The sequence below is a fragment of the Salvelinus alpinus genome, chromosome 12, assembly GCF_045679555.1.
Source record: "Salvelinus alpinus chromosome 12, SLU_Salpinus.1, whole genome shotgun sequence".
NCBI classification, from domain to species: Eukaryota; Metazoa; Chordata; class Actinopteri; order Salmoniformes; family Salmonidae; genus Salvelinus; species Salvelinus alpinus.
Genome location: NC_092097.1, coordinates 61654111 through 61792139, shown reverse-complemented (window position 1 = coordinate 61792139; position 138029 = coordinate 61654111). Strand labels below are relative to the sequence as shown.

The following is a 138029-nucleotide window of genomic DNA, read 5'->3' as shown; positions in this document are numbered from 1 at the left end:
ATGTTACCGCTACAGGGTTATTATGTTACCGCTACAGGGTTATCATGTTACCGCTACAGGGTTATTATGTTACTGCTACAGGGTTATCATGTTACTGCTGCAGGGTTATTATGTTACTGCTGCAGGGTTATTATGTTACTGCTGCAGGGTTATTATGTTACTGCTACAGGGTTATTATGTTACTGCTACAGGGTTATGATGTTACTGCTGCAGGGTTATTATGTTACTGCTACAGGGTTAATATGTTACTGCTACAGGGTTATTATGTTACTGCTACAGGGTTATTATGTTACTGCTACAGGGTTATTATGTTACTGCTGCAGGGTTAATATGTTACTGCTACAGGGTTAATATGTTACTGCTGCAGGGTTATTATGTTACTGCTACAGGGTTATTATGTTACTGCTACAGGGTTATTATGTTACTGCTACAGGGTTATTATGTTACTGCTACAGGGTTATTATGTTACTGCTACAGGGTTATTATGTTACTGCTACAGGGTTATTATGTTACTGCTACAGGGTTATCATGTTACTGCTACAGGGTTATTATGTTACTGCTACAGGGTTAATATGTTACTGCTACAGGGTTATTATGTTACTGCTACAGGGTTATTATGTTACTGCTACAGGGTTATTATGTTACTGCTACAGGGTTATTATTTTACTGCTACAGGGTTATTATGTTACTGCTACAGGGTTATTATGTTACTGCTACAGGGTTATTATGTTACTGCTACAGGGTTATTATGTTACTGCTACAGGGTTATTATGTTACCGCTACAGGGCTATTATGTTACTGCTACAGGGTTATTATGTTACTGCTACAGGGTTATTATGTTACCGCTACAGGGTTATTATGTTACCGCTACAGGGTTAATATGTTACTGCTATAGGGTTATTATGTTACTGCTATAGGGTTATTATGTTACTGCTACAGGGTTATTATGTCACTGCCACAGGGCTATTATGTTACTGCTACAGGGTTATTATGTTACTGCTACAGGGTTAATATGTTACTGCTACAGGGTTATTATGTTACTGCTACAGGGTTATTATGTTACCGCTACAGGGTTAATATGTTACTGCTATAGGGTTATTATGTTACTGCTATAGGGTTATTATGCTACTGCTACAGGGTTATTATGTCACTGCCACAGGGCTATTATGTTACTGCTACAGGGTTATTATGTTACTGCTACAGGGTTATTCTGTTACTGCTACAGGGTTATTATGTTACTGCTACAGGGTTATTATGTTACTGCCACAGGGTTATTATGTTACTGCTACAGGGTTATTATGTCACTGCCACAGGGCTATTATGTTACTGCTACAGTGTTATTATGTTACTGCTACAGGGTTATTATGTTACTGCTACAGGGTTATTATGTCACTGCCACAGGGCTATTATGTTACTGCTACAGGGTTATTATGTTACTGCTACAGGGTTAATATGTTACTGCTACAGGGTTATTATGTTACTGCTACAGGGTTATTATGTTACTGCTACAGGGTTATTATGTTACTGCTACAGGGTTATTATGTTACTGCTACAGGGTTAATATGTTACTGCTGCAGGGTTAATATGTTACTGCTGCAGGGTTATTATGTTACTGCTACAGGGTTATTATGTTACTGCTACAGGGTTATCATGTTACTGCTACAGGGTTATTATGTTACTGCTACAGGGTTAATATGTTACTGCTGCAGGGTTATTATGCTACTGCTACAGGGTTATTATGTTACTGCTACAGGGTTATTATGTTACTGCTACAGGGTTATTATGTTACTGCTACAGGGTTATCATGTTACTGCTACAGGGTTATTATGTTACTGCTACAGGGTTATTATGTTACTGCTACAGGGTTAATATGTTACTGCTGCAGGGTTATTATGTTACTGCTACAGGGTTATTATGTTACTGCTGCAGGGTTATTATGTTACTGCTACAGGGTTAATATGTTACTGCTGCAGGGTTATTATGTTACTGCTACAGGGTTATCATGTTACTGCTACAGGGTTATCATGTTACTGCTACAGGGTTATTATGTTACTGCTACAGGGTTAATATGTTACTGCTATAGGGTTATTATGTTACTGCTATAGGGTTATTATGTTACTGCTACAGGGTTATTATGTCACTGCCACAGGGCTATTATGTTACTGCTACAGGGTTATTATGTTACTGCTACAGGGTTAATATGTTACTGCTACAGGGTTATTATGTTACTGCTACAGGGTTATTATGTTACCGCTACAGGGTTAATATGTTACTGCTATAGGGTTATTATGTTACTGCTATAGGGTTATTATGCTACTGCTACAGGGTTATTATGTCACTGCCACAGGGCTATTATGTTACTGCTACAGGGTTATTATGTTACTGCTACAGGGTTATTCTGTTACTGCTACAGGGTTATTATGTTACTGCTACAGGGTTATTATGTTACTGCCACAGGGTTATTATGTTACTGCTACAGGGTTATTATGTCACTGCCACAGGGCTATTATGTTACTGCTACAGGGTTATTATGTTACTGCTACAGGGTTATTATGTTACTGCTACAGGGTTATTATGTCACTGCCACAGGGCTATTATGTTACTGCTACAGGGTTATTATGTTACTGCTACAGGGTTAATATGTTACTGCTACAGGGTTATTATGTTACTGCTACAGGGTTATTATGTTACTGCTGCAGGGTTATTATGTTACTGCTGCAGGGTTATTATGTTACTGCTGCAGGGTTATTATGTTACTGCTACAGGGTTATTATGTTACTGCTACAGGGTTATTATGTTACTGCTACAGGGTTAATATGTTACTGCTGCAGGGTTATTATGTTACTGCTACAGGGTTAATATGTTACTGCTACAGGGTTATTATGTTACTGCTACAGGGTTATTATGTTACTGCTACAGGGTTATTATGTTACTGCTACAGGGTTAATATGTTACTGCTACAGGGTTAATATGTTACTGCTACAGGGTTATTATGTTACTGCTACAGGGTTATTATGTTACTGCTACAGGGTTATTATGTTACTGCTGCAGGGTTAATATGTTACTGCTACAGGGTTAATATGTTACTGCTACAGGGTTAATATGTTACTGCTACAGGGTTAATATGTTACTGCTACAGGGTTAATATGTTACTGCTACAGGGTTATTATGTTACTGCTACAGGGTTAATATGTTACTGCTACAGGGTTATTATGTTACTGCTGCAGGGTTATTATGTTACCGCTATAGGGTTATTATGTTACCGCTACAGGGTTAATATGTTACTGCTACAGGGTTAATATGCTACTGCTACAGGGTTAATATGTTACTGCTACAGGGTTATTATGTTACTGCTACAGGGTTAATATGTTACTGCTACAGGGTTATTATGTTACTGCTACAGGGTTAATATGTTACTGCTACAGGGTTAATATGTTACTGCTGCAGGGTTATTATGTTACTGCTACAGGGTTAATATGTTACTGCTGCAGGGTTATTATGTTACTGCTACAGGGTTATTATGTTACTGCTGCAGGGTTATTATGTTACTGCTACAGGGTTAATATGTTACTGCTGCAGGGTTATTATGTTACTGCTACAGGGTTAATATGTTACTGCTGCAGGGTTATTATGTTACTGCTACAGGGTTATTATGTTACTGCTACAGGGTTATTATGTTACTGCTGCAGGGTTATTATGTTACTGCTACAGGGTTAATATGTTACCGCTGCAGGGTTATTATGTTACTGCTACAGGGTTATTATGTTACTGCTACAGGGTTATTATGTTACCGCTACAGGGTTATTATGTTACTGCCACAGGGTTATTATGTTAGCGCTACAGGGTTATTATGTTACTGCTACAGGGTTATTATGCTACTGCTACAGGGTTAATATGTTACTGCTGCAGGGTTATTATGTTACTGCTGCAGGGTTATTATGTTACTGCTACAGGGTTATTATGTTACTGCTACAGGGTTATTATGTTACTGCTGCAGGGTTATTATGTTACTGCTGCAGGGTTATTATGTTACTGCTGCAGGGTTATTATGTTACTGCTACAGGGTTATTATGTTACTGCTACAGGGTTATTATGTTACTGCTACAGGGTTAATATGTTACTGTTACAGGGTTATTATGTTACTGCTACAGGGTTAGGGTTATTATGTTTACTGCTACAGGGTTATTATGTTACTGCTACAGGGTTAATATGTTACTGCTGCAGGGTTATTATGTTACTGCTACAGGGTTATTATGTTACTGCTGCAGGGTTATCATGTTACTGCTGCAGGGTTATTATGTTACCGCTACAGGGTTATCATGTTACTGCTGCAGGGTTATTATGTTACCGCTACAGGGTTATTATGTTACTGCTGCAGGGTTATTATGTTACCGCTACAGGGTTATCATGTTACTGCTACAGGGTTATTATGTTACTGCTACAGGGTTATCATGTTACCGCTACAGGGTTATTATGTTACCGCTACAGGGTTATTATGTTACCGCTACAGGGTTATTATGCTACTGCTACAGGGTTATTATGCTACTGCTACAGGGTTATTATGTTACTGCTACAGGGTTATTATGTTACTGCCACAGGGTTATTATGTTACTGCTACAGGGTTATTATGTTACTGCTACAGGGTTATTATGTTACTGCTGCAGGGTTATTATGCTACTGCTACAGGGTTATTATGTTACTGCTACAGGGTTATTATGTTACCGCTACAGGGTTATTATGTTACCGCTACAGGGTTATTATGTTACCGCTACAGGGTTATTATGTTACCGCTACAGGGTTATTATGTTACCGCTACAGGGTTATTATGTTACCGCTACAGGGTTATTATGTTACCGCTACAGGGTTATTATGTTACCGCTACAGGGTTATCATGTTACCGCTACAGGGTTATTATGTTACCGCTACAGGGTTATGATGTTACTGCTGCAGGGTTATTATGTTACTGCTACAGGGTTAATATGTTACTGCTACAGGGTTATTATGTTACTGCTACAGGGTTATTATGTTACTGCTACAGGGTTATTATGTTACTGCTGCAGGGTTAATATGTTACTGCTACAGGGTTAATATGTTACTGCTGCAGGGTTATTATGTTACTGCTACAGGGTTATTATGTTACTGCTACAGGGTTATTATGTTACTGCTACAGGGTTATTATGTTACCGCTACAGGGCTATTATGTTACTGCTACAGGGTTATTATGTTACTGCTACAGGGTTATTATGTTACCGCTACAGGGTTATTATGTTACCGCTACAGGGTTAATATGTTACTGCTATAGGGTTATTATGTTACTGCTATAGGGTTATTATGTTACTGCTACAGGGTTATTATGTCACTGCCACAGGGCTATTATGTTACTGCTACAGGGTTATTATGTTACTGCTACAGGGTTAATATGTTACTGCTACAGGGTTATTATGTTACTGCTACAGGGTTATTATGTTACCGCTACAGGGTTAATATGTTACTGCTATAGGGTTATTATGTTACTGCTATAGGGTTATTATGCTACTGCTACAGGGTTATTATGTCACTGCCACAGGGCTATTATGTTACTGCTACAGGGTTATTATGTTACTGCTACAGGGTTATTCTGTTACTGCTACAGGGTTATTATGTTACTGCTACAGGGTTATTATGTTACTGCCACAGGGTTATTATGTTACTGCTACAGGGTTATTATGTCACTGCCACAGGGCTATTATGTTACTGCTACAGTGTTATTATGTTACTGCTACAGGGTTATTATGTTACTGCTACAGGGTTATTATGTCACTGCCACAGGGCTATTATGTTACTGCTACAGGGTTATTATGTTACTGCTACAGGGTTAATATGTTACTGCTACAGGGTTATTATGTTACTGCTACAGGGTTATTATGTTACTGCTACAGGGTTATTATGTTACTGCTACAGGGTTATTATGTTACTGCTACAGGGTTAATATGTTACTGCTGCAGGGTTAATATGTTACTGCTGCAGGGTTATTATGTTACTGCTACAGGGTTATTATGTTACTGCTACAGGGTTATCATGTTACTGCTACAGGGTTATTATGTTACTGCTACAGGGTTAATATGTTACTGCTGCAGGGTTATTATGCTACTGCTACAGGGTTATTATGTTACTGCTACAGGGTTATTATGTTACTGCTACAGGGTTATTATGTTACTGCTAAAGGGTTATCATGTTACTGCTACAGGGTTATTATGTTACTGCTACAGGGTTATTATGTTACTGCTACAGGGTTAATATGTTACTGCTGCAGGGTTATTATGTTACTGCTACAGGGTTATTATGTTACTGCTGCAGGGTTATTATGTTACTGCTACAGGGTTAATATGTTACTGCTGCAGGGTTATTATGTTACTGCTACAGGGTTATCATGTTACTGCTACAGGGTTATCATGTTACTGCTACAGGGTTATTATGTTACTGCTACAGGGTTAATATGTTACTGCTATAGGGTTATTATGTTACTGCTATAGGGTTATTATGTTACTGCTACAGGGTTATTATGTCACTGCCACAGGGCTATTATGTTACTGCTACAGGGTTATTATGTTACTGCTACAGGGTTAATATGTTACTGCTACAGGGTTATTATGTTACTGCTACAGGGTTATTATGTTACCGCTACAGGGTTAATATGTTACTGCTATAGGGTTATTATGTTACTGCTATAGGGTTATTATGCTACTGCTACAGGGTTATTATGTCACTGCCACAGGGCTATTATGTTACTGCTACAGGGTTATTATGTTACTGCTACAGGGTTATTATGTTACTGCCACAGGGTTATTATGTTACTGCTACAGGGTTATTATGTCACTGCCACAGGGCTATTATGTTACTGCTACAGGGTTATTATGTTACTGCTACAGGGTTATTATGTTACTGCTACAGGGTTATTATGTCACTGCCACAGGGCTATTATGTTACTGCTACAGGGTTATTATGTTACTGCTACAGGGTTAATATGTTACTGCTACAGGGTTATTATGTTACTGCTACAGGGTTATTATGTTACTGCTGCAGGGTTATTATGTTACTGCTGCAGGGTTATTATGTTACTGCTGCAGGGTTATTATGTTACTGCTACAGGGTTATTATGTTACTGCTACAGGGTTATTATGTTACTGCTACAGGGTTAATATGTTACTGCTGCAGGGTTATTATGTTACTGCTACAGGGTTAATATGTTACTGCTACAGGGTTATTATGTTACTGCTACAGGGTTATTATGTTACTGCTACAGGGTTATTATGTTACTGCTACAGGGTTAATATGTTACTGCTACAGGGTTAATATGTTACTGCTACAGGGTTATTATGTTACTGCTACAGGGTTATTATGTTACTGCTACAGGGTTATTATGTTACTGCTGCAGGGTTAATATGTTACTGCTACAGGGTTAATATGTTACTGCTACAGGGTTAATATGTTACTGCTACAGGGTTAATATGTTACTGCTACAGGGTTAATATGTTACTGCTACAGGGTTATTATGTTACTGCTACAGGGTTAATATGTTACTGCTACAGGGTTATTATGTTACTGCTGCAGGGTTATTATGTTACCGCTATAGGGTTATTATGTTACCGCTACAGGGTTAATATGTTACTGCTACAGGGTTAATATGCTACTGCTACAGGGTTAATATGTTACTGCTACAGGGTTATTATGTTACTGCTACAGGGTTAATATGTTACTGCTACAGGGTTATTATGTTACTGCTACAGGGTTAATATGTTACTGCTACAGGGTTAATATGTTACTGCTGCAGGGTTATTATGTTACTGCTACAGGGTTAATATGTTACTGCTGCAGGGTTATTATGTTACTGCTACAGGGTTATTATGTTACTGCTGCAGGGTTATTATGTTACTGCTACAGGGTTAATATGTTACTGCTGCAGGGTTATTATGTTACTGCTACAGGGTTAATATGTTACTGCTGCAGGGTTATTATGTTACTGCTACAGGGTTATTATGTTACTGCTACAGGGTTATTATGTTACTGCTGCAGGGTTATTATGTTACTGCTACAGGGTTAATATGTTACCGCTGCAGGGTTATTATGTTACTGCTACAGGGTTATTATGTTACCGCTACAGGGTTATTATGTTACCGCTACAGGGTTATTATGTTACTGCCACAGGGTTATTATGTTACCGCTACAGGGTTATTATGTTACTGCTACAGGGTTATTATGCTACTGCTACAGGGTTAATATGTTACTGCTGCAGGGTTATTATGTTACTGCTGCAGGGTTATTATGTTACTGCTACAGGGTTATTATGTTACTGCTACAGGGTTATTATGTTACTGCTGCAGGGTTATTATGTTACTGCTGCAGGGTTATTATGTTACTGCTGCAGGGTTATTATGTTACTGCTACAGGGTTATTATGTTACTGCTACAGGGTTATTATGTTACTGCTACAGGGTTAATATGTTACTGTTACAGGGTTATTATGTTACTGCTACAGGGTTAGGGTTATTATGTTTACTGCTACAGGGTTATTATGTTACTGCTACAGGGTTAATATGTTACTGCTGCAGGGTTATTATGTTACTGCTACAGGGTTATTATGTTACTGCTGCAGGGTTATCATGTTACTGCTGCAGGGTTATTATGTTACCGCTACAGGGTTATCATGTTACTGCTGCAGGGTTATTATGTTACCGCTACAGGGTTATTATGTTACTGCTGCAGGGTTATTATGTTACCGCTACAGGGTTATCATGTTACTGCTACAGGGTTATTATGTTACTGCTACAGGGTTATCATGTTACCGCTACAGGGTTATTATGTTACCGCTACAGGGTTATTATGTTACCGCTACAGGGTTATTATGCTACTGCTACAGGGTTATTATGCTACTGCTACAGGGTTATTATGTTACTGCTACAGGGTTATTATGTTACTGCCACAGGGTTATTATGTTACTGCTACAGGGTTATTATGTTACTGCTACAGGGTTATTATGTTACTGCTGCAGGGTTATTATGCTACTGCTACAGGGTTATTATGTTACTGCTACAGGGTTATTATGTTACTGCTACAGGGTTATTATGTTACTGCCACAGGGTTATTATGTTACTGCTACAGGGTTAATATGTTACTGCTGCAGGGTTATTATGTTACTGCTACAGGGTTATTATGTTACTGCTACAGGGTTATTATGTTACTGCTGCAGGGTTATTATGTTACTGCTACAGGGTTAATATGTTACCGCTGCAGGGTTATTATGTTACTGCTACAGGGTTATTATGTTACCGCTACAGGGTTATTATGTTACCGCTACAGGGTTATTATGTTACTGCCACAGGGTTATTATGTTACCGCTACAGGGTTATTATGTTACTGCTACAGGGTTATTATGCTACTGCTACAGGGTTAATATGTTACTGCTGCAGGGTTATTATGTTACTGCTGCAGGGTTATTATGTTACTGCTACAGGGTTATTATGTTACTGCTACAGGGTTATTATGTTACTGCTGCAGGGTTATTATGTTACTGCTGCAGGGTTATTATGTTACTGCTGCAGGGTTATTATGTTACTGCTACAGGGTTATTATGTTACTGCTACAGGGTTATTATGTTACTGCTACAGGGTTAATATGTTACTGTTACAGGGTTATTATGTTACTGCTACAGGGTTAGGGTTATTATGTTTACTGCTACAGGGTTATTATGTTACTGCTACAGGGTTAATATGTTACTGCTGCAGGGTTATTATGTTACTGCTACAGGGTTATTATGTTACTGCTGCAGGGTTATCATGTTACTGCTGCAGGGTTATTATGTTACCGCTACAGGGTTATCATGTTACTGCTGCAGGGTTATTATGTTACCGCTACAGGGTTATTATGTTACTGCTGCAGGGTTATTATGTTACCGCTACAGGGTTATCATGTTACTGCTACAGGGTTATTATGTTACTGCTACAGGGTTATCATGTTACCGCTACAGGGTTATTATGTTACCGCTACAGGGTTATTATGTTACCGCTACAGGGTTATTATGCTACTGCTACAGGGTTATTATGCTACTGCTACAGGGTTATTATGTTACTGCTACAGGGTTATTATGTTACTGCCACAGGGTTATTATGTTACTGCTACAGGGTTATTATGTTACTGCTACAGGGTTATTATGTTACTGCTGCAGGGTTATTATGCTACTGCTACAGGGTTATTATGTTACTGCTACAGGGTTATTATGTTACTGCTACAGGGTTATTATGTTACCGCTACAGGGTTATTATGTTACCGCTACAGGGTTATTATGTTACCGCTACAGGGTTATTATGTTACCGCTACAGGGTTATTATGTTACCGCTACAGGGTTATTATGTTACCGCTACAGGGTTATTATGTTACCGCTACAGGGTTATTATGTTACCGCTACAGGGTTATTATGTTACCGCTACAGGGTTATTATGTTACCGCTACAGGGTTATTATGTTACCGCTACAGGGTTATCATGTTACCGCTACAGGGTTATTATGTTACTGCTACAGGGTTATTATGTTACTGCTACAGGGTTATTATGTTACTGCTACAGGGTTATTATGTTACTGCTGCAGGGTTAATATGTTACTGCTACAGGGTTAATATGTTACTGCTGCAGGGTTATTATGTTACTGCTACAGGGTTATTATGTTACTGCTACAGGGTTATTATGTTACTGCTACAGGGTTATTATGTTACTGCTACAGGGTTATTATGTTACTGCTACAGGGTTATTATGTTACTGCTACAGGGTTATTATGTTACTGCTACAGGGTTATCATGTTACTGCTACAGGGTTATTATGTTACTGCTACAGGGTTAATATGTTACTGCTACAGGGTTATTATGTTACTGCTACAGGGTTATTATGTTACTGCTACAGGGTTATTATGTTACTGCTACAGGGTTATTATGTTACTGCTACAGGGTTATTATGTTACTGCTACAGGGTTATTATGTTACTGCTACAGGGTTATTATGTTACTGCTACAGGGTTATTATGTTACTGCTACAGGGTTATTATGTTACCGCTACAGGGCTATTATGTTACTGCTACAGGGTTATTATGTTACTGCTACAGGGTTATTATGTTACTGCTACAGGGTTATTATGTTACCGCTACAGGGTTAATATGTTACTGCTATAGGGTTATTATGTTACTGCTATAGGGTTATTATGTTACTGCTACAGGGTTATTATGTCACTGCCACAGGGCTATTATGTTACTGCTACAGGGTTATTATGTTACTGCTACAGGGTTAATATGTTACTGCTACAGGGTTATTATGTTACTGCTACAGGGTTATTATGTTACCGCTACAGGGTTAATATGTTACTGCTATAGGGTTATTATGTTACTGCTATAGGGTTATTATGCTACTGCTACAGGGTTATTATGTCACTGCCACAGGGCTATTATGTTACTGCTACAGGGTTATTATGTTACTGCTACAGGGTTATTCTGTTACTGCTACAGGGTTATTATGTTACTGCTACAGGGTTATTATGTTACTGCCACAGGGTTATTATGTTACTGCTACAGGGTTATTATGTCACTGCCACAGGGCTATTATGTTACTGCTACAGTGTTATTATGTTACTGCTACAGGGTTATTATGTTACTGCTACAGGGTTATTATGTCACTGCCACAGGGCTATTATGTTACTGCTACAGGGTTATTATGTTACTGCTACAGGGTTAATATGTTACTGCTACAGGGTTATTATGTTACTGCTACAGGGTTATTATGTTACTGCTACAGGGTTATTATGTTACTGCTACAGGGTTATTATGTTACTGCTACAGGGTTAATATGTTACTGCTGCAGGGTTAATATGTTACTGCTGCAGGGTTATTATGTTACTGCTACAGGGTTATTATGTTACTGCTACAGGGTTATCATGTTACTGCTACAGGGTTATTATGTTACTGCTACAGGGTTAATATGTTACTGCTGCAGGGTTATTATGCTACTGCTACAGGGTTATTATGTTACTGCTACAGGGTTATTATGTTACTGCTACAGGGTTATTATGTTACTGCTACAGGGTTATCATGTTACTGCTACAGGGTTATTATGTTACTGCTACAGGGTTATTATGTTACTGCTACAGGGTTAATATGTTACTGCTGCAGGGTTATTATGTTACTGCTACAGGGTTATTATGTTACTGCTGCAGGGTTATTATGTTACTGCTACAGGGTTAATATGTTACTGCTGCAGGGTTATTATGTTACTGCTACAGGGTTATCATGTTACTGCTACAGGGTTATCATGTTACTGCTACAGGGTTATTATGTTACTGCTACAGGGTTAATATGTTACTGCTATAGGGTTATTATGTTACTGCTATAGGGTTATTATGTTACTGCTACAGGGTTATTATGTCACTGCCACAGGGCTATTATGTTACTGCTACAGGGTTATTATGTTACTGCTACAGGGTTAATATGTTACTGCTACAGGGTTATTATGTTACTGCTACAGGGTTATTATGTTACCGCTACAGGGTTAATATGTTACTGCTATAGGGTTATTATGTTACTGCTATAGGGTTATTATGCTACTGCTACAGGGTTATTATGTCACTGCCACAGGGCTATTATGTTACTGCTACAGGGTTATTATGTTACTGCTACAGGGTTATTCTGTTACTGCTACAGGGTTATTATGTTACTGCTACAGGGTTATTATGTTACTGCCACAGGGTTATTATGTTACTGCTACAGGGTTATTATGTCACTGCCACAGGGCTATTATGTTACTGCTACAGGGTTATTATGTTACTGCTACAGGGTTATTATGTTACTGCTACAGGGTTATTATGTCACTGCCACAGGGCTATTATGTTACTGCTACAGGGTTATTATGTTACTGCTACAGGGTTAATATGTTACTGCTACAGGGTTATTATGTTACTGCTACAGGGTTATTATGTTACTGCTGCAGGGTTATTATGTTACTGCTGCAGGGTTATTATGTTACTGCTGCAGGGTTATTATGTTACTGCTACAGGGTTATTATGTTACTGCTACAGGGTTATTATGTTACTGCTACAGGGTTAATATGTTACTGCTGCAGGGTTATTATGTTACTGCTACAGGGTTAATATGTTACTGCTACAGGGTTATTATGTTACTGCTACAGGGTTATTATGTTACTGCTACAGGGTTATTATGTTACTGCTACAGGGTTAATATGTTACTGCTACAGGGTTAATATGTTACTGCTACAGGGTTATTATGTTACTGCTACAGGGTTATTATGTTACTGCTACAGGGTTATTATGTTACTGCTGCAGGGTTAATATGTTACTGCTACAGGGTTAATATGTTACTGCTACAGGGTTAATATGCTACTGCTACAGGGTTAATATGTTACTGCTACAGGGTTATTATGTTACTGCTACAGGGTTAATATGTTACTGCTACAGGGTTATTATGTTACTGCTACAGGGTTAATATGTTACTGCTACAGGGTTAATATGTTACTGCTGCAGGGTTATTATGTTACTGCTACAGGGTTAATATGTTACTGCTGCAGGGTTATTATGTTACTGCTACAGGGTTATTATGTTACTGCTGCAGGGTTATTATGTTACTGCTACAGGGTTAATATGTTACTGCTGCAGGGTTATTATGTTACTGCTACAGGGTTAATATGTTACTGCTGCAGGGTTATTATGTTACTGCTACAGGGTTATTATGTTACTGCTACAGGGTTATTATGTTACTGCTGCAGGGTTATTATGTTACTGCTACAGGGTTAATATGTTACCGCTGCAGGGTTATTATGTTACTGCTACAGGGTTATTATGTTACTGCTACAGGGTTATTATGTTACCGCTACAGGGTTATTATGTTACTGCTGCAGGGTTATTATGTTACTGCTACAGGGTTATTATGTTACTGCTACAGGGTTATTATGTTACTGCTGCAGGGTTATTATGTTACTGCTGCAGGGTTATTATGTTACTGCTGCAGGGTTATTATGTTACTGCTACAGGGTTATTATGTTACTGCTACAGGGTTATTATGTTACTGCTGCAGGGTTATTATGTTACTGCTGCAGGGTTATTATGTTACTGCTGCAGGGTTATTATGTTACTGCTACAGGGTTATTATGTTACTGCTACAGGGTTATTATGTTACTGCTACAGGGTTAATATGTTACTGTTACAGGGTTATTATGTTACTGCTACAGGGTTAGGGTTATTATGTTTACTGCTACAGGGTTATTATGTTACTGCTACAGGGTTAATATGTTACTGCTGCAGGGTTATTATGTTACTGCTACAGGGTTATTATGTTACTGCTGCAGGGTTATCATGTTACTGCTGCAGGGTTATTATGTTACCGCTACAGGGTTATCATGTTACTGCTGCAGGGTTATTATGTTACCGCTACAGGGTTATTATGTTACTGCTGCAGGGTTATTATGTTACCGCTACAGGGTTATCATGTTACTGCTACAGGGTTATTATGTTACTGCTACAGGGTTATCATGTTACCGCTACAGGGTTATTATGTTACCGCTACAGGGTTATTATGTTACCGCTACAGGGTTATTATGCTACTGCTACAGGGTTATTATGTTACTGCTACAGGGTTATTATGTTACTGCTACAGGGTTATTATGTTACTGCCACAGGGTTATTATGTTACTGCTACAGGGTTATTATGTTACTGCTACAGGGTTATTATGTTACTGCTGCAGGGTTATTATGCTACTGCTACAGGGTTATTATGTTACTGCTACAGGGTTATTATGTTACTGCTACAGGGTTATTATGTTACCGCTACAGGGTTATTATGTTACCGCTACAGGGTTATTATGTTACCGCTACAGGGTTATTATGTTACCGCTACAGGGTTATTATGTTACCGCTACAGGGTTATTATGTTACCGCTACAGGGTTATTATGTTACCGCTACAGGGTTATCATGTTACCGCTACAGGGTTATTATGTTACTGCTACAGGGTTATGATGTTACTGCTGCAGGGTTATTATGTTACTGCTACAGGGTTAATATGTTACTGCTACAGGGTTATTATGTTACTGCTACAGGGTTATTATGTTACTGCTACAGGGTTATTATGTTACTGCTGCAGGGTTAATATGTTACTGCTACAGGGTTAATATGTTACTGCTGCAGGGTTATTATGTTACTGCTACAGGGTTATTATGTTACTGCTACAGGGTTATTATGTTACTGCTACAGGGTTATTATGTTACTGCTACAGGGTTATTATGTTACTGCTACAGGGTTATTATGTTACTGCTACAGGGTTATTATGTTACTGCTACAGGGTTATCATGTTACTGCTACAGGGTTATTATGTTACTGCTACAGGGTTAATATGTTACTGCTACAGGGTTATTATGTTACTGCTACAGGGTTATTATGTTACTGCTACAGGGTTATTATGTTACTGCTACAGGGTTATTATTTTACTGCTACAGGGTTATTATGTTACTGCTACAGGGTTATTATGTTACTGCTACAGGGTTATTATGTTACTGCTACAGGGTTATTATGTTACTGCTACAGGGTTATTATGTTACTGCTACAGGGCTATTATGTTACTGCTACAGGGTTATTATGTTACTGCTACAGGGTTATTATGTTACTGCTACAGGGTTATTATGTTACCGCTACAGGGTTAATATGTTACTGCTATAGGGTTATTATGTTACTGCTATAGGGTTATTATGTTACTGCTACAGGGTTATTATGTCACTGCCACAGGGCTATTATGTTACTGCTACAGGGTTATTATGTTACTGCTACAGGGTTAATATGTTACTGCTACAGGGTTATTATGTTACTGCTACAGGGTTATTATGTTACCGCTACAGGGTTAATATGTTACTGCTATAGGGTTATTATGTTACTGCTATAGGGTTATTATGCTACTGCTACAGGGTTATTATGTCACTGCCACAGGGCTATTATGTTACTGCTACAGGGTTATTATGTTACTGCTACAGGGTTATTCTGTTACTGCTACAGGGTTATTATGTTACTGCTACAGGGTTATTATGTTACTGCCACAGGGTTATTATGTTACTGCTACAGGGTTATTATGTCACTGCCACAGGGCTATTATGTTACTGCTACAGTGTTATTATGTTACTGCTACAGGGTTATTATGTTACTGCTACAGGGTTATTATGTCACTGCCACAGGGCTATTATGTTACTGCTACAGGGTTATTATGTTACTGCTACAGGGTTAATATGTTACTGCTACAGGGTTATTATGTTACTGCTACAGGGTTATTATGTTACTGCTACAGGGTTATTATGTTACTGCTACAGGGTTATTATGTTACTGCTACAGGGTTAATATGTTACTGCTGCAGGGTTAATATGTTACTGCTGCAGGGTTATTATGTTACTGCTACAGGGTTATTATGTTACTGCTACAGGGTTATCATGTTACTGCTACAGGGTTATTATGTTACTGCTACAGGGTTAATATGTTACTGCTGCAGGGTTATTATGCTACTGCTACAGGGTTATTATGTTACTGCTACAGGGTTATTATGTTACTGCTACAGGGTTATTATGTTACTGCTACAGGGTTATCATGTTACTGCTACAGGGTTATTATGTTACTGCTACAGGGTTATTATGTTACTGCTACAGGGTTAATATGTTACTGCTGCAGGGTTATTATGTTACTGCTACAGGGTTATTATGTTACTGCTGCAGGGTTATTATGTTACTGCTACAGGGTTAATATGTTACTGCTGCAGGGTTATTATGTTACTGCTACAGGGTTATCATGTTACTGCTACAGGGTTATCATGTTACTGCTACAGGGTTATTATGTTACTGCTACAGGGTTAATATGTTACTGCTATAGGGTTATTATGTTACTGCTATAGGGTTATTATGTTACTGCTACAGGGTTATTATGTCACTGCCACAGGGCTATTATGTTACTGCTACAGGGTTATTATGTTACTGCTACAGGGTTAATATGTTACTGCTACAGGGTTATTATGTTACTGCTACAGGGTTATTATGTTACTGCTGCAGGGTTATCATGTTACTGCTACAGGGTTATTATGTTACTGCTACAGGGTTATTATGCTACTGCTGCAGGGTTATTATGTTACTGCTACAGGGTTATTATGTTACTGCTGCAGGGTTATTATGTTACTGCTACAGGGTTATTATGTTACTGCTGCAGGGTTATTATGTTACTGCTACAGGGTTATTATGTTACTGCTACAGGGTTATTATGTTACTGCTGCAGGGTTATTATGTTACTGCTACAGGGTTATCATGTTACTGCTGCAGGGTTATTATGTTACTGCTGCAGGGTTATTATGTTACTGCTACAGGGTTATTATGTTACTGCTGCAGGGTTATTATGTTACTGCTGCAGGGTTATTATGTTACTGCTACAGGGTTATTATGTTACCGCTACAGGGTTATTATGTTACTGCTGCAGGGTTATTATGTTACTGCTACAGGGTTATTATGTTACTGCTACAGGGTTATTATGTTACTGCTGCAGGGTTATCATGTTACTGCTACAGGGTTAATATGTTACTGCTACAGGGTTATTATGTTACCGCTACAGGGTTAATATGTTACCGCTACAGGGTTAATATGTTACCGCTGCAGGGTTATTATGTTACTGCTACAGGGTTATTATGTTACTGCTACAGGGTTATTATGTTACTGCTGCAGGGTTAATATGTTACTGCTACAGGGTTATTATGTTACTGCTACAGGGTTATTATGTTACTGCTACAGGGTTATTATGTTACTGCTGCAGGGTTATTATGTTACTGCTACAGGGTTATTATGTTACTGCTACAGGGTTATTATGTTACTGCTACAGGGTTATTATGTTACTGCTACAGGGTTATTATGTTACCGCTACAGGGTTATTATGTTACTGCTACAGGGTTAATATGTTACTGCTACAGGGTTATTATGTTACTGCTGCAGGGTTAATATGTTACTGCTACAGGGTTATCATGTTACCGCTACAGGGTTATCATGTTACTGCTACAGGGTTATTATGTTACTGCTACAGGGTTAATATGTTACTGCTACAGGGTTAATATGTTACTGCTACAGGGTTATTATGTTACCGCTACAGGGTTATTATGTTACTGCTACAGGGTTATTATGTTGACTGGTAGAGGGTTATTATGTTGACTGGTAGAGGGTTATTATGTTGGCTGGTAGAGGGTTATTATGTTGACTGGTAGAGGGTTATTATGTTGGCTGGTAGAGGGTTATTATGTTGACTGGTAGAGGGTTATTATGTTGGCTGGTAGAGGGTTATTATGTTGACTGGTAGAGGGTTATTATGTTGGCTGGTAGAGGGTTATTATGTTGACTGGTAGAGGGTTATTATGTTGACTGGACGAGGGTTAGAAATAACTTCACTGGATCAAAGGCATCACGTATTACTGGTCATTAATCAGTAAGAGTATCTACAGAAAAATATACTTAAACAAGTTGCATAAACGTCTGCAATAGAATGTCATGTTTATTCAGCTAAAACATTCAAAATGTTCCTTTCAAAGTCATCCTTGAATATGTGTCTGTGTGTGTGTGTGTGTGTGTGTGTGTGTGTGTGTGTGTGTGTGTGTGTGTGTGTGTGTGTGTGTGTGTGTGTGTGTGTGTGTGTGTGTGTGTGTGTGTGTGTGTGTGTGTGTGTGTGTGTGTGTGTATGTGTGTGTGTGTGTGTGTGTGTGCGTGTGCGGCCACATGCAACCTTGTCTGAGAGGGGGTCGGCCAAGAGAGCCGCTTAAGGAATGTCCAGCTGGTTGTTCTGGACTGAACACTATGTCAGGGAGGTCAGGGCCTCAGGGGGCCTGGAGGGCCCTGTGTCTCTGTCAGGAGAATACGTGTGTGTGTGTCCCGTGTGACTCAGTTGGTAGAGCATAGTGCTTGCAACGCCAGGGTTGCGGGTTCATTTCCCACAGGGGACCAGTATGAACACGTATGCTCTGGATAACAACGTCTCCTAAATGACTTGGAAATGTAAATGTGTGTGCATGCGTCTTCAGCCCTATCCCAGCCCTATCTCAGCCCTATCCCAGCCCTATCTCAGCCCTATCCCAGCCCTATCTCAGCCCTATCCCAGCCCTATCTCAGCCCTATCTCAGCCCTATCTCAGCCCTATCTCAGCCCTATCTCAACCCTATCCCAGCCCTATCTCAGCCCTATCTCAGCCCTATCTCAGCCCTATCTCAGCCCTATCCCAGCCCTATCTCAGCCCTATCCCAGCCCTATCTCAGCCCTATCCCAGCCCTATCTCAGCCCTATCCCAGCCCTATCTCAGCCCTATCCCAGCCCTATCTCAGCCCTATCCCAGCCCTATCTCAGCCCTATCCCAGCCCTATCTCAGCCCTATCCCAGCCCTATCTCAGCCCTATCCCAGCCCTATCTCAGCCCTATCTCAGCCCTATCTCAGCCCTATCCCAGCCCTATCTCAGCCCTATCTCAGCCCTATCCCAGCCCTATCCCAGCCCTATCCCAGCCCTATCTCAGCCCTATCTCAGCCCTATCCCAGCCCTATCCCAGCCCTATCTCAGCCCTATCTCAGCCCTATCCCAGCCCTATCCCAGCCCTATCCCAGCCCTATCTCAGCCCTATCTCAGCCCTATCTCAGCCCTATCCCAGCCCTATCTCAGCCCTATCTCAGCCCTATCTCAGCCCTATCCCAGCCCTATCTCAGCCCTATCCCAACCCTATCGCAACCCTATCTCAGCCCTATCTCAGCCCTATCTCAGCCCTATCTCAGCCATATCCCAGCCCTATCTCAGCCCTATCTCAGCCCTATCCCAGCCCTATCCCAGCCCTATCTCAGCCCTATCTCAGCCCTATCCCAGCCCTATCTCAGCCCTATCCCAGCCCTATCTGAGCCATATTTCAGCCACATCCCAGCTATATCTCAGCCATATCTCAGCCATATCTCAGCCATATCTCAGCCATATCCCAGCCCTATCTCAGCCCTATCTCAACCCTATCTCAGCCCTATCTCATCCCTATCTCAGCCCTATCTCAGCCCTATCTCAGCCCTATCTCAGCTATATCCCAGCCCTATCTCAGCCATATCCCAGCCACATCTTAGTTTGATCATCCTGTTGTAGTAGGAATTAGGAGTGTATTCAAGGTTTATCAAGGTGGTAACATTTTACTTGACTTCCAGCGTCATAACACGTCATAACACGTCATAACCATGTCATAATATGTCATAACGGCCGACATAACTTGTCATAACCATGTCATAATATGGTCATAACACGGTCATGAAACATATCGTACATTTAGACCTGTTGTGACATATAGTGTGTTATGTTACGGCTGGTTATGACACCTACATAAGAGTGTGAAAAACCCACATTTATTCAAATTAGTTTTTTTTCCCGCCAAGAAGTTTCCTTCCGTTTTAAAGTTTGTTTCTTAAGTCCTTTGTTCATGTTGTAATATACCGGTCACGACAGTGTTATTACACGTTATGTCAGCTGCTATGACACAGTATGACATGGCTATGATCGTGTCATAAAGACTTATGATGCTGGGTGTCAAGTAAAGTGTTACCAAAAAGGCTTCTAAAGTTTGTAATTTCCACGTAAAAATTCCAGACTCGATTTGATCTAATGAAAAAGGTATCAACCTGCTAAAAAAAAGGAATAAAAGTCATAATAATTCACATTTCCTGTTGCTGTGAGAAACCGGGTCAAATTAAGATACGGCATTTGTATTCAACAACCTGTTCCACTTTACTAATGTGTCATTATAGTTCAGCAGGCCTTACAGCCTCATTATAGTTCAGCAGGCCTCAGCCTCATTATAGTTCAGCAGGCCTCACAGCCTCATTATAGTTCAGCAGGCCTCAGCCTCATTATAGTTCCGCAGGCCTCAGCCTCATTATAGTTCAACAGGCCTTACAGCCTCATTATAGTTCAACAGGCCTCACAGCCTCATTATAGTTCAACAGGCCTTACAGCCTCATTATAGTTCAGCAGGCCTCAGCCTCATTATAGTTCAACAGGCCTTACAGCCTCATTATAGTTCAGCAGACCTCAGCCTCATTATAGTTCAGCAGGCCTCAGCCTCATTATAGTTCAGCAGGCCTCAGCCTCATTATAGTTCAGCAGGCCTCACAGCCTCATTATAGTTCAGCAGGCCTCAGCCTCATTATAGTTCAACAGGCCTTACAGCCTCATTATAGTTCAACAGGCCTCACAGCCTCATTATAGTTCAACAGGCCTCAGCCTCATTATAGTTCCGCAGGCCTCAGCCTCATTATAGTTCAACAGGCCTTACAGCCTCATTATAGTTCAGCAGACCTCAGCCTCATTATAGTTCAGCAGGCCTCAGCCTCATTATAGTTCAGCAGACCTCAGCCTCATTATAGTTCAGCAGGCCTCACAGCCTCATTATAGTTCAGCAGGCCTTACAGCCTCATTATAGTTCAGCAGGCCTCAGCCTCATTATAGTTCAGCAGGCCTCAGCCTCATTATAGTTCAGCAGGCCTCAGCCTCATTATAGTTCAGCAGGCCTCACAGCCTCATTATAGTTCAGCAGGCCTCAGCCTCATTATAGTTCAGCAGGCCTCAGCCTCATTATAGTTCAGCAGGCCTCACAGCCTCATTATAGTTCAGCAGGCCTCAGCCTCATTATAGTTCAGCAGGCCTTACAGCCTCATTATAGTTCAGCAGGCCTCAGCCTCATTATAGTTCAGCAGGCCTCACAGCCTCATTATAGTTCAGCAGGCCTCACAGCCTCATTATAGTTCAGCAGGCCTCAGCCTCATTGTAGTTCAGCAGGCCTCAGCCTCATTATAGTTCAGCAGGCCTCAGCCTCATTGTAGTTCAGCAGGCCTCAGCCTCATTATAGTTCAGCAGGCCTTACAGCCTCATTATAGTTCAGCAGGCCTCAGCCTCATTATAGTTCAGCAGGCCTCAGCCTCATTATAGTTCAGCAGGCCTTACAGCCTCATTATAGTTCAGCAGACCTCAGCCTCATTATAGTTCAGCAGGCCTCAGCCTCATTATAGTTCAGCAGACCTCAGCCTCATTATAGTTCAGCAGGCCTCACAGCCTCATTATAGTTCAGCAGGCCTTACAGCCTCATTATAGTTCAGCAGGCCTCAGCCTCATTATAGTTCAGCAGGCCTCAGCCTCATTATAGTTCAGCAGGCCTCAGCCTCATTATAGTTCAGCAGGCCTCACAGCCTCATTATAGTTCAGCAGGCCTCAGCCTCATTATAGTTCAGCAGGCCTCAGCCTCATTATAGTTCAGCAGGCCTCACAGCCTCATTATAGTTCAGCAGGCCTCAGCCTCATTATAGTTCAGCAGGCCTTACAGCCTCCTTATAGTTCAGCAGGTCTCAGCCTCATTATAGTTCAGCAGGCCTCACAGCCTCATTATAGTTCAGCAGGCCTCACAGCCTCATTATAGTTCAGCAGGCCTCAGCCTCATTGTAGTTCAGCAGGCCTCAGCCTCATTATAGTTCAGCAGGCCTCAGCCTCATTGTAGTTCAGCAGGCCTCAGCCTCATTATAGTTCAGCAGGCCTTACAGCCTCATTATAGTTCAGCAGGCCTCAGCCTCATTATAGTTCAGCAGGCCTCAGCCTCATTATAGTTCAGCAGGCCTTACAGCCTCATTATAGTTCAGCAGGCCTCAGCCTCATTATAGTTCAGCAGGCCTCAGCCTCATGTTTCCATAAATATGTTTCCATAAATACCTGGATGTCACGTTCGTCGTATGAATCGGACCAAGGCACAGCGTGGTATACGTACATTCTTTATTATATTAAGAATGAACACTGAACAAACTAACCAAAAATAACAAAACGACACGTGAAGCTATACAAATTAGTGCTGACAGGCAACTACACATAGGCAAGAACCCACAAACACCAAAGGGGAAATGGCTACCTAAATATGATCCCCAATCAGAGACAACGATAAACAGCTGCCTCTGATTGGGAACCATATCAGGCCACCATAAACATATAAATACCTAGACAATACAAAAACTAGCATACCCACCCTCGTCACATCCTGACCTGACCGAAATAATAAAGAAAACAGAGATATCTGAGGTCAGAGCGTGACACTGGATGAACAAAAGAAGACAGCTTCAAGAAAGTACAAACTGATCAACGACGTCAAAGACTGAAAGAAGTAAAATAGTTTAAAAAATATATATTTTTAAACTTCACGTGTCACAGACCGAAGATACACTCCGTTACTCTGAAACACTAATGGTGGTGACAAATTGTGTGAAACTCTTGTGTTTCCTGGTTGAATACAGGAACGTTTTGTATTGTCTGTCTGCCTTGTAATAATGAAGTGGTTTCATAGATCTTGCAATCACAACAACAAACAGAAAAAACATTTGTTTGTCAAGACCGGGGTCAATGTTCTTTGAGATAATGACGTTCAGCAAACTGTAATAGTCCACCTGATCATTTGAATCCTACTAAAGGTCCGTTTCTCTTGTCTCAACATTTGACTATGGGTTTCCTTTTCTGTGAGACGTTTTGTTGGAAAATGTAAAATCACCACATTACTATTGTTATAATGCTTCGAGAAGAAACACGAGGATATACTTTTACAGTTTCAACACCACCTCTGACCTCTGACCTTTACACACACACGCCACTACCTCTGTGTTGTGTTTACAGGCTGGCTGACCCTGGGACAGAGAAGAGATAGAGGTGGTGAGAGAGGGGAGAGTCACGTGATCATTCCTCCTAGGGCCCTGAACTTCAAGGACTAATAGATAACAGGACCTTGATGAGAATCCTAACCTTTGATTTTTCAACGTTTATTTAACTAGGCAAGTCAGTTAAGAACACATTCTTATTTACAATGACAGCCTACTGGGGCTGTAGTACGCTGTCATTGAAAATAAGAATGTGTTCTTAACTGACTTGCCTAATTAAATAAACGTTGAAAAATCAAAGGTTAGGGTTCTCATCAAGGTCCTGTTATCAATTAGTCCTTGAAGTTCAGGGTCCTAGAAGGAATGATCACGTGACTCTCCCCTCTCTCACCTTGAAACTGTAAAAGTATATCCTCGTGCCTTGTTCAGGGGGCAGAACGACAGATTTTACCTTGTCAGCTCGGGGATTTGATCCAGCAACCTTTTGGTTACTGTCCCAACGCTCTAACCACTAGGCTACCCTGCCACCCCAAAGTGAACTCACTGTTACAGTCAGATATAAATTAGTTCACTGTTACAGTCAGTTAGCACACACACCATATTGAGTTATTATGACAGATCATTTCAGTAGAGAGGTAAGGTTTCAGTATCAGTGACTAAGCACTCTTCTGGAGGGTAATGAAGACCATCGTACCCTACACTCAGATGGACAGCACTCTTCTGGAGGGTAATGAAGACCATCGTGCCCTACACTCAGATGGACAGCACTCTTCTGGAGGGTAATGAAGACCATCGTACCCTACACTCAGATGGACAGCACGGCTCTGGAGGGTAATGAAGACCATCGTGCCCTACACTCAGATGGACAGCACGGCTCTGGAGGGTAATGAAGACCATCGTGCCCTACACTCAGATGGACAGCACTCTTCTGGAGGGTAATGAAGACCATCGTGCCCTACACTCAGATGGACAGCACTCTGCTGGAGGGTAATGAAGAACATCGTGCCCTACACTCAGATGGACAGCACTCTTCTGGAGGGTAATGAAGACCATCGTACCCTACACTCAGGTGGACAGCACTCTTCTGGAGGGTAATGAAGACCATCGTACCCTACACTCAGATGGAAAGCACTCTTCTGGAGGGTAATGAAGACCATCGTGCCCTACACTCAGATGGACAGCACTCTTCTGGAGGGTAATGAAGAACATCGTACCCTACACTCAGGTGGACAGCACTCTTCTGGAGGGTAATGAAGATCATCGTACCCTACACTCAGGTGGACAGCACTCTTCTGGAGGGTAATGAAGACCATCGTGCCCTACACTCAGATGGACAGCACTCTTCTGGAGGGTAATGAAGACCATCGTACCCTACACTCAGATGGACAGCACTCTTCTGGAGGGTAATGAAGACCATCGTGCCCTACATTCAGATGGACAGCACGGCTCTGGAGGGTAATGAAGACCATCGTGCCCTACACTCAGGTGGACAGCACTCTTCTGGAGGGTAATGAAGACCATCGTACCCTACACTCAGGTGGACAGCACTCTTCTGGAGGGTAATGAAGACCATCGTACCCTACACTCAGGTGGACAGCACTCCTCTGGAGGGCAATGAAGAACATTGTGCCCTACACTCAGGTGGACAGCACGGCTCTGGAGGGTAATGAAGATCATCGTACCCTAAACTCAGGTGTACAGCACTCTTCTGGAGGGTAATGAAGAACATCGTGCCCTACACTCAGGTGGACAGCACTCTGCTGGAGGGTAATGAAGACCATCGTACCCTACACTCAGGTGGACAGCACTCCTCTGGAGGGCAATGAAGAACATTGTGCCCTACACTCAGGTGGACAGCACGGCTCTGGAGGGTAATGAAGATCATCGTACCCTAAACTCAGGTGTACAGCACTCTTCTGGAGGGTAATGAAGAACATCGTGCCCTACACTCAGGTGGACAGCACTCTGCTGGAGGGTAATGAAGACCATCGTACCCTACACTCAGATGGAAAGCACGGCTCTGGAGGGTAATGAAGACCATCGTGCCCTACACTCAGATGGACAGTACGGCTCTGGAGGGTAATGAAGAACATCGTGCCCTACACTCAGGTGGACAGCACTCTTCTGGAGGGTAATGAAGAACATCGTACCCTACACTCAGGTGGACAGCACTCTTCTGGAGGGTAATGAAGACCATCGTACCCTACATTCAGATGGACAGCACGGCTCTGGAGGGTAATGAAGAACATCGTACCCTACACTCAGATGGACAGCACGGCTCTGGAGGGTAATGAAGACCATCGTACCCTACACTCAGGTAGACAGCACTCTTCTGGAGGGTAATGAAGACCATCGTACCCTACACTCAGGTAGACAGCACTCTTCTGGAGGGTAATGAAGACCATCGTACCCTACACTCAGGTAGACAGCACTCTTCTGGAGGGTAATGAAGACCATCGTACCCTACACTCAGGTAGGCAGCACTCTTCTGGAGGGTAATGAAGACCATCGTACCCTACACTCAGATGGACAGCACTCTTCTGGAGGGTAATGAAGACCATCGTACCCTACACTCAGATGGACAGCACGGCTCTGGAGGGTAATGAAGACCATCGTGCCCTACACTCAGGTGGACAGCACTCTTCTGGAGGGTAATGAAGACCATCGTGCCCTACATTCAGGTGGACAGCACTCTTCTGGAGGGTAATGAAGACCATCGTACCCTACACTCAGGTGGACAGCACTCTTCTGGAGGGTAATGAAGACCATCGTGCCCTACACTCAGATGGACAGCACTCTTCTGGAGGGTAATGAAGACCATCGTGCCCTACACTCAGGTGGACAGTACTCTTCTGGAGGGTAATGAAGACCATCGTGCCCTACACTCAGATGGACAGCACTCTTCTGGAGGGTAATGAAGATCATCGTACCCTACACTCAGGTGGACAGCACTCTTCTGGAGGGTAATGAAGACCATCGTGCCCTACACTCAGATGGACAGCACTCTTCTGGAGGGTAATGAAGACCATCGTACCCTACACTCAGATGGACAGCACTCTTCTGGAGGGTAATGAAGACCATCGTGCCCTACATTCAGATGGACAGCACGGCTCTGGAGGGTAATGAAGACCATCGTGCCCTACACTCAGGTGGACAGCACTCTTCTGGAGGGTAATGAAGACCATCGTACCCTACACTCAGGTGGACAGCACTCTTCTGGAGGGTAATGAAGACCATCGTACCCTACACTCAGGTGGACAGCACTCCTCTGGAGGGCAATGAAGAACATTGTGCCCTACACTCAGGTGGACAGCACGGCTCTGGAGGGTAATGAAGATCATCGTACCCTAAACTCAGGTGTACAGCACTCTTCTGGAGGGTAATGAAGAACATCGTGCCCTACACTCAGGTGGACAGCACTCTGCTGGAGGGTAATGAAGACCATCGTACCCTACACTCAGATGGAAAGCACGGCTCTGGAGGGTAATGAAGACCATCGTGCCCTACACTCAGATGGACAGTACGGCTCTGGAGGGTAATGAAGAACATCGTGCCCTACACTCAGGTGGACAGCACTCTTCTGGAGGGTAATGAAGAACATCGTACCCTACACTCAGGTGGACAGCACTCTTCTGGAGGGTAATGAAGACCATCGTACCCTACACTCAGGTGGACAGCACTCTTCTGGAGGGTAATGAAGACCATCGTACCCTACATTCAGATGGACAGCACGGCTCTGGAGGGTAATGAAGAACATCGTACCCTACACTCAGATGGACAGCACTCTTCTGGAGGGTAATGAAGACCATCGTGCCCTACACTCAGGTGGACAGCACTCTGCTGGAGGGTAATGAAGACCATCGTACCCTACACTCAGGTGGACAGCACGGCTCTGGAGGGTAATGAAGAACATCGTACCCTACACTCAGATGGACAGCACGGCTCTGGAGGGTAATGAAGACCATCGTACCCTACACTCAGGTAGACAGCACTCTTCTGGAGGGTAATGAAGACCATCGTACCCTACACTCAGGTGGACAGCACTCTTCTGGAGGGTAATGAAGACCATCGTACCCTACACTCAGATGGACAGCACTCTTCTGGAGGGTAATGAAGACCATCGTACCCTACATTCAGATGGACAGCACGGCTCTGGAGGGTAATGAAGAACATCGTACCCTACACTCAGGTGGACAGCACTCTGCTGGAGGGTAATGAAGACCATCGTACCCTACACTCAGGTGGACAGCACGGCTCTGGAGGGTAATGAAGACCATCGTACCCTACACTCAGGTGGACAGCACTCTTCTGGAGGGTAATGAAGACCATCGTACCCTACACTCAGGTGGACAGCACGGCTCTGGAGGGTAATGAAGACCATCGTACCCTACACTCAGGTGGACAGCACGGCTCTGGAACTATATCATCAGAATAATAATGTGGGAAGATAAAGATGAAACAGACATTTTACAGGGTTATCTCTCTCCTCTCTTCTCATCTTCTCTCTCTGTCTTTGTTTCTCCCTTTCTGTTTCCTCCTTTTTATCTCTCTCTCTCTCTCTCTCTCTCTCTCTCTCTCTCTCTCTCTCTCTCTCTCTCTCTCTCTCTCTCTCTCTCTCTCTCTCTCTCTCTCTCTCTCTCTCTCTCTCTCTCTCTCTCTCTCTCTCTCTCTCTCTGTCTCTCTCTCTCTCTCTCTCTCTCTCTGTCTCTCTCGCTCTGTCTCTCTCTCTCTCTCTGTCTCTCTCTCTCTCTCTCTGTCTCTCGCTCTCTCGCTCTGTCTCTCTCGCTCTGTCTCTCTCGCTCTGTCTCTCTCTCTCTGTCTCTCTCTCTCTCGCTCTCTCTCTCGCTCTGTCTCTCGCTCTGTCTCTCTCTCTGTCTCTCTCTCTGTCTCTCTCTCTGTCTCTCTCTCTGTCTCTCTCTCACTCTCCCTCTGTCTCTCTCTCTCCCTCTTACCACCCCCCCCTCTCTCTCTCAATTAAAATCGAGGGGCTTTATTGGCATGGGAAACATATGTTAACATTGCCAAAGCAAGTGAGGTAGATAATATACAAAAGTGAAATAAACAAATAAAAATAAACAGTAAACATTACACTCACAGAAGTTCCAAAATAATAAAGACATTACAAATGTCATATTATGTATATATACAGTGTTGTAACAATGTGCAAATGGTTAAAGTACAAAAGGGAAAATAAATAAGCATAAATATGGGTTGTATTTACAATGGTGTTTGTTCTTCACTGGTTGCTCTTTTCTTGTGGCAACAGGTCACAAATCTTGCTGCTGTGATGGCACACTGTAGTATCTCACCCAATAGATATTTCGAATTCTTTGTGGATCTGTGTAATCTGAGGGAAATATGTCTCTCTAATATGGTCATACATTGGGCAGGAGGTTAGGAAGTGCAGCTCAGTTTCCATCTTATTTTGTGGGCAGTGTGCACATAGCCTGTCTTCTCTTGAGAGCCAGGTCTGCCTACGGCGGCCTTTCTCAATAGCAAGGCTATGCTCACTGAGTCTGTACATAGTCAAAGCTTTCCTTAAGTTTGGGTCAGTCACTGTGGTCAGGTATTCTGCCACTGTGTACTCTCTGTTTAGGGCCCAATAGCATTCAAGTTTGCTCTGTTTTTTTGTTAATTCTTTCCAATGTGTCAAGTAATTATCTTTTTGTTTTCTCATGATTTGGTTGGGGATTTGATCTGTCCTGGGGCTCTGTGGGGTGTGTTTGTGTTTGTGAACAGAGCCCCAGGACCAGCTTGCTTAGGGGACTCTTCTCCAGGTTCATCTCTCTGTAGGTGATGGCTTTGTTATGGAAGGTTTGGGAATCGCTTCCTTTTAGGTGGTTGTAGAATTTAACGACTCTTTTCTGGATTTTGATAATTAGCGGGTATCGGCCTAATTCTGCTCTGCATGCATTATTTGATGTTCTACATTGTACACGGAGGATATTTTTGCAGAATTCTGCATGCAGTCTCTCAAATTGGTGTTTGTTCCATTTTGTGAATTCTTGGTTGGTGAGCGGACCCCAGACCTCACAACCATAAAGGGCAATGGGTTCTATAACTGATTCAAGTATTTTTAGCCAGATCCTAATTGGTATGTTGAATTTATGTTCCCTATGATGGCATAGAATGCCCTTCTTGCCTTGTCTCTCAGGTCGTTCACAGCTTTGTGGAAGTTACCTGTGGCGCTGATGTTTAGACCAAGATATGTATAGTTTTTTGTATGTTCTAGGGCAACGGTGTCTAGATGGAATTTGTATTTGTGGTCCCGGCAACCTTTTTTGGAACACCATTATTTTGGTCTTACTGAGATTTACTGTCAGGGTCCAGGTCTGGCAGAATCTGTGCAGAATATCTAGGTGCTGCTGTAGGCCCTCCTTGATTGGTGACAGAAGCACCAGATCATCAGCAAACAGTAGACATTTGACTTCAGATTCTAGTAGGGTGAGGCCGGGTGCTGCAGACTGTTCTAGTGCCCGCACCAATTCGTTGATATATATGTTGAAGAGGGTGGGGCTTAAGCTGCATCCCTGTCTCACCCCACGGCCCTGTGGAAAGAAATGTGTTGTTTTTTGCCTATTTGAACCGCCCACTTGTTGTTTGTGTACATGGATTTAATAATGTCGTATGTTTTTCCCCCAACACCACTTTCCATCAATTTGTATAGCAGACCCTCATGCCAAATTGAGTCAAAGGCTTTTTTTGAAATCAAAGCATGAGAATACTTTGCCTTTGTTTTGGTTTGTTAGTACGTCAATTGCGGTGTGCAGGGTGAATACGTGGTCTGTCGTACGGTAATTTGGTAAAAAAACAATTTGACATTTGCTCAGAACATTGTTTTCGCTGAGGAAATGTACAAGTCTGCTATTAATGATAATGCAGAGGATTTTCCCAAGGTTGCTGTTGACGCATATCCCACGGTAGATTTTCGGGTCAAATTTGTCTCCACTTTTGTGGATTGGGGTGATCAGTCCTCGGTTCCAAATATTGGGGAAGATGCCAGAGCTAAGGATGATGGTAAAGAGTTTTAGTATAGCTAATTGTAATTTGTTGTCTGTATATTTGATCATTTCATTGAGGATACCATCAACACCACATGCTTTTTTGGGGGTTGGACGGTTTTTATTTTGTCCTGTAGTTCATTCAAGGTAATTGGAGAATCCAGTGGGTTCTGGTAGTCTTTAATAGTTGATTCTAAGATTTGTATTTGATCATGTATATGTTTTTGCTGTTTGTTATTTGTTATAGAGCCAACAAGATTGGAGAAGTGGTTTACCCATACATCTCCATTTTGGATAGATAACTCTTCGTGTTGTTGTTTGTTTAGGGTTTTCCAATTTTCCCAGAAGTGGTTAGAGTCTATGGATTCTTCAATTACATTGAGCTGATTTCTGATGTGCTGTTCCTTCTTTTTCCATAGTGCATTTCTGTATTGTTTTAGTGATTCACCATAGTGAAGGCGTAGACTCTGGTTTTCCGGGTCTCTATGTTTTTGGTTGGACAGGTTTCTCAATTTCTTTCTTAGATTTTTGCATTCTTCATCAAACCCTTTGTCAGTGTTGTTCATTTTCTTCGGTTTTCTATTTGAGATTTTTTAGATTTGATAGGGAAGCTGAGAGATCAAATATACTGTTAAGATTTTCTACTGCCAAGTTTACATCTTCACTATTACAGTGGAACGTTTTGTCCAGGAAGTTGTCTAAAAGGGATTGAATTTGTTGTTGCCTAATTGTTTTTTGGTAGGTTTCCACACTACATTCCTTCCATCTATAGCATTTCTTAATATTACTAATTTCCTTTGGCTTTGATGACTCATGATTGAATGTGTGTGTGTGTGTGTGTTTAACGTTGACCAAACTAAAGCAAACCCTGACAGGCATCAGTTGTGGAGGTGGAGCCTATATCAGTCAAGGTTGTTGTGTAGCTAGGTAGTCTCTCTCTTTCTCCCACTGTCTCTCTCTCTCTCCTCTTATCTCTCTGTCTCTTTCTCTTTGTCGCTCTCTGTGTGTCCATCTGTTTGGCACATGTTCCTGGTCCACATCAGTGGCGGCTGGTGGGAGGAGCTATTGTGCTCATTGTAATGGCTGGAATGGAATCGATGGAATGGAGTCAAATGTGGTTTCCATATGTTTGATGTGTTTGATACCGTTCCATTTATTCCGTTCCAGATATTACAATGAGCCTATCCTCCTATTGCTCCTTTCACCAGCCTCCACATGTCCTAACCCAGGGCTCTTTGACTAGCCTGCCCTGTTGGCTCCACCTGTAAATGAATGACCTTTACAATAAGATTAGCATGGAGCCGCATTTGCCTGTTGGCTAAAGTTCATTGATCTCACTGATCTGTTAGGAATTAATTCTGTGCCTGACAGAGAGAGGTGAAGAGAGAGAGAGAGAACGAGAGAGAGAGAGAGGGGGAGAGAGAGAGAGAGAGAGAGAGGGGGGGGGGGGGAGAGAGAGAGAGAGAGAGAGAGAGAGAGAGAGAGAGAGAGAGAGAGAGAGAGAGAGAGAGAGAGAGAGAGAGAGCGAGAGAGAGGGGGAGAGAGAGAGAGAGCGAGAGAGAGGGGGAGAGAGAGAGAGAGCGAGAGAGAGGGGGAGAGAGAGAGAGAGAGAGAGAGAAAGAATGTGTGTGTGTGTCTCTGTGTGTGTGTGTTTAACGTTGACCAAACCAAAGCAAACTATGACAGGAATCAGTTGTGGAGGTGGAGCCTATATCAGTCAAGGTTGTTGTGTAGTCAGATCGTCTCCAACCACCCCAGTGTGTATTAACTGATCAGGTAGGTCATCTCAGACCACCTGACATACAACAGGTATTTGTAACAACCTTACAGTGAAATGCTTACTTACAACCCCTTAACCAACAATGCAGTTTTAAGAAAAATAAGTGTTAAGTAAAAAATAGATAAGTAAAATAAATATAAATATACAGTTTAAGTTGGAAGTTTACATACACTTAGGTTGGTGTCATTAAAACTCGTTTTTCAACAACTCCACAAACTTCTTGTTAACAAACTATAGTTTTGGCAAGTCGGTTAGGACATCTACTTTGTGCATGACACAAGTTATTTTTCCAACAATTGTTTACAGACAGATTATTTCACTTATAATTCACTGTATCACAATTCCAGTGGGTCAGAAGTTTACATACACTAAGTTGACTGTGCCTTTAAACAGCTTGGAAAATTCCAGAAAATTGTCATGGCTTTAGAAGCTTCTGATAGGCTAATTGACATAATTTGAGTCAATTGGAGGTGTACCTGTGGATGTATTTCAAGGCCTACCTTCCAACTCAGTGTCTCTTTGCTTGACATTATTGGAAAATCAAAAGAAATCAGCCAAGACATCAGAAAAAAAATCTGTCTGGTCTGGTTCATCCTTGGGAGCAATTTCCAAACACCTGAAGGTACCACGTTCATCTGTACAAACAATAGTACGCAAGTATAAACACAATGGGACCACGCAGCCATCATACCGCTCAGGAAGGAGACGCGTTCTGGCCCCTAGAGATGAACGTACTTCGGTGCGAAAAGTGAATATCAATCCCAGAACAACAGCAAAGAACCTTGTGAAGATGCTGGAGGAAACAGGTACAAAAGTATCTATATCCACAGTAAAACGAGTCCTATATCGACATAACCTGAAAGGCCGCTCAGCAAGGAAGAAGCCACTGCTCAAAAACCGCCATAAAAAGCCAGAATACGGTTTGCAACTGCACATGGGGACAAAGATTGTACTTTTTGGAGAAATGTCCTCTGGTCTGATGAAAGAAAAATAGAACTGTTTGGCCATAATGTTTAGAGGGAAGTCTTGCATCTTACTCATCTCAATGGACTAGTTTGAGTGGCTAAAGCTGAGGAGTAAAGTCAGGGGGATGTGCATCTGCAACAGCAGAAAGTCCAACCCTCATATCACACACTCTCAAACTGAAATCACATGTGTGTGTATTATTATACGAACCCACCAGGTACAACCCTAAATCCGTAAACATGGGCACCCTCATAGATATTATCCGACAAACTTACACCTCTGCTGTTTTCAATCAGGACCTCAGGGATCACTGCCTCATTGCCTGCATCCACGGTCAAACGACCACCATCATCACTGTCAAACGCTCCCTAAAACAAGCAGGCCTTTCCTTTTTTTGTTTTTCTTCCTTTAAAAATTTTGGATCCCCTTTTCTCCCCAATTTTCGTGGTATCCAATTGCTAGTAATTACTATCTTGTCTCATCACTACAACTCCCGTACGGGCTCGGGAGAGACGAAGGTCGAAAGCCATGCGTCCTCCGAAACACAACCCAACCAAGCCGCACTGCTTCTTAACACAGCGCGTCTCCAACCCGGAAGCCAGCCGCACCAATGTGTCGGAGGAAACACTGTGCACCTGGCCCCCTTGGTTAGCGCGCACTGCGCCCGGCCCGCCACAGGAGTCGCTGGTGCGCGATGAGACAAGGATATCCCTACCGGCCAAACCCTCCCTAACCCGGACAACGCTAGGCCAATTGTGCGTCACCCCACGGACCTCCCGGTCACGGCCGGCTGCGACAGAGCCTGGGCGCGAACCCAGAGTCTCTGGTGGCGCAGCTAGCGCTGCAGTGCCCTAGACCACTGCGCCACCCGGGAGGCCCTCAAGCAGGCCTTTTTAATCAACCTGGCCTGGGTATCCTGGAAGGATACTGACCTCATCTCGCCAGTAGAGGATGCCTGGTCGTTCTTTAAAAGTGATTCCCTCACCATCTTAAATAAGCATGCCCCTTTCATAAAATGTAGAACTAAGAACAGATATATCCCTTGGTTCACTCCAGACCTGACTGCTCTCGAGCAGCACAAAAACATCCTGTGGCGGACTGCACGAGCATCGAATAGTCGCAGCGATATGCATCTTTTCAGGGAAGTCAGGAACCAATATACGCAGTCAGTTAGGAAAGTAAAGGCTAGCTTTTCAAACAGATATTTGCATCCTGTAGCTCTAACTCCAAAAAGTTTTGGGAGGCTGTAAAGTCCATGGAGAATAAGAGCACCTCCTCCCAGCTGCCCACTGCACTGAGGCTAGGAAACACTGTCACCACCGATAAATCCACGATAATCGAGAATATCAATAAGCATTTCTCTACGGCTGGCCATGTTTTCCTCCTGGCTACACCAACCCTGGCCAACAGCTCCGCACCCCCCGCAGCTACTTGCCCAAGCCTCCCCAGCTTCTCCTTCACCCAAATCCAGATAGCAGATGTTCTGAAAGAGCTGCAAAACCTGGACCATACAAATCAGCTGGGCTAGACAATCTGGACCCTCTCTTTCTAAAATGATCCACCACCATTGTTGCAACCCCTATTACCAGTCTGTTCAACCTCTTTCGTATCGTCCGAGATACCTAAAGATTGGAAAGCTGCCGCGGTCATCCCCCTCTTCAAAGGGGAGACACTCTACACCCAAACTGTTACAGACCTATATCCATCCTGCCCTGCCTTTCTAAAGTCTTCGAAAGCCAAGTCAACAAACAGATAACTGACCATTTCGAATCGCACCGTACCTTCGCTGCTGTGTACTCCGGTTTCCAAGCTGGTCACGGGTGCACCACAGCCACGCTCAAGGTACTAAACGATATCATAACCGCCATCGATAAAAGACAGTACTGTGCAGCCGTCTTCTTCGACCTTGCCAAGGCTTTCGACTCTGTCAATAACTGTATTCTTATCGGCAGACTCAACAGCCTTGGTTTCTCTAATGACTGCCTCGCCTGGTTCACCAACTACTTCTCAGATAGAGTTCAGTGTGTCAAATCTGAGGGCCTGTTGTCCGGACCTCTGGCAGTCTATATGGGGGTACCACACGGTTCAATTCTCGGGCCGACTCTCTTCTCTGTATATATCAACGATGTCACTCTTGCTGCTGGTGATTCCTTGATTCACCTCCACAAGGACGACACCATTCTGTATACATCTGGCCCTTCTTTGGACACTGTGTTATCAAACCTCCAAACGAGATTCAATGCCATACAACACTCCTTCCGTGGCCTCCGACTGCTCTTAAACGCTAGTCAAACTAAATGCATGCTTTTCAACCGATCGCTGCCCGCACCCGCCCACCCGACTAGCATCACTACTCTGGACTCTTCTGACTTAGAATATGTGGACAACTACAAATACCTAGGTGTCTGGCTAGACTGTAAACTCTCCTTCCAGACTCATATTCAACATCTCCAATCCAAAATTAAATCTAGAATTGGCTTCCTATTTCGCAACATAGCCTCCTTCACTCATGCTGCCAAACATACCCTCGTAAAACTGACTATCCTACCAATCCTCGACTTCGGCCATGTAATTTACAAAATAGCCTCCAACACTCTACTCAGTAAACTGGATGCAGTCTATCACAGTGCCATCCGTTTTGTCACCAAAGCCCCATATACCACCCACCACTGCAACCTGTATGCTCTCAGCGGCTGGCCCTCGCTACATATTCTTTGCTAGACCCACTGGCTCCAGGTCATCTATAAGTCTTTGCTAGGTAAAGTTCCGCCTTATCTCAGCTCACTGGTCACGATAACAACACCTACCCATATCACGCGCTCCAGCAGGTATATCTCACCAAAGCCAACACCTCCTTTGGCCGCCTTTCCTTTCCAGTTCTCTGCTGCCAATGACTGGAACGAATTGCAAAAATCGCTGAAGTTGGAGACTTATATTTCCCTCACTAATTTTAAACATCAGCTATCTGAGCAGCTAACTGATCGCTGCAGCTGTACACAGCCCATCTGTAAATACCCCATCCAATCTACCTACCTCATCCCCATATTGTTTTTATTTACTTTTTTTGCTCTTTTGCACACCAGCATTTCTACTTGCCCATCAATCACTCCAGTGTTAATTTGCTAAATTGTAATTACTTCGCTACTATGGCTTATTTACATTTACATTTAAGTCATTTAGCTGACGCTCTTATCCAGAGCGACTTACAAATTGGAAAGTTCATACATATTCATCCTGGTCCCCCCGTGGGGAATGAACCCACAACCCTGGCGTTGCAAGCGCCATGCTCTACCAACTGAGCCACACGGGACCATTTATTGCCTTACCACCTCATGCCATTTGCACACACAGTATATAGATTTTTCTATTGTCTTATTGTCTGTATGTTTGTTTATTCCATGTGTAACTCTGTGTTGTTGTTTGTGTCGAACTGCTTTGCTTTATCTTGGCCAGGTCGCAGTTGTAAATGAGAACTTGTTCTCAACTGGCCTACCTGGTTAAATAAAGGTGAAAAAAATAAATAAATATTTTTTTAAATCGATAGAGAAAGAAAGAGATAAAATATGTCATTTGAAATGTCTCTATTCCTTTGGAACTTTTGTGAGTAATGTTTACTATTCATTTTTTGTTTCACTTTTGTTTATTATCTACTTCACTTGCTTTCGCAATGTTAACATATGTTTCCCATGCCAATAAAGCCCTTTAAATTGAATTGAGAGAGAGACTCAAATATCACATTTGGTCACGTTCGCGTGGGTCAAAACAAAAAACACCCTAATGATTGGTTGACAATAGATCCTCCCACAGTGCAGACGATGGCTGCAGGAGGAAGTTAGTGAAGTGAAGAGCAACTGCAGAAACTTCCAGTCGATGGCAGTCAAAACTTCCCGACCCACGATCACGTGATTTACGTCCAGTTTAGACAGTCTACACGTAGGCGCAAGTCTGACCATTTTTTTATTCCCATAATGCAACAAACTTTGAAAGTCACCGATTTGACAAAAGCGATCCGCTCGAACACGCCCGTAGTCTTCGGAGCTGCTTGTGGCAACGTCTTTTCAGTGACCTTTAACCTATGGGCTACCAGACCCTGGCTTAGGGACGGCTTCGATCTCCACCGACTCGGGGAGATCTGATTTTAGTTGTCCCCCGACGATGAAATCGGGGACTGTGGATATGTCTCCGTTCGTACGCTAGTCACACGCGATATCAGCATTGGACTGATTTGTGCCAGAGCCAGGCTAAACAAAAGGCTTTATAGTCACTCATCCTCATAAACAAATCTCGTGTGTGCTTGCCAGCTAATCAACAGTGTCTTGATTTAACTAGGAACATAAACGCTTCCATTGATCAGAGTTGCGATGTGGAAAATTGATTAAAATAGAGATTAATTTTACTTTAATTTTGCTCAACTGTGACACGTGACCAAATACTTACAAAAAGAGAAGTGTTGTTACAGTGTAATTAATCGTTTATGACTCAAGTTCAAAAGGAATATTCTTAACTTCCTGCTGGTCATTCACAGCGGAATCTCAGAACCCTGGAACTGTCACAAGACCACGGTATCATTTATAATGTGTACTGTCGGAACCTTCTGGGACGATCATTTATAATGTGTACTGTCGGAACCTTCTGGGACGATCATTACTAATGTGAACTGTAGAAACCTTCTGGGACGATCATTTATAATGTGAACTGTAAAAACCTTCTGGGACGATCATTTATAATGTGTACTGTAAAGACCTTCTGGGACGATCATTTATAATGTGTACTGTAAAAACCTTCTGGGACGATCATTACTAATGTGAACTGTAGAAACCTTCTGGGACGATCATTTATAATGTGAACTGTAAAAACCTTCTGGGACGATCATTTATAATGTGTACTGTAAAAACCTTCTGGGACGATCATTTATAATGTGTACTGTAGAAGCCTTCTGGGACGATCATTTATAATGTGTACTGTAAAAACCTTCTGGGATGATCATTTATAATGTGTACTGTAGGAACCTTCTGGGACGATCATTTATAATGTGTACTGTAAAAACCTTCTGGGACGATCATTTATAATGTGTACTGTAAAAACCTTCTGGGATGATCATTTATAATGTGTACTGTAGGAACCTTCTGGGACGATCATTTATAATGTGTACTGTAAAAACCTTCTGGGACGATCATTTATAATGTGTACTGTAGGAACCTTCTGGGACGATCATTTATAATGTGTACTGTAAAAACCTTCTGGGACGATCATTTATAATGTGTACTGTAAAAACCTTCTGGGATGATCATTTATAATGTGTACTGTAGGAACCTTCTGGGACGATAATTTATAATGTGTACTGTAAAAACCTTCTGGGACGATCATTTATAATGTGTACTGTAAAAACCTTCTGGGACGATCATTTATAATGTGTACTGTAGGAACCTTCTGGGACGATCATTTATAATGTGTACTGTAAAAACCTTCTGGGACGATCATTTATAATGTGTACTGTAAAAACCTTCTGGGACGATCATTTATAATGTGTACTGTAGGAACCTTCTGGGACGATCATTTATAATGTGTACTGTAAAAACCTTCTGGGATCCATCTTCAGATGCACTATAAACGTCACACTACGGGCCGGTTTCCTGGATACAGATTAAACCTAGTGTTGGATTCTGGGTTAAACTTGGAACATTGCTATCCTAGAGGCATGATAGATCAGAAGTAAGACTATAGTATCTGAGTGTTGATAAGAGACTGGGTTTTTACATCAGAAGTGTTAATGGTTATCTGTAGGAGCCAGATGGCTTTGGAATGTGCTGGGTGGATGGGAGGAAGTCACAGGGTTGCTAGAGGGGATACGGGGGGAGGTCTTTGGGTTAGGCATCAAGGGGAGGTTGGAATGTGCTGGGTGGATGGGAGGAAGTCACAGGGTTGCTAGAGGGGATACGGGGGGAGGTCTTTGGGTTAGGCATCAAGGGGAGGTTGGAATGTGCTGGGTGGATGGGAGGAAGTCACAGGGTTGCTAGAGGGGATACGGGTGGAGGTCTTTGGGTTAGGCATCAAGGGGAGGTTGGAATGTGCTGGGTGGATGGGAGGAAGTCACAGGGTTGCTAGAGGGGATACGGGGGGAGGTCTTTGGGTTAAGCATCAAGGAGAGGTTGAGGTCAGGTCAGATCCCCTTAAGGGAGAAATAATGTTTATTACCCCATCACTTCCTCTTCCTGTCGAACAATAAAAGATGGAAAGAAGGTGGAGTGTATAATAAAATGCAAATTAATAACTTAAAAATCATACAATTTGATTTTCTAGATTTTTGTTTTAGATTCCGTCTCTCACAGTTGAAGTGTACCTATGATAAAAAATTACAGACGTCTACATGCTTTGTAAGTAGGAAAACCTGTAAAATCGGCAGTGTATCAAATACTTGTTCTCCCCACTGTACATACACACACACACTAGTGGTGGTGGAAACATGTTTTGTCTGAATGCAGCTGTATCAACCCTCTGGGAAGAATTCAACTAAGAATCATTGTCAACGGAGAATCTCATATAGCTCCCTAAGGCTGCATTTACACAGCTAGCCCAATTCTGTAGTTTATTTTACACACATTTTTCTTTTGACCAATCACATCAGATCTTTTTCAGAGCTGATCTGATTGGTCAAAAGAGCAATTAGTGTAAAAAAAATACAAAATAAACATCAGAATTGGGCTGCCTGTGTAAATGCTACAATAGCTGTGTCTGGGAAACCAGCCCTTAAGAGTTATAAACTCCTTATTGGGTTAGTACTTCAAACCAGAGGACTCGAGTGTCTTTCACGGCAAGAGACGTGACCATAACACACACATTCCTACTTATTTTACTCAAATGTATTCAAACCATAATAGACCAGCGGTATTCAACTCTGACCCTACAAGGGACGGAGCCTGCTGGTTTTCTGTTCTACCTGATAATTAAATTGCACCCACCTGTTGTCCCCAGGTCTAAATCAGTCCCTGAATAGAGGGGAACAATGGAGGGGGAAAAATGCAGTGGAACTGGTTTCTTGGTCCTGAGTTGAGTTTGAGGAATATAGACGATCTATTCAGTACACTACTTTTAACCAGAGCACGATGGGCCCTGGTCTACGGTAGTGGGCCCTGGTCTACGGTAGTGGGCCCTGGTCTACGGTAGCGGGCCCTGGTCTACGGTAGTGGGCCCTAGTCTACGGTAGTGGGCCCTAGTCTACAGTAGTGGGCCATGGTCTACGGTAGTGGGCCCTGGTCTACGGTAGTGGGCCCTGGTCTACGGTAGGGGTACCTGGTCTACGGTAGTGGTACCTGGTCTACAGTAGTGATCCGTGTTGCTGACGAAACTCAGAGGATGACTTCCAGAGCGTGGCGAGGTGATCAATAAACCCATCAACTACAGCACACACTTCTGACTTGAATGATGCAATTCATGTTACACATTCAAATAAAACAAACATGAAATTCAAAATTAAACAAATTCCCCGTGTCGTTTTACAAGATAACAGTTAAATATTTAATTTGGGAGGTATTCCATTTGTTACATGAATCAAGCTTTGAAAATTAGACAAACAAATGCACATTACAGATAATTAGGCACGCCTTTCCATTCTTTTATATGAAATTGCGTAAACTCCAAACACAGGCTTGGTCGAAGTGGCTATCAGAGTGTCTAATTAGCTCCTTAAAACCCTCGATAATTTTTAATCCCTCAGCTTTGGGACAGCCGTGCATATAGCGGAGGTGCAAGTGAAAGCTAAAAATGTAGGGCTGAGGGAAGTGGGGGAGGGTGTGATTTGGGACTAAGAGGAATGGGTTGAGTGTATTCTGTAGTGTCATCATGCGTGAGCTGATATGGGGTGGCTCAGGCCTCTGAAGTAAGACTGTTCTCTCTCAGTCATCAGCTCAAAGTGCAGCGGCTGCCGGCAGAAGTTACACTCTCCCGAAGAATGGGGCTTCAGCGGTAGACCGGACTCCTTCCACGTCTGAACCAGCTTCTCTGTAGAGGGGAAATATTGTTTAAAAGGGGGGTCTCCAACAGGTAGATCACAAGCTACTAGTAGCTTGCAGCACATCTATGAGTAGTTTGTCAAATAATAATAAAAAATATTTTTACATGTGTTCCATCGCAAACTGTCAAACATAAAAGCTACCAGCTATTATCCAATCAAAGCTACATTGACATTATTCCACCCCTGGTTAGCCACTATTGGCTTAAAACCTCTTAAGGACCGCACCCTTTTCCCCCAATTTCCACCTAAAATGACATACCCAAATCTAACTGCCTGTAGCTCAGAACCTGAAGCAAGGATATGCATATTATTGATACCATTTGAAAGGAAACACTTTGAAGTTTGTGGAAATTTGAAATTAATTTTGGAGAACACATTAGATCTGGTAAAAGATAAAGTGTTAGACTGATCCAAAGAACCATTGCATGTCTGTTCAAAATGTTTTATCAAGTCTGCCAAAATGTGCCTAATTGGTTTATTAATACATTTTCAAGTTCATAACTGTACACTCTCCTCAAACAATATCATGGTATTCTTTCACCGTAATAGCTACTGTAAATTGGACAGTGCAGTTAGATTAACAAGAATTTAATCTTTCTGCCAATATCAGATATGTCTATGTCCTGGGAAATGTTCTTGTTACTTACAACCTCATGCTAATCGCATTAGTGCACATTACCTCAACCGTCCCACAGGGGGGACACTGATTTAAAGCAAAAACGTAACAATATCTTAATTTCCAGGAATATTGCCCGTTTGTCAGTTTGGTGCGCGCATTTGTCTATCACTCTGTATGTAGCCAGTCAGTGATGTCTATATCACTCCGTATGTAGCCGGTCAGTGATGTCTATATCACTCTGTATGTAGCCAGTCAGTGATGTCTATATCACTCTGTATGTAGCCGGGCAGTGATGTCTATATCACTCCGTATGTAGCCGGTCAGTGATGTCTATATCACTCCGTATGTAGCCAATTAGCCATGCTAATGATAAAAATCTTGTGGGTAGACAAAGACTTTGCTCAAAAACCTTCTTAACATTTTTTAACTGAGTAGACTTACCTGACAGAAAGATATCATGATTATCTGTATCAATTATGTGGCCAAGTCATTTGCTTCAGCAGTAGGCCTAACAGCCGAAACATTGCTAAAACAACATTCCCCTCTTGCTTAAGAGCAATTACACTCAAATCTAAATGTGTTCTTTTTTTACGGGGGAGGGGAGGGCTCAAAATTGGTCTTCTGATGTGATTTAAGCGTTGACATGGACTCAAACAATGAAAATGTATGTTCTATGAATAATCGTAATATTGGAGTGTAAAAAAAACTATAAAAAAATCTAAAAACAGGAGGGAAAAAAAGAAAAATAATGAATTCTGGAAAATACAGAAGATGAAGGGCCCCTTTAAGAGTTGTTTACTGCCACTATATTACCAGGTATATTGACCAAAAACACATCTCTTGTACATTAAGGACCCAGGGATCAGTGGCAGGGTAGAGGAGGAGAATGTGTCTATTTGAAAGCTAGAATAAATAAAAAATTAAAAAATATATTAAAAAAAGAGCTCTCATGCTAGAAAGAAAATGTTGAAGACCCCCAAGTCTTAGAAGATCTAAATCTCGACATTAAATTTGTGTGAGTGACATAGTGCCCGTCTCTAGAAGTCATTCTGGGTCGTGTTCAATAGAGCAAAACCGTTGCTAACAGAAACACTTTGGGGGGGAAACAAAACAAGGGTTTGGGTACAGCCATTACCTTTAGTTTAAGAAGGTTTTCTGACGTTTTGTGGGTAGTACTGAACACAACCCATGTTTAAAAACACACACGCACCAATATAAAACCTTCACCGCAGTCATTCCCTGCTCTCTTACCGACAAAGTGCGTCATCATCTGGGGGGTGTGGTGCGGCGTGGGGGCGATGCGTAGAAGCTCCTCCCCGCGGGCGACCGTGGGATAGTTGATGGCCTGGACGTAGATGTTGTAACGACTCATCATGACGTCACAAACCTCCGTGTTCTTCTCCGCGTCAGACACCTGCGCAGGCAACATCCCAACAAAATCAAATCAATGGAAGAATCATATTGAGAATGTCAATCGATACTAATAATGGTGAGGATGTCATTTAGTCAATATTAACCGTGTCAAATCAATAATGTTGAGGCTAATCAATATTATGCCAATCCATACTAACAATAAAAAAATTAAAAATAATAATTGTCAACAGTTACACCATGACATCTCTAAGGTGTCAAGTTGATAGACATGACCCAGGAGTTGTATCTGGTTAGGGATAACTCAGGGCCTTAAGGACGCTATGATAATCATGTTATGCGTACCGATTCCAGCCGCTCATGTGACCACATTTTTAAAAAATGACCCGAAATGTGGAACAACGGGTTGATTTTGCAGGACAGTGTAGCCTACATGAATACATGTTTGATACACGCAAAATTTGGTGATCCCAAAAACGAGAGACCACACGTGTGATTGTGTTACGAACGCCTGCGAATATCTGACCATGGAAACATTTCTGGTTGGTCTCAGGGAAACGTAAAACAGTTAAGGAAGGGAGACTTTTAAAAAACAAAAACAGGATTGAGTGACCTAGCAGCAAATATGTTGAACGAGAAACTAAATGAGAAGTGACGTCCTCACAAGTTTCCAGATTCACATTGGGACAATAAAGTTGTAGTGATTCTCACCCTGACGGGGATGATGTGAGAGGGACAGTGGACGACGGGCAGTCCAGAGTCCATGAGCATCTGTCTCAGCAGCTTAACGTTACGCTGGTGTTTCCTCCGGAGGGCGCGGCCCTCCTCCCCTTTAAGGGTCTGGATGGACTCGCGGGCGCCCGCCAGCAGCATGGGAGGCAGAGACGTGGTGAATATGAAGCCTGCAGCGTAGCTACGGACCGTGTCCACCAGGGCATCGGTGCTGGCGATGTAGCCTCCAACACAGCCAAACGCCTTGCCTGGAAGAACAAAGATAACATTAAAACAGGTCGACTGAGGCTCCTCCTCTAGAGCAGGGAAATTAACATTTAAGCTGACAGATATATTTCCGGTTCACAACAAATAGAGCATCACTGGTTGTTGGAGATAAAAATTGGACTCTTTCTTTCTACCTCTAGACCACTTGGTATTCAACAGGTCTTGTTGTTGTGAAGCGGTTGTGTGTGTGTGTGTGTGTGTGTGTGTGTGTGTGTGGTTTTATTCTGGTCATCTTGACATGCTTCTATTCTATCAAGACAAAGCAACTCAACAGATGATTGGCCGGCCTGCTGTAGTGTGTGTGTGCGCGCGCTGATTGGTCTCTCAGCTTGCCCAGGGCTGTGGTCTCCTAGCAACAGGAAATTAGATTCTAGTTCCTGTTTCTCCAGTGTCCCATTAGGTGATAATCTGAAAGTCCATTATTAGAGGCCAGAAATCTTGTTCGCCTCAGGGATTCAGACAACAAAAGACTGAAGAAACTCGACTACAGATGTCAGGAAAACTAACTTGGGGGGGGTTTAGAAAAGCTTTAAAACATTGTGCTGTTTGAGGGTGGGGGGGGGGGGTAAACGCTGTTAACTAGTAGTCATTGGTGCCATTTTGAACCGTGTTTAGTTTTAATACTGACCCAGTGTTCCAGAGATGATGTCCATCTTGTGCATGATGCCGTCTCGGTCCCCGATACCTCCTCCCCTAGCGCCGTACAGCCCCACCGCGTGCACCTCGTCTACAAACGTGATGGCTCCAAACTCATGAGCCACATCACACAACTCATCCAGAGGACACACCGCACCTTTAAGAGGAAAAAAAAACAAAAACATTTTTAATGATGCATTTTAAAGCAGGGTTACAGCGGGATACACCATACCTTTAAAAACAACAAAAGGGTTAATATCATATAACTAATTTAGCAGGAGGGATTTACACTCGGGCCGGAACGATACCAGTATCACAAATATTTTTTCCATGTCAAAAATGTCAACACGAAGCAGACCAAACTATTTGATCCTTTAAAAACCTGATGTATATAAAATATAATGTGATATAACTTGGAAAATAAATAAATGTGACTCTGGATGACAACATAATGAGGTTTGTTTCCAACATTACGGCTGTTTTCCTAAAGAAGTTAAATCAGCTTCTTGTTTTGTTTCCTTGCCACGATACTAATGAGTACGGCGGTAGTGACATTGTCCCCGGGGCCCTAATTTACACATTTCTTCAACAGGAACAAACAGTAAATATCATATAACCAGTAATAAGACATTTTAATAATAGAGTTATATCCTGCCATTCAGGGTTCACTGAGTCAACTCCCAAATTCAGATTAGAACTACTCAGGCAAGTCAAACTTGTAACGTTATATAAATCACAGCACTGACGTCAACAGGATGTTTTAGTTACACATCACAGGTCACGTTAAGGCTCTTCACATAGGGAATAGGATGCCATTTGTGACACAGCTCTAATCCACTCACCATCCATGGAGTGGACTGTCTCGAAGGCCACGATCTTTGGAGTGGACGGGTCTGACTTCAACAGCAGCTCTCTCAAGTGGTTGTGGTCATTGTGACGGAATACAAATTTCTTGGCTCCGCTGTTCCTAATGCCCTGGATCATTGAGGCATGATTCCCTGCATCGGAATAGATTTCACAGCCTAGGGAGAGAGAGGGGAATAAAACACCCGTTTAGTACCATTTCACGTTCGTCATTTAGCAGACGTACTAATCCAAAGCGACGTACAGTTGAATGCACTAACAGAAATCTATATTTTTGAAACATATCGAAGTCATTGCAGTAAAGCCCCCCTCAACGCAGCCCTCCTCAACGCAGCCCCCCTCAACGCAGCCCCCCTCAACGCAGCCCTCCTCAACGCAGCCCCCCTCAACGCAGCCCCCCTCAACGCAGCCCCCCTCAACGCAGCCCTCCTCAACGCAGCCCCCCTCAACGCAGCCCCCCTCAACGAGGCCCCCCTCAACGCAGCCCCCCTCAACGCAGCCCCCCTCAACGCAGCCCCCCTCAACGCAGCCCCCCTCAACGCAGCCCCCCTCAACGCAGCCCTCCTCAACGCAGCCATACTCAACGCAGCCCCCCTCAACGCAGCCATACTCAACGAGGCCCTCAACGCAGCCCTCCTCAACGAGGCCCTCAACGCAGCCCTCCTCAACGAGGCCCTCAACGCAGCCATACTCAACGAGGCCCTCAACGCAGCCCTCCTCAACGAGGCCCTCAACGCAGCCATACTCAACGAGGCCCTCAACGCAGCCATACTCAACGAGGCCCTCAACGCAGCCCTCCTCAACGAGGCCCTCAACGCAGCCCTCCTCAACGAGGCCCTCAACGAAGCCCCCCTCAACGCAGCCCCCCTCAACGCAGCCCCCCTCAACGCAGCCCCCCTCAACGCAGCCCCCCTCAACGCAGCCCCCCTCAACGCAGCCCCCCTCAACGCAGCCCTCCTCAACGCAGCCCCCCTCAACGCAGCCCCCCTCAACGCAGCCCTCCTCAACGCAGCCCCCCTCAACGCAGCCCCCCTCAACGCAGCCCCCCTCAACGCAGCCCCCCTCAACGCAGCCCTCCTCAACGCAGCCATACTCAACGCAGCCCCCCTCAACGCAGCCATACTCAACGAGGCCCTCAACGCAGCCCTCCTCAACGAGGCCCTCAACGCAGCCCTCCTCAACGAGGCCCTCAACGCAGCCATACTCAACGAGGCCCTCAACGCAGCCCTCCTCAACGAGGCCCTCAACGCAGCCATACTCAACGAGGCCCTCAACGCAGCCCTCCTCAACGAGGCCCTCAACGCAGCCCTCCTCAACGAGGCCCTCAACGCAGCCATACTCAACGAGGCCCTCAACGCAGCCCTCCTCAACGAGGCCCTCAACGCAGCCCCCCTCAACGCAGCCCCCCTCAACGCAGCCCTCCTCAACGCAGCCCCCCTCAACGCAGCCCCCCTCAACGCAGCCCTCCTCAACGCAGCCCTCCTCAACGCAGCCATACTCAACGAGGCCCTCAACGCAGCCCTCCTCAACGAGGCCCTCAACGCAGCCCTCCTCAACGAGGCCCTCAACGCAGCCATACTCAACGAGGCCCTCAACGCAGCCCTCCTCAACGAGGCCCTCAACGCAGCCATACTCAACGAGGCCCTCAACGCAGCCCTCCTCAACGAGGCCCTCAACGCAGCCCTCCTCAACGAGGCCCTCAACGCAGCCATACTCAACGAGGCCCTCAACGCAGCCCTCCTCAACGAGGCCCTCAACGCAGCCCTCCTCAACGAGGCCCTCAACGCAGCCCTCCTCAACGAGGCCCTCAACGCAGCCCTCCTCAACGAGGCCCTCAACGCAGCCATACTCAACGAGGCCCTCAACGCAGCCATACTCAACGAGGCCCTCAACGCAGCCCTCCTCAACGAGGCCCTCAACGCAGCCCTCCTCAACGAGGCCCTCAACGCAGCCATACTCAACGAGGCCCTCAACGCAGCCCTCCTCAACGAGGCCCTCAACGCAGCCATACTCAACGAGGCCCTCAACGCAGCCCTCCTCAACGAGGCCCTCAACGCAGCCCTCCTCAACGAGGCCCTCAACGCAGCCATACTCAACGAGGCCCTCAACGCAGCCCTCCTCAACGAGGCCCTCAACGCAGCCCTCCTCAACGAGGCCCTCAACGCAGCCCTCCTCAACGAGGCCCTCAACGCAGCCCTCCTCAACGAGGCCCTCAACGCAGCCATACTCAACGAGGCCCTCAACGCAGCCATACTCAACGAGGCCCTCAACGCAGCCCTCCTCAACGAGGCCCTCAACGCAGCCCTCCTCAACGAGGCCCTCAACGCAGCCATACTCAACGAGGCCCTCAACGCAGCCCTCCTCAACGAGGCCCTCAACGCAGCCATACTCAACGAGGCCCTCAACGCAGCCCTCCTCAACGAGGCCCTCAACGCAGCCCTCCTCAACGAGGCCCTCAACGCAGCCCTCCTCAACGAGGCCCTCAACGCAGCCCTCCTCAACGAGGCCCTCAACGCAGCCATACTCAACGAGGCCCTCAACGCAGCCATACTCAACGAGGCCCTCAACGCAGCCCTCCTCAACGAGGCCCTCAACGCAGCCATACTCAACGAGGCCCTCAACGCAGCCCTCCTCAACGAGGCCCTCAACGCAGCCCTCCTCAACGAGGCCCTCAACGCAGCCCTCCTCAACGAGGCCCTCAACGCAGCCCTCCTCAACGAGGCCCTCAACGCAGCCCTCCTCAACGAGGCCCTCAACGCAGCCATACTCAACGAGGCCCTCAACGCAGCCATACTCAATGAGGCCCTCAACGCAGCCCTCCTCAACGAGGCCCTCAACGCAGCCCTCCTCAACGAGGCCCTCAACGCAGCCCTCCTCAACGAGGCCCTCAACGCAGCCCTACTCAACGAGGCCCTCAACGCAGCCATACTCAACGAGGCCCTCAACGCAGCCCTACTCAACGAGGCCCTCAACGCAGCCATACTCAACGAGGCCCTCAACGCAGCCCTCCTCAACGAGGCCCTCAACGCAGCCATACTCAACGAGGCCCTCAACGCAGCCCTACTCAACGAGGCCCTCAACGCAGCCCTACTCAACGAGGCCCTCAACGCAGCCCTCCTCAACGAGGCCCTCAACGCAGCCCTCCTCAACGAGGCCCTCAACGCAGCCCTACTCAACGAGGCCCTCAACGCAGCCCTACTCAACGAGGCCCTCAACGCAGCCATACTCAACGAGGCCCTCAACGCAGCCCTCCTCAACGAGGCCCTCAACGCAGCCCTCCTCAACGAGGCCCTCAACGCAGCCCTCCTCAACGAGGCCCTCAACGCAGCCATACTCAACGAGGCCCTCAACGCAGCCATACTCAACGAGGCCCTCAACGCAGCCATACTCAACGAGGCCCTCAACGCAGCCATACTCAACGAGGCCCTCAACGCAGCCCTCCTCAACGAGGCCCTCAACGCAGCCCTCCTCAACGAGGCCCTCAACGCAGCCCTCCTCAACGAGGCCCTCAACGCAGCCCTCCTCAACGAGGCCCTCAACGCAGCCATACTCAACGAGGCCCTCAACGCAGCCATACTCAACGAGGCCCTCAACGCAGCCATACTCAACGAGGCCCTCAACGCAGCCCTCCTCAACGAGGCCCTCAACGCAGCCCTCCTCAACGAGGCCCTCAACGCAGCCCTCCTCAACGAGGCCCTCAACGCAGCCCTCCTCAACGAGGCCCTCAACGCAGCCATACTCAACGAGGCCCTCAACGCAGCCATACTCAACGAGGCCCTCAACGCAGCCATACTCAACGAGGCCCTCAACGCAGCCCTCCTCAACGAGGCCCTCAACGCAGCCCTCCTCAACGAGGCCCTGGCCTAGAGGGAACCGCTCAACCGGCACTTGGCCATGAGGGACTGTTGAGCACAGGATGCTATGTATTTTGGCACTACAATGTCTGTTAGTTCAGGTCAGGTGAGGTGAGGGGATTACCTGGTCCGAGAGGCAGGCTACAATGTCTGTTAGTTCAGGTCAGGTGAGGGGATTACCTGGCCCGAGAGGCAGGCTACAAGGTCTGTTAGTTCAGGTCAGGTGAGGGGATTACCTGGTCCGAGAGGCAGGCTACAAGGTCTGTTAGTTCAGGTCAGGTGAGGGGATTACCTGGTCCGAGAGGCAGGCTACAATGTCTGTTAGTTCAGGTCAGGTGAGGGGATTACCTGGTCCGAGAGGCAGGCTACAAGGTCTGTTAGTTCAGGTCAGGTGAGGGGATTACCTGGTCCGAGAGGCAGGCTACAAGGTCTGTTAGTTCAGGTCAGGTGAGGGGATTACCTGGTCCGAGAGGCAGGCTACAAGGTCTGTTAGTTCAGGTCAGGTGAGGGGATTACCTGGTCCTAGAGGCAGGCTACAAGGTCTGTTAGTTCAGGTGATTATTATTATTTAACTGGCCTTGTAAGTACATTGTGTTAGTTCAGTACAGATAAGGTGATATGCTTACCTGGTATCATCTTGGCCAGGGTGAACAGGGTGGAGTCATTGGCTACGAAGCAGGAAGTGAAGAGTAGCGCAGCGTCCTTCCTGTGGAGATCTGCTAGTTCCTGCTCCAGTTCCACGTGGAACTTACTGGTCCCAGAGATGTTCCTGGTTCCTCCAGCACCACTGCCGTGCTTACGCAACGTCTCCCTGGAAACAACAGTCAACAACAACAACGGTAAACAACATCCTCGGGAACCATGATTACACCCAACGTCTCCTCTGTCAAGAACACCAGACAAACAGGAAACGATAGTAAAACTGGCCAATTACCACGTATACACCTTCCCTGGGTCATTAACAGCATCTACAGAAAGGCTAATGAATAGGTAATTGGTTCTTAGTGAAACTAACAGTTTTGTCCCGTCTCCTCGGGGAGAAATATAGCCCATTGATCTATCCATGGTTGTGTTCAGTAGGTTAACAAAAACAAATGTTTTGAAAGAGTTAAAACTGGGAGGTACTACTATCTGCGGAAAAATGCTAATTCTCAGTTTCAATGGGAAATCAAAACAGCCCCTTTATATCGCCCTACTGAGCACCACCTGTCTGTGTCTTCATTAATCTATTCATCCAACTACCAACTCATCACCAGTTGTCCGGCTACTTACGTGATGGAGTTGACGACCCGTGGGTGCCTGCTCATGCCCAGGTAGTCATTGGAGCACCACACAGACACATCTCTCCTGTCGCTAAGGGAATCGGTGTAGTCGTCACCCATGGGGAAGTCCGTGGCCCGCCGGTTTACCGTCTTAAAGACACGGTACGTGTGATCACTCTTCTTCTCCTCAATCTTTCTCTCAAAGAACTCGTCGTAGCGGAAGTTAGAGACTGCAGGGAGACAAAAAGGAAGCAAACATGATTATGCGCGAGACGGTAAAAGATCACGTCGAGGTGTCCCGTTTTAATAAAAGACCAGAGAGAACATGCTTAACTCTGTCCTCTTTCAGAACACTTTGAACGGGTGCTCTCTTTCGGTTGTATTCCATGTTTCATAGTTGTGTGTGTGTGTGTGTGTAACCTAAACTGGGAAGTAATAGGAGAAGTGTATGAATGCACCCTAGGTTTTATTGATAACAGAGCTAGGAGATACTTGGTGTGTGTGTGTGTGTGTGTGTGTGTGACTACTGTTCTTTCTGTGAGAGCCTGACCAGGTGAATCCAGGTTAAAGCTATGAGCCCTTATTGATGTCATGTGTTTAATCCACTTCAAATCAGTGTAGATGGAGGCAAGGAGACATGTTAAAGAGAGATTTTTAAGCCTTGAGATCTCATGGCTAAGTTTTTACTCTGTCATGCATGGTCAACTGTGGGACCTTACATAGTCAGGTGTGTGCCTTTCCAAATCATGTACAATCAATTGAATTTACCACAGGTAAACCAATCAAGTTGTCAAAACATCAAGGATGATCAATGGAAACAGGATACACCTGAGTTCAATTTCGAGTCTCCTAGAAAAGGGTCTGAATACCTATGTAAATTAGGTATGTTTATTTAATACATAAAAAAAACGGTTTTCACTTTGTCATTATGGGGTATTGTGATGTCATTATGGGGTATTGTGATGTCATTATGGGGTATTGTGATGTCATTATGGGGTATTGTGTGTAGATCGATGAGAAATAATAATTAAATCAATTATAGAATAAAGCTGTAATGTAACAAAATGTGGAAAAAGTCAACGGGTCTGAATGCACTGTGTGGACTATATGATGCGACTAAAGACTATTGATAATTTGAGAAAGTCGCAAAAAAGGCTTGCGCTCTGTTCCTTGCCTCAGGCTGCACAGCTGTTCTCATCAAGTGATCATACAGTATTTTCACCCATCTGTTACAGGCTTTGATTTTTCCGTTTATATTGAGGTTGGACGTTGGCGCGATTGGTGTCACCTCGTTAGCCAGTATGTGTTACTCCTGCGCTGGTTGGTCGCCTCGTTAGTCAGTATGTGTTACTCCTGTGCTGGTTGGTCGCCTCGTTAGTCAGTATGTGTTACTCCTGTGCTGGTTGGTCACCTCGTTAGTATGTGTTACACCTGTGCTGGTTGGTCACCTCGTTAGTCAGTATGTGTTACTCCTGTGCTGGTTGGTCACCTCGTTAGTCGGTATGTGTTACTCCTGTGCTGGTTGGTCACCTCGTTAGTCAGTATGTGTTACTCCTGTGCTGGTTGGTCGCCTCGTTAGTCAGTATGTGTTACTCCTGTGCTGGTTGGTCACCTCGTTGGTCACCTCGTTATTCAGTATGTGTTACTCCTGTGCTGGTTGGTCACCTCGTTAGTCAGTATGTGTTACTCCTGTGCTGGTTGGTCACCTCGTTAGTCAGTATGTGTTACTCCTGTGCTGGTTGGTCACCTCGTTAGTCAGTATGTGTTACTCCTGTGCTGGTTGGTCACCTCGTTAGTCAGTATGTGTTACTCCTGTGCTGGTTGGTCACCTCGTTAGTCAGTATGTGTTACTTCTGTGCTGGTTGGTCACCTCGTTAGTCGGTATGTGTTACTCCTGTGCTGGTTGGTCACCTCGTTAGTCGGTATGTGTTACTCCTGTGCTGGTTGGTCACCTCGTTAGTCAGTATGTGTTACTCCTGTGCTGGTTGGTCACCTCATTAGTCAGTATGTGTTACTCCTGTGCTGGTTGGTCACCTCATTAGTATGTGTTACTCCTGTGCTGGTTGGTCACCTCGTTAGTCAGTATGTGTTACACCTGTGCTGGTTGATCACCTCGTTAGTCAGTATGTGTTACTCCTGTGCTGGTTGGTCACCTCGTTAGTCAGTATGTGTTACTCCTGTGCTGGTTGGTCACCTCGTTAGTCAGTATGTGTTACTCCTGTGCTGGTTGGTCACCTCGTTAGTCAGTATGTGTTACTCCTGTGCTGGTTGGTCACCTCGGTAGTCAGTATGTGTTACTCCTGTGCTGGTTGGTCACCTCGTTAGTCGGTATGTGTTACTCCTGTGATGGTTGGTCACCTCGTTAGTCAGTATGTGTTACTCCTGTACTGGTTGGTCACCTCGTTAGTCAGTATGTGTTACTCCTGTGCTGGTTGGTCACCTCGTTAGTCAGTATGTGTTACTCCTGTGCTGGTTGGTCACCTCGTTAGTCAGTATGTGTTACTCCTGTGCTGGTTGGTCACCTCGTTAGTCAGTATGTGTTACTCCTGTGCTGGTTGGTCACCTCGTTAGTCAGTATGTGTTACTCCTGTGCTGGTTGGTCACCTCGTTAGTCGGTATGTGTTACTCCTGTGCTGGTTGGTCACCTCGTTAGTCAGTATGTGTTACTCCTGTGCTGGTTGGTCACCTCGTTAGTCAGTATGTGTTACTCCTGTGCTGGTTGGTCACCTCATTAGTATGTGTTACTCCTGTGCTGGTTGGTCACCTCGTTAGTCAGTATGTGTTACTCCTGTGCTGGTTGGTCACCTCGTTAGTCAGTATGTGTTACTCCTGTGCTGGTTGGTCACCTCGTTAGTCAGTATGTGTTTCTCCTGTGCTGGTTGGTCACCTCGTTAGTCAGTATGTGTTACTCCTGTGCTGGTTGGTCACCTCGTTAGTCAGTATGTGTTTCTCCTGTGCTGGTTGGTCACCTCGTTAGTCAGTATGTGTTACTCCTGTGCTGGTTGGTCACCTCGTTAGTCGGTATGTGTTACTCCTGTGCTGGTTGGTCACCTCGTTAGTCAGTATGTGTTACTCCTGTGCTGGTTGGTCACCTCATTAGTATGTGTTACTCCTGTGCTGGTTGGTCACCTCGTTAGTCAGTATGTGTTACTCCTGTGCTGGTTGGTCACCTCGTTAGTCAGTATGTGTTACTCCTGTGCTGGTTGGTCACCTCGTTAGTCAGTATGTGTTACTCCTGTGCTGGTTGGTCACCTCGTTAGTCAGTATGTGTTACTCCTGTGCTGGTTGGTCACCTCATTAGTCAGTATGTGTTTCTCCTGTGCTGGTTGGTCACCTCGTTAGTCAGTATGTGTTACTCCTGTGCTGGTTGGTCACCTCATTAGTCAGTATGTGTTTCTCCTGTGCTGGTTGGTCACCTCGTTAGTCAGTATGTGTTACTCCTGTGCTGGTTGGTCACCTCGTTAGTCAGTATGTGTTACTCCTGTGCTGGTTGGTCACCTCATTAGTCAGTATGTGTTTCTCCTGTGCTGGTTGGTCACCTCGTTAGTCAGTATGTGTTACTCCTGTGCTGGTTGGTCACCTCGTTAGTCAGTATGTGTTACTCCTGTGCTGGTTGGTCACCTCGTTAGTCAGTATGTGTTACTCCTGTGATGGTTGGTTGCCTCATTAGCCAGTATGTTACTGACTAACAAGATGTGGAGGTTAACACCTTTAGTTGTCTCTCCCTATCTGATCTTCCCTGTTTTCATTTTGCTCCATTTTGGTTTGCTTCCTGTCTCTACGTTTGTTGTGGGTTTCTCTAGTGTGTGCTTCTTAGTGGGCGCTCATGATGGGTGTCTTTTAGGTTCCAGTTGTTGTTACTAGTCAACTTTCAGTGAAATCCCCCATGAGTCTCTTTCAGAGCCCCTCCTAAAACCCTACCTGTTTCCTGTTGGTTGTTGTCAGTGACTCTTTGTTAGTTCCCCCTTCTATTTGAGCAACAACTTTTTGGTTTTCTTGGTGGGGAACATAATATTTTCACAGATCTATTAATTCTCATCTTTACTAATATGGAAAGTGTGTTGAGATTTGGAATGGCCCACTACCAAAATGGGGAGGGGGAAATAAGCCGTCATCCGTATGCACCCCAATAGAGAACGGAGGCCACTCACACCCCCCCCCCCCAATTAAACTGTTGCCAGCCCCTCTTTCTGTGTGCTGGAGGAAGTATTGAAGGACAGAGAAGGAGAACATGGAAATGTACAGTGGCGTTATATTCTGTGGCTAAATGTAATGCGTCAGCCTTAATTATATAAATAGCTAGGTTTCATTTCAGTATAGGCTAGACCAAACACGTAGTAAAGACATCAAATCACTTTTTTGGTAATGTTTTTTCTGCTATGTGTAATATGCGGTCGAGGTATGTATTGTATATAAAAGGCACCATCATTATTTTAATTCAGGTATTTTGGCGGCATAAGGCCTATACGTAATCTCTAATATGCATCTGGGTGTTTTGGAATAGATCATCACCTTAGAAAGCGGTGTCCATTTCATTGTGTTAAGCTTTGAAACAACATCCACTAGGAGCATGTACACTCAGTTTCAAACCTGCTGTTGAACATCTTTCTTTCAAATTGATCATCACAGTGAGGTGTGTTTTAAAAAGTACAACAGCCCTCCTGTGTTGATAAGTGTTTGATGTGATTTTCCATTTAATTTGCATTGATGTCAGAGAGGTTAAAAAAGGGACAATACCTGAGTAGCAGGCCATTAGGACCTGCCGAGTGAGTTGGGTACTACGAACATGTCCAGAGAGAATAAGCGGAGATAACCGTGACTCAACGGTTACAATAGGCAACAGCCCTATGTGCCACTCAAATATGAGGTGTTCCTAATGTTTTGTCAACTGACTGTATATACTCTGTTCTACCTTATATGTTCAGTGACAACGTTTTTTAAAATTTAAATAAAACTCATTCGTTTAAATGCGCCTCTACGGCAAGAACAATAAAGTTTGGTTTGAATAGTCTGGTCATGTGACTCACAGCTGGGCATGTTCTCCTGCAGTAAATGGGACACCCTGGTCGGACGTTGATTCAGCAGCTTCTTCATCAGATCGGTTCGGGTAAGACCTCCAGACTTTGAGGAGGAACTACTGGCCAGAGCCTGGGCTGGGGTCACGTCTGGGGAGACAGAGAGGTATAGGGGTCACATCTAGGGAGACAGAGAGGTATAGGGGTCACGTCTAGGGAGACAGAGAGGTATAGGGGTCACGTCTGGGGAGACAGAGAGGTATAGGGGTCACGTCTAGAGAGACAGAGAGGTATAGGGGTCACGTCTAGAGAGACAGAGAGGTATAGGGGTCACATCTGGGGAGACAGAGGTTGATAAGAGGAGCTATCGACAGACAAGCTGGACTACTGTGTCCCTTACAGGACATTCTGTCTCCACCCGTGGAGGGGAGAAACTGTTAGGCTCGCAGAAAATTATGAAACATGTTGCAGATTAAACAATGTATCTGTGTAGTGGAAAAACACAGACTGTCTGAGCAAGGTGTAGTTTAAGATTTGAACTTGTTTGTGTGTGTTTTATAAAGACTGTGTTTGCATTTTTGATTTCAAAACATTTTCTGAATAAACTGTACGGACCTTTTGCATAAGCTGAGTCTTTGTTCTAATTATGATTAAACCCATGGTCTTACAAACCTCGGGATTGGTCAAAGCTTAATTGATTGTTAGTTATTATCATTGGGATTGAAAATTCTCATGACAAGAAGGAAATGAGAAAATCCATCCTGTGATGGAAATGTTTGTTTGGTGCTTTGTTAATAACTAATTTTTGTGTTCATGCAAGTGGCAGATTGAATGAGCTCTCAGTACACCCAGAACCTTGTTTAGAGAAAGGGAGCTCTCAGTTTCACGGTCTCAGCTTAGAGAGAAGATGCCTCGTGAGGTGTTGGTCTGTCACATGTTATGAACCAGTATTGGTCGTCACATGAATGAAGCAAACGTTAAATTATGCAAATATAACTTGTCTGCAGTATATAAGAGAACTAACGGGACTGCCCCGGTAGAGCTCCTGACAGACGTTCACCAGGGTCTGTAGTGACGCCTCTAGCACTGAGATGCAGACCCCTTTTGTGATATCAATTTGATCAGGTACACCACTTAAATCAGAACTCGAGTAAGATTTTTATTTTTTTTAATTTAAAAAATGCATACAAGGGGTTTTACTACGACTTTGGCAGTGCATGGCTGGACGAACCAAGTCTTAGGCCCTGGGAAGCAACATTTTAAAAGCCAGCCTCTTTGAATTGGAGAGAAGATTTAGCAGTTTAAGCTAAATTCCTGCAATTCTACACATTTTGCCATGAGGCAGAGAGAAACCTTTTCAGTTTTAAAGCTTAAATTACAGTGCATTTAAGTTAAAAAAATATATATATCAGTATTGGGTTTTTAAAAAATAAAAATTTGTAGAGTACTGCAGTGGATACTAATATCCCTGTGAGCCTCCCAGGCCCATGTTGCCCAGGGTTAAGAACAGAATACTGTGGATGAATAGTTTGACATTGTACTACACCCTCTAAACCGATTCCACAGACCCCTTGTCCAAAATGTATTTAAAATCTGTTAGTAATGTTAATTTAAAAAAAAAAATAGAATGTTTACATCTGTCCGCGGACCCCCTGAAGTACCGACCCCTGCAACAGAGGAACAAAGCTCCAGGGAGTTTATCCCATTGTGTACCTTTCTGGACGGTGCGGACCCCCTGAAGTACCGACCCCTGCAACAAAGGAACAAAGCTCCAGGTGGTTTAACCCCTTGTTTACCTTTCTGGACGGTGCGGACCTCCTGCACATCCTCCTGCAGCTGGATGCTGGCCTGGCGCACCACACCGCTGTTCTGGCCCATCTCAGCTGCCAGGAAGGGGCACTTGGAGGCCACCGAGGCCTGGCCAGAGGGGGGCATGGGATGGGGGTGGCTTTGAGGCAGCTTGTTGGTGGTGCCTCCATCGGCTACTAAAGCGCAGAAGATACTAGGGTTAGGAGACTAAGAGCAACACACAGATACAGACCTTTTAAAAACGTACACAATACTACGAGTGGTTTGTCCTAATGATGTGAGTAGGTTGGAAAAACATAGCCCTAGAGATCTTTCCAACTGAGGAAACATTGGTGCCATTTTTCATATATTAACCCTAACACCACATCATGATGTTACAGTTTATGACCAGATCCCTTATCGGCTAATGTCTAGGCTGAAGTCACGGTGTCACAAGATCACCTACCCTTCTCTGCTGATGTCTAGGCTGAAGTCACAAGATCACCTACCCTTATCGGCTGATGTCTAGGCTGAAGTCACGGTGTCACAAGATCACCTACCCTTCTCTGCTGATGTCTAGGCTGAAGTCACAAGATCACCTACCCTTATCGGCTGATGTCTAGGCTGAAGTCACAGTGTCACAAGATCACCTACCCTTCTCTGCTGATGTCTGGGCTGAAGTCACGGTGTCACAAGATCACCTACCCTTCTCGGCTGATGTATAGGCTGAAGTCACGGTGTCACAAGATCACCTACCCTTATCGGCTGATGTCTGGGTGGAAGTCACGGTGTCGTCAGCCTTCTGGAAGCTAGCCGAGGAGGAACAGAGGGAGCGGGCCAGAGGCTTGGAAGCCAGGTCCATCATCACAGGACATTTCTGGGCATAGACCACCAGGGACTTCCGGGCCTGCTGGAAGAAGGCCTGGGGAACACGGGACAGGAACGGGCAGCGTCGAATTATAGTGTCCATCCTTCTAACGATTGTCCAAGCCTGAGGGAAAAGAGATAAGATCAGGATATCCTGTAAACCAGACATTTCATGGGTGATAAGGCGCCTTCAATGGGTTTTTCTATCATGTGTTTGTCATTGATACAAGTCTTGTCCTTTAAAACAATTTCCCCAAGTTTTAATCAATAAAGCTATACGATTCTTTGCTCTGAGTGAGAAGTTGAACATTGTAATGTGTTATGGACGGCTATGCATTCACATTTGTTATCTGAAGCACGTAGGTCATAGGGCCTTTGTCAAAACAGTGCAGTCTGTGGGATAGGCATATGCCAGTGACATAGTTAAACTAATGAAACACATACAATCACATGCTGCTCTTCACATGATAAATACAATGCTTCACACAACAATGAGATATTCACAATGATTGATCAGTACATACATTATTCTACCAGCAGGCAGTGTGAAACAGTTAAACACGATGCACCAAAGCTGACAGACTGAAGTCCATCACCAGCTAAGTATATTAGGTCATAGTATTCCACTCCTGAAAGCAGTAGGGTAGCGTTCAGTAGGAACAAACGGGAGAAAACGTATAGAAAAAAGGCAACAAACAGAAAAACTCTTCAGTTTCCAAACGTTTTCTCCTGCTATGTGCCTGGCTACTGAATGGAGGATAAGTTTCCTAGACAGACTTCCTCATTCCAGGAATAAGACATTTTTCTTGGAAACACTTTCCAGTTTCCAAAAGTTTATTTTCATTTTTTTTTGCTTCCAATGATGACACTGGAAAGTGTTTCAAATAAAAAATGTCTTATTCCTGGAATATATTATTATATATATTTTTTTAAAAGCATGCCAAAAAATCTATTTGACTTTGAAAATAAATCACACAACAGAGCTACTAACTCGATGGCCATGAGACACGCATTTCACCCTCCTCCTCACGGCACACCTCTTGTATCTCACACAATAGAAAGTACTGCTTTTAATAGTACATTGTATAGTCAACGCATTTACATTTTCAACTGTGCTACTGGTGCGCGGAATCTCTATCCATCGACCTGTCTTGCCACAGCACTGTGAACCGGGGAACATTGAAGCACACGACTGGTCTAGTCATGTAAAGGATCAAGTGAATTGGATGCGCGTTTTAAAAGAAATCGCCCCTCAAGATTATAGTTGAGCTGAGAGAGAGAGAGAGATCATTCTCCGCTGAGTTTATTAAAAAACTGCACAACGCTAACACTAGTTTTATGTACAATGTTGTCAACAAAATGGAGTTGCTGTTACTCCCCTCCCTATTGAAAAATGCAGTCTTTTGACAGAATGTACTAAATTTGATTTAATCCACACTTGTGTTAGTCCTCTCGTTTGGTGATGGGGATTTAGGCTGTGACAACGAAAAGGTGACAACTCCACAGTATGTTTTAGCAGGGCGGTTTGGTAAGGTGACCTGATTTGGAACTGAAAATAATAATAACAGATTATGAACCCAGAAGTGTACGTTTGATTCTAGAGGGGGGGGACAATACATATAAAATAGTTTGGGCAGAGTTACGTCATATTTTCTTCAGGAGATTTTATTACCCCTTTACTTTATTTAGTCTGATCACTGGAACAATTCTCATTCTTAACAATGGGCTAAAATACAAGGTAATTAACTGTCAACAAGAACAATACTGCTATTCCACACACTTATTTTACTATTCCACGTATTCCCAATTCAGAGTAATCACATATCTGAAATGCCTACTTGTGTCTTTGAAAATGAATGATATGAGGCTATTCATTTTTTTTTTTTTGCAGCCGTTCATTGAACAGTTTGGAATAAGTCATACAAATAAACATTGGAATTTGAAATGTCCCAGGAATCAAAATTGGACATTTTAGTATTGTGTACATGCTAGGCAGAGAGGGTATGGGGATGACACATACTGTCTATGTAAGACGATGGCAAGGCTCTTCTGCTAGTAGACCTAAACCACCTGGGTATTGATCTATAGCTAGTAGACCTAAACCACCTGGATATTGATCTATAGCTAGAAGACCTAAACCACCTGGGTATTGATCTATAGCTAGTAGACCTAAACCACCTGGGTATTGATCTATAGCTAGTAGACCTAAACCACCTGGGTATTGATCTATAGCTAGTAGACCTAAACCACCTGGGTATTGATCTATAGCTAGAAGACCTAAACCACCTGGATATTGATCTATAGCTAGTAGACATAAACCACCTGGATATTGATCTATAGCTAGTAGACATAAACCACCTGGATATTGATCTATAGCTAGTAGACCTAAACCACCTGGGTATTGATCTATAGCTAGTAGACCTAAACCACCTGGATATTGATCTATAGCTAGTAGACCTAAAGCACCTGGATATTGATCTATAGCTAGAAGACCTAAACCACCTGGGTATTGATCTATAGCTAGTAGACCTAAACCACCTGGGTATTGATCTATAGCTAGTAGACCTAAACCACCTGGGTATTGATCTATAGCTAGTAGACCTAAACCACCTGGGTATTGATCTATAGCTAGAAGACCTAAACCACCTGGATATTGATCTATAGCTAGTAGACATAAACCACCTGGATATTGATCTATAGCTAGTAGACATAAACCACCTGGATATTGATATTCATTACATCTTTCCTTGAAGGTTGGTTGATCTTGACACATTAAATTGTTATAACAAGAAAATGTTTCAAACACCCATCACCTGGGAAACATATCTCTGGGGTGGCCAACACTCCTGGAGAGCGAGCGGGATTTTCTTCCATCCCCAGTTAAAAGAAATAGTTAACCCAAATGACAAAATATAACATGTTTGAGTCCTTGCCTTGAAAGCAGTCTATGGATAAGCAGACTGCAATCTATGATTAGTTTACACAGGAAATGCTAATAACCAAATTAACATTTCCTGTGCAGAGCCTTGGTGTAGTGGTAACACATAGCATGTGTTGCATACAACTTTCCACCTGAGAACAGGAATCAATCCCTGCTTCCAACCGTTTCTAGCATTTGCCTGTCTCCCTCTCTCATTTCATTAGTCACTGAATAAAAGTGTCAAACCAACAACAACAAAAATTAGTATAAAATATTTGCATACTTTACATTTCATACTCCAAAAATCTCAAAATAACAAAGTCGTCGAATTGAGTGTTCAAAGCTATCCTGAATACACTTGAGTACACCCTGGACATAGACCTAAACCATGTCAAAATACATAGAATTTGCAGGAAATTTGCCTTAAAACAGTAAAATCGTCTAGAGCCGTAGGACCCCCAGTCCCCAGTCTAGGGATTGTGCCAGAGGGCAATGAAATTCATATAGCAAATCTCACTCCAAGTTTTCTTCATAATGTTGGCAGCCCTGATACAACTATTTTACAAACTAGCCTACATTCCTGTGTAATCTGAGGAGACAAGTCACGCAAACCGCAAATACAGTCAATAGTGCGTCAATAATTCAACAACAGTCATAATTTGTTTAAAATCAATAAGACGTATCCACTCCATATGGATACTAAGTTTCATAGCTATACCGACGGGTTTAATAACTACTTACATTTCAATGTCATCGCAACCCAATGAATAACACTAGCTAAATCTTCATTTAGCCAAACGGCTAGAATATGCCCCGGTTAGACCGACTAGCGCGCCGGGCTACAGTAGCTGGCTGACCGAGGAACTAAGAACGAAAGGAGGCGATCTCGTTTGCTTACCTCGATATGCTTCGGATCACACTCTCACAAATAAGTAAAAAAGCTAGATTGTCTTGGAAAGATCTCAGTGCTGCTTTAGTGTAAATATAACACTCTTAATAGTTCATACAGCTACTGTTTATAAATTACGTTTCGTTATCCTGCACTGAGGACGAACGAAAGGACAAGGATAGGCAACCGGGTTTATAAGAACGAATACTAATGCCAAATCTCGCGAGAGGATAAGTGTGTACGTCACAGCACTCCAGACAGTCCCCTATTGCCCCAGAGAATGTTCCATTATGTCAAAAGCAACCTGTGACTCACATCCTCATTCATTTTTTATTTTATTTAACCTTTATTTAACTAGGCAAGTCAGTTGCAATATACAATTAGTCTGCGCTGTAGTTAAACATGTCAAATATTTTTGGGACAGGTAAACACAATTTTGATATGTAAACATTTACATGTAAATTCTACATTAAACAATGTATGATCAGGGGCGTATCCACTGGTATTTGAATACTGAATCATTTCACAATTTGAAAAGCTAAATATATGTACTTTCAGTTCCCAAATCTCCCAAAATGTAGTCTACCAGTACGCACTGTAAATGTCACACGCAACAAGTAAGTCTGCATTTAGAGTGTGTGGTATAATATGTGTTCGAATCAAATTGTATGTGTAACAGTATAACTTTAAACCGTCCCCTCGCCCCGACACGGGCGCGAACCAGGGACCTTCTGCACACATCAACGGACGCCCACGAAGCATCGTTACCCATCGCTCCACAAAGGCCGCGGCCCTTGCAGAGCAAAGAGCAACACTACTTCTAGGTTTCAGAGCAAGTGACGTAACTGATTGAAACGCTACTAACGCGTACCCACTAACTAGCTAGCCATTTCACATCCGTTACATATGCGTCACATGCGTCATATACAACGGGTGTAGACTTTACCGTGAAATTATTCCTTTACGAGCCCTTCACAACGATGCAGCGTTAAAAAATAAATACAAATAGTTGTTTGTGTAATTGTTGAATTGGGGAGAAAATATTTAAAGAGAATGGTCATATGTTGTATTTGTAGTACAATGATATTGTTTTAACTTCACTACACACAGTTTGACCTTTCATCATGGCCCAAATGCATTGACCGGTCAAATGTGTTACTGAATGTAGTGAAGTGCTGAACCAAAGGATGGACTATGAGATATGTTGTGATAGTGCTCCCTCTAGTGTTAGTTCTGCAATAAAGCAACACAGCAACGCTGCATTGAAGTGTCCTTATTTGCGCGTGACCAAATAACATTTAGGAGAATGATATTCTGGATCATCTTCCGGTATCACTCAACACACTTTTTTTGCAAATATTCTCTGTGAATGGTAGCTTGCAGGAGAACATGTGTGTTGAGGTTTAAGCACGTTGAAGTGCCCATGAAACAAGTACAAACCTGAGAGAGCTTCACTAATAGGAATTATGATTCTTTAATAAGAAAAACCCCGAACACTGAAGTTACAGGACTATTCAAGACACAGACGTAGGTGCGTACGTACGTCACACGCGATATCGTGTGCTGCGTTAAAACAACTGGGAACTCGGTCATGGCGAGAAGGGATCAAGCTTTTGTCAAATCAACGTCAGATTTTATTTTTCGTAGCAGGTTGGGATAATTTACGCAGCAGGTTAGGAATATTAACGTAGTAGGTTAGGGTAATTAGGTTAAGGTTAGGAAAGGGTTTAGGCCCTAAAAATCTACTTTTGACGTTAAATTTGACAAAAGCTGGATCCCTTCTAGACTTCAGTGCTCCGACCGGGGAAATAGTTTTAAATGAATAGTTTTGAATGGTTACCCAACTCGGAATTCCAAGTGGGAAACTCTGGCATCTTTCTAGAACTCTGACTTTAGAGTTGAAGATCATAGTTAGACCTCGTTTTTTTTCTGAGTTCCCAGTTGTCTTGGAAACACCACTGCCATAGAAATCCGACATTTACAAAATTACACTGATTGGCCAGATGGTGGCGCTATAATAAACGATTGAAAATGCTAACTCTGAAAGGTCACTCCACTCAGCCATTTTGACCTAAAGTCATGAAATTCGGTACATATACTACCGTTCAAAAGTTTGGGTTCACTTAGAAATGTCCTTATTTTTGATAAGCACATTTTTTGTCCATTAAAATAGCATACAATTTACCAGAAGTACAGTGTAGACATTGTTAATGTTGTAAATGACTATTGTAGCTGGAAACGGCAGATTTTTCATGTAATATCTACATAGGCTTACAGAGGCCCATTATCAGCAACTACTGAAGCACATTCTTGTACGCTTTCATTCTATCACAACAATTTATTTTAAATACAAATTTTACATTTTGGGGATTGTGAAAAATTCTTTATGAATGAAATACAATTATTAAGTAATGAGTCATTCGTTCATGTCCTTAAAAGTAGAGTGACCTTCAAATGTAATATTCTACACTTCTTCTCTGTCTAACAATGTTTTGACTCATCCCAAATGTAGACCATTATTGTATGGCAAAACAGCATGATGTGTTTGTACTGTCACCAAAAGATAGCTGCAGTGTGTCAGTGAATATCTATTGATGAGATCTGTGTTAATACCACTTAAGACAGTGTGCACATCAAGTTCAATCGAAGCTTTAGTCTGATTTTGGGTTCATTAAATAAATTCAAACAAATCAACACTGTCTTATGAAATCTTATTTTGTGAAATAATACATATTTACACAATATGGCTTAGTTTCAATGTGCTATTTAAAAATGTATATATTCTTGTACATTCTCTGACACGGTGTACTGTATGTTCTGAAATTCAGGCAATAGAAATTAATGATGTGTATTGTATTCTATCTTGTGTGTGGAATGGTAGAGAAGACAAATTAGGATGACACTGAAAATAACCCAAGGATTACATTTTTTTAAATGACCCAACTGCTGGGTCAATCCCTCAACCCAATGTGTTGGGTTTATGTCACAGCCCATCACACTGGGTTGTTTTACCCCAACACTAAAGTATAATTTACCCAGCAGTTGGGTCAAGCGCTCAACCCAAGGCGCTGGGTTAGAAGCACAATCCAAAGCCACTGGGTTGAATTAACCCAATGTTGTGTTTGGACAAAATTGACCCAGAACCGGGTCGTCGGAATTGGGTTATTTTTAACCAAGACTTTTTTAGAGTGACAATAATTAATTTTGGAAAAATGATATGACTTGCCATTTTAGGCATAACTCAATTTCTACCTTTTTAAGATGCCAAAATATGAATTGTTTTCAGTACGCTAATTTTGTTTTGTTTACTGATTGTTTCAACAAGCTTTGGACGAAGGACTTCCACCATCTCCATAGTTCTGAACTGGGTTTTATTTAGTTTTTGTTGTTTTAATTATTACAATTTTGTTAATTATCTTTTAAACCTTCATTGGTTAATCTATTACAACATTATTATTTGGCTCATGTAAATAATTCGGTAAACATCATAAGGCCATCATCCCCATAGTATTTACATTTCTCTCATGTAAATGTTGTAGCTACATAAAAAAGATTAAACCATTAATTCCAATTTTTGCTATTTTCTTCATTACCATGCTGATGATTTCAAGTTGCATTGGATTTATTTGTATCTGTTAAAGACATTGGTTGTTTAGTATATTTACTACATTTAGTATGTTTAGTTTTTTTTCTCTGTGAAGTAAGTTCATTTAAAGTTATGGGATTTGGTTTATGTAGATACATTTCAATTTCAATGTTGAGTTTGCAGCAAACAGAATGTTCGCCACAAGTTTCCCAGAATTGTTTCCCAGAAGTTCACAAGTTGCCGCAAGTTTCCCGCAACAGTTTGCCACAAAACTAATTTGTAAATTTGCTTTTCCCACAGAGGAAAACCCAGCCATGAGCTGCCCAGTGACACGAGCCTACCACAAGCTAAATGCCTTTTATGCTCGCTTTGAGGCAAGCAACACTGAAGCATGCATGAGAGCGCCAGCTATTCCGGACGACTGTGTGATCACGCTCTCCGTAGCCGATGTGAGTAAGACCTTTAAACAGGTCAACATTCACAAGGCCGCTGGGCCAGACAGATTACCAGGACGTGTACTCCGAGCATGCACGGATCAACTGGCAAGTGTCTTCACTGACATTTTCAACCTCTCCCTGACAAAGTCTGTAATACCTATATATTTCAAGCAGACTACCAAAGTCCCTGTGCCCAAGAAAGCGAAGGTAACCTGCCTAAATGACTAAGCAGAGCACTCACGTCGGCAGCCATGAAAAGCTTTGAAAGGCTGGTCATGACTCACATCAACACCATCATCCCGGAAACTGGACCCTCTCCAATTTGCATACCGCCCCAACAGATCCACAGATGATGCAATCTCTATTGCACTCCACACTGCCCTTTCCCACCTGGACAAAAGGAACACCTATGTGAGAATTCTATTCATTGACTACAGCTCAGCGTTCAACACCATAGTGCCCTCAAAAAGCTCATCACTAAGCTAAGGATCCTGGGACTAAACACCCCCCTCTGCAACTGGATCCTGGACTTCCTGACGGGTCGCCTCCAAGTGGTAAGGGTAGGCAACAACACATCTGCCACGCTGATCCTCAACACTGGGGCCCCTCAGGGGTGCGTGCTTAGTCCCCTCCTGTACTCCGTGTTCACCCATGACTGCGTGGCCAAGCACGACTCCAACACTATCATTAAGTTTGCTGACAACATAACAGTGGTAGGCCTGATCACCGACAACGATGAGACGGCCTATAGGAGGAAGTCAAAGACGTGGCCGTGTGGTGCCAGGACAACAACCTCTCACTCAACGTGAGCAAGACAAAGGAGAGGATCGTGGACTACAGGAAAAGGAGGGCTGAACCGGTTGCATCCCTCTGTAACTAGATCCAAAAGGCTCCTTAACAGCTTCTACCCCCAAGCCATAAGACAGATAATCAAATGTCCAGCAGAGCGCTTTCCACGGGCCCACTCCTTTCCACGGGCCCACTCCTTTCCACAGGCACACTCCTTTCCACGGGCCCACTCCTTTCCACGGGCCCACTCCTTTCCACGGGCCCACTCCTTTCCACGGGCCCACTTCTTTCCACGGGCCCACTCCTTTCCACGGGCCCACTCCTTTCGACACCCCCACTCCTTTCCACGGGCCCACTCCTTTCCACGGGCCCACTCCTTTCCACGGGCCCACTCCTTTCCACGGGCCCACTCCTTTCCACGGGCCCACTCCTTTCCACAGGTCCACTCCTTTCCACAGGCCCACTCCTTTCCACAAGCCCACTCCTTTCCACAGGCCCACTCCTTTCCACAAGCCCACTCCTTTCCACAGGCCCACTCCTTTCCACGGGCCCACTCCTTTCCACGGGCCCACTCCTTTCCACAGGCCCACTCCTTTCGACACCCCCACTCCTTTCCACAAGCCCACTCCTTTCCACGGGCCCACTCCTTTCCACGGGCCCACTCCTTTCCACAGGCCCACTCCTTTCCACAGGCCCACTCCTTTCCACAGGCCCACTACTTACGACACCCCCACTCATTTCCACAGGCCCACTACTTTCGACACCCCCACTCCTTTCCACAGGCCCACTCCTTTCCACAGGCCCACTCCTTTCCACAGGCCCACTACTTTCGACACCCCCACTCCTTTCCACGGGCCCACTCCTTTCCACAGGCCCACTCCTTTCCACAGGCCCACTACTTTCGACACCCCCACTCCTTTCCACGGGCCCACTCCTTTCCACAGGCCCACTCCTTTCCACGGGCCCACTCCTTTCCACGGGCCCACTCCTTTCGACACCCCCACTCCTTTCCACAGGCCCACTCCTTTCCACAGGCCCACTCCTTTCCACAGGCCCACTACTTTCGACACCCCCACTCCTTTCCACGGGCCCACTCCTTTCCACAGGCCCACTCCTTTCCACAGGCCCACTCCTGTACTACCTGGCCTGATGACTCCTTGCTGTCCCCAGTCCACCTGGCCGTGATGCTGCTCCAGTTTCAACTGTTCTGCCTGCGGCTATGGAACCCTGACCTGTTCACCGGACGTGCTACCTGTCCCAGACCTGCTGTTTTCAACTCTCTAGAGACAGCAGGAGCAGTAGAGTTACTCTGAATGATCGGCTATGAAAAGCCAACTGACATTTACTCCTGAGGCGCAGACCTGTTGCACCGTCAACAACCACTGTGATTATTATTATTTGACCCTGTTGGTCATCTATGAACATTTGAACATCTTGGCCATGTTCTGTTATAATCTCCACCTGGCACAGCCGGAAGAGGACTGGCCACCCCTCATAGCCTGGTTCCTCTCTAGGTTTCTTCCTAGGTTCTGGCCTTTCTAGGGAGTTTTTCCTAGCCACCGTGCTTCTACACCTGGTTTTAGGCTGAGTTTCTGTACAGCACTTTGTGACATCAGCTGATGTAAGAAGGGCTTTATAAATACATTTGATTGATTGATTGAATCGTGGTTTCATCAGACCAGGGAATCTTGTTTCTCATGGTCTGAGAGTCCTTTAAGTGCCTTTTGGCAAACTCCAAGTTTTCAGTTCTTTATTTGTATTAAATTTGCAAAAATGTCTAAAAAAACAGATTTTTGCTTTGTCATTATGAGGAAAAAAACACAATTTAATCAATTTTAGAATAAAGCTGTAACGTAACAAAATGTGGGAAAAAGTCAAGGTGTCTGAATACTTTCTGAATGCACTGTATAGATGAACTGTGGAAGAGCAATCAGATCACATGCCTCTAGAGAGCATCATGACAAAGCCTCTCCTCAGGGCACCAAAAAGACTACAACGCATGATCATGAGACTCCAAAACTACAAGGTCAGTCTCCTAAACGTTCCTGGAAAACATGTGATGCTGGCCGACAACCCAAGTGGAATCAATCAATATGATACACTACCTCCCTGTGTCACGCGAGAGACTAAAGGCCATCCAGAGAGATCCTGCAGGGGTGGCCTGATGTGTAAAAACAACCCTTGAATGTAGCCATGTATTTTCACAACAGAGATGAGCTGCGTGTGCAAAAGGAGTTATCTTCAGAGGTGAGCGAGTCGTTGTGCCAGCTGCCCTCGGGTCAGAGATAAAGAGAATCCATTCCTCACACATAAAAATCAAGTGATTTTTTAAATTTTAATTTCACCTTTATTTAACCAGGTAGGCTAGTTGAGAACAAGTTCTCATTTGCAACTGCGACCTGGCCAAGATAAAGCAAAGCAGTGTGACACATACAACAACACAGAGTTACACATGGAATAAACAAAACATACAGTCAATAATACAGTAGAAAAAGTCTATATACAGCAGATGAGGTAGGATAAGAGAGTTAAGGCAATAAATAGGCCATGGTGGCGAAGTAATTACAATATAGCAATTAAACACTGGAATGGTAGGATGTGCAGAAGATGAATGTGCAAGTTGAGATACTGGGGTGCAAAGGAGCAAGATAAATAAATAAATAGAGTATGGGGATGAGGTAGATTGGATGGGCTATTTACAGATGAGCTATGTACAGGTGCAGTGATCTGTGAGCTGCTCTGACAGCTGGTGCTTAAAGCTAGTGAGGGAGGTAAGAGTCTCCAGCTTCAGAGATTTTTGCAGTTCGTTCCAGTCACTGGCAGCAGAGAACTGGAAGGAGAGGCGGCCAAAGGAAGAATAGGTTTTGGGGGTGACCAGTGAGATATACCTGCTGGAGCGCGTGCTACGGGTGGGTGCTGCTATGGTGACCAGTGAGCTGAGATAAGGCGGGGCTTTACCTAGCAGAGACTTGTAGATGACCTGGAGCCAGTGGGTTTGGCGACGAGTATGAAGCGAGGGCCAGCCAACGAGAGCATACAGATCACAGTGGTGGGTAGTATATGGGGCTTTGGTGACAAAACGGATGGCACTGTGATAGACTGCATCCAATTTGCTGAGTAGAGTGTTGCAGGCTATTTTGTAAATGACATCGCTGAAGTCGAGGATCGGTAGGATAGTCAGTTTTACGAGGGTATGTTTGGCAGCATGAGTGAAGGATGCTTTGTTGCGAAATAGGAAGCCGATTCTAGATTTATTTTTGGATTGGAGATGCTTAATGTGAGTCTGGAAGGAGAGTTTACAGTCTAACCAGACACCTAGGTATTTGTAGTTGTCCACATATTCTAAGTCAGAACCGTCCAGAGTAGTGATGCTGGACGGGCGGGCAGGTGCGGGCAGCGATCGGTTGAAGAGCATGCATTTAGTTTTACTTGTATTTAAGAGCAGTTGGAGGCCACGGAAGGAGTGTTCTATGGCATTGAAGCTCGTCTGGAGGTTTGTTAACACAGTGTCCAAAGAAGGGCCAGATGTATACAGAATGGTGTCGTCTGCGTAGAGGTGGATCAAAGAATCACCAGCAGCGAGAGCGACATCATTGGTGTATACAGAGAAGAGAGTCGGCCCGAGAATTGAACCCTGTGGCACCCCCATAGAGACTGCCAGAGGTCCGGACAACAGGCCCTCCGATTTTTTCCCACTGCCGGCCACTGGGCTTCCTCTCACTACCATATTTGGTAGTTACCTGGTTGTTGTCCTAGGTTACCTAGTTAAAATACCATATTTGGTAGTGAGAAGAAACGCCAAGCGGACGCTTCACATTTATACATCTGGTGAAATATCTGGCTCATTGTTGGCTAGGATGTTCAGAGTCGGGCACCGGTTAAAGGTGTTATTTCTGGCGTCTCGTTGGACATAGAGGCTGTGTGGTTAAAGGTGTCATCTCTGGCGTCTCATTGGACATAGAGGCTGTGTGGTTAAAGGTGTTATCTCTGGCGTCTCGTTGGACATAGAGGCTGTGTGGTTTAAGATGTTATCTCTGGCGTCTCGTTGGACATAGAGGCTGTGTGGTTAAAGGTGTCATCTCTGGCGTCTCGTTGGACATAGAGGCTGTGTGGTTAAAGGTGTTATCTCTGGCGTCTCGTTGGACATAGAGGCTGTGTGGTTTAAGATGTTATCTCTGGCGTCTCGTTGGACATAGAGGCTGTGTGGTTAAAGGTGTTATCTCTGGCGTCTCATTGGACATAGAGGCTGTGTGGTTTAAGGATAACATGCCAGTAGTGGTAGACGCATGTCGCTTGACCCGAATGATAGATGGAAAGAAGGTGGATAGCCTATCGTTTTACTGTGGTTCGAGGAAGTGATTCTCCTGACTCAGGTAAAACTTGGGTATGTGAGATATGAGGTGAGACCGTATTGTACAGAAGCCGCTGCAGTGTTACAACTGTAAAACGTTTGGACACGTGGCAAGTGTTTGTTGAAGGAATACATATGTAGCAGTTGAAGAGTCAGATGAAGCAGGTTGTTGTAATTGTGATGGGAATCACGTTCCCGAGTTACAGGAGTACCCTGTACGGATGAAGGATGTCGCAGTAGCTAGGATCAGGGCCATCCAGCAGGTTTCCTATGTGGAGGCAGTGAAAATAGCTGAAGGAGTGAGTGGAGATGGTAGCAGTAGTGGTGCATGGGTAAAATCACCGGGGAAGCCAATCCAGGGGGAAAAAAGCCATAATACAACCTATTCATTGTAATAATTGTGTTGATTGGCTCTATAACCTGTTAGTTCATTTGCCTTGTCACCGTGATATGTATATATATATATATATGTATTGTGAATGTTGACCCGTTTAAAGGTCTTACTCACATCGGCTGCAGAGAGCGTGATCACACTGTCGTCCGGAACAGCTGATGCTCTCATGCATGTTTCAGTGTTACTTGCCTCAAAGTGAGCATAGAAGTTATTTAGCTTGTCTGGTAGGCCCGTGTCACTGGGCAGCTCTCGGCTGTGCTTCCCTTTGTAGTCTGTAATAGTTTGCAAGCCCTGCCACATCCGACGAGCGTCGGAGCTGGTGTAGTATGATTCGATCTTAGGCCTGTATTGACGCTTTGCCTGTTTGATGGTTCGTCGCAGAGCATAGCGGGATTTTTTATAAGCTTCCGGGTTAGAATCCCGCTCCTTGTAAGCGGCAGCTCTACCCTTTAGCTCAGTGCGAATGTTGCCTGTAATCCATGGCTTCTGGTTGGGGTATGTACGTACAGTCACTGTGCGGACGACGTCCTCGTTGCACTTATTGATAAAGCCAGTGACTGATGCGGTGTACTCCTCAGTGCCATCGGAAGAATCCCGGAACATATTCCATAGTCTGTGCTAGCAAAACAGTCCTGTAGCTTAGCATCTGCTTTATCAGACCACTTTTTTTATAGACCGAGTCACTGGTGCTTCCTGTTTTAATTTTAGCTTGTAAGCAGGAATCAGGAGGATATAATTATGGTCAGATTTGCCAAATGGAGGGCGAGGGAGAGCTTTCTACGCGTATCTGTGTGTGGAGTAAAGGTGGTCTAGAATTTGTTTTCCCTCTAGTTGCACATTTAACATGCTGATAGAAATTAGGTAAAACTGATTTCAGTTTCCCTGCATTAAAGTCCCCGGCCACTAGGAGCGCCGCCTCTGGATGAGCGTTTTCCTGTTTGCTTATGACGGAATACAGCTCATTGAGTGTGGTTTTAGTGCCAGCATCGGTCTGTGTTGGTATGTAGACAGCTACGAAAAATAGAGATGAAAACTCTCTAGGTAGATAGTGTGGTCTACAGCTTATCATGAGATACTCTACGTCAGGCGAGCAAAACCTTGAGACTTTCTTAGATATCGTGCACCAACTGTTGTTTACCACTATGCATAGGCCCCCACCCCATGCCTTACCAGAGGCTGCTGTTCTGTCCTGTTGATACAGTGTATAACCCGCCAGTTGTATGTTCTTAATGTCGTTGTTCAGCCACGACTCGGTGAAACATCAGATATTTGTTTTTTGGTTGGTTTTTTTACCCTTTTTTTCTCTTCAATTTCGTGATATCCAATTGGTAGTAGTTACAGTCTTGTCTCATCGCTGCAACTCCCATACGGACTCGGGAGAGGCGAAGGTCGAGAGCCATGCGTCCTCCGAAACACAACCCAACCAAGCCGCACTGCTTCTTGACACAATGCAGATATTACACATTATAATGATATTATTATTTTTAATGTCCTGTTGGTAGGATATACGTGCTTTCAGTTCGTCCCATTTATTTTCCAGCGATTGAACGTTAGCTAGCAGAACGGAAGGCAAGGGCAGATTAGCCACTCGTCACCTGATCCTCACAAGTTACCCTGATATCTTTCCGCGAAACCTCTGTTTCCTTTTCCAGCGAATCACAGGAATCTGGGCCTGGTCGGGTGTCTGTAGTACTATATCCCTCCCGTCCGACTCATTGAAGAAGAACTCTTTGTCCATTTTGAGGTGAGTAATCGCTGTTCTGATGTCCAGAAGCTCTTTTCAGTCATAAGAGACAGTAGCAGCAACATTATGTACAAAACAAGTTACGAACAACGCGAAAAAACACACATAATAGCACGGTTGGTTAAGAGCCAATAAAATGTGTTTGTGTGTGTGTGTGTGTGTGTGTGTGTGTGTGTGTGTGTGTGTGTGTGTGTGTGTGTGTGTGTGTGTGTGTGTGTGTGTGTGTGTGTGTGTGTGTGTGTGTGTGTGTGTGTGTGTGTGTGTGTGTGTGTGTGTGTGTGTGTTGTATCAACAAGGATGCTCACTGGCCTCGGCTAACACAATGAAAGCTAATTGGAGAAAACACAAGGACGTCTGGAACTTTCTCTCACTTGACTTCTCTCCAGCTTATCTTCTTTTCTGAGCTGGAGATCGCCCAGCATGCTCTGCTCCACTTCACCGGTGGGCGGAACTACAGCTTTGATATGAGGAACTAACATTACTGAAATGATTAACAACAAATACTTCACAGCCTTTTGTACATAGGCCAGGGGAACAAAGTATGAAAATATGGTTAGATCAGAATCCCCTTTATAATCATTGGCCAGTACGGAGAATTAAGTAAAACCACAAGTCCAAATCCCTATCTCCATCGATGGCTAATTTAGGAAAGGCCCGATTTTAGTTAGCTAGCTAGCCACTGGAGGACAAACAACACAATGAGATGCAACAATTAAAGTTTTTTCTGTTAATAATGATGTTTGGCTTGTGATGTGATTGGTCTGAAGCCACATCCAAACTGGCTTCCCTTGACACTTTTTTTGTTGGTGTGCCTGGACCATTCACAGCTGAGCTCACACAGTTTAGCTCAATGCTGATTGGCTATTATTTAATTTGTAAAAAAATTCAAGGGAGGCAAAATGCTCGTTGGCTTCCCTTGCATTCAATGCTACAGGCGGCAACAATGTCATACTCTTTCTGACCAGACAGCATCAGATAGATACACTAGGCATACTGAGACAGAGGGGGCGCTGTTTCCCTCGCTTGGATGCTTTCTCCGGTGAGAAACATTCAGCCTCTTACAAATTGAAGGAAATTGATGAAAGACAGAGAGGAAAAAAATGATTTGGTTTCCCTTGGCATCCATGAATAAACGCCACTGAATGGTAGTGGATGTCCCACAGCCTGCAGTGAATCCAATGCAGGAGAAGGATCCCGACACACTAACTGTGAAGCAGGTGAACATTGTTGCGTTTATAAGCAAAGTGATTGAATTACACTAGTCGAACTAATAAAAAGTTAAAAGAATCTAGATATCATTGTGAAGGTGGCAAAAAAAGTATTTCTGGATCTCCAGGACTTTACAGCCGAAATGTTACAGGGAATAATACAGAATGAAGAGGTTCCCCCCTCCCAGGTTCCAGAGCCTGTCGAGGGATCTGAATAGACATTTAAATCCGACTGAAAGAGTACAGTTGTAGTTTTTGTGTTTTATTTACATTTGAATATTAGAAGTGTGTTTATTTTTTATTTTTACATTGACCTAATCCTTATTATTTTGGTTTGTCAGTCCCCCCCCATCCAGTAGGTGGCGGCATGCACCTCTAACGTTGTTTGCGGACCGCCATAATACCATGGAAGAAGAAACTATAGCATTCCGGGCTGGGACTTGCGGTTGTGCTTGTTAGTAGCATCTGAATAGACAAAGCCATTGCCGTTGTGCGTGTTAGTAGCATCTGAATAGACAAAGCCATGGCGGAGAATCTGTGCGTTGTTGTGCTCCTTTTGTGTGGGACCCTGATCCCCTTCGTGACCGGTGAGTTTGTCAATCGGAAATCAGTCATTAACAAACATTGTTCAGTATCAGTCTGTGACATTGTAGCTAGAGTTTGTTGATGTTTTTTTTCCTCTCCGCAAAGCTAGCTAACGTTAGATGTCTAACAGTGAAAGTACATGTGAAGGTACATCTTTCATTTTCGGATGAGGTGGGGCGAGTCTGGCAACCACGCTGCTAAAGCCACTTACTGTCTGTTTGGTAACTACATATGTATGACTGTTTCGTATGACTTTGCCTTAACTCTTAAGAGGGTTTAAGTACATTATTGGTCTAGAGAAGGGTTATGTTATCTTACTGTCAAACATGGACGTAACGTCGTTATGCAGTATTAATTCAATTCAAGGGGCTTTATTGGCATGGGAAGTGAAATAGATAATATACAAAAGTGAAATAAACAATAAAAGTGAACAGTAAACATTACACATACAGAAGTTTCAAAAGAATAAAGACATTACAAATGTCATAATGTATACAGTGTTGTAACAATGTAACAAATGGTTAAAGTACACAAGGGAAAATAAATAAGCATAAATATGGGTTGTATTTACAATGGTGTTTGTTCTTCACTGGTTGCCCTTTTCTTGTGGCAACAGGTCACAAATCTTGCTGCTGTGATGGCACACATGTGGATCCTGTGGATAGTATTATCTAACTAACTTACTATGTCGTTCTTATTTCGCAATATCCACTTCCTCCGCTGTTACTGGGTGCCGAACTACACATGCAATATGTGTTGTGTGACTCGTGGAGTTGAACTGTTTGTTGTTCATTTAGTTGTAACTAGCTAAAGTAATAAAAAAAAAAAAAAAAGTGTCTGCTTCCATGATGTCACAGGGAACGAACTCGTAAATGACATGGGTGAGACTGGGACATGACTAGTGTTTCACTCCATCTTGGATTGTAAATGTTGAAATTTGAAAATGTACAGTATTTTGAGGGCATTTTAGCCAGAGAGAGATACATTAATAATTTGCTCTGCGCCTGATTGTGAGAGGTCATTCACATCCGAGCTACTCTAATTCGATAAACCAGATCTCGAGGAAGCAATCAAGGATGTCTGTCTGGCGGGCCTGCCACCTCATGACTTTACGTTACCCTCTGCTAGCTGCATGGACATCCACCTCGTTTTAGGCTTCAGATAGAACGTTTGGAGATTAAGTGGCCAAATCAATCAGATTCGCTTTAGTCCACATCTGCATAGCAGTTGTTTTGGCGATGTTGAACTCAGAAGTGGAATTGTGGTGCTTTCGTGTCAACTGTGAGCTCGGGGAGAAGGAGGGGGGGGGGGGGGGGGGGAAGAGGTCAAATCACGAGCCAGTGATCTTCAGGCCGTTAAGTCGGAGTTATAGGAAGATGCTGAGTGGCCGACTTGGATGACCATTCAAAACGATTTTACCAGTCGGAGCTAATTTCCCCGCATCCCACAGGTTCCCAGTTGTCTTGAACGCTCAGAAGTCAGAAATGTCCTAGTTCCCAGTTGATTTGATCACAACATTATGGTGCTTTTAAGACATTGGGGAACTCTGTAGCCTCATGTGGTTAGGCTACCATCACCAGCAGCATACCACCCTGCATCCCACTGCTGGCTTGCTTCTGAAGCTAAGCAGGGTTGGTCCTGGTCAGTCTCTGGATGGGAGACCAGCTGCTGCTGGAAGTGGTGTTGGAGGGCCAGTAGGAGGCACTCTTTCCTCTGGTCTAAAACATATCCCAATGCCCCAGGGCAGTGATTGGGGACATTGCCCTGTGTAGGGGTACTGTCTTTCGGAGTGGATGTTAAACGGGTGTCCTGACTCTCTGTGGTCACTAAAGATCCCATGCCACTTATCGTAGGGGTGTTAACCCCGGTGTCCTGGCTAAATTCACAATCTGTCCCTCATACCATCACTGCCACTTAATCATCCTCAGCTTCCAATGGGCTCATTCATCTCCTCTCCTCTGTAACTATTCCCTAGGTCGTTGCTTTAAATGAGAATGTGTTCAGTCAACTTACCTGGTGGAATAAGGCTTAAAAAAACACTGAGGGGGTTTGATTATCTGTCAGGGTTGCACCATGTGGGAGGAGTTTGCACCATGTGGGAGGAGTTTGCACCATGTGAAAAGTGATTGAATTCGTTTTGGAACTGGGCATGAGCCAGGTGCCCCGCTCTGACTGACAGCAGCTCCAATTTTCTTTTATGTAGGTTAAGCACATGGACTATTGAGTAGGATTCTGTGTTGTCACATGCTAAAGGGATTGCTTTGGATAAAAACACATATTTTATGAAAATAGATGTATGCTCCATGCTACCTTGTTGATAACATGACCGAGCAGGGGGCAGATAACTGTTGATTTTGAAAAGAGCGCTCCTCCTTCACTGCTTTTGCCTGTTCATGTCGTGGGCCATAGCCCGGTGCACTGTGGGTCAGCTTAATCAAACTCCCTCATTAACTCTGTTGTGTTTGTTGTATTACCTGTCAATGTTATTGCTGTTGTCTTTCCAAGTTAGACTATACCATGTATTTTCTCCCAAGCTTTGTCCAACTCAAACCTATGATGTCTTTCTCCTTTCTACCCAGCTGGTGATGACTGTGAGGGCTACGACGATGCCAGCAGCGGATACCAATCCAAGCAGTACTGCGGTGCATTCCAGGTGTGCTGTGGAACGTGTGAGAATAGATACTGCTGCATCAATGGCTACGGACAGATGGGGAAGTTTGAACAGAAGAGCTGCTTTCCCAGGTAGGAGGACAAAAACTATGGCTATGTCCTAAATCAAATGGTACCCTATACCCCATGGGGCCCTAGTCTAAAGTCGTGCACTATATAGGGAATAGGGCCCTGGTCTAAAGTAGTGCACTATATAGGGAATAGGACCCTGGTCTAAAGTAGTGCACTATATAGGGAATAGGGCCCTGGTCTAAAGTAGTGCACTATATAGGGAATAGGACCCTGGTCTAAAGTAGTGCACTATATAGGGAATAGGGCTCTGGTCTAAAGTAGTGCACTATATAGGGAATAGGGCTCTGGTCTAAAGTAGTGCACTATATAGGGAATAGGACCCTGGTCTAAAGTAGTGCACTATATAGGGAATAGGGCCCTGGTCTAAAGTAGTGCACTATATAGGGAATAGGGCCCTGTTCTAAAGTAGTGCATTTGGAAAGTATTCAGACCCCTTGACATTTTGTTACGTTTTATTCTAAAATGTATTGAATCGTTTTTTCCCCCTCATCAATCTACACACAATACCCCATAATGACATCACAATACCCTATAATGACATCACAGTACCCCATAATGACATCACAATACCCCATAATGACAAAGCAAAAACAGGTTTTTAGACATTTTTGCAAATGTATTAAAAATTAAAAATGAAATCACATATACATAAGTATTCAGACTAGAGGTCGACCGATTTCAAGTTTTCACGACAATCGTCATTTTTGGACGCCGATTATGGCCGATTACATTTAAGTCATTTAGCAGACGCTCTTATCCAGAGCGACTTACAAATGGGATTACTTTGCAATCCAAGAGGAGACAGCGTGGCAGGGTGACCACCTGTTACCTTGGCTCCTTGCTGCACTCGCGTAAGTTGCTAGCTAGCGTTAAACTTATCTTGTAAAAAAAACAATCAATCTTAACATCATCACTAGTTAACTACACATGGTTGATGATATTACTAGTTTATCTAGCTTGTCCTGCGTTGCATATAATCGATGCAGTGCCTGTTAATTTATCATTGAATCACAGCCTACTTCAACTTTGCCAAACGGGTGATGATTTAACATAAGCGCATTCGCGAAAAAAGCACAGTCGTTGCACAAATGTACCTAACCATAAACATCAATGCCTTTCTTAAAATGAATATACAAATATATATTTTTAAACCTGCATATTTAGTTTAAAAGAAATTCATGTTAGCAGGCAATATTAACTCGGGAAATGGTGTCACTTCTCTTGCGTTCAGTGCAAGCAGAGTCAGGGTATATGCAGCAGTTTGGGCCGCCTGGCTCATTGCAAACTGTGTGATGACCATTTCTTCCTAACAAAGACTGTAATTAATTTGCCAGATTTTGACATAATTATAACATTGAAGGTTGTGCAATGTAACAGCAATATTTAGACTGATGGATGCCACCCATTCGATAAAATACGGAACGGTTCTGTATTTCAGTGAAAGAATTAACGTTTTGTTTTTTCGAAATGATAGTCTCCAGATTTGACCATATTAATGACCTAAGGCTCATATTTCTGTGTGTTTATTGTATTATAATTAAGTCTATGATTAGATTTTTGATAGAGTAGTCTGACCGAGCAGTGGTAGGCAGCAGTATTCAATCAAACAGCACTTTCCTCCGTTTGCGAGAGAAATAGTCCTATAATTTCTAAAATAACTACAACCTAAAACTTCTTACCTGGGAATATTGAAGACTCATGTTAAAAGGAAAGAGGCAGCTTTCATATGTTCTCATGTTCTGAGCAAGGAACTTAAACGTTAGCTTTTTTTACATGGCACATATTGAGCTTTTTTTACATGGCACATATTGTACTTTTTCTTTCTTCTCCAACAATGTGTTTTTGCATTATTTAAACCAAATTGAACATGTTTAATTATTTATTTATTTATGTATTATATTAAGGTAAAATAAGTGTTCATTCAGTATTGTTGTAATTGTCATTATTACAAATAGATATAAAAATCGGACAATTAAATCGGTAGTGGCTTTTTTTTGTCCTCCAATAATCGTTATCAGCGTTGAAAAATCATAATCGGTCGACCTCTAATTCAGACCCTTTACTCAGTACTTGGCAGCGATTACAGCTTCGATTCTTCTTGGGTATGGCGCTACAAACTTGGCACACCTGTATTTGGTGAGTTTCTCCCATTCTCTGCAGATCCTCTCAAGCTCTGTCAGGTTGGATGGGGAGCATCGCTGCACAGCTATTTTCAGGTCTCTCCAGAGATGTTCGATCGGGTTCAAGTCCGGGCTCTGGTTGGGACACTCAAGGACATTCAGAGACTTGTCCCGAAGCCACTCATGTTGACCTGTTGGAAGGTGAACCTTCGCCCCAGTCTGAGGTTCTGACCACTCTGGAGCAGGTTTTCATCAAGGATCTCTCTGTATTTTGCTCCGTTCATCTTTCCCTTGATCCTGACTAATCTCAAAGTCCCTGTCACTAAAAAACAACCCCACAACATGATGCTGCAACCACCATGCTTTACCGTATTTATTTTATTTAACTAGGCAAGTCACTGTAGGGATGGTACCAGGGTTCCTCCAGACGTGACGCTTGGCATTCAGGCCAAAGAGTTCAATCTTGGTTTCATCAGACCAGAGAATCTTGTTTATCATGGTCAGAGTCCTTTTAGGTGCCTTTTAGCAACCTTTAAGCGGGCTGTCATGTGCCTTTTTACTGAGGAGTGGCTTCTGTCTGGCCACTCTACCATAAAGGCCTGATTGGTGGAGTGCTGCAGAGATGGTTGTCCTTCTGGAAGGTTCTCCCATCTCCACAGAGGAACTCTGGAGCTCTGTCAGAGTGACCATCGAGTTCTTGGTCACCTCCCTGACCGAGGCCCTTCTCCCCCGGTTGCTCAGTTTGGCCGGGCGGCCAGCTCTAGGAAGAGTCTTGGTGGTTCCAAACATCTTCCATTTAAGAATGATGGAGGCCACTGTGTTCTTGGGGACCTTCAATGTTGCAGACATGTTTTAATACCCTTCCCCAGAGCTGTGCCTCACACAATCCTGTCTCTGAGCTCTACGGACAATTCCTTCGACCTCATGGCTTGGTTTTTGCTCTGACATGCACTGTCAACTGTGGGACCTTATATAGACAGGTGTGTGCCTTTCCAAATCATGTCCAGTCAATTGAATTTACCACAGGTGGACTCCAATCAAGTTGTAGAAACATGAAGGATGATCAATGGAAACAGGATGCACCTGAGCTTCATTTAGTCTCATAGCAAAGGGTCTGAATACTTATTTACATAAGGTATTTCTATTTTTATAAAAACCTGTTTTCGCTTTGTCATCATGGGGTATTGTGTGTAGATTAATTAGGATTTTAAAAATGTTAATCCATTTTAGAAATAAGGTTGTAACGTAACAAAATGTGGAAAAAGTCAAGGGGTCTGAATACTTTCCGATAGGTAGCCATTTGACACCGACTCAAAGATGAAACCACTGACCACGTGGTTCAGGGAACTGTGCTTATTGCAAACCTGGCCTGAGACCTGAAGAACATTGAAGAACATCTCTTTATTGCTGAAACCCTCAGCCGAGCCACCAATACGATTGTGAAAACACATTCTGTCACAAAGATGTCAACCACAACCCCTCACTTCCTCTTTCAAACAAAAGCTCTTTTCAGATCAGTGAAACGAAACTTTGCACAAGCATCCGTCCTTGTAATACATGAACAGGCTCTGTCACCACCCCATCAGAACAGGAGCAGAGTAGACCCCCGCCCCACAATCAACACAACTGAGCGGTATATAAAACAAGATCACTGAATTAGCCGGTTTAACTTTGATAAACAAGCAGAAATAACAGTTTGATTTGTTTGATACATTTAGAAAGCTAAATGTGTTTTTGGTGGAATCAATCAATCAATTAAAATCAATCAATTAAACCCATTTCAAGTTTTATCTTTCTATAAAAAAAAATCATCGCTATTTCAGGTTATTTAGAAAAGTTAGCTTTGCCAACTCCTTGATCCTGCTTCGTAGTTATAATTCTTCAGGGAAACCTGTTTCAGTCTTCCAGAGATTTGAGACTGGGACAGAGGTTCACCTTCCCTTCTGTAACTTTGGCTGCACAGGGCTAACACATGCAATGCTTTATGCAACAGTACAATACAGAAGTCTTTTTTTTTAATGATCTGGCTTTATTAGTTCAGAAATAATGTTATCTCTGACTGATTGTTGTGTTTCTCTATTCCAGTAGCAGCAGGAGCAGCAGCAGCAGCAGCACGTTCACCACCTGGCCGTTCATTACAATACCTGTCATCTTCCTGATTATTTTAATCTCTTGCTGCTTGTGTCCCTGCTGCTGCTTGTACAACATGTGCCGGAAGCCCAGACGTAAGTCTCCTTTGATCACAACATGTTTACTCTAATATGCTGAAGCCCAGATGTACAGTGCTTTGCAAAAGTATTCACCCCCCCCCTTTAGGTGTTTTTACTATTTTGTTGCATTACAACCTGTAATTTTAAATTTCATGTAATGGACATACATAAAATAGTCCAAATTTGTGGAGTGAAATGAAAAATACAACTTTAATAAATAATGAATAACTGAAAAGTGGTGCGTGCATATGTATTCACCCTCTTTGCTATGAAGCCCCTAAATAAGATCTGGTGCAACCAAAGTTGTGGAGAAGTACAGATCAGGGTTATAAAAACAGAACAGCTTTGAACATCCCACGGAGCACCATCAAATCCATTATTTAAAAAAAATTGAAAGAATATGGCACCACAACAAACCTGCCAAGAGAGGGTCGCTCACCAAAACTCACGGACCAGGCAAGGAGGACATTAATCAGAGAGGCAACAAAGAGACCAAAGAAATAACCCTGAAGGAGCTGCAAAGCTCCACAGTGGAGATTGGAGTATCTGTCCATGGGACCACTTTGCCGTACACTCCACAGAGCTGGGCTTTACGGAAGAGTGGCCAGAAAAAAATAAGCAAACACGTTTGGTGTTCGCCAAAAGGCATGTGGGAGACTCCCCAAACATATGGAAGAAGGTACTCTGGTCAGATGAGACTAAAATTTAGCTTTTTGGCCATCAAGGAAAACGCTATGTCTGGCGCAAACCCAACACCTCTCTTCACCCCGAGAACACACAGTGAAGCACGGTGGTGGCAGCATCATGCTGTGGGGATGTTTTACATCGGCAGGGATTGGGAAACTGGTCAGAATTGAAGGAATTATGGATGGCGCTAAATACAGGGATATTCTTGAGGGGAACCTGCTTCAGTCTTCCAGAGATTTGAGACTGGCACGGAGGTTCACCTTCCAGCAGGACAATGACCCTAAGCATACTGCTAAAGCAACACTCTAGTGGTTTAAGTGGAAACATTTACATGTATTAGAATGGCCTAGTCAAAGGCCAGACCTCAATCCAAGTGAGAATATATGGTGTTACTTAAAGATTGCTGTACACCAGCGGAACCCATCCAACTTGAAGGAGCTGGAGCAGTTTTATCTTGAAGAATGGGCAAAAATCCCAGTGGCTAGATGTGCCAAGCTTACAGAGACATACCCCAAGAGACTTGCAGCTGTAATTGCTGCAAAAGGTGGCTGTACAAAGTATTGCCTTTGAGGGGGTGAATAGTTATGCACGCTCAAGTTGTTTTTGTCTTATTTCTAGTTTGTTTCACAATAAAAAAATATTTTGCATCTTCAAAATGGTAGGCATGTTGTGTAAATCAAATGATACTAACCCCCCCAAAAATCAATTTTAATTCCAGGTTGTAAGGCAACAAAATAGGAAACATGCCAAGGGGGGTGAATACTTCCGCAAGTCACTATGTCTCCTTTGATCACAACACGATAACAAACATGTTTACGCTAAAATACAATACAAATATGCTGGTTGATTTTAGATTTAAAACAATTATATGAACTATTTGTTTATATTCTCAATGACCTCTGTGTAGTCTGGGGGTCAGTTCTGACTGTAGTATCTCTGTGTAGTCTGGGGGTCAGTTCTGACTGTAGTATGTCTGGGGGTCTGTTCTGACTGTAGTATCTCTGTGTAGTCTGGGGGTCAGTTCTGACTGTAGTATCTCTGTGTAGTCTGGGGGTCAGTTCTGACTATAGTATCTCTGTGTAGTCTGGGGGTCCGTTCTGACTGTAGTCTGGGGGTCAGTTCTGACTGTAGTATCTCTGTGTAGTCTGGGGGTCAGTTCTGACTGTAGTATCTCTGTGTAGTCTGGGGGTCAGTTCTGACTGTAGTATCTCTGTGTAGTCTGGGGGTCAGTTCTGACTGTATTATCTCTGTGTAGTCTGGGGGTCAGTTCTGACTGTAGTATCTCTGTGTAGTCTGGGGGTCAGTTCTGACTGTAGTATCTCTGTGTAGTCTGGGGGTCAGTTCTGACTGTAGTATCTCTGTGTAGTCTGGGGGTCAGTTCTGACTGTATTATCTCTGTGTAGTCTGGGGGTCAGTTCTGACTGTAGTATCTCTGTGTAGTCTGGGGGTCAGTTCTGACTGTAGTATCTCTGTGTAGTCTGGGGGTCAGTTCTGACTGTAGTATCTCTGTGTAGTCTGGGGGTCAGTTCTGACTGTAGTATCTCTGTGTAGTCTGGGGGTCAGTTCTGACTGTAGTATCTCTGTGTAGTCAGGGGGTCAGTTCTGACTGTAGTATCTCTGTGTAGTCTGGGGGTCAGTTCTGACTGTAGTATCTCTGTGTAGTCTGGGGGTCAGTTCTGACTGTAGTATCTCTGTGTAGTCTGGGGGTCCGTTCTGACTGTAGTCTGGGGGTCAGTTCTGACTGTAGTATCTCTGTGTAGTCTGGGGGTCCGTTCTGACTGTAGTCTGGGGGTCAGTTCTGACTGTAGTATCTCTGTGTAGTCTGGGGGTCAGTTCTGACTGTAGTATCTCTGTGTAGTCTGGCGGTCCGTTCTGACTAGTCTGGGGGTCAGTTCTGACTGTAGTATCTCTGTGTAGTCTGGGGGTCCGTTCTGACTGTAGTCTGGGGGTCAGTTCTGACTGTAGTATCTCTGTGTAGTCTGGGGGTCAGTTCTGACTGTAGTATCTCTGTGTAGTCTGGGGGTCCGTTCTGACTGTAGTATCTCTGTGTAGTCTGGGGGTCCGTTCTGACTGTAGTATGTCTGTGTAGTCTGGGGGTCAGTTCTGACTGTAGTATCTCTGTGTAGTCTGGGGGTCAGTTCTGACTGTAGTATCTCTGTGTAGTCTGGGGGTCAGTTCTGACTGTAGTATCTCTGTGTAGTCTGGGGGTCAGTTCTGACTGTAGTATCTCTGTGTAGTCTGGGGGTCAGTTCTGACTGTAGTATCTCTGTGTAGTCTGGGGGTCCTTTCTGACTGTAGTATGTCTGTGTAGTCTGGGGGTCAGTTCTGACTGTAGTCTGGGGGTCAGTTCTGACTGTAATATCTCTGTGTAGTCTGGGGGTCTGTTCTGACTGTAGTCTGGGGGTCAGTTCTGACTGTAGTATCTCTGTGTAGTCTGGGGGTCAGTTCTGACTGTAGTATGTCTGTGTAGTCTGGGGGTCAGTTCTGACTGTAGTCTGGGGGTCAGTTCTGACTGTAGTCTGGGGGTCAGTTCTGACTGTAGTATCTCTGTGTAGTCTGGGGGTCAGTTCTGACTGTAGTATCTCTGTGTAGTCTGGGGGTCAGTTCTGACTGTAGTATCTCTGTGTAGTCTGGGGGTCAGTTCTGACTGTAGTATCTCTGTGTAGTCTGGGGGTCAGTTCTGACTGTAGTATCTCTGTGTAGTCTGGGGGTCAGTTCTGACTGTAGTATCTCTGTGTAGTCTGGGGGTCAGTTCTGACTGTAGTATCTCTGTGTAGTCTGGGGGTCAGTTCTGACTGTAGTATCTCTGTGTAGTCTGGGGGTCAGTTCTGACTGTAGTATCTCTGTGTAGTCTGGGGGTCAGTTCTGACTGTAGTATCTCTGTGTATTCTGGGGGTCAGTTCTGACTGTAGTATCTCTGTGTAGTCTGGGGGTCCGTTCTGACTGTAGTCTGGGGGTCAGTTCTGACTGTAGTATCTCTGTGTAGTCTGGGGGTCAGTTCTGACTGTAGTATCTCTGTGTAGTCTGGGGGTCAGTGTTTAGTAGAGTTAAGTTCAACAAGGCTTCCGTTAGCGGCAAACATGTTACTTAGTAACAATTTCAGTTGAACGATTTGAATGAACATTCTAGAATGTTACGGTGAAGCCACAAATAGCATGGATAACTGTGTATTTTTTAGCGGCAATATTCAAACTGCAAATTACTTTGCTATTTTTTAGTACATTAAACCATATTTTCCAAATGATTATTTTGTAGCGGCAGTTTAGACCTGAAACAGACACACACTCGTCCAAACACTACCTTCTCAGACTTTGTGTTCGTCCAGAACATAACAAACAAATGGAATGCGTTAGCTAAAGTTCAAACTATTTTCCTTGTTCGAACCACACCTCAGGTTTCTGTTTGTGGTAAAATGCTGCCCAATCATATGGAGCAGACCGCCACATACCGGTAGTCTAGTCACAACTGGTTTTAATAGGTGGTGAAATATTTCTACATCCTAAATGGTACACTATTACCTGGGTAATAGTGAGCCCTGTGGGTAGTGCACTACTTTAGACCAGAGCCCTATGGGTAGTGCACTACTTTAGACCAGAGCCCTATGGGTAGTGCACTACTTTAGACCAGAGCCCTATGGGTAGTGCACTACTTTAGACCAGAGCCCTATGGGTAGTGCACTACTTTAGACCAGAGCCCTATGGGTAGTGCACTACATAGGGAATAGGGTTCTATTTGGTCCGTAGCCTCTGGCTCCCACATTACCAGTTCCTTTACTTAAACACCTAAAGGGTTTACAACGTTGATAAGCCGTGGGAGTATTCTACTTCCTCTAACATGTAGTATTCTACTTCCTCTAACACGTTTCTTATTGGATGTTCCTTCCGTGTTTGAAAAGTTGTCTCGTTTGGTGCCGACTGAACAGGAACCAGGTATCATCTGGCTGTCCTGCGCTGTTGGAATGAGAATCTCTTGTTTTCTTGGAATTTCATTAAATTAAATTAAAAAAAGAGTGTTATCCTGTTTGGTGTCTATTGTGCCTGCTGAATCTGTGGTTAGAATAAACTGTGGGTTACTTCCAGCCCGTGAGTCTGACTCATACTTTCCGTAGCAACACACCACAGGGGGCGGAGCCTTCAGAGCCACCTTGTCATACAGGAAGTGGTCAGACCACTCCCACTTGGAACCCTGACAGGCCGGGCGGTGGGAGGAATCCACAAACAAAGATGGTGTATCCCAAACGGTTCCCTAATATAGTTCCCTACTTTTGACCTGCAGTGTGTATATAAAGGAATAGCTTGCCATTTGGAATGCACACTGAGCTGGGACACGACGGTTGATTTCAGACAACGCCCAATTATGTAACCGCGTCCTCTTTACAACGGAGAAGTAATCTAGTGTTTGTAACCTAACCTTAGTGGGGGAAAAAATATCTTGTTTGGAATTCGAAACATGGAATTTAACATGAAACAAGAATTCATACATTTTGAGCATTGCTGATGACTGTAGGATTCAACATTCGTAGACCTATGGTGTAAGATTAGCTTAAAGTACATTTGGAAACTTCCCCTTCTTGCCTTAATCAGAATCCACAGACACTGAGAAGTGATAGCCCAGTATCCCGTGACTTATTTACAAAATTTTGAGCCCATACAAATGACACACTTCTTGTCCCCCAGATGTGCTGCTCCCAAAATTAAACGCAGTCCGCGTCATTTGAATGGGCCTTAATCAGAGAAATCACATGAGCTGCACTGATTTTTTTTTTTTAAGTATGAAAGCAAACAGTCCAACATTGTAGAACACTGCTGTGCTTACCCAAATACGTTTTGGACTGACAGAATCTTTGTGGCAGATATCAAATCAAATGTATTTATATAGCCCTTCGTACATCAGCTGATATCTCAAAGTGCTGTACAGAAATCCAGCCTAAAACCCCCAAATAGCAAGCAATGCAGGTGTAGAAGCACGGTGGCTAGGAAAAACTCCCTAGACAGGCCAAAACCTAGGAAGAAACCTAGATACCCTCCGTACTGAGCTGACTGGGGCTTCCTGTTCTGATCATCAGGCTTCATTTCTGGCCTGTCTGTCAGCACACCTCTTCCACCTACATATTTTAGGCTGTGGTTTACACTGTTGGTATTAGAAACAGACACTAGGGCTTTTCAACAACGTCTTCACTAGGTTCTCCTTCACCACACCCGTTTCAACAAATAGTTGTACAATGCTTTAATAAAAAGCGGTGTGAACTAACCTCTTGATTTATTGTCTGCCTCATCCCATACAGCGGTAATAGCCACGACCTCGCACACCACAGTGGTGAACACCCAGTTCACCCAGCAACCTCAGCAGCCCATCCATATCTACCAGAGTGGCCCCCAGTACCCAGCCTACCAGCCCGTACCCGTCCAGCCTGGGTATGGGGCTCAGCCTCAACCCGGCTACGGAGGTGGGCAGCCCATGCCCACAGCACCGGGCAACCAGGGACAGCACTTCCAGCCAGGACCACCCCCTCCCTACCAAGACACTGGTAAGTGTCATAGACATACAGGTGATGACGTAATGGCACCCTTTTAACAGACCTCTGTTCCTGGAGAGAGACCCTCCTGTAGGTTTTAACTCCTACAGGAGGGTCTCTCTCCAGGAACAGGGTTGGAGTGAAAACCTCCTGGAGGGTCTCTAACTCCAGGACCCTCGCTGTAGGTTTTAACCTCCAGGAGGGCATCTCTCCTGGAATAGGTTTTAAGTTAAACCCTGTTCCTGGAGGGAAACCCTCCTGGAATAGGTTTGAACTCCAACCCTGTTCCTGGACGAGAAACCCTCCTGGAACAGGGTTGGAGTTAAAACCTCCAGGAGGGCATCTCTCCTGGAACAGGTTAGAACTCCAACCCTCCTGTAGGGTTTCTAACTCCAGGAACCCTGTTCCTGGAGAGAAACCCTCCTGTAGGGTTTCTAACTCCAGGACCCTGTTCCTGGAGAGAAACCCTCCTGGAGGGTTTGTAACTCCAGGACCCTGTTCCTGGAGAGAGACCCTCCTGGAGGGTTTCTAACTCCAGGACCCTGTTCCTGGAGAGAAACCCTCCTGTAGGGTTTCTAACTCCGGAACCGGGCTGGGTGAAAACCTGGAGGAGAGACCCTCCTGCAGGAACAGGGTTGGAGTTAAAACCTACAGGAGGGTCTCTCTCCAAGTTGCTGTTGAAACATTCTAGTTCCACCTTATGACTACTTGCCCAAAAACACCACCTCTGTCTGGTGTGGTAATGTCCTCTCTCTCTCTCTCTCTCTCTCTCTCAGGTTCAGCCTATCCTCCTGCTATCCCAGTGCCTTATAGTCAGGCTGGGTTCAGTCCAGGACAGCCATCTTACCCCATCCAGCCTCCAGCTCAGCCCGGCTACCCAGCCCAGCAGCCCGGCTACCCAGCCCAGCAGCCCGGCTACCCAGCCCAGCAGCCCGGCTACCCAGCCCAGCAACCAGCCTACCCAGCCCAGCAAACAGCCTACCCAGCCCAGGCTGGCGCGCCTCCAGCCCAGCCTGACTCCCTCTCTGCTCAGCCTGCCTACAACCCTGCCTTCGTCGACTCCCAACCTCCGAAAACTGGCTACTGAATCAATTCTCCATCACTGTCTGTCTGACGCAGTTCTCCATTATCCACAGGTCTCCCTCCCGTTCCCCACCACCCCACAGGTCTCCCTCCCTCCCGTTCCCCACCACCCCACAGGTCTCCCTCCCGTTCCCCACCACCCCACAGGTCTCCCTCCCGTTCCCCACCACCCCACAGGTCTCCCTCCCTCCCGTTCCCCACCACCCCACAGGTCTCCCCCACCACCCCACAGGTCTCCCTCCCGTTCCCCACCACCCCACAGGTCTCCCTCACCACCCCACAGGTCTCCCTCCCTCACGGTTCCCACCACAGGTCTCCCTCCCTCCCGTTCCCCACCACAGGTCTCCCTCCCGTTCCCCACCACCCCACAGGTCTCCCTCCCTCCCGTTCCCCACCACCCCACAGGTCTCCCTCCCGTTCCCCACCACCCCACAGGTCTCCCTCCCGTTCCCCACCACCCCACAGGTCTCCCTCCCTCCCGTTCCCCACCACCCCACAGGTCTCCCCCAACACCCCACAGGTCTCCCTCCCTCCCGTTCCCCACCACCCCACAGGTCTCCCTCACCACCCCACAGGTCTCCCTCCCTCCCGTTTCCCACCACAGGTCTCCCTCCCTCCCGTTCCCCACCACAGGTCTCCGTCCCGTTCCCCACCACAGGTCTCCCTCCCGTTCCCCACCACAGGTCTCCCTCCCGTTCCCCACCACCCCACAGGTCTCCCTCCCGTTCCCCACCACCCCACAGGTCTCCCTCCCGTTCCCCACCACAGGTCTCCCTCCCGTTCCCCACCACCCCACAGGTCTCCCTCCCGTCCCCCACCACAGGTCTCCCTCCCGTCCCCCACCACAGGTCTCCCTCCCGTCCCCCACCACAGGTCTCCCTCCCGTCCCCCACCACAGGTCTCCCTCCCTCCCGTTCCCCACCACAGGTCTCCCTCCCGTTCCCCACCACAGGTCTCCCTCCCGTTTCCCACCACAGGTCTCCCTCCCTCCCGTTCCCCACCACAGGTCTCCCTCCCTCCCGTTCCCCACCACAGGTCTCCCTCCCTCCCGTTTCCCACCACAGGTCTCCCTCCCTCCCGTTCCCCACCACAGGTCTCCCTCCCGTTTCCCACCACAGGTCTCCCTCCCGTTCCCCACCACAGGTCTCCCTCCCGTTCCCCACCACAGGTCTCCCTCCCGTTCCTCACCACAGGTCTCCCTCCCGTTCTCTATGTAGTGCACTATCCTGGTCAAAAGTAGTGCACTACATAGGGAATAGTGTGCTGTTTGGAATGCATCCTATACCTTGTTAGGGCCCAGGTTTATTATTATTATTACAGTCTAAACAAAACAGCAAAAAGGGAATCTTCATGTATTTCTGTGCCTCTGTCTTCATTGTACAACCAACCCAAACTGTGGTTAAAATAATTTAAAAAAATGTTTTGCACTGTAGTTGAATGACGTAGAGTAGAAGACAGTCAAGAATCAAAATGTCTGAATCCTCATTCACACAAATGATCAAATATACCTAAATCTAGTTTAGTGATAAAACGTATGTCCTGTTAAAATGTCAAGTTATCCTGTCTCGTACTGAAACTAGATGCAAGTAACAGTTGTGCCTTTTTTTTTTATACCATAAATTCTTGGTCCAACCAAATTATATATATATTTTTTTTTTAAATAAAACCATCAGTGTAGGTGGTTTTTAGACCATTTTAAAGCCGTGTCTATGTCCCCATGTAGGGCACTGCTTTTGACCAGAGCCCAATGAACTCAAAAGTAGTGCCCTATGTAGGGAATAGGGTGCCATTTTGGACGTAAACCGTTCTAAAGAATGTTAAAACCTCCACAATATGCCTTGTTTTTCCGCTCATGCTGTGAGATCATGTAAAATCATTCTGTACCAAGCCTTGTAGGTGAACCAAGCTGAATGGAGACATTACCAGCCTTCAAATGAAATGTAATGATTTTTTAAAAATGTCTTTATCCGAGTGACCTCTTCTCTGTTGATAATGTTCCTTAATCTGCATCCCAAATAACCCCCTATTTCCTATATATAAGTGCACTACTTTTGAGTTCCTATGGGCCCTGGTCAAAAGCAGTGCACAATTTTTTTGGGAGCCAGCCCCTGGTTTTCCTACGCTGTATCTGTGAAGTCAGGGTCTGGAAAGGTCAGGTAGAAATACGCAGTGTAGAACATACATGCTTCTGACATGTTGGGACTAAAGGATCATGTCGTCTGCTATTGGTTGTATTTCTGTCTGCGTTCGGTATGCTGTTGCACCCCTTTTTACACGACCCTCGTTGTTAGAACTTGTTGCCCAGGGTTGTTTTATCTGCGTCACACGTGTTTCGATCCATGTCATGGGGTATTCAACTTTGACCCTACGAAGGGACGGAGCCTGCTGGTTTTCTGTTCTACCTGATCGTTAAAAATTGGACCCACCTGGTGTCCCTAGGTCTAAATCAGTCCCCGATTAGAGGGGAACCTGGTGTCCCCAGGTCTAAATCAGTCCCCGATTAGAGGGGAACCTGGTGTCCCCAGGTCTAAATCAGTCCCTGATTGGAGGGGAACCTGGTGTCCCCAGGTCTAAATCAGTCCCCGATTAGAGGGGAACCTGGTGTCCCCAGGTCTAAATCAGTCCCCGATTAGAGGGGAACCTGGTGTCCCCAGGTCTAAATCAGTCCCTGATTGGAGGGGAACCTGGTATCCCCAGGTCTAAATCAGTCCCTGATTAGAGGGGAACCTGGTGTCCCCAGGTCTAAATCAGTCCCTGATTAGGGGGGAACCTGGTGTCCCCAGGTCTAAATCAGTCCCTGATTAGAGGGGAACCTGGTGTCCCCAGGTCTAAATCAGTCCCTGATTAGAGGGGAACCTGGTGTCCCCAGGTCTAAATCAGTCCCTGATTAGAGGGGAACCTGGTGTCCCCAGGTCTAAATCAGTCCCTGATTAGAGGGGAACCTGGTGTCCCCAGGTCTAAATCAGTCCCTGATTTTAGAAGGGGAACAATGAAAATGCAGTAGAACTGGCTTTGAGGTCCAGAGTTGAGTTTGAGAGCCCCACATTGGATGTGTCATAATACCCATAAAACCTAGCTGTCAAACAGGGAAATGGTTCCATTCGTGTTTCCCATCGGGGATTTTAGAAACTTAAAATAAGGGCTGTGTTTCGTGTAGGTTTACTCTTGTGTGACTCAATATATATTCAGATGGGGGTATTATGACTCATGCTGTGACAGGATACCAGCCTTTGTCTGTTGTTCATGTGTGACTTCAGGTCGTGAGCACCTCGTCAGCCATATCTGCTTTAGCGTGCTGCTTGTTCGACTCAGTAAATGACATGCTGTGTAGTTTTAAAATGTTATCAGGAATTAAATGCCATTTTGCTACAACGACAAATAAATGTATTTTTTTTTTTCTTTTTTCAACTCTTGTATCCTTATTTATCCCTGGTCCCAGATCTGTTGGTGCTCTCGTCTCCTCCAGTATTCTCATTGTGATACCTACGCGCATATGGAACAGACAACCAAACATGGCATAACAATGACACACTGAGTACAAATGACAATTGTCGTTTGCAAACACTGATGTTATTTAATCGATTCAAATAAAAGCTCAATACAGTAAAACCACAGAATATTTTCACATTCCGATATCAAGAACAGTCGGCATTTCCTCGGAAAAACCAACAAGATATTACCTGCGTCCCAATTAGGACCCTTTTCGGGGCACTACTGTAGCCCACGGGGCTCTGGTGAAAAGTAGTGCACTATGTTGGGACGCTGTACATAGCAGGGGTCAATTCAGTTATCTTCCCCCTCCTAACCTTAACCATTAGTGGGGGGAAATGCAAAAACTGATCCAAGATCAGCGTCTAGGGGCAACTGAACGGTACTCCGGTGCAGAACCAGACAAGGAACAACAGGTCAGGAGCCAGTATCTACGTCCATATCTTCAGTATCCTCAGACTCGGGACGACAAATCTCATCCAAAGCCAATTCTAACAAAACAGAATACACGAGTTACACAGGAAACTTAAAAGGATCATTGCAAGAAAAGAGGAGACACTCAATGTATAACTGGCCAGGTACATGTAAGGTCAAACCTTTTTTGGACAAAGTGTTTAAAAAAAATTATAATTACTGAACAAAAATATAAAACGCAACAATTTCATAAAGTTACAGTTCATAAACGGAAATCAGTCAATTTAAATCAATTCATTAGGCCCTAATCTATGGATTTCACATGACTGGGAATACAGATATGCATCTATTGGTCACAGATACCTTTAAAAACCAAAAGTAGTGGTGTGGATCAGAAAACCAGACAGTATCTGGTGTGACCACCATTTAGCCTCATCTTATACGCACAGCTGATCAGGCTGTTGATTGTGGCGTGTGGAATGTTGTCCCAGTCCTCTAATGGCTGGGCGAAGTTGCTGGATATTGGCGGGAACGAACACGCTGTCGATCCAGAGCATCCTGAACATGCTCAATGGTTGACATGTCTGGTGAATAGGCAGGCCATGGAAAAACTGGGACATTTTCAGCTTCCAGGAATTGTGTCCAGATCCTTACGATATGGAGCCGTGCATTATCATGCTGACACATGAGGTGACGGCGGCGGATGAAGGATCGTATCTCTGCACATTAAAATTGCCATCGATAAAAAGCAATTGTGTTCGTTGTCCGTAGCTTATGCCTTCCCATACCATAACCCCCATGAGGCACTCTGTTCACAACAGCAAACCGCTCGCCCACACAACGCCGCACATGTTTGTGCGGCTTATGGTAGAAAAATTAACATTTCATTATTTGGCAACAGCTCTGGTAGACATTTCTGCAGTCAGCACGCTCCCTCAAAACTTGAGACATCTGTGGCATTGTGTTGTGTGACAAAACTGCAAATTTTAGCGTGGCCTTTTATGGTCCCCAGCACAAGGTGCACCTGTGTCAAATCAAATTTTTATTGGTCACACACACATATTTAGCAGATGTTATTACGGTGTAGCCAAAGACTTGTGTTCCTAACTATAACAGTGCAGTAGTATCGAACAAGTCACGACAATACACACAGATCTAAAACTAAAACGTAATTAACAAATAGAAAAATATTAGGATGAACAATGTCGGAGTGGCTAAAACACAGTAAAATACATATGAAATGAGTAAAAACAGTATGGAAACATGATTAAAGTTGAGTAGTGATTCCATGTCTATGTAGGGTTGAGTAACCGGGAGGTAGCCGGCTAGTGATGGCTGTCTGAAGGCCTTGAGATACAAGCTGTTTTTCCAGTCTCTCGGTCCCTGCTTTGACGCACCTGTACTGACCTCGCCTTCTGGATGATAACGGGGTGAACAGGCAGTGGCTCGGGGTGGTTAATGTCCTTGATGATCTTTTTGGGCCTTCCTGTGACATCGGGTGGTGTAGGTGTCCAGGAGGGCAGGTAGTTTTCCCTCCGGTGATGCGTTGTGCAGACCGCACCACCCTCTGGAGAGCCTTACGGTTGTGAGCGGTGCAGTTGCCGTACCAGGCGGTGATACAGCCCGACAGGATGCTCTCAATGGTGCATCTATACAAGTTTGTGAGGGTTTTAGGAGCCAAGCAGAAATCCTTCAGCCTCCTGAGGTTGAAGAGGCCGCTGTTGCGCCTACTTCACCACGCTGTCTGTGTGGGTGGACCGTTTCAGTTAGTCGGTGATGTGAACGCCGAGGCACTTGAAGCTTTCCCACCTTCTCCACTGCTGTCCTGTCGATGTGGATGGGGGGAGTGCTTCTATCTCGAGGCCATCAGACTGTTAAACAGCCATCACTAACATAGGGAGGCTGCTGCCAACATACTGACTCAAATCTCTGGCCCCTTAAATGAATGGACTTAATAAAAGGCATCACTAGTCACTTTAAATAACACCACTTTATATAATGTTTACATACCCTTCATTACTCATCTCATATGTATACACTGTATTTTACTGCATCTTGCCTATGCCACACGGCCATTGCTCATCCATATATTTATATTTTCTTATGCCATCCCCTTACATTGTGTGTATTAGGTAGTCGTTGTGAATTTTTTTGATTACTCGTTGGTTATTACTGCATTGTCGGAACTAGAAGCACAAGCATTTAGCTACACTCGCATTAACATCTGCTAACCATGTGACCAATAACATCTGTTAACCATGTGACCAATAACATCTGTTAACCATGTGACCAATAACATCTGTTAACCACGTGACCAATAACATCTGTTAACCATGTGACCAATAACATCTGTTAACCATGTGACCAATAACATCTGTTAACCATGTGACCAATAACATCTGTTAACCATGTGACCAATAACATCTGCTAACCATGTGACCAATAACATCTGCTAACCATGTGACCAATAACATCTGCTAACCATGTGTATGTGACCAATGAAATTTGATTTAATTTGATGTAAGAAATAAGACACAAAAAAAACTAAATACTGCAAAGTTGCTTTAGGAGCTGGAATCAGAGCTGTCTGTCGGCGCCATCATTGATCATGCTGTTTAATCAGCTTCATGATATGCAACACCTGTCAGGTGGATGGATTATCTTGGCAAAAGGAGAAATGCTCACTAACAGGGATGTAAACACATTTGTGCACAGTATTTTTGTGCGTATGGAAAACCCCTGGGATCTTTTTCTTCTTCATCTCATGAAACATGGGACCAACACTTTCCACTTTACGTTTATATTTTTGTTCAGCGTATATTTTATTTGACAAAACCTATAAAAAAATATTTGTGTGTGGGGGGAGGGGGGCGGATGTGGCCCGCGGGACATAGTTTTCCCACTACCTACCTTCACTCTCTGAGAGGTGGGGAATCCTCCTGAAGGTGTCTCTCATGGCAGGAATCATCTGATCATACATGTGCAGGACAGGGAGGCAGTGCTCTGAGAAGCTACTGTTGTTGAGGAAGAGCCAGTGGAGCAGCATCAGAGCCTCCCTTAGCAGATCAACCCCAGGAGAGGAGCACCACGCTGGGCTTTGGATCGCCGCCTCGCCCCCGGGGCTCCCCTCCACTCGGCCCCGGAGGTCCAGCCACTGCCTGTGGAGTAGCACCACCGTGGTCTTCACTACCTGCTCACAGAGAGACAACCACGGTCAGGAGATGTTTATAAATAACCAAGATTCCTACTCTTAGACACACAAAAAAATCCATGTCAACAGATAAGAATTTCCATGACAACAGATAAGAATTTCCATGACAACAGATTAGAATTTCCATGACAACAGATAAGAATTTCCATGACAACAGATTAGAATTTCCATGACAACAGATAAGAATTTCCATGACAACAGATTAGAATTTCCATGACAACAGATAAGAATTTCCATGACAACAGATTAGAATTTCCATGACAACAGATTAGAATTTCCATGACAACAGATTAGAATTTCCATGACAACAGATTAGAATTTCCATGACAACAGATTAGAATTTCCATGACAACAGATTAGAATTTCCATGACAGACACCAAAAGGCACGTTGGTTGACCAACTCTCCAAAAGCTCTGACTATAGAACTAGAATGAATAGAATGGCGTCTCCCATTCAGGTCATTATGGTGAGACGTTCCAACGGCGTCCCCATTCAGGTCATTACGGTGAGAGGTTCTAACGGCGTCCCCATTCAGGTCATTACGGTGAGAGGTTCCAATGGCGTCCCCCATTCAGGTCATTATGGTGAGACGTTCCAACGGCGTCCCCCATTCAGGTCATTACGGTGAGAGGTTCTAACAGCGTCCCCATTCAGGTCATTATGGTGAGAGGTTCTAATGGCGTCCCCCATTCAGGTCATTATGGTGAGAGGTTCTAACGGCGTCCCCATTCAGGTCATTACGGTGAGAGGTTCCAACGGCGTCCCCATTCAGGTCATTACGGTGAGAGGTTCTAATGGCGTCCCCCATTCAGGTCATTACGGTGAGAGGTTCCAATGGCGTCCCCCATTCAGGTCATTACGGTGAGAGGTTCTAATGGCGTCCCCCATTCAGGTCATTACGGTGAGAGGTTCTAATGGCGTCCCCCATTCAGGTCATTACGGTGAGAGGTTCTAATGGCGTCCCCCATTCAGGTCATTATGGTGAGAGGTTCTAATGGCGTCCCCCATTCAGGTCATTATGGTGAGAGGTTCTAATGGCGTCCCCCATTCAGGTCATTACGGTGAGAGGTTCCAATGGCGTCCCCCATTCAGGTCATTACGGTGAGAGGTTCTAATGGCGTACCCCATTCAGGTCATTATGGTGAGAGGTTCTAATGGCGTCCCCCATTCAGGTAATTATGGTGAGAGGTTCTAATGGCGTCCCCCATTCAGGTCATTACGGTGAGAGGTTCTAATGGCGTCCCCCATTCAGGTCATTAAGGTGAGAGGTTCTAATGGCGTCCCCCATTCAGGTCATTACGGTGAGAGGTTCTAATGGCGTCCCCCATTCAGGTCATTACGGTGAGAGGTTCTAATGGCGTCCCCCATTCAGGTCATTATGGTGAGAGGTTCTAATGGCGTCCCCCATTCAGGTCATTACGGTGAGAAGTTCTAATGGCGTCCCCCATTCAGGTCATTACGGTGAGAGGTTCCAATGGCGTCCCCCATTCAGGTCATTACGGTGAGAGGTTCTAATGGCGTCCCCCATTCAGGTCATTACGGTGAGAGGTTCCAACGGCGTCCCCCATTCAGGTCATTACGGTGAGACGTTCCAATACCCCAATCTATTCATTCTATTTCTATACCGTTGACAGACAGCTCTGCTTCTTACCTCACTGTGGCACTGACAGGCCGACTCAACAAACACACTCCACGTGGACGCTTTCCTATTGAACAGACTGGTCAGGAAACGCACCACCTGGCAATAGAGAACAGACATACAGCCTGTATAAACAGACATACAGCCTGTATAAACAGACAGACACACAGCCTGTATAAACAGACAGACCTACAGCCTGTATAAACAGACAGACCTACAGCCTGTATAAACAGACAGACATACAGCCTGTATAAACAGACAGACATACAGCCTGTATAAACAGACAGACCTACAGCCTGTATAAACAGACAGACAGCCTGTATAAACAGATAGACAGCCTGTATAAACAGACAGACATACAGCCTGTATAAACAGACAGACACACAGCCTGTATAAACAGACAGACACACAGCCTGTATAGACAGACAGACACACAGCCTGTATAAACAGACAGACACACAGCCTGTATAGACAGACAGACACACAGCCTGTATAGACAGACAGACACACAGCCTGTATAGACAGACAGACACACAGCCTGTATAAACAGACAGACCTACAGCCTGTATAAACAGACAGACATACTGCCTGTATAAACAGACAGACATACAGCCTGTATAAACAGACAGACATACAGCCTGTATAAACAGACACACAGCCTGTATAAACAGATAGACAGCCTGTATAAACAGACAGACCTACAGCCTGTATAAACAGATAGACAGCCTGTATAAACAGACAGACCTACAGCCTGTATAAACAGACAGACCTACAGCCTGTATAAACAGACAGACATACTGCCTGTATAAACAGACAGACACACAGCCTGTATAAACAGACAGACACACAGCCTGTATAAACAGACAGACCTACAGCCTGTATAAACAGACAGACATACTGCCTGTATAAACAGACAGACAGACAGCCTGTATAAACAGACAGACATACTGCCTGTATAAACAGACAGACACACAGCCTGTATAAACAGACAGACAGACAGCCTGTATAAACAGACAGACATACAGCCTGTATAAACAGACAGACACACAGCCTGTATAAACAGACAGACAGACAACCTGTATAAACAGACAGACAGCCTGTATAAACAGACAGACATACAGCCTGTATAAACAGACAGACACACAGCCTGTATAAACAGACAGACAGACAACCTGTATAAACAGACAGACAGCCTGTATAAACAGACAGACATACAGCCTGTATAAACAGACAGACATACAGCCTGTATAAACAGACAGACAGACAGCCTGTATAAACAGAAACATGTTTTCTATCAGATCAGAGATATCAGGAGGTCCCCCCCCCTTCAACACAGTAGTTGCGGTTTTGTTCTGTTGTCAACAACAGTGGATCTGTGGTTAAGCAACGTTACCTCCACCTCCAGCTGAGACCAGTGAGAGTCTGCGACGGTCTTGTCAGGCCTGGCGGTGACGTACTGGAACACCTTTAGGAACAGACACCAGTCTGGAGGGACAACAATATCAGCACCACCATATACAGAGACATACACATTTATTAAAACGTGCCTTTACATCTCTTTCATTGATTGTTCACTTATTCCAGCTCTGAAAACCATTGGTAAAGTACATAACGTCAACTAATCAATGAATGTGAAGGAGACCCAGTCATGACAAAGGAGGCCCCCTAGTTACCTGTATGACAGCAGAGGAGGCCACCTAGTTACCTGTATGACAGCAGAGGAGGCCCCTTAGTTACCTGTATGACAGCAGAGGAGGCCCCCTAGTTACCTGTATGACAGCAGAGGAGGCCCCCTAGCTCCTGTATGACAGCAGAGGAGGCCCCTTAGTTACCTGTATGACAGCAGAGGAGGCCCCCTAGTTACCTGTATGACAGCAGAGGAGGCCCCCTAGTTACCTGTATGACAGCAGAGGAGGCCCCTTAGTTACCTGTATGACAGCAGAGGAGGCCCCCTAGTTACCTGTATGACAGCAGAGGAGGCCCCCTAGTTACCTGTATGACAACAGAGGAGGCCCCCTAGTTACCTGTATGACAGCAGAGGAGGCCCCCTAGTTACCTGTATGACAGCAGAGGAGGCCCCCTAGTTACCTGTATGACAACAGAGGAGGCCCCCTAATTACCTGTATGACAGCAGAGGAGGCCCCCTAGTTACCTGTATGACAGCAGAGGAGGCCCCTTAGTTACCTGTATGACAGCAGAGGAGGCCCCTTAGTTACCTGTATGACAGCAGAGGAGGCCCCTTAGTTACCTGTATGGCAGCAGAGGAGGCCCCTTAGTTACCTGTATGGCAGCAGAGGTGGCCCCCTAGTTACCTGTATGACAGCAGAGGAGGCCCCTTAGTTACCTGTATGACAGCAGAGGAGGCCCCCTAGTTACCTGTATGACAGCAGAGGAGGCCCCTTAGTTACCTGTATGACAGCAGAGGAGGCCCCTTAGTTACCTGTATGACAGCAGAGGAGGCCCCTTAGTTACCTGTATGACAGCAGAGGAGGCCCCCTAGTTACCTGTATGACAGCAGAGGAGGCCCCTTAGTTACCTGTATGACAGCAGAGGAGGCCCCTTAGTTACCTGTATGGCAGCAGAGGAGGCCCCTTAGTTACCTGTATGGCAGCAGAGGAGGCCCCCTAGTTACCTGTATGACAGCAGAGGAGGCCCCCTAGTTACCTGTATGACAGCAGAGGAGGCCCCTTAGTTACCTGTATGACAGCAGAGGAGGCCCCTTAGTTACCTGTATGACAGCAGAGGAGGCCCCCTAGTTACCTGTATGACAGCAGAGGAGGCCCCCTAGTTACCTGTATGACAGCAGAGGAGGCCCCTTAGTTACCTGTATGACAGCAGAGGAGGCCCCCTAGTTACCTGTATGACAGCAGAGGAGGCCCCTTAGTTACCTGTATGACAGCAGAGGAGGCCCCCTAGTTACCTGTATGACAGCAGAGGAGGCCCCCTAGTTACCTGTATGACAGCAGAGGAGTCCCCTTAGTTACCTGTATGACAGCAGAGGAGGCCCCTTAGTTACCTGTATGACAACAGATGAGGCCCCCTAGTTACCTGTATGACAGCAGAGGAGGCCCCCTAGTTACCTGTATTACAGCAGAGGAGGCCCCCTAGTTACCTGTATGACAGCAGAGGAGGCCCCTTAGTTACCTGTATGACAGCAGAGGAGGCCCCCTAGTTACCTGTATGACAGCAGAGGAGGCCCCCTAGTTACCTGTATGACAACAGAGGAGGCCCCCTAGTTACCTGTATGACAGCAGAGGAGGCCCCCTAGTTACCTGTATGACAGCAGAGGAGGCCCCCTAGTTACCTGTATGACAACAGAGGAGGCCCCCTAGTTACCTGTATGACAGCAGAGGAGGCCCCCTAGTTACCTGTATGACAGCAGAGGAGGCCCCTTAGTTACCTGTATGACAGCAGAGGAGGCCCCTTAGTTACCTGTATGACAGCAGAGGAGGCCCCTTAGTTACCTGTATGGCAGCAGAGGAGGCCCCTTAGTTACCTGTATGACAGCAGAGGAGGCCCCCTAGTTACCTGTATGACAGCAGAGGAGGCCCCTTAGTTACCTGTATGACAGCAGAGGAGGCCCCCTAGTTACCTGTATGACAGCAGAGGAGGCCCCTTAGTTACCTGTATGACAGCAGAGGAGGCCCCTTAGTTACCTGTATGGCAGCAGAGGAGGCCCCTTAGTTACCTGTATGGCAGCAGAGGAGGCCCCCTAGTTACCTGTATGACAGCAGAGGAGTCCCCTTAGTTACCTGTATGACAGCAGAGGAGGCCCCTTAGTTACCTGTATGACAACAGATGAGGCCCCCTAGTTACCTGTATGACAGCAGAGGAGGCCCCCTAGTTACCTGTATGACAGCAGAGGAGGCCCCCTAGTTACCTGTATGACAGCAGAGGAGGCCCCTTAGTTACCTGTATGACAGCAGAGGAGGCCCCCTAGTTACCTGTATGACAGCAGAGGAGGCCCCCTAGTTACCTGTATGACAGCAGAGGAGGCCCCTTAGTTACCTGTATGACAGCAGAGGAGGCCCCCTAGTTACCTGTATGACAGCAGAGGAGGCCCCTTAGTTACCTGTATGACAGCAGAGGAGGCCCCCTAGTTACCTGTATGACAGCAGAGGAGGCCCCCTAGTTACCTGTATGACAGCAGAGGAGGCCCCTTAGTTACCTGTATGACAGCAGAGGAGGCCCCCTAGTTACCTGTATGACAGCAGAGGAGGCCCCCTAGTTACCTGTATGACAGCAGAGGAGGCCCCTTAGTTACCTGTATGACAGCAGAGGAGGCCCCCTAGTTACCTGTATGACAGCAGAGGAGGCCCCTTAGTTACCTGTATGACAGCAGAGGAGGCCCCTTAGTTACCTGTATGACAACAGATGAGGCCCCCTAGTTACCTGTATGACAGCAGAGGAGGCCCCCTAGTTACCTGTATTACAGCAGAGGAGGCCCCCTAGTTACCTGTATGACAGCAGAGGAGGCCCCTTAGTTACCTGTATGACAGCAGAGGAGGCCCCCTAGTTACCTGTATGACAGCAGAGGAGGCCCCCTAGTTACCTGTATGACAACAGAGGCCCCCTAGTTACCTGTATGACAGCAGAGGAGGCCCCCTAGTTACCTGTATGACAGCAGAGGAGGCCCCCTAGTTACCTGTATGACAACAGAGGAGGCCCCCTAGTTACCTGTATGACAGCAGAGGAGGCCCCCTAGTTACCTGTATGACAGCAGAGGAGGCCCCTTAGTTACCTGTATGACAGCAGAGGAGGCCCCTTAGTTACCTGTATGACAGCAGAGGAGGCCCCTTAGTTACCTGTATGGCAGCAGAGGAGGCCCCTTAGTTACCTGTATGACAGCAGAGGAGGCCCCCTAGTTACCTGTATGACAGCAGAGGAGGCCCCTTAGTTACCTGTATGACAGCAGAGGAGGCCCCCTAGTTACCTGTATGACAGCAGAGGAGGCCCCTTAGTTACCTGTATGACAGCAGAGGAGGCCCCTTAGTTACCTGTATGGCAGCAGAGGAGGCCCCTTAGTTACCTGTATGGCAGCAGAGGAGGCCCCCTAGTTACCTGTATGACAGCAGAGGAGTCCCCTTAGTTACCTGTATGACAGCAGAGGAGGCCCCTTAGTTACCTGTATGACAACAGATGAGGCCCCCTAGTTACCTGTATGACAGCAGAGGAGGCCCCCTAGTTACCTGTATGACAGCAGAGGAGGCCCCCTAGTTACCTGTATGACAGCAGAGGAGGCCCCTTAGTTACCTGTATGACAGCAGAGGAGGCCCCCTAGTTACCTGTATGACAGCAGAGGAGGCCCCCTAGTTACCTGTATGACAGCAGAGGAGGCCCCTTAGTTACCTGTATGACAGCAGAGGAGGCCCCCTAGTTACCTGTATGACAGCAGAGGAGGCCCCCTAGTTACCTGTATGACAACAGAGGAGGCCCCCTAGTTACCTGTATGACAGCAGAGGAGGCCCCCTAGTTACCTGTATGACAGCAGAGGAGGCCCCCTAGTTACCTGTATGACAACAGAGGAGGCCCCCTAGTTACCTGTATGACAGCAGAGGAGGCCCCCTAGTTACCTGTATGACAGCAGAGGAGGCCCCTTAGTTACCTGTATGACAGCAGAGGAGGCCCCTTAGTTACCTGTATGACAGCAGAGGAGGCCCCTTAGTTACCTGTATGGCAGCAGAGGAGGCCCCTTAGTTACCTGTATGACAGCAGAGGAGGCCCCCTAGTTACCTGTATGACAGCAGAGGAGGCCCCTTAGTTACCTGTATGACAGCAGAGGAGGCCCCCTAGTTACCTGTATGACAGCAGAGGAGGCCCCTTAGTTACCTGTATGACAGCAGAGGAGGCCCCTTAGTTACCTGTATGGCAGCAGAGGAGGCCCCTTAGTTACCTGTATGGCAGCAGAGGAGGCCCCCTAGTTACCTGTATGACAGCAGAGGAGTCCCCTTAGTTACCTGTATGACAGCAGAGGAGGCCCCTTAGTTACCTGTATGACAACAGATGAGGCCCCCTAGTTACCTGTATGACAGCAGAGGAGGCCCCCTAGTTACCTGTATTACAGCAGAGGAGGCCCCCTAGTTACCTGTATGACAGCCGAGGAGGCCCCTTAGTTACCTGTATGACAGCAGAGGAGGCCCCCTAGTTACCTGTATGACAGCAGAGGAGGCCCCCTAGTTACCTGTATGACAACAGAGGAGGCCCCCTAGTTACCTGTATGACAGCAGAGGAGGCCCCCTAGTTACCTGTATGACAACAGAGGAGGCCCCCTAGTTACCTGTATGACAGCAGAGGAGGCCCCTTAGTTACCTGTATGACAGCAGAGGAGGCCCCTTAGTTACCTGTATGACAGCAGAGGAGGCCCCTTAGTTACCTGTATGGCAGCAGAGGAGGCCCCTTAGTTACCTGTATGGCAGCAGAGGTGGCCCCCTAGTTACCTGTATGACAGCAGAGGAGGCCCCTTAGTTACCTGTATGACAGCAGAGGAGGCCCCCTAGTTACCTGTATGACAGCAGAGGAGGCCCCTTAGTTACCTGTATGACAGCAGAGGAGGCCCCTTAGTTACCTGTATGGCAGCAGAGGAGGCCCCTTAGTTACCTGTATGGCAGCAGAGGAGGCCCCCTAGTTACCTGTATGACAGCAGAGGAGGCCCCCTAGTTACCTGTATGACAGCAGAGGAGGCCCCTTAGTTACCTGTATGACAGCAGAGGAGGCCCCTTAGTTACCTGTATGGCAGCAGAGGAGGCCCCTTAGTTACCTGTATGGCAGCAGAGGTGGCCCCCTAGTTACCTGTATGACAGCAGAGGAGGCCCCTTAGTTACCTGTATGACAGCAGAGGAGGCCCCCTAGTTACCTGTATGACAGCAGAGGAGGCCCCTTAGTTACCTGTATGACAGCAGAGGAGGCCCCTTAGTTACCTGTATGGCAGCAGAGGAGGCCCCTTAGTTACCTGTATGGCAGCAGAGGAGGCCCCCTAGTTACCTGTATGACAGCAGAGGAGGCCCCCTAGTTACCTGTATGACAGCAGAGGAGGCCCCTTAGTTACCTGTATGACAGCAGAGGAGGCCCCCTAGTTACCTGTATGACAGCAGAGGAGGCCCCCTAGTTACCTGTATGACAGCAGAGGAGGCCCCTTAGTTACCTGTATGACAGCAGAGGAGGCCCCTTAGTTACCTGTATGACAGCAGAGGAGGCCCCCTAGTTACCTGTATGACAGCAGAGGAGGCCCCTTAGTTACCTGTATGACAGCAGAGGAGGCCCCCTAGTTACCTGTATGACAGCAGAGGAGGCCCCTTAGTTACCTGTATGACAGCAGAGGAGGCCCCCTAGTTACCTGTATTACAGCAGAGGAGGCCCCCTAGTTACCTGTATGACAGCAGAGGAGGCCCCTTAGTTACCTGTATGACAGCAGAGGAGGACCCTTAGTTACCTGTATGACACCAGAGGAGGCCCCCTAGTTACCTGTATGACAGCAGAGGAGGCCCCCTAGTTACCTGTATGACAACAGAGGAGGCCCCCTAGTTACCTGTATGACAGCAGAGGAGGCCCCCTAGTTACCTGTATGGCAGCAGAGGAGGCCCCCTAGTTACCTGTATGACAGCAGAGGCCCCCTAGTTACCTGTATGACAGCAGAGGAGGCCCCCTAGTTACCTGTATGGCAGCAGAGGCCCCCTAGTTACCTGTATGACAGCAGAGGCCCCCTAGTTACCTGTATGACAGCAGAGGAGGCCCCCTAGTTACCTGTATGACAGCAGAGGAGGCCCCTTAGTTACCTGTATGACAGCAGAGGAGGCCCCTAGTTACCTGTATGACAGCAGAGGAGGCCCCCTAGTTACCTGTATGACAGCAGAGGAGGCCCCCTAGTTACCTGTATGACAGCAGAGGAGGCCCCTTAGTTACCTGTATGACAGCAGAGGAGGCCCCTTAGTTACCAGTATGACAGCAGAGGAGGCCCCCTAGTTACCTGTATGACAGCAGAGGAGGCCCCCTAGTTACCTGTATGACAGCAGAGGAGGCCCCCTAGTTACCTGTATGACAGCAGAGGAGGCCCCTTAGTTACCAGTATGACAGCAGAGGAGGCCCCCTAGTTACCTGTATGACAGCAGAGGAGGCCCCTTAGTTACCTGTATGACAGCAGAGGAGGCCCCTTAGTTACCTGTATGACAGCAGAGGAGGCCCCTTAGTTACCTGTATGACAACAGATGAGGCCCCCTAGTTACCTGTATGACAGCAGAGGAGGCCCCCTTAGTTACCTGTATGACAGCAGAGGAGGCCCCTTAGTTACCTGTATGACAGCAGAGGAGTCCCCTTAGTTACCTGTATGACAGCAGAGGAGTCCCCTTAGTTACCTGTATGACAGCAGAGGAGGCCCCTTAGTTACCTGTATGACAGCAGAGGAGGCCCCTTAGTTACCTGTATGACAACAGATGAGGCCCCCTAGTTACCTGTATGACAGCAGAGGAGGCCCCCTTAGTTACCTGTATGACAGCAGAGGAGGCCCCTTAGTTACCTGTATGACAGCAGAGGAGTCCCCTTAGTTACCTGTATGACAGCAGAGGAGGCCCCTTAGTTACCTGTATGACAGCAGAGGAGTCCCCTTAGTTACCTGTATGACAGCAGAGGAGGCCCCCTAGTTACCTGTATCACAGCAGAGGCCGCGCCCCTTAGTTACAGAGGAGGCCCCTTTAGTTACCTGCATGAGAGCAGATTCTCAAAGCTAGCTCATCGCTGTGGGCCAGGCCAGCTAGTAGGGAGACAGACAGAGACAGGGTCTGGTAGGACGAGTCTAGAGACAGGCAGCGAGACAGAGCCGGACTGGACACAACACACTGGAACCTGCAAGGGGGTAATACAATACATGACGTAACTAAACATAGTAGGCTCGTGGACAATCCTCAAAAAAGGGCTTTAGTATTTGAGCTACCCCCTAGCCGAGGCAGAACAAAACACAACCATGTTTCTCCAACATCTCTAATGTCTCCTGTTTAATACATGGCTTGTTGTGGACATTTGTTTTACTACAAAAATTGGTAAATTGATAGATATTGAGACACACCCCACCTACACTCAAAACATGAGTGGAACGTTTTGCAGTTCCTCGGCTTTAAGACTGGATAGGGAGAGATTGAATATGTCTGTAAACACTGAACTAACTAAGGGGCCACAGACAATGGTCCACCCACACAGACAGTGTGGTGAAGAAGGCGCAACAGCGGAAAATGCTACCAAATTTCTATCAACACATCTCCTGTGCTACACGCGCAACACGGACCCTGGACCCTGGCTACTCTCCCTTCTGGGACGGCTGCAAGGCCCTCTCCCGCCCTCCCTTCGGCAAATCAGATCACACCTACATTCTGCTCCTCCCGTGGTAAGGACTGTTCCAACATTGTTCTGACCAATCGGAAATCTATGTTTTGATCACGCGACCTGGGAAATGTTTCGGGTCACCTCTGAGAATAGTGTAGATGTATACACCGACTCAGTGACTGGGTTCATCAGGAAGTGCACAGAGGATGTTGTGCTCACTGTGACGATTAGAAAACGCAATTCAGTGGGCTCAGACACGACACGTATGTGGCAGGGACTCCAGACAATCACGGAGTATAAAGGGAAAACCAGCCACGTGGCGGACGCCCCGACGCCTCACTCCCAGGCAATCTAAAACCCTTCTTTGCCTGCTTCAAGGAAAACATTGAGCCGCTGACGTGGGCCCCCAATGCTCACGAGGACGTTGTGCTCTCATTCTCCGTGGTTGATGTGGGTGCTTCTACACCCGCATTGCTTGCTGTTTGGGGGTTTTAGGCTGGGTTTCTGTACAGCACTTTGAGATATCAGCTGATGTACGAAGGGCTATATAAATACATTTGATTTGATTTGAGCGTGGTAACCCTCGCAAGGCTGCAGGACCAGAATGGCATCCCAAGCTTCGTACTCAAGAGCATGTGCAGACCAGCATGCTGGAATGTTTACAGACATATTCAATCTCTCCCTATCCAGTCTGTTGTCCCCACATGCTTCAAGATGTCCACCATTGTTCCTGTACCCAAGAAAGCGAAGGTAACTGAACTAAATGACTATCGCCCCGTAGCGCTCACTTCTATCATCATGAAGTGCTTTGAGAGTCTAGCTAGCTGCGACAGAGCCTGACCTGACTAGACAACACACAGGAGCCTGCAGCCAGGAGACACCACGTATCAGATCAGGGTAGGAAACTCACGTTCACTCTGCCTCATACCATATAATAAAACTCACGGACCTGGAAGCATTTCAATGATTTGAAGATTGAACAGTCATTTGACAATAGATCGAAGCTCTCAAAACTAACAGAGCAGTCTTACTTGCTTATATAAGAAGATTAACTAAAACTAGACACTCAATGTCCTTTCTTTTCTGCGTGAAAGAGAACACATCCCAAATGGAACCCTATTCCCTGCATAGTGCACTACTTTGAACCAGGGCTCTGGTCCAAAGTAGTGCACTATATAGGGGATAGGGTGCCATAGGGCTCTGGACCAAAGTAGTGCACTATATAGGGGATAGGGTGCCATTTGTGAGGCATCTAAGGGCTTGCCTGGACAACTGCCTCTCCTGTGCTCTCTCCAGCAGCATGTTGAGAGTCGTCAGACTGCTGGGCACCAGGGCCTCCCTCTGAACAGCGCTGGTGGAGAAGGAGGGGTCTGACAGCTGAAGGAGCTTCCTGAGGAGAGGGTGGAGGCCCGCGCCCTCTCTGGTGCCATCTACTGGGGTCTCAGAGGTTCTGGAAGTCCCAGGCTGGATGGAGGTGTCAGGCAGCAGGGGGGCCAGGCCTGAGGCCAGGATGGGTCTGTTGGTCAATAAAATAATTCATTTAGCCAGCATAGTCCACTCATTAACACTTTAGCCAGCATAGTCCACTCAGTAACACTTTAGCCAGGATAGTCCATTCATTAACACTTTAGCCAGCATAGTCCACTCAGTAACACTTTAGCCAGGATAGTCCACTCAGTAACACTTTAGCCAGGATAGTCCACTCAGTAACACTTTAGCCAGGATAGTCCACTCAGTAACACTTTAGCCAGGATAGTCCACTCAGTAACACTTTAGCCAGGATAGTCCACTCAGTAACACTTTAGCCAGGATAGTCCATTCATTAACACTTTAGCCAGGATAGTCCACTCAGTAACACTTTAGCCAGGATAGTCCACTCATTAACACTTTAGCCAGGATAGTCCACTCAGTAACACTTTAGCCAGGATAGTCCACTCAGTAACACTTTAGCCAGGATAGTCCACTCAGTAACACTTTAGCCAGGATAGTCCACTCAGTAACACTTTAGCCAGGATAGTCCACTCATTAACACTTTAGCCAGGATAGTCCACTCATTAACACTTTAGCCAGGATAGTCCACTCAGTAACACTTTAGCCAGGATAGTCCACTCATTAACACTTTAGCCAGGATAGTCCACTCAGTAACACTTTAGCCAGGATAGTCCACTCAGTAACACTTTAGCCAGGATAGTCCACTCAGTAACACTTTAGCCAGGATAGTCCACTCATTAACACTTTAGCCAGCATAGTCCACTCATTAACACTTTAGCCAGCATAGTCCACTCAGTAACACTTTAGCCAGGATAGTCCACTCAGTAACACTTTAGCCAGGATAGTCCACTCAGTAACACTTTAGCCAGGATAGTCCACTCAGTAACACTTTAGCCAGGATAGTCCACTCAGTAACACTTTAGCCAGGATAGTCCACTCAGTAACACTTTAGCCAGGATAGTCCACTCAGTAACACTTTAGCCAGGATAGTCCACTCATTAACACTTTAGCCAGGATAGTCCACTCAGTAACACTTTAGCCAGGATAGTCCACTCAGTAACACTTTAGCCAGGATAGTCCACTCATTAACACTTTAGCCAGGATAGTCCACTCATTAACACTTTAGCCAGGATAGTCCACTCAGTAACACTTTAGCCAGGATAGTCCACTCAGTAACACTTTAGCCAGGATAGTCCACTCATTAACACTTTAGCCAGGATAGTCCACTCATTAACACTTTAGCCAGGATAGTCCACTCAGTAACACTTTAGCCAGGATAGTCCACTCAGTAACACTTTAGCCAGGATAGTCCACTCAGTAACACTTTAGCCAGGATAGTCCACTCAGTAACACTTTAGCCAGGATAGTCCACTCAGTAACACTTTAGCCAGGATAGTCCACTCATTAACACTTTAGCCAGGATAGTCCACTCATTAACACTTTAGCCAGCATAGTCCACTCATTAACACTTTAGCCAGCATAGTCCACTCATTAACACTTTAGCCAGGATAGTCCACTCAGTAACACTTTAGCCAGGAAAGTCCACTCATTAACACTTTAGCCAGGATAGTCCACTCATTAACACTTTAGCCAGGATAGTCCACTCAGTAACACTTTAGCCAGGATAGTCCACTCAGTAACACTTTAGCCAGGATAGTCCACTCAGTAACACTTTAGCCAGGATAGTCCACTCAGTAACACTTTAGCCAGGATAGTCCACTCAGTAACACTTTAGCCAGGATAGTCCACTCATTAACACTTTAGCCAGGATAGTCCACTCATTAACACTTTAGCCAGGATAGTCCACTCAGTAACACTTTAGCCAGGATAGTCCACTCAGTAACACTTTAGCCAGCATAGTCCACTCAGTAACACTTTAGCCAGGATAGTCCACTCAGTAACACTTTAGCCAGGATAGTCCACTCAGTAACACTTTAGCCAGGATAGTCCACTCAGTAACACTTTAGCCAGGATAGTCCACTCAGTAACACTTTAGCCAGGATAGTCCACTCATTAACACTTTAGCCAGGATAGTCCACTCATTAACACTTTAGCCAGGATAGTCCACTCAGTAACACTTTAGCCAGCATAGTCCACTCAGTAACACTTTAGCCAGGATAGTCCACTCATTAACACTTTAGCCAGGATAGTCCACTCAGTAACACTTTAGCCAGGATAGTCCACTCAGTAACACTTTAGCCAGGATAGTCCACTCAGTAACACTTTAGCCAGGATAGTCCACTCAGTAACACTTTAGCCAGGATAGTCCACTCAGTAACACTTTAGCCAGGATAGTCCACTCATTAACACTTTAGCCAGGATAGTCCACTCATTAACACTTTAGCCAGCATAGTCCACTCATTAACACTTTAGCCAGCATAGTCCACTCATTAACACTTTAGCCAGGATAGTCCACTCAGTAACACTTTAGCCAGGAAAGTCCACTCATTAACACTTTAGCCAGGATAGTCCACTCATTAACACTTTAGCCAGGATAGTCCACTCAGTAACACTTTAGCCAGGATAGTCCACTCAGTAACACTTTAGCCAGGATAGTCCACTCAGTAACACTTTAGCCAGGATAGTCCACTCAGTAACACTTTAGCCAGGATAGTCCACTCAGTAACACTTTAGCCAGGATAGTCCACTCATTAACACTTTAGCCAGGATAGTCCACTCATTAACACTTTAGCCAGGATAGTCCACTCAGTAACACTTTAGCCAGGATAGTCCACTCAGTAACACTTTAGCCAGCATAGTCCACTCAGTAACACTTTAGCCAGGATAGTCCACTCAGTAACACTTTAGCCAGGATAGTCCACTCAGTAACACTTTAGCCAGGATAGTCCACTCAGTAACACTTTAGCCAGGATAGTCCACTCAGTAACACTTTAGCCAGGATAGTCCACTCATTAACACTTTAGCCAGGATAGTCCACTCATTAACACTTTAGCCAGGATAGTCCACTCAGTAACACTTTAGCCAGCATAGTCCACTCAGTAACACTTTAGCCAGGATAGTCCACTCATTAACACTTTAGCCAGGATAGTCCACTCAGTAACACTTTAGCCAGGATAGTCCACTCAGTAACACTTTAGCCAGGATAGTCCACTCATTAACACTTTAGCCAGGATAGTCCACTCATTAACACTTTAGCCAGGATAGTCCACTCATTAACACTTTAGCCAGGATAGTCCACTCAGTAACACTTTAGCCAGGATAGTCCACTCAGTAACACTTTAGCCAGGATAGTCCACTCAGTAACACTTTAGCCAGGATAGTCCACTCATTAACACTTTAGCCAGGATAGTCCACTCATTAACACTTTAGCCAGGATAGTCCACTCAGTAACACTTTAGCCAGGATAGTCCACTCAGTAACACTTTAGCCAGGATAGTCCACTCAGTAACACTTTAGCCAGGATAGTCCACTCAGTAACACTTTAGCCAGGATAGTCCACTCAGTAACACTTTAGCCAGGATAGTCCACTCAGTAACACTTTAGCCAGGATAGTCCACTCATTAACACTTTAGCCAGGATAGTCCACTCAGTAACACTTTAGCCAGGATAGTCCACTCATTAACACTTTAGCCAGGATAGTCCACTCAGTAACACTTTAGCCAGGATAGTCCACTCATTAACACTTTAGCCAGGATAGTCCACTCAGTAACACTTTAGCCAGGATAGTCCACTCAGTAACACTTTAGCCAGGATAGTCCACTCAGTAACACTTTAGCCAGGATAGTCCACTCAGTAACACTTTAGCCAGGATAGTCCACTCAGTAACACTTTAGCCAGGATAGTCCACTCAGTAACACTTTAGCCAGGATAGTCCACTCAGTAACACTTTAGCCAGGATAGTCCACTCATTAACACTTTAGCCAGGATAGTCCACTCAGTAACACTTTAGCCAGGATAGTCCACTCAGTAACACTTTAGCCAGGATAGTCCACTCAGTAACACTTTAGCCAGGATAGTCCACTCAGTAACACTTTAGCCAGGATAGTCCACTCATTAACACTTTAGCCAGGATAGTCCACTCAGTAACACTTTAGCCAGGATAGTCCACTCATTAACACTTTAGCCAGGATAGTCCACTCAGTAACACTTTAGCCAGGATAGTCCACTCAGTAACACTTTAGCCAGGATACTCCACTCAGTAACACTTTAGCCAGGATAGTCCACTCATTAACACTTTAGCCAGGATAGTCCACTCAGTAACACTTTAGCCAGGATAGTCCACTCAGTAACACTTTAGCCAGGATAGTCCACTCATTAACACTTTAGCCAGGATAGTCCACTCAGTAACACTTTAGCCAGGATAGTCCACTCATTAACACTTTAGCCAGGATAGTCCACTCAGGGCGTCCTGGGATCCATAGACTCAACAAAACATTATAATACATAGACACTATCTTAATAAGTATGTGGACATGAATACGTCTAACACAGCACAGAGGTTCACAGGCTGTTCTTAAAGGACACGAATACGTCTAACACAGATTAGAGACTGCCCTGTCAAAATGACATCTAACACAGATTAGAGACTGTCCTGTCAAAATGACATGAATACATCTAACACAGATTAGAGACTGCCCTGTCAAAAGGACATCTAACACAGATTAGAGACTGCCCTGTCAAAAGGACATCTAACACAGATTAGAGACTGTCCTGTCAAAATGACATGAATACATCTAACACAGATTAGAGACTGCCCTGTCAAAAAGACATGAATACGTCTAACACAGATTAGAGACTGCCCTGTCAAAAGGACATGAATACATCTAACACAGATTAGAGACTGCCCTGTCAAAAAGACATCTAACACAGATTAGAGACTGCCCTGTCAAAAAGACATCTAACACAGATTAGAGACTGCCCTGTCAAAAAGACATCTAACACAGATTAGAGACTGCCCTGTCAAAATGACATGAATACATCTAACACAGATTAGAGACTGCCCTGTCAAAAGGACATGAATACATCTAACACAGATTAGAGACGGCCCTGTCAAAAGGACATGAATACATCTAACACAGATTAGAGACTGCCCTGTCAAAAGGACATGAATACATCTAACACAGATTAGAGACTGCCCTGTCAAAAGGACATGAATACATCTAACTCAGATTAGAGACTGCCCTGTCAAAAGGACATGAATACATCTAACTCAGATTAGAGACTGCCCTGTCAAAAAGACATCTAACACAGATTAGAGACTGCCCTGTCAAAAAGACATCTAACACAGATTAGAGACTGCCCTGTCAAAAGGACATCTAACACAGATTAGAGACTGCCCTGTCAAAAGGACATGAATACATCTAACTCAGATTAGAGACTGCCCTGTCAAAAGGACATCTAACTCAGATTAGAGACTGCCCTGTCAAAAGGACATGAATACATCTAACTCAGATTAGAGACTGCCCTGTCAAAAGGACATCTAACACAGATTAGAGACTGCCCTGTCAAAAGGACATGAATACATCTAACACAGATTAGAGACTGCCCTGTCAAAAGGACATGAATACATCTAACTCAGATTAGAGACGGCCCTGTCAAAAAGACATCTAACACAGATTAGAGACTGCCCTGTCAAAAGGACATGAATACATCTAACACAGATTAGAGACTTCCCTGTCAAAAGGACATCTAACACAGATTAGAGACTGCCCTGTCAAAAGGACATCTAACACAGATTAGAGACCGCCCTGTCAAAAGGACATCTAACACAGATTAGAGACTGTTTATCTGCTTATCTGTTGTTCAGCCTGCTGACCGTAGCTCAATACACTGCTTATCTGTTGTTCAGCCTGCCGACCGCAGCTCAATACACTGCTTATCTGTTGTTCAGCCTGCCGACCGTAGCTCAATACACTGCTTATCTGTTGTCCAGCCTGCCGACCGTAGCTCAATACACTGCTTATCTGTTGTTCAGCCTGCCGACCGTAGCTCAATACACTGCTTATCTGTTGTTCAGCCTGCCGACCGTAGCTCAATACACTGCTTATCTGTTGTTCAGCCTGCCGACCGTAGCTCAATACACTGCTTATCTGTTGTTCAGCCTGCCGACCGTAGCTCAATACACTGCTTATCTGTTGTTCAGCCTGCCGACCGTAGCTCAATACACTGCTTATCTGTTGTTCAGCCTGCCGACCGTAGCTCAATACACTGCTTATCTGTTGTTCAGCCTGCCGACCGTAGCTCAATACACTGCTTATCTGTTGTTCAGCCTGCCGACCGTAGCTCAATACACTGCTTATCTGTTGTCCAGCCTGCCGACCGTAGCTCAATACACTGCTTATCTGTTGTTCAGCCTGCCGACCGTAGCTCCATACACTGCTTATCTGTTGTTCAGCCTGGCGATCGTAGCTCAATACACTGCTTATCTGTTGTTCAGCCTGCCGCCCCGTAGCTCAATACACTGCTTATCTGTTGTTCAGCCTGCCGACCGTAGCTCAATACACTGCTTATCTGTTGTTCAGCCTGCCGACCGTAGCTCAACACTCTGCTTATCTGTTGTTCAGCCTGCCGACCGTAGCTCAATACACTGCTTATCTGTTGTTCAGCCTGCCGCCCCGTAGCTCAATACACTGCTTATCTGTTGTTCAGCCTGGCGATCGTAGCTCAATAGACTGCTTATCTGTTGTTCAGCCTGGCGATCGTAGCTCAATACACTGCTTATCTGTTGTTCAGCCTGGCGATCGTAGCTCAATACACTGCTTATCTGTTGTTCAGCCTGCCGCCCCGTAGCTCAATACACTGCTTATCTGTTGTTCAGCCTGCCGCCCCGTAGCTCAATACACTGCTTATCTGTTGTTCAGCCTGCCGACCGTAGCTCAATACACTGCTTATCTGTTGTTCAGCCTGCCGACCGTAGCTCAATACACTGCTTATCTGTTGTTCAGCCTGCCGATCGTAGCTCAATACACTGCTTATCTGTTGTTCAGCCTGGCGATCGTAGCTCAATACACTGCTTATCTGTTGTTCAGCCTGCCGACCGTAGCTCAATACACTGCTTATCTGTTGTTCAGCCTGCCGACCGTAGCTCAATACACTGCTTATCTGTTGTTCAGCCTGCCGATCGTAGCTCAATACACTGCTTATCTGTTGTTCAGCCTGCCGACCGTAGCTCAATACACTGCTTATCTGTTGTTCAGCCTGCCGACCGTAGCTCAATACACTGCTTATCTGTTGTTCAGCCTGCCGATCGTAGCTCAATACACTGCTTATCTGTTGTTCAGCCTGGCGATCGTAGCTCAATACACTGCTTATCTGTTGTTCAGCCTGCCGACCGTAGCTCAATACACTGCTTATCTGTTGTTCAGCCTGCCGACCGTAGCTCAATACACTGCTTATCTGTTGTTCAGCCTGCCGATCGTAGCTCAATACACTGCTTATCTGTTGTTCAGCCTGCCGACCGTAGCTCAATAGACTGCTTATCTGTTGTTCAGCCTGCCGACCGTAGCTCAATACACTGCTTATCTGTTGTTCAGCCTGCCGACCGTAGCTCAATACACTGCTTATCTGTTGTTCAGCCTGCCGACCGTAGCTCAATACACTGCTTATCTGTTGTTCAGCCTGCCGACCGTAGCTCAATACACTGCTTATCTGTTGTTCAGCCTGCCGATCGTAGCTCAATACACTGCTCATCTGTTGTTCAGCCTGCCGACCGTAGCTCAATACACTGCTCATCTGTTGTTCAGCCTGCCGACCGCAGCTCAATACACTGCTTATCTGTTGTTCAGCCTGCCGATCGTAGCTCAATACACTGCTTATCTGTTGTTCAGCCTGCCGATCGTAGCTCAATCCACTGCTTATCTGTTGTTCAGCCTGCTGACCGTAGCTCAATACACTGCTTATCTGTTGTTCAGCCTGCCGACCGTAGCTCAATACACTGCTTATCTGTTGTTCAGCCTGCCGACCGTAGCTCAATACACTGCTTATCTGTTGTTCAGCCTGCCGATCGTAGCTCAATACACTGCTTATCTGTTGTTCAGCCTGCCGACCGTAGCTCAATACACTGCTTATCTGTTGTTCAGCCTGCCGACCGTAGCTCAATACACTGCTTATCTGTTGTTCAGCCTGCCGACCGTAGCTCAATACACTGCTTATCTGTTGTTCAGCCTGCCGACCGTAGCTCAATACACTGCTTATCTGTTGTTCAGCCTGCCAACCGCAGCTCAATACACTGCTTATCTGTTGTTCAGCCTGCCGACCGCAGCTCAATACACTGCTTATCTGTTGTTCAGCCTGCCGACCGCAGCTCAATACACTGCTTATCTGTTGTTCAGCCTGCCGACCGCAGCTCAATACACTGCTTATCTGTTGTTCAGCCTGCCGACCGTAGCTCAATACACTGCTTATCTGTTGTTCAGCCTGCCGACCGTAGCTCAATACACTGCTTATCTGTTGTTCAGCCTGCCGACCGTAGCTCAATACACTGCTTATCTGTTGTTCAGCCTGCCGACCGTAGCTCAATACACTGCTTATCTGTTGTTCAGCCTGCCGACCGTAGCTCAATACACTGCTTATCTGTAATTGTGTTTTTTTTTTAAGTGGCGTCTTGAATTTCCTCATTCGGGACATTAAAGTTTTCAAATCATACATACCCGTGTCTAGTGTTACCCTGTGGAGGGCTCCCCTCTGCTCCAGACGTCAGGGCCAGCAGGGTGTTCACGACCTCAGAGCTCTGGGCCACAGTATGATGCAGGGCCTTCAGGGCTGCCAGGGCAAACTCCTCCTGACTCCCTAGGGAATCCTCCACGCTGGAGGCCAGGCTGCCGTCTGACGACCCAGACAGAGAGCTCCCTCTCAGGGTCCTCTTACCAGACCCTGTCCCTGAGCCGTCCAGGGCGATAGCCTCCAGACTCTGGCAGAACAGGCCGATGTGGTAGTCGAGGAGGGGGAGGAGGTGGACAGCACCTGGACAGGACCAGGTAGTGTTTTTCAGGGCAAGGGCAGAGTGGGAAAGGTTCGGGTTGGGCAGGTCCTCAGGAGGCAAGGCAGTATGGTGGCTGGGTAGGGCCATCATGTTGATGCCAGACAAGGCCAGATTCTGGTAGTGTTTGAAGCGTGGCTGCTGACTGTGGGGCTTGTTGTTGTTGTAGTGGGGAACAAGCCTGGGTTCTGTAGAGGAGGAACTGGAGCCAACTGAAGACCCTCTGTAAGGGTGGACACAGTGTTAAATGACTCAAAAGACTGCGTCAACCAAAAAACACAGTGAAATAAAACAGCGTAATGAGGATGATGGGGGGGGGGGCTTACGAGCTGAGACAGGTGTTGGTCAGGAGACCAGGTAGTGCCTCAGGGCTGATGCAGAGCAGGTGACCCAGACTCAGACTGCTGGGGTCTAAAGGATGCTGTAACAGCAGACTTAACAGCACGGAGCCTACAGAGAACCAGACAACAGTTAACATGGTGTCCCCACCAACACAGAGAACCAGACAACAGTTAACATTAAAGGTCGACCGATTATGATTTTTCAACGCCGATACCGTTACAGATTATTGGAGGACCAAAAAAAAGCCGATACCGATTAATCAGCCGATTTTTATACATATATTTGTAATAATGACAATTACAACAATACTGAATGAACAACCAACACTTTTATTTTAACATAATATAATACATAAATAAAATCTATTTAGTCTCAAATAAATAATGAAACATGTTCAATTTGGTTTAAATAATGCAAAAACAAAGTGTTGGAGAAGAAAGTAAAAGTGCAATATGTGCCATGTAAGAAAGCTAAAGTTTAAGTTCCTTACTCAGAACATGAGAACATATGAAAGCTGGTGGTTCCTTTTAACATGAGTCTTCAATATTCCCAGGTAAGAAGTTTTAGGTTGTAGTTATTATAGGAATTATAGGACTATTTCTCTCTATACCATTTGTATTTCATTAACCTTTGACTATTGGATGTTCTTATAGGCACTTTAGTATTGCCAGTGTAACAGTATAGCTTCCGTCCCTCTCCTCGCCGCTACCTGGGCTCGAACCAGGAACACATCGACAACAGCCACCCTCGAAGCAGCGTTACCCATGCAGAGCAAGGGGAACAACTACTCCAAGTCTCAGAGCGAGTGACGTTTGAAACGCTATTAGCGCAAACCCCACTAACTAGCTAGCCATTTCACATCGGTTACACCAGCCCAATCTCGGGAGTTGATAGGCTTGAAGTCATAAACAGCGCAATGCTTGAAGCATTGCGAAGAGCTGCTGGCAAAACGCAGGAAAGTGCTGTTTGAATGAATGCTTACGAGCCTGCTGCTGCCTACCATCGCTCAGTTAGACTGCTCTTTCAAATATCAAATCATAGACTTAATTATAACATAATAACACACAGAAATACGAGCCTTAGGTCATTAATATGGTCGAATCAAGAAACTATCATCTCGAAAACAAAACGTTTATTCTTTCAGTGAAATACGGAACCGTTCCGTATTATATCTAACGGGTGGCATCCATAAGTCTAAATATACCTGTTACATTGCACAACCTTCAATGTTATGTCATAATTACGTAAAATTCGGGCAAATTAGTTTGCAATGAGACAGGCGGCCCAAACTGTTGCATATACCCTGACTCTGCGTGCAATGAACGCAGTGACACAATTTCACCTGGTTAATATTGCCTGCTAACCTGGATTTCTTTTAGCTAAATATGCAAGTTTAAAAATATATACTTCTGTGTATTGATTTTAAGAAAGGCATTGATGTTTATGGTTAGCTACACGTTGGAGCAACGACAGTCCTTTTTCGCGAATTCCACCTCCTCGATTATATGCAACGCAGGACACGCTAGATAAACTAGTAATATCATCAACCATGTGTAGTTATAACTAGTGATTATGATTGATGGATTGTTTTTTATAAGGTAAGTTTAATGCTAGCTAACAACTTACCTTGGCTTCTTACTGCATTTGCGTAACAGGCAGGCTCCTCGTGGAGTGCAATGTAATCAGGTGGTTAGAGCATTGGACTAGTTAACCGCAAGGTTGCAAAATTGAATCCCCGAGCTGACAAGGTAAAAATCTGTCATTCTGCCCCTGAACAAGGCAGTTAACCCACTGTTCCTAGGCCGTCATTGAAAATAAGAACGTGTTCTTAACTGACTTGCCTAGTTAAATAAAGGTGTACAAAAACTGTGTACAAAAATACCGATTTCCGATTGTTATGAAAACTGAAATCGGCCATTCCGATTAATCGGTCGACCTCTAGTTGATAGTGCTGTTAAGGTAGAGCAGCGCCTTATCGTGGACAGACTTCTCATCTTAGCTACTGTTGCATCAACATGTTTTTACCATGACAGTTTACAATCCAGTTTACAATCCATGACAGTTTACTCCAAGCAGAAACTTGCAAAATTTCCACATTATCCATTACAAGATTTAGTTGAGGTTTATGGGTTTAGTGAATGATCTGTCCCAAATACAATGATTAGTTTTTGAAATATTTAGGATTAACTTATTCCTTGCCACTCATTCTGAAACTAACTGCAGCTCTTTGTTAAGTGTTGCAGTCATTTCAACTATATACAGAGAAGAGACTGAGGGTTAGGTAACTATTACAACTATATACAGAGAAGAGACTGAGGGTTAGGTAACTAGTACAACTATATACAGAGAGAAGAGACTGAGGGTTAGGTAACTAGTACAACTATATACAGAGAGAAGAGACTGAGGGTTAGGTAACTAGTACAACTATATACAGAGAAGAGACTGAGGGTTAGGTAACTAGTACAACTATATACAGAGAAGAGACTGAGGGTTAGGTAACTAGTACAACTATATACAGAGAAGAGACTGAGGGTTAGGTAACTAGTACAACTATATACAGAGAAGAGACTGAGGGTTAGGTAACTAGTACAACTATATACAGAGAAGAGGCTGAGGGTTAGGTAACTAGTACAACTATATACAGAGAAGAAACTGAGGGTTAGGTAACTAGTACAACTATATACAGAGAAGAGACTGAGGGTTAGGTAACTAGTACAACTATATACAGAGAAGAGACTGAGGGTTAGGTAACTAGTACAACTATATACAGAGAAGAGACTGAGGGTTAGGTAACTAGTACAACTATATACAGAGAAGAGACTGAGGGTTAGGTAACTAGTACAACTATATACAGAGAAGAGACTAAGGGTTAGGTAACTAGTACAACTATATACAGAGAAGAGACTGAGGGTTAGGTAACTAGTACAACTATATATAGAGAGAAGAGACTGAGGGTTAGGTAACTAGTACAACTATATACAGAGAAGAGACTGAGGGTTAGGTAACTAGTACAACTATATACAGAGAAGAGACTGAGGGTTAGGTAACTAGTACAACTATATACAGAGAAGAGACTGAGGGTTAGGTAACTAGTACAACTATATACAGAGAAGAGACTGAGGGTTAGGTAACTAGTACAACTATATACAGAGAAGAGACTGAGGGTTAGGTAACTAGTAACTCACCTTGATGATGAGAGGGTTGAAATGTGTTAAACGGGTCTGAGTGAGGCACTTCCTGTCTGCCGCTGGACTGTTGTTTTCCATCTGAACACAAAACAACATCCCCAGTCAGACAGGCCTAACTAACATTCACACTGGCCCAGTCAGAGGGGCCTAACTAACATTCACACTGGCCCAGTCAGACGGGCCTAACTAACATTCACACTGGCCCAGTCAGAACGGGCCTAACTAACATTCACACTGGCCCAGTCAGAACGGGCCTAACTAACATTCACACTGGCCCAGTCAGAACGGGCCTAACTAACATTCACACTGGCCCAGTCAGAACGGGCCTAACTAACATTCACACTGGCCCAGTCAGAACGGGCCTAACTAACATTCACACTGGCCCAGTCAGACGGGCCTAACTAATATTCACACTGGCCCAGGCAGACGGGCCTAACTAACATTCACACTGGCCCAGTCAGAACGGGCCTAACTAACATTCACACTGGCCCAGTCAGACGGGCCAAACTAACATTCACACTGGCCCAGTCAGAACGGGCCTAACTAACATTCACACTGGCCCAGTCAGACGGGCCTAACTAACATTCACACTGGCCCAGTCAGACGGGCCTAACTAACATTCACACTGGCCCAGTCAGACGGGCCTAACTAACATTCACACTGGCCCAGTCAGAACGGGCCTAACTAACATTCACACTGGCCCAGTCAGAACGGGCCTAACTAACATTCACACTGGCCCAGTCAGAACGGGCCTACCTAACATTCACACTGGCCGAGTCAGACGGGCCTAACTAACATTCACACTGGCCCAGTCAGAACGGTCCTAACTAACATTCACACTGGCCCAGTCAGAACGGGCCTAACTAACATTCACACTGGCCCAGTCAGAACGGGCCTAACTAACATTCACACTGGCCCAGTCAGACGGGCCTAACTAACATTCACACTGGCCCAGTCAGACAGGCCTAACTAACATTCACACTGGCCCAGTCAGAGGGGCCTAACTAACATTCACACTGGCCCAGTCAGACGGGCCTAACTAACATTCACACTGGCCCAGTCAGACGGGCCTAACTAACATTCACACTGCACCCCCCCCCCCCCCCCCCCCCCAATGACTACATTTAAATGTAACAGATGGCACTTGTATCCTTGAGACATGGCTTGTCGTCATAGTAATGGAGAGGGACTACAAGCCATGACTCAAAATACACATTTTCTTAATCACACCAAATTAGAAGCTTTAATTATGTTCCATCTCTCCGTAACACAATGTTTTTTACATGGAAGGAGCAGGTAGGAATGTGATTATCCGTCAATCAATTAGCCAATCGTCCGTACCGTCTCTGAGGTGTCCTGGTCCGGAGGTCTTGCCTGGCGTTGACCTAGAGGGCAGCTGGGCACCAAACGTCTCCTTGGTGATGAAGGCTGTTCCTCCAGGGATGGCTACACAGTGAGGGCTGCTGCTGGCACCACTGGCACCCTGCAGCAGGGCAGTAGGACCAGACAGACTGGGACTGGAGAAGAGGGAGGGTGAATGGGAAAAGACATAAGATTTACAGTACCTTTCAGAAAGTATTCAAAGCTCATGACTTTTCCCCCACATTTTGTTGTGTTACAGCCTGAATTTAAAATGGATTAAATTGAGATTGTGTGTCACTGGCCTACACACACACACAATACCCCATACGTTCAAAGTGGAATTATGTTTTAGAATTTTTCTAAAACGTATAAAAAAATGAAAAGATGAAAGGTTTGGAGTCAATAAGAATTCAACCCCTTTGTTATGACAAGCCTAAATAAGTTCAGGAGTGAAAACATGTTTAACAAGTAACATAATAAGTTGTATGGACTCACTCTGTGTGAAATAGTGTTTAACATGATTTTTCAATGACTAACTAATTTCTGTACCCCACACATACAATTATCTGTAAGGTCCCTAAGTCAAGCAGTGAATTTCAAACACAGATTCAACCACAAAGACCAGGGAGGTTTTCCAACGTTTCAAAAAGAAGGGCACCTACTGGTAGATGGTAATAAAAAAAAAAGCCGACATTGAAAATCCCTTTGAACATGGTGCAGTTATTAATTACACTTTGGATGGTGTATCAATACACCCAGTCACTACAAAGATACAGGCGTCCTTCCTAACTCAGTTGCCGGAGAGGAAGGAAACTGCTCAGGGATTTCACCATGAGGCCAATGGTGACTTTAAAACAGAGTTGAATGGCTGTGATAGGATAGAAAACTGAGGATGGATCAACAACATTGTAGTTACTCCACAATACTAACCTAAATGACAGAGTGAAAAGAAGGAAGCTTGTACAGAATAAAAATATTCCAAAACATGCATCCTGTTTGCAATAAGGCATTAAAATAAAAATGCTAAAAATTCAGCAAAGAAATTAACTTTAAGTCCTGAATACAAAAGCGTTATGTTTAGGGCAAATCCAACAACACATCACTGAGTACCAGTACTCATATTTTCAAGCATGGTGGTGGCTGCATCATTTTATAGGTTGTATTTATTTGTATTTATTATGGATCCACATTAGTTCCTGCCAAGGCAGCAGCTACTCTTCCTGGGGTTTATTATGGATCCCCATTAGTTCCTGCCAAGGCAGCAGCTACTCTTCCTGGGGTTTATTATGGATCCCCATTAGTTCCTGCCAAGGCAGTAGCTACTCTTCCTGGGGTTTATTATGGATCCCTATTAGTTCCTGCCAAGGCAGTAGCTACTCTTCCTGGGGTTTATTATGGATCCCTATTAGTTCCTGCCAAGGCAGTAGCTACTCTTCCTGGGGTTTATTATGGATCCCCATTAGTTCCTGCCAAGGCAGTAGCTACTCTTCCTGGGGTTTATTATGGATCCCTATTAGTTCCTGCCAAGGCAGTAGCTACTCTTCCTGGGGTTTATTATGGATCCCCATTAGTTCCTGCCGAGGCAGCAGCTACTCTTCCTGTGGTTTATTATGGATCCCCATTAGTTCCTGCCAAGGCAGCAGCTACTCTTCCTGGGGTTTATTATGGATCCCCATTAGTTCCTGCCAAGGCAGTAGCTACTCTTCCTGGGGTTTATTATGGATCCCCATTAGTTCCTGCCAAGGCCAGCAAAATTAAGGCCGTTTATACAATTTTAAAAACATGACAATACATTCACAACAGATTTCACAACACATTAAGTGTGTGCCTTCAGGCCTCTACTCTTCTACCTCATATCTACAATACAAAATCCATGTGTACGAGTGTGTGTGTGTGTGTGTATGTCTGTGTCTCTTCACAGTACCAGCTGTTCCATAAGGTGTATTTAAAAAAAATCTGTTTCTACTGCTTGCATCAGTTAACTGATGTGGAATAGAGTTCCATGTAGTCATGCCTCTATGTAGTACTGTGCGCCTCCCATAGTCTGTTCTGGACTTGGGGACTGTGAAGAGACCTCTGGTGGCATGTCTTGTGGGGTATGCATGGGTGTACAAGCTGTGTGCCAGTAGTTTAAACAGACTGCTCGGTGCATTCAACATGTCAATACCTCTCATGAATATAAGTAGTGATAAAGTCAATCTCTCCTCCACTTTGAGCCAGGAAAAATTACATGCATATTATTAATGGTTGCCGTGTTGACAGTGCTGTTAGGAAGGCAAAGCAGCGCTTTATTATAGACAGACTTCTCCCCATCCTAGCTACTGTTGTATCAATATGTTTTGACCATGACAGTTTACAATCCAGGGTTACTCCAAGCAGTTTAGTCACCTCAACTTGCTCAATGTCCACATTATTCATTACAATATTTCATTGAGGTTTAGGGTTTAGTGAATGATTTGTCCCAAATAAAATGCGTTTAGTTTTTAGGACTAACTTATTCCTTGCAACCCATTCTGAAACTAACAGCAGCTCTTTGTTAAGTGTTGCAGTCATTTCAGTTGCTGTAGTAGATCAGTTATACTTGGATGTGTAGTGTCAGCGTTTATTGCGGTCATGTCATGCCTAAGTTTGCTAATCTTCCCAATGAAAAAATCATTAAAGTAGTTGGCAATATCAGTGGGTTTTGTGATGAATGAGCCATCTGATTCAACGAATGATGGAGCTGAGTTTGCCTTTTTGTACAAAATCTATTTTAAGGTGCTCCAAAGTTTCTTACTATCGTTCTTTGTCATTTATCTTTGTTTCATAGTTTAGTTTCTTCTTCTTTTTATTCAGTTTAGTCACATGATTTCTCAATATGCAGTACGTTTTCCAATCGGTTGGGTTGCCAGACTTATGCCATTCCTTTCGCCTCATCCCCCTCAACGATACAATGTTTCAATTCCTCATCAATCCACGGGGATTTAACTGGTTTTGTCATTTTCTTAATGGGTTTATGCTTATTAGTAACTGGAATAAGTTATTTCATTAATGTGTCAAGTGCTGCGTCTGTTTGCTTCTCATTACACACCACGGACCAACAAATATTCCGTACATCAATAACATAGGAATCACTACAAAACTTACTGTATGACCTCTTATACACCTTATTAGGCCCAGCCTTTGGAACGTTGGTTTTCTTAGATATGTCTACTATATTGTGATCACTACATCCGATGGGATTTGGATACTGCTTTAATAAAGCACATTTCTGCAGCATTAGTAAAGATGTGATCGATACATGTTGATGATTTCATTCCTGTGCTGTTTGTAACTACCCTGGTAGGTTGACTGATAACCTGAACCAGGTTGCAGGCACTGGTTACAGTTTGAAGCTTTTTCTTGAGTGGGCAGCTTGATGAAAGCCAGTCAATATTTAAATCACCCAGAAAATATACCTCTCTGTTGATATCACATATATTATCAAGCATTTCACACATGTTATCCAGATACTGACTGTTAGCACTTGGTGGTCTATAGCAGCTTCCCACCAGAATGGGCTTTAGGTGAGGCAGATGAACCTGTAGCCATATTACTTCAACAGTATTTAACATGAGATTCTCTCTAATCTTTACAGGAATGTGGTTCTGAATATAGACCGCAGCACCTCCACCATTGGAATTTCTGTCTTTTCAGTAAATGTTATAACCATGTATTGCTGCCACTGTATCATCAAAGGTATTATCTAAGTGAGTTTCAGAGACAGTCAGAATATGAATGTTATCTGTTACTAGCAAATTATTGACTTCATGAACCTTGTTTCTTATTAAGCTACATATGTTTACGTGGGCTATTTTTAACACTTTTCTGGGATACTTGATTGTTTTCATTGCTTTACTAGGAAGCTTAGCAGCAGTAGATGTGCTCATGCTATTTATGTTAGTGCAGGGTGAGCTGCACAGAGTGGACTTCCTCCTAGGACACACCGCCTCAGTGATAACAGTGAAACTCTGGTTCATAGGCACATGATTACTGCATACTGTAGGATCAGCAGAGGCATTCAGGGCAGTAAGAGGGACATAAATTAGGTTACTTACATTGTGTCTTCCTACACCCCTGGTATAAAGTACATTTGCTGAAGCATTATCATGACTCAGTGAGACAATGGTAGGGGTTAACTTGGCTGGACTTGGGTCATTGATACGTCAATGTCTCAACACAGCCTTATAATGCTGTGAAAGGATCCAGGAACCCAATTAAAAAAAAAATAAACAATAGAGCTAAGCACAGGAAAAATCCTAAAGGAAAATCTGGTTCAGTCTTCTTTCCACCAGACACTGGGAGATGAAGTCACCTTTCAACAGGACAATAACCTAAAACACAAGGCCTAATCTAAACTGGAGTTGCTTACCAAGACGACATTGAATGTTCCTGAGCGGCCTAGGTACAGTTTTGACTTAAAAAATCGTCTAGAAAATCTATGGCAAGACCTGAAAATGTCAGTCTAGCAACTATCAACAACCAACTTGACAGAGCTGTGTGCAAGAATAATGTGCAAATATGGTAAAATCCTGCAATCTATCCATTTCCAGCAATAGAAAGCAAAATATTGCCTTAAATAATAACAACTAAAGTAAAATGGCACAGCCAGTCTACAAGGTGACGCAGTACCTCTCTTACATTCTTTGGTGAGAACCCTGATCCACGTTTTGTAAAGTAATAACATAACAAAATAAAGACAATAGCTAACCCTCCCAGGTTGGATAAGGTCTAACGTCTGCCTGAAAATCATTGGTCTGCATACTTTTCCTGTGTGCTCTCTGGTCCTATCATCTCATTACATATCATAAACAGAAAGACTGGCAGACTGAAGAGCGGTTAACCTGTTTCTGGTGACAGGTGTGTGTTTGGGTACCTGTTTCTGGTGACAGGTGTGTGTGTGTGTGTGTGTGTTTGGGTACCTGTTTCTGGTGACAGGTGTGTGTTTGGGTACCTGTTTCTGGTGACAGGTGTGTGTTTGGGTACCTGTTTCTGGTGACAGGTGTGTGTTTGGGTACCTGTTTCTGGTGACAGGTGTGTGTGTGTGTGTGTGTGTTTGGGTACCTGTTTCTGGTGACAGGTGTGTGTTTGGGTACCTGTTTCTGGTGACAGGTGTGTGTTTGGGTACCTGTTTCTGGTGACAGGTGTGTGTTTGGGTACCTGTTTCTGGTGACAGGTGTGTGTTTGGGTACCTGTTTCTGGTGACAGGTGAAGCCACTGCTTTCCTTCCTTTCTCTGTGTTCTGTAGTTTAGTCTTCATCTCATTCATCTCAGCCTCTTTGAAGTGCAGCTCAGACAGCAGGGACTGCACCTGCGGACACATCAGAAGGAAACAGATGGACTTTACTGTCCAATTGTACACGGATGTCCAACGGAAACTTGTATGCTGCTTTTTTTTTTACAACCCCTCCGTAAGACACGAATACAGAGGTTGTGTAGGTTGGAGCGTTAAAATACAGACAGACAAACCAATGGGTTAGATCGTCATCAGAAAACCCATTTGGGATGCATACAATATCAGCCAGAATGGATGAGAAAGGTTTCATGTAAACCATAAAGCAGTGGCTCATCACCTTGTGTCAGACATGTAAATAACCATTCAAGTAAAGGATGAGATACTCCTCCACTGTAACGGGGGTCAGTGTGATGCTAACAGTTTAGCTTCCTCCACTGTAACGGGGGTCAGTGTGATGCTAACAGTTTAGCTTCCTCCACTGTAACGGGGGTCAGTGTGATGCTAACAGTTTAGCTTCCTCCACTGTAACGGGGGTCAGTGTGATGCTAACAGTTTAGCTTCCTCCACTGTAACGGGGGTCAGTGTGATGCTAACAGTTTAGCGCCCTCCACTGTAACGGGGGTCAGTGTGTTGCTAACAGTTTAGCTTCCTCCACTGTAACGGGGGTCAGTGTGCTGCTAACAGTTTAGCTTCCCCCAATGTAACGGGGGTCAGTGTGTTGCTAACAGTTTAGCGCCCTCCACTGTAACGGGGGTCAGTGTACTGCTAACAGTTTAGCTTCCTCCACTGTAACGGGGGTCAGTGTGATGCTAACAGTTTAGCGCCCTCCACTGTAACGGTGGTCAGTGTGCTGCTAACAGTTTAGCTTCCTCCACTGTAACGGGGGTCAGTGTGATGCTAACAGTTTAGCGCCCTCCACTGTAACTGGGGTCAGTGTGTTGCTAACAGTTTAGCTTCCTCCACTGTAACGGGGGTCAGTGTGATGCTAACAGTTTAGCGCCCTCCACTGTAACGGTGGTCAGTGTGCTGCTAACAGTTTAGCTTCCTCCACTGTAACGGGGGTCAGTGTGATGCTAACAGTTTAGCTTCCTCCACTGTAACGGGGGTCAGTGTGATGCTAACAGTTTAGCTTCCTCCACTGTAACGGGGGTCAGTGTGTTGCTAACAGTTTAGCTTCCTCCACTGTAACGGGGGTCAGTGTGTTGCTAACAGTTTAGCTTCCTCCACTGTAACGGGGGTCAGTGTGTTGCTAACAGTTTTGCTTCCTCCACTATAACGGTGGTCAGTGTGCTGCTAACAGTTTAGCTTCCTCCACTGTAACGGGGGTCAGTGTGATGCTAACAGTTTAGCTTCCTCCACTGTAATGGGGGTCAGTGTGCTGCTAACAGCTTAGCTTCCTCCACTGTAACGGGGGTCAGTGACAGTTTAGCTTCCTCCACTGTAACGGGGGTCAGTGTGTTGCTAACAGCTTAGCTTCCTCCACTGTCCGACTCGAACCATTGATCCTTTGCTCGCAAACACACGTGACCGTCCTCCTTGACAACGTACCAACGGGTTGAGCCACCGAAAAGGTACCTCTTGGACGGCTTCACCCGCGACATTTCAAGCTAACTGTGGAGTGAGCTTAGGGTACGTTCTTAACTACATCACATACGGTTGCAAAATTCTTGTAACTATGCAAAAGAAGGACCAGGTTTTCCAGAAATCCAGGCTGGAGGATTCTGGATATATGCTTATTCCCTCCTGATACCTGAAAAATTACAACCAGGATTTCTGGGAATTTGGGGAAAGTTACCGGAATTTTTCAACACTCGTTCGGACTCGGCAGGATAGTGTGTAAAAGGTAGTTTCGTAACACATTGGGGTTTGATAGTCGTACAGTATCAAAAACAGACTTGGACGTCTACCTTCTTGGAGAGCTCCTTCTCCTTCTCGCTCTGAGCGTCTCTCTTCTCCTTCTCCAGGAGGAGCTGAGCCTGTCTTTGCGCCTCCTTCTCCTGCTGGGCGACCCTGAGGGAGTCACGCAGCACTCTGATCTCTCCGTTCTTCATCAGGATCTCCTCCTCTACCTCCTTTAGCTGGAGAACACAACCACATCACACTGTCATATTCCACACTGTATTATTTGGTTTATGACTAGCCAAACATGATATTGAGCATGAGCTGCTGAGATTTCTTAAAAGTAAACTAGCAATGTGAATATATGTCACGAGACTTTCCAGGATTTGAGTTTCACACCTCAGCATATCAGTTTACTACCTTTTTCTGGAGGTCTGCTTGTTGGGCTTCCAGTTGCTTTAAATGCTCCCCGTCAGTCTTCGACTGATGTCTGTTCCCTGCAAAAACAAAAGGACAAAATATATTCTGTCAGGAATGGAAGAACAAGAGGACAAAATATATTCTGTCAGGAATGGAAGAACAAGAGGACAAAATATATTCTGTCAGGAATGGAAGAACAAGAGGACAATATATATTCTGTCAGGAATGGAAGAACAAGAGGACAATATATATTCTGTCAGGAATGGAAGAACAAGAGGACAATATATATTCTGTCAGGAATAGAAAAACAAGTGTAAAATATTTCTTTATTTTTACTATTTTCTACATCGTAGAATAATAGTGAAGACATCAAAACTATGAAATACGGAAGGTCTGATTTCACTATTATTAAAACAAGACCCAGATAGCAAATATAAAGACCCAGTCTATCTAAAAAACTGGAGGCCTCTTACACTTCAATGTTGTGATGCAAATTTACTAGCGAAATGCATAGCACTCAGAATTAAAAGGGTTTTACCAGGAATTGTTCATCCTGATCAGACAGGTTTTTTACATGGACGATACATTGGAGATAATATACGACAACTAATAGAAATAATAGAACATCATGAAACATATAAGAAGCCAGGAATGGTGTTTATAGCGGGTTTTGAAAAGGCATTTAATAAAGACTGGATTTTATTTATAAATGCCAATTTTTTTTCCAATTTCGGTGATTCTCTTATAAAATGGGTAAAAAATAATGTATAGCAACCCCAGGTTTAAAACAGTAAATAACGGCTACTTCTCAGAGAGTTTTTAATTGTCATCATGTTTGACAATCTCCTGGAGGGGATGGAGTCTCTCCAAGAAATGGCCATATCACAGTCTGCCGATATGGACAGCCCCATCAAGAGGATCCTCCTGGATCCCCCTTGCTTGTGTATTTAGAGAGAGAGTGGTAAGCAGCCTGAAAACCTATAGCAGTAGCCATTGCACGGACTGAGGGAGACAATGCCATCCCGTCTGATGTTCAGACTCTGCTTGCAGACGTAAGAGAAGAAATCCGTACTGCCCTGCCCACTTCACTGTTGCTCCAAGCAGAGGAAACTGCAGTTCTGAAATACATCAGAAAGCGTGAAGACTTCTGCCTGAAGTCCATACACGCCGTAGCATACATATTGGACCCCAAGTACACTGGCAAGAGCATCCTGTCTGGTGCAGAGATCAACAAGGCCTATGGTGTCATCACTACCGTGTCTCGCCACCTTGGCCTGGATGAGGGCAAGGATCTTGGCAGTCTGGCGAAGTACATTTCCAAGCAAGGGCTTTGGGATGGAGATGCAATATGGCAGTCGTGCCAACATATCTCATCAGCCACCTGGTGGAAGGGACTTTGTGGATCTGAGGCTCTTTCCCCTGTTGCCTCCATCATTGTCCAAATCCCACCCACCAACCAAATCAGCTGCCTCAGAGCGCAACTGGTCTTTGTTTGGGAACACACACCAAAGCACGCAACAGGCTGACGAAGGGTTGAAAAATTGTTGGCCATGGGAAAATATGAGGCTTTTGAGCCTGACAACGAGCCAACCTCAACAAGGTTGGAAAGTGACAGTGAAGATGAGGCCTCAGAGTCTGATGTTCAAGAGGTGGACATTAAGGAGGTCCAGGGAGAAGACATGGAAGCCTGAGAGGAAGACAACCAAATCTTTAGTTTCTAGACTATTATTTTACAGATGTATGTTGAAAACGTTTTTGGGAGATGTGACGGATCACTGGGGATCATTCAATATTCCCTTTATTTTGTTGTTCAGTGAAATCATCCCATGTTAAGAGTCAACTAATTTAATGGAAGTTCAATTCGTAACTAAATTGTTTCTTAAATTTCTATTGGAAGGATTTATTAATTTGCAATTATGTCTACTTATGATAAGGTAAAAGGTTTATGTTACTGTCTCCATATGATATGGTAAATAATTCCAATGCAAAAAACATTACATTTAAATTGTATTAATATTAATTTGCATATATTTACGTTATTTCCCATATAGTCCCGGTAATTCCCACATAAAGTTTCTACCTTTGAAACAAAATGTGCAACCCTAGGCACATCATGAAGCTGGTTGAGAGAATGCCAAGAGTGTGCAAAGCTGTCATCAAGGCAAAGGGTGGCTATTTTAAATATCTCAAATATAAAATATATTTTGATTTGTTTAACACTATTTCAGTTACTACATGATTCCATATGTGTTATTTCATAGTTTTGATGTCTTCACTATTATTCTACAATGTAGAAAATGTAAAAAATTAAGAAAAAGCCTTGAATGTGTAGGTGCTCTAAAACTTTTGACCGGTAATGTATATTCTGTGAGGAATGGAAGAACAAGAGGCCAATATATATTCTGTGAGGAATGGAAGAACAAGAGGCCAATATATATTCTGTCAGGAATAGTTAAGTGCTTTAGGCCACAGATAGTACATTTATTTCATAAGTCTTACCGAAAGTGTCTTTACATGGAAACTCAGGGATCTCTCTGTCTCTCATGGAGTTACTCCTAGCCAGACCAGAGGGTTGTTGTCTGCTTCCCGAATACGGCTTCCTCGACTCCCCTGGTCGAGAACCAATGGAGCTTGGCCCTGGTCCTGCTAGATCCCCGTTGACGGCCTGAGATGCTATAATATCAATCTCTTCCAGATCATCCTGGGTGAAGTCATCGTCACCTCCGAAGGGGTCGTTACATGGAGCCGCAGGACTCAGCACCTTGAGGCGCTTGCGGGGTGGGTACGCCATGTTACCAGGCCAGGGGTCCAGGGATGCGGCTGGGCTGGAATACCTGGAATACCTACTTTAAAATTACTAGAAAACGTGTAACTTGGATAGCCAAGTAGCAACTTTTTAGCTAGTTTGCGAACTTTGGCAAGCTAACTAGCGCCAGTCAATGTGGGTCAGGGAACTCAACCTGAACATCTCTGGTATGGCGGTTCAAAGCAAGCCTCTGGCTAGTTATTTGTCGCACGTCTCACAATTTAAAAGGCATTCCTAAAAAAAAGTTAACAAAAAATAACTGCAGGCTAGCTCAGTTTGCAAGTTATTAAACCACCGTTCAAATGTTTTACAGAATGAGCTAATCACAACACTGCTTATACACGACCTCAACTTAAACAGCAATCCTATTGGTCTAGAAAGCGCTCCGTGATAAAAACTGTATGGATAGCCAAAAGGGACAAAAATAACAACGCCGAGTTTTGCCATTTCTCTCTCTTTCTCTCGCTCTTATCCTTCTCTCTCGGACAGACAAGAATCTGCACACCAAAGAAATGGACAGAGACAGACTTTTAAAAAATTGATTCCCAAGAGATTGTTTACGCAACATTTAATCTCAGTGAATTAATTAAATCCATGACACATTGTGTCAGTAGTACATATCAGATCATAAAAGAAAGACATTGCAATACTTCGCCCAAATTTTAATATGGATGAATAATATTTGCGGTGATATCATTTTACGGCATTATTCTGTGTAACATTAGTGAACAAAGTTCAATACATTCTCTCCGTTTACACAAAACGAGAGAGTAAAATCTTTATGACGTCATAGGTGATGTGTGACAGGATTGGTTGCCTGGGGTTTTGTGGTACTCCAGAATGTTTACCAGCTGAGCAGGAAAAAAAGCAGGGTAGTGAGCGCCAAAGACTGCACTGAAATACGTTTTTTTCTCCCCCCCTCCACCCACACGTAATCTACATTTTCTCCCTTTTCAAAATCTCCCAGTCATATTTGCAAGGAGAAGAAGCGATCCAGTAACTTTTTTTTTCCTGATTGTAGACAAGGTTTGTTTCGTTTTTATCTCGTAGTTTATGTTAATAATTTCAACAAAGAGAGATGGTGGCGGTCGTTATAACATTGTTATGACATAGGTTGTTATTTTCGTTGCAATCTTGTAGTTTTATAGGTTGGTTGTGAACTAATGTTCTCCGTTTGTTTACTCTATAGTTGATGAGACGGATATAAAATGAAAACTGAGGTATCCACAGCAGCGAATTTCATCTCCAGATTACTGAAAACAACTGGACTGCTATCCGAGGAGCAACTTCAGCATTTCAGCCATTCCCTCGAAAAATCTCTGGGAGGTAAAAATTTATGGGGAATATGACTGTTCATGCATAGGGTAGCCTATAAAAATCGCCAGACAAGTATGCATTCCATCACACGGTCAGTAACATTTTCTTTTTTTTAAGCAGATCAAGTAGAAGTTTAGGGGTACAGGCTATGAATGAACATTAGGCTGTCAACTTAGCTAGCTACCTGTAGGACAGACAACATAGACACCAGGATAGGCCATAATAATCATTGTGTGTGTGTATTGTTTTGTAATTTCTGCTGATATTCTTGCTATTAAAATCTTCAATGATGATTGATGTCTGAGTAGCAGAAGTGTCTGTCTCACACGCCGCACAATAACAAAACATGAAGGACAGAGAGCAAAAATGGCTGTTTTGACCGCCCAATCCTTTTCTATATCATACGGCAATTCTGACATGACTTTGTTATTTCTTTTTCGCAGAGCACTACAAGCACCACTGGTTCCCTAACGCTCCCTGCCGAGGCTCAGCTTACAGATGCATCAGAATCAACGAGAACCACAAGATGGACCCGGTCATCGGTGAAGCCGCCGGCACCATTGGACTGACCAGAGAACAGCTCTTCACCCTTCTGCCCAGTGAGCTTACCATGTGGGTGGACCCATACGAGGTGTCATACCGGATAGGAGAGGACGGCTCCATCTGCGTTCTCTATGAATCTGAGCCATCATCATCATCATCATCAACACAGCCTGAAACAGCCTCTAACCAGAGCCAAGGGGACAGCAACAACAGAGCCAGTTCAGGCAACTGCAAAGGTGAACTGAGAGTGGGGATGGGAAGGTCCAAAAAACCCAAGTCCTTCACCATGATAAGGATTTCCAGCAGCTAAATGTTTACCTGCCCCATCCACCTGGACACTTGGACATAGGTCAGACACACATATTGGTTAGAATAATTGTTCATTTCTTTCTTTTTTTTAATATTAAAATATGTTTAGTACTCTGAATATCAACTTGTTCACCTTTATAGATACTACATAGGGTCTATTTTGAGATTATTGACAGAAGATTAATTTTAATGTATGTTCTTGATGTTGCTAATTTATATACAGTATATTAAAACACACTGCATTTGAATGGAATGTCATAAGGCTAATGATTTCATCAAAACATATGATGTGTTTATGTCTGCATCCCAAATGAGGGTTGGGGAGGCACAGAAAGCTGCATCCCAAATGAGGGTTGGGGAGGCACAGAAAGCTGCATCCCAAATGAGGGTTGGGGAGGCACAGAAAGCTGCATCCCAAATGAGGGTTGGGGAGGCACAGAAAGCAATATTTCAAAATATATTGCACAACCATAAAGATGCAAAAAACATTGTTTTATACATTGATAATACAGGACACAGTAAATGCCTTATGTCATTGGTTCCCAACCAGGGGTACTAGGACCATCCAGGGGGTACTTGAGAAAACTCATCAGACCATAGTTACTGGTAAAATGTACAAGAGGGGGTACATCAGGGGTACTCCGGGCAGAGCAACATTCAGTTGGTGGAACCGTAACGGCCAACTTCAGTTGGTGGAACCGTAACAGGGAACCGTAACAGCCAACTTCAGTTGGTGGAACCGTAACAGCCAACTTCAGTTGGTGGAACCGTAACAGCCAACTACAGTTGGTGGAACCGTAACAGGGAACCGTAACAGCCAACTACAGTTGGTGGAACCGTAACAGGGAACCGTAACAGGGAACCATAACAGCCAACTTCAGTTGGTGGAACCGTAACAGCCAACTTCAGTTGGTGGAACCGTAACAGCCAACTTCAGTTGGTGGAACCGTAACAGCCAACTTCAGTTGGTGGAACCGTAACAGCCAACTTCAGTTGGTGGAACCGTAACAGCCAACTTCAGTTGGTGGAACCATAACAGCCAACTTCAGTTGGTGGAACCGTAACAGCCAACTTCAGTTGGTGGAACCGTAACAGCCAACTTCAGTTGGTGGAACCGTAACAGCCAACTTCAGTTGGTGGAACCGTAACAGCCAACTACAGTTGGTGGAACCGTAACAGCCAACCTCAGTTGGTGGAACCATAACAGCCAACTTCAGTTGGTGGAACCATAACAGCCAACTTCAGTTGGTGGAACCATAACAGCCAACTTCAGTTGGTGGAACCATAACAGCCAACTACAGTTGGTGGAACCGTAACAGCCAACTACAGTTGGTGGAACCATAACAGCCAACTACAGTTGGTGGAACCATAACAGCCAACTTCAGTTGGTGGAACCGTAACAGCCAACTACAGTTGGTGGAACCGTAACAGCCAACTTCAGTTGGTGGAACCGTAACAGCCAACTTCAGTTGGTGGAACCATAACAGCCAACTTCAGTTGGTGGAACCGTAACAGCCAACTTCAGTTGGTGGAACCGTAACAGCCAACTACAGTTGGTGGAACCGTAACAGCCAACTTCAGTTGGTGGAACCATAACAGCCAACTTCAGTTGGTGGAACCGTAACAGCCAACTTCAGTTGGTGGAACCATAACAGCCAACTTCAGTTGGTGGAACCGTAACAGCCAACTTCAGTTGGTGGAACCGTAACAGCCAACTACAGTTGGTGGAACCGTAACAGCCAACTTCAGTTGGTGGAACCATAACAGCCAACTTCAGTTGGTGGAACCGTAACAGCCAACTACAATTGGTGGAACCGTAACAGCCAACTTCAGTTGGTGGAACCATAACAGCCAACTTCAGTTGGTGGAACCATAACAGCCAACTTCAGTTGGTGGAACCATAACAGCCAACTTCAGTTGGTGGAACCATAACAGCCAACTACAGTTGGTGGAACCGTAACAGCCAACTACAGTTGGTGGAACCATAACAGCCAACTACAGTTGGTGGAACCATAACAGCCAACTTCAGTTGGTGGAACCATAACAGCCAACTACAGTTGGTGGAACCATAACAGCCAACTACAGTTGGTGGAACCATAACAGCCAACTACAGTTGGTGGAACCATAACAGCCAACTTCAGTTGGTGGAACCATAACA

At 44.8% G+C, this 138029-nt stretch overlaps 4 protein-coding genes across 9 annotated transcripts; 2 read left to right on the top strand and 2 right to left on the bottom strand.

Moving 5' to 3' along the window:
- Window positions 1-40941: 40941 nt before the first annotated feature.
- On the bottom strand, window positions 40942-62745 carry LOC139536468 (5-aminolevulinate synthase, non-specific, mitochondrial-like). 4 transcript variants are annotated; one of them, XM_071337016.1, is made up of 11 exons: window positions 62558-62745; window positions 58629-58863; window positions 57881-58069; window positions 56097-56234; window positions 51080-51299; window positions 50434-50618; window positions 45932-46111; window positions 45082-45246; window positions 44166-44434; window positions 43335-43497; window positions 40942-41451 (listed from the first exon to the last, which is right to left on the bottom strand). In XM_071337016.1, the coding sequence occupies exons 2-11, from the start codon at window positions 58840-58842 to the stop codon at window positions 41291-41293; spliced, it is 1884 nt and encodes a 627-aa protein (XP_071193117.1). In that variant the 5' UTR covers window positions 58843-58863; window positions 62558-62745; the 3' UTR covers window positions 40942-41290. The 4 variants fall into 4 exon arrangements, with proteins under 4 accessions (XP_071193117.1, XP_071193118.1, XP_071193119.1 ...); XM_071337017.1 differs by having other exon boundaries at window positions 57881-58066; window positions 62558-62725; XM_071337018.1 differs by lacking the exons at window positions 58629-58863; window positions 62558-62745 and adding an exon at window positions 58382-58397.
- Window positions 62746-75485: 12740 nt separating this feature from the next.
- LOC139536466 (protein shisa-5-like) lies at window positions 75486-93399 on the top strand. 3 transcript variants are annotated; one of them, XR_011667315.1, is made up of 7 exons: window positions 75486-75644; window positions 78222-78384; window positions 82590-82729; window positions 88686-88928; window positions 89693-90052; window positions 90798-92653; window positions 92697-93399. XR_011667315.1 is itself a non-coding variant. In XM_071337014.1 (6 exons), the coding sequence occupies exons 1-5, from the start codon at window positions 75581-75583 to the stop codon at window positions 90001-90003; spliced, it is 918 nt and encodes a 305-aa protein (XP_071193115.1). In that variant the 5' UTR covers window positions 75486-75580; the 3' UTR covers window positions 90004-90052; window positions 90798-93399. The 3 variants fall into 3 exon arrangements, 2 of the variants coding, with proteins under 2 accessions (XP_071193115.1, XP_071193113.1); XM_071337014.1 differs by having other exon boundaries at window positions 82593-82729; window positions 90798-93399; XM_071337012.1 differs by having other exon boundaries at window positions 90798-93399.
- On the bottom strand, window positions 93009-134068 carry atrip (ATR interacting protein). Its single transcript, XM_071337011.1, has 14 exons — window positions 133396-134068; window positions 130897-130973; window positions 130545-130715; window positions 128594-128712; window positions 123363-123538; window positions 122019-122099; window positions 118818-118941; window positions 118163-118714; window positions 109327-109578; window positions 107446-107588; window positions 100147-100238; window positions 98766-98852; window positions 96813-97092; window positions 93009-93979 (listed from the first exon to the last, which is right to left on the bottom strand). Exons 1-14 carry the CDS (start codon window positions 133685-133687, stop codon window positions 93906-93908), a joined length of 2520 nt encoding a protein of 839 aa, XP_071193112.1. The 5' UTR covers window positions 133688-134068; the 3' UTR covers window positions 93009-93905.
- Window positions 134069-134518: 450 nt separating this feature from the next.
- On the top strand, window positions 134519-136119 carry LOC139536467 (protein BTG1). Its single transcript, XM_071337015.1, has 3 exons — window positions 134519-134728; window positions 134892-135028; window positions 135463-136119. The coding sequence occupies exons 2-3, from the start codon at window positions 134911-134913 to the stop codon at window positions 135870-135872; spliced, it is 528 nt and encodes a 175-aa protein (XP_071193116.1). The 5' UTR covers window positions 134519-134728; window positions 134892-134910; the 3' UTR covers window positions 135873-136119.
- Window positions 136120-138029: the final 1910 nt, after the last annotated feature.

What these genes read in the sequence shown, in the direction of transcription:
- LOC139536467 (XM_071337015.1), top strand. Translation starts at nt 134,911, where the DNA reads ATGAAAACTGAGGTATCCACAGCAGCGAATTTCATCTCCAGATTACTG. An exon ending in CCTCGAAAAATCTCTGGGAG is followed by an intron (nt 135,029 to 135,462) that starts GTAAAAATTTAT and finishes TCTTTTTCGCAG; the next exon opens with AGCACTACAAGCACCACTGG.
- LOC139536468 (XM_071337016.1), bottom strand. Translation starts at nt 58,842, where the DNA reads ATGGACACTATAATTCGACGCTGCCCGTTCCTGTCCCGTGTTCCCCAG. An exon ending in CCAGACATCAGCCGATAAGG is followed by an intron (nt 58,070 to 58,628) that starts GTAGGTGATCTT and finishes TCTGCGCTTTAG; the next exon opens with TAGCCGATGGAGGCACCACC. An exon ending in CCTGGCCAAGATGATACCAG is followed by an intron (nt 46,112 to 50,433) that starts GTAAGCATATCA and finishes CTCTCTCCCTAG; the next exon opens with GCTGTGAAATCTATTCCGAT.
- LOC139536466 (XM_071337012.1), top strand. Translation starts at nt 75,581, where the DNA reads ATGGCGGAGAATCTGTGCGTTGTTGTGCTCCTTTTGTGTGGGACCCTG. An exon ending in CATGTGCCGGAAGCCCAGAC is followed by an intron (nt 82,730 to 88,685) that starts GTAAGTCTCCTT and finishes CATCCCATACAG; the next exon opens with CGGTAATAGCCACGACCTCG. An exon ending in CCCTCCCTACCAAGACACTG is followed by an intron (nt 88,929 to 89,692) that starts GTAAGTGTCATA and finishes TCTCTCTCTCAG; the next exon opens with GTTCAGCCTATCCTCCTGCT.
- atrip (XM_071337011.1), bottom strand. Translation starts at nt 133,687, where the DNA reads ATGGCGTACCCACCCCGCAAGCGCCTCAAGGTGCTGAGTCCTGCGGCT. An exon ending in AAGCAGACCTCCAGAAAAAG is followed by an intron (nt 130,716 to 130,896) that starts GTAGTAAACTGA and finishes TGTGTTCTCCAG; the next exon opens with CTAAAGGAGGTAGAGGAGGA. An exon ending in TCACCTGTCACCAGAAACAG is followed by an intron (nt 123,539 to 128,593) that starts GTACCCAAACAC and finishes CCTCTTCTCCAG; the next exon opens with TCCCAGTCTGTCTGGTCCTA.